General features: G+C 36.8%; 1 protein-coding gene across 2 annotated transcripts; it reads left to right on the top strand.

Annotated features, from left to right (window-relative positions):
• Window positions 1–32,189: 32,189 nt before the first annotated feature.
• SYT10 (synaptotagmin 10) lies at window positions 32,190–98,950 on the top strand. 2 transcript variants are annotated; one of them, XM_046012659.1, is made up of 7 exons: window positions 32,190–32,574; window positions 52,189–52,546; window positions 66,670–67,237; window positions 88,944–89,064; window positions 92,260–92,431; window positions 95,196–95,325; window positions 98,048–98,950. In XM_046012659.1, the coding sequence occupies exons 1-7, from the start codon at window positions 32,424–32,426 to the stop codon at window positions 98,117–98,119; spliced, it is 1,572 nt and encodes a 523-aa protein (XP_045868615.1). In that variant the 5' UTR covers window positions 32,190–32,423; the 3' UTR covers window positions 98,120–98,950. The 2 variants fall into 2 exon arrangements, with proteins under 2 accessions (XP_045868615.1, XP_045868614.1); XM_046012658.1 differs by lacking the exon at window positions 98,048–98,950 and adding an exon at window positions 96,898–97,015.
• The last annotated feature ends 45,229 nt before the right edge of the window (window positions 98,951–144,179 follow it).

The raw sequence follows: 144,179 nt of genomic DNA, 5'->3' as shown, positions 1-144,179 counted from the left end.
TGTGCAATAGTGGAAATAATAATGTAGACTTTTAAACATTTTCCTTTGCCAGTTTGCTCATGATAAACTTTGTTAGAGCAGAGTGCTGCAAGAACGCAGCAGCAGGAAGGGTCTTTTCTTGGTTTCAGGATGCTCTTCAGGGTAAACTGCAGTGCACAACAGCCAACAGCACTTCTTGGGCAACTTCCAGCAGCAGGCAGTTTCCCAATTAACATCCTTGCAGGAGGACTGCCAGTAAGTTCCATAGCCTAGGACCTCAGCGAACATTTTCACCACTGTATAAGGTATTGCTTATACTTTCTCTCATTAGGTCTAGGTCTCAGAATTGGTAAGAAGGTTCTCCATATTTGTTCCTTTCTTCACCGCTCTTTCTCAGCCAAAAAGGTAGGGGCTCTTCCTTATATCTGCTCTTCTTGTATTCTTTATTTTAGTAAGTGATCTATTATAATTCTTTATATTAAACCTTCCCTGCTAAAATTACTATGTAGTTTCTCTCTCTGGACTGGATCCTGACTAGTACAACTTTTAGTTTCTTCCCACGATTTAAAAACAAAAAAAAAAAAAAAAGGGAGTGGCTGGGTGGCTCAGTTGTTTAGGCATCTGCCTTCAGTTCAGGTCAGGTTCCCAGGGATCTGGGATCCTGCATGGGACTGCATGGGACTCCCTGCTCAGTGGGGAGCCTCCTTCTACCTCTTCCACTCTCCCTCCCCCTGCTTATGCATTTGCTCTCTAATTCATTTTCACTCTCTCAATCAGATAAATAAAATCTTTTAAAAATATAATAAAAACAAAAATAAAAACAAAACAAAATGTACCAGAATGTAGTGGGTTATATATTTTCTTATTGAGGTATAATTTATTTAATATGAAATTAACCACTTAAAAGTTTGTAACTCAGTGCATTTAATGCATTCACAATGTTGCTCAACCACCACATACCTCTATCTAGTTCCAAGATATTGTTATCATCTCAAAAGAAAACCCTATTCTTATTAAGTGGTCACTCTCCATTCTCCTTTGCCTCATTCCTAGAAATCACCAATCTGCTTTCTGTCTTTATAGGTTTACCTATGCTGATTATCTCATATAAATGGAATATATGTGACCTTTTCTACCTGGCATCATTCACATAATGTTTTCAAGCCTCATCTACATGGAGGCATATATCAGTACTATATTACTTTTTAGGGTAACATTTCATTCTATTACACACCATGTTTCTTTATCCATACAGCTATTAAAAAACATTTGAGTTATTTGTATCTTTTATCTATTGTAAATAGTGCCACTATGAATATTCATATACAAGAATTGGTCTGCATCTCTGTTCTTAATTCTTTGGCATATATACCCATGAGTTCCAATACTAGCCATATGATAATTCTGTTTAAACTTTTCAATGAGCTATCAAACTGTTTTCCATGGGGACTGCACCAATGTATAATGGTTTCAGTTTCTCCACATTCTTGCAATTTATTATTTTTCATTTTTTTATATTATAGCCATCCTACTGGGTGTGAAGCAGTAGCTCACTGCAGCTCTAATTTGGATTTCCTGAATGATGCTGAGCATCTTATGTTTGTTGGCCATTATATATTTGCTCTGGAAAAATGTCTATTCAAGTCCTTTGCTCATTTTCGTTAAGTTGGATGTCATTGTGCTGAGCTGGAAGAATTTTTTATATATTCTGGATAGTGGACTTTTATCAGATATATGATTTACAAATATTTTCTCCTATGGTTTAGGTTGTCTTCTTATTTTCTTGATAATGTCCCTTGGTGCACAAAAGTTTTAAATTTTTATGTAGTCCAATATATCTATTTTTTCTTGTGTTGCTTATGCTTCAGTGTTATATTGAAGAACCCACTGCCAAATCCAACATCATGAAGATGTATCACTATGCTTTCTTGTAAGAGTTTTATAGCTTTAGCTCTTATTTTTTACATGACTGATCCAGTTTGAGTTAGTTTTTTGCATCATGTGAAGTAAGCATTAACTTCATTCTTTTGCATGTGAATATCTACTCATGACATCACCGTTTGTTGAAAAAAAACCAACACTATTTCCTTATTGAATGGGCTTGTCACCCTCATCAAAAATCAATTGCACAGAGGTGACTGGTTGACTCTGTCAGTAGAGCTTGCAAGCCTTGATCATGAGTTCAAATGTCACGTTGGCATACAGCTTACTCTAAAAACCAATTGCACAAAAATGTATGGGTTTAATTCAGGATTTTCAATTGTCTTCCATCCACTGCATATCTCTTTTGATAACTGCAGCTTTTATATCATGTATCCTGGACAATGTTCCATGTGCACTTAGAAGAATGTGTATTCTGATGTTTTGGGATACAGTGTTATACATATGTCTGTTAAATCCAGTTATGTTATACTGCTGTTTAAGTCCTCTACTTCCTTATTAGTCTTCCATCTAAATGTTCTATCCATTAATGAAAGTGGGGTATTTAAGTCTCCAATGATTATTATACAACTGTTTATTTCTCCTTTCAATTCTGTCAGTGTTTGCTTAATACATTTCAAGGCTCTGTTGTTTGGTATATGCATATAATTTTTATAGTTTCTTGATTAATTTTGACTTAAACTCTCCTTTTCTCATACTATAATAGCTACATTAGCTCTCTTGTTGTTTCTATTTGCATCTCTTTTCCATCACTTCACTTTGAATCTATTTGTGTCTCTGGATCTAAAGTGAGTTTCCTGGGACATGTTTCGGGCTTTTAAATCTGTTGTGCCAATCTCTGTCTTGAATTGGTGAGTTTAATCCATTTACATTTAAAGTAATTAGTGAAAAGTAAGGGATTCCCTATTTTGAAATTGTTTTCTGTATGTCTTAACTTTTATTGTTCTTCAATTTCTCTAATACTACTTTATCTTTTGTTTGTTATTTCCAGTGTATCATTTTGACTTCCTCCTCATGTTTTCTCTGCATACTTTCAGTAATTTTCTTAATCAATTCCCTAGGGACTACAATTAGCAACATTAATTTAGAATAGTTTATTGTGAATTGATATCAACTTGACTTCAATAGCATGCACAAACTCTGTTTCTATATAGTTCCATGCCCTCTTTATGTTATTATTGTCAAAAATTACATCTTTGGGGCACCTGGGTGGCTCAGTGGGTTAAAGCCTCTGCCTTCGGTTCAGGTCATGATCCCAAAGTCCTGGGATCAAGCCTCGCATCAGGCTCTCTGCTCGGCAGGAAGCCTGCTACATCCTCTCTCTCTCTCTCTGCCTGTCTCTCTGCCTACTGTGATCTCTGTCTGTCAAATAAATAAATAAAATCTTTTTAAAAAATTACATCTTTGTACCTTATGTGTCTCTGCTAAAGATTTAAAATAATTGTTTTACGCATTTGTTTTTTAGATCACATATAAAAAGAAAGAGGTGTCACAAACCAAGAATACAGTAATACCTACTTTATATTTACCTGTGTGGTTACCTTTATTAGAGTACTTTATTTCTGTGTACACCTACAAGTCACTTTCTACTCCTTTCATTTCACCATAAAGGGCTCCCTTTAACATTTCTGATAGTGAGATTCTACAGCTTTTATTTTTCTATTAATATCTTAATTTCTCTTTCATTTTTGAAAGATAGTTGGCTCAGATATAAACTTCTTGGTTAACAGCTTTTTTTTCTTTCTTTCTTTCAACAACTTAAATATGTCATCCACTCTCTGCTACCCTGTATGATTTCTAATGGTAATTCAGTTATTAATCTTATTTAAGATCAATGGTTGATGATGACTCACTTCTCCCTTGCTACTTTCAAGATTTTTCATCTTTGGTTTTTCAGTTTTATTATGTGCTGCAGTGTTAATCTTTGAGTTCATGCTACTGAAGTTTGACAAACTTCTTGTATTTGTAGATTCACTTTTTCATCAAATTTGTGAGGTTTTCTTTGGCCATTATTCTTTATATATTGCTTTTCCTCTTTAACTGTTTCATCTTCTGGGGCTCCCATAATGCTATGCTAGTCCACTTGATAATGCCCAGAAGATTTCTTAGGCCCTGTTCATTTTATGTCATTTTCTATCTATTCCTCAGAGTGGATAATTTGAATTGTCATCTCCTTGGTTTATTGATTCTTTCTTCTCCCTAGTCAAATACAATGTTTTTATCACTCTAGTGAATCTTTTATTTCAGATATTGTATTCTTTTTCAGCTCCAAAACTTCTAGCTGATTTCTTATTTACAATTTGTATGTCCTTACTGATATTCTCTATTTCATGAGATATCAGTCTCCTGGTTTCTTTTAATTCTTTCAATGGCTTCTTTCAGTACTTTGAGAAAATTAAGACAGTTGATTTAAAATGTTGTCTATACAACTTTACGTAGAAGAATGAAACTCGACCATTCTCTTACACCGTACACAAAGATAAACTCAAAATGGATAAAAGACCTCAACGTGAGACAGGAATCCATCAGAATCCTAGAGGAGAACATAGGCAGTAACCTCTTCGATATCAGCCACAGCAACTTCTTTCAAGATATATCTCCAAAGGCAAAGGAAACAAAAGCGAAAATGAACTTTTGGGACTTCATCAAGATCAAAAGCTTATGCACAGCAAAGGAAACATTCAACAAAACAAAAAGGCAACCCATGGAATGGGAGAAGATATTTGCAAATGAAGTACAGACAAAACATTGATATCCAGGATCTATAAAGAACTCCTCAAACTCAACACACACAAAACAGATAATCATATCAAAAAATGGGCAGAAGATATGAACAGACACTTCTCCAACGAAGACATACAAATGGCTATCAGACACATGAAAAAATGTTCATCATCACTAGCCATCAGGGAGATTCAAATTAAAACCACATGGAGATATTACCTTACACCAGTTAGAATGGCCAAAATTAGCAAGACAGGAAACAGCGTGTGTTGGAGAGATTGTGGAGAAAGGGGAACCCTCTTCCACTCTTGGTGGGAATGCAAGTTAGTGCAGCCACTTTGGAGAACAGTGTGGAGATTCCTCAAGAAATTAAAAATAGAGCTTCCCTATGACCCTGCAATTGCACTGCTGGGTATTTACCCCAAAGATACAGATGTAGTGAAAAGAAGAGCCATCTGTACCCCAGTGTTTATAGCAGCAATGACCACGGTCGCCAAACTGTGGAAAGAACCAAGATGCCCTTCAACGGATGAATGGACAAGGAAGATGTGGTCCATATACATGATGGAGTATTATGCCTCCATCAGAAAGGACGAATACCCAACTTTTGTAGCAACATGGACGGGACTGGAAGAGATTATGCTGAGCGAAATAAGTCAAGCAGAGAGAGTCAAGTATCATATGGTTTCACTTATTTGTGGAGCATAACAAAGAACATGGAGGACATGGGGAGATGGAGAGGAGAAGGGAGTTGAGGGAAAATGAAAGCGGAGATGAACCATGAGAGACGATGGACTCTGAAAAATAACCTGAGTGTTTTGAAGGGGCGGAGGGTGGGAGGTTGGGGAACCAGTTGGTGGGTAATAGAGAGGGCACATATTACATGGAGCACTGGGTGTGGTGTAAAAACAATGAATACTGTTACGCTGAAAATAAATAAATAAATATTTAAAAAAAGAATAAGAAAACAGAAAAAAATAAAATAAAATAAAATGTTGTCTATTAAATCCAATGTCAAGGCTTTTTCAGTTATGGTTTCTGTCCTTTTTTAGGGGAAGGGGGGAGTGGGCCATACTTTCCCATTTCTTTGTATGTTTTTGTTTTGGGGTTTTTTTTTTTTGGCTTTTGTTTATTTGTTTTGCTGAGAAGTTGATATTTTGAATATTATATTGTGGAAATAAAAAATCAGACTTTTCTCCTCTCCCTCTCCCCAAGTTTTGCTGTTGTTGCTTGTTGAGGGCTGCACTTATCCATTCATTTAATGACCTCTCCAAGCTATTTTAGCAAAATTTGTTTTCCTTATTGTATATAGTCACTCATTCTCTGTTCCATTGCCTTAAGATTTAGCCAGTGACCTGACAAACATTTTTTTAAATGCTGAAACTTAGCAGGCTTTTCCTTCGTTAAGTACTTCCTTGGTTGTTACAAACATTTCATAAGATTCTAGAGTTCTAAAAAGGTTACTCTGTTTTTGTCAGCTTAATAATTTCATTGGAGTGAGTTCCCTACTCTATTTTCCATATCGCCACTCTTAACATATATTTTTTAAATGTTTTATACCAAAAAAGTGACAAATTATTGACAGAATCTTGAATTACAAATGGAAAGAACTATCCTACTTGAATTAATAACTTACTTATGAACATATTCTCTATATATGACCTAGATGATTGACACACTGCTAAATCTTTGAATCCTATAAATCAAGTTATTTTTCCATGCTTACCCTATTAAGAACACCCATTATGTTTTCTAGAGATCTTTTCAGTAGAATTTAAAAGTAGTAAAATTTTTTAAGCAGTTGTCTTTTAAAGGGATCTTATTCCATGTACTTTAATACATTTTATCAGAATTCAAGTTACTGTATTACATAAAATTTATAAAAACTGCAATTATATAAAATCAGAAGAACATTTTAAAGGCATTTACTATTTTCTATTCTTTTAATATAATGACTGTAAGTTTTTACTTGGTATGACCAAGACAAAATGTCTTAAAAGGGGGAGGGTCTATGATTATAAAAATCTAAATTCTCCCCTAAAGAATCATGCTAGCACCCCAGAAACGAGAACCTCCCATATAATAATAATGTCACACTGCAAAAACTAGCATACCAGATAATTTTTCCCTCTACATTTCATTTCAATACAAATGAGAAATAAGCTCAGAAAGACAACTTATTTTATAATAAAAAGATTTTTTAAATCTTAATTCCATTTTTGTTCACACTGCTATTCAAATATTAACCAGAAAATTGCCCATATATATAGCAAAGAAATTTTGTCTATTTACCAACATTCACATTATAAGAAATAAAAGGGGGGGGGTAAGAGAGAGGAGACATATTACCCACTTGAATTTTATTGTAGACAACAAAATAAAAAGACAATGCAAAAAAAATTCTATACATATTCAGAATGTGTGTGCTTCTTCAATTTAGTGGCTCTGCACAGCTGATTTCTCAATGCTCTTCCAGAATTCAGCTAATGGAAAGTAAGTCATTTTTATTTGTTCTCAAAATGCTGTTTGTTTCTTTCCTCCAAAGAAGGAAACAAACAAACTCAAGGAACCAATCTAGATACTAACCCATCTGTGTGTATGTGTATGAATAAAAACTCGATAAAAACCCAAAACTTGGGGGGCACCTGGGTGGCTCAGTTGGTTAAAATCTGCCTTTGGCTCAGGTCATGATCCCAGGTTTCTGGGATCAAGACCCACATCAGGCTTCCTGCTAAAAGGGAGTCTGCTTCTTCCTCTCCCTCTGCTATTTCCCTTGCTTGCTCTCTCTCTCTCTCCCTCAAATGAATTATAAAGTAAAATAAAATAAAATAAAATATTCACCAAACCAGAACTGATACATGCCAGGGCTTTACAAGAAGCCAGAATTTTAAAAAAAAATTCCTATCAGGCCAGGAGGGTGGAGTTAAATAGTCCAAAATTAAAGTGGTAGCAAAGTAAATCTAAAGATGAACAATGATGTGTGTGTAGGATGGGAAATTGGGCTTATAAAGAGGGAGCAGGGTAGAAAAAAGAATTGAGTCAATTAACTTGCAAATTTTAAAGTTTCTCTTTTCTGACCTCTGTATTTTCAACACTGGCCATGAATCAAAGCCACCCGTAGCACTTTGTAAAAATGCAGGTTTCTGGAATCTCCCCTTCTGGGAATCTTACTCATAAATGTTTGGTGCAATCCAGGCATGAGTATTTTAGGAAGCTCTGCAAGCAACTCTGATGACTATTAAGAGGGGCAAATTGCTAACTTATTTGTGTAGATGTTTAATGAATATATATATATATATATACACACACATTTAATATATTTTTTTAATATTTTATTTATTTGATAGAGAGAAATCACAACTAGGCAGAGAGGCAGGCAGAGAGAGAGAAGGAAACAGGCTCCCCGCGGAGCAGAGAGCCCGATGTGGGGCTCGATCCCAGGACCCTGAGATCATGGCCTGAGCCGAAGGCAGAGGCTTTAACCCACTGAGCCACCCAGGCGCCCCTACATTTAATATTTTTAATTTTATATATTTGTGCCCATTTTCTTGGCAAAATTCTAATTTCTGCTCTTTTTTTAAAATTTTATTTACTTATTTATTTGAGAGAGAGAGAGGGTGCACACATTTGCATAGGCATGTGAGAGCCGGGGAATGGCAGGGGAGAGAGAATATGAAGCACAGTTCACACTGAGCATGGAGATTAAGACTGAGCCCGACTCAAGGCTCCATCTCACAACTGCAAGATCAGGACTTGAGCCAAAACCAAGAGTCAGATGCTTAAATGACTGAGCCACCCAAGTGCCCCTAATCCCTATTCTTTGAGACTCTGTAATGTTAATAGATGCATGAATTTAAATAAATTTATTTTGTGGGTTACTTAAATTTTATTTAATGATCAAATAAGAAGTAGAAACTGGGAGATATTTTATAGTCCTACAGAAGAGTAAATGCGAGGCCTAAAATTCAGTAACTACTCAATTTAAACTACCAGGTTTGCCTGAAACTCAGAGTTTTTGCCTAGAAAGTCAAATAAAGCCTGATGTGTATTTAATTCATTTCCTATAATGTCTAACATGGAAGCAAAAATGTCTGCTATGTCCTTTTTCATGGTCTGCTATGGCCTTTTGGTACAATGTCATTACAAGCACCAGGAATTTTGTTTCATCTGTTAATAAGTAAGATTATAAATGTGACAGAAAAATTGAAGTTTTGACTCTGTTAACATCTTGAGTGTAGCCACTCTGGGTATAAAACTGTGACCTTAATTCTAGAAAATCTGAAAGGACATTAGGCTGATAGTGAAGTAAGAGCCATTCTTGCTTAGTAGATTGTGACTATGAGTCTTAGGCTTTCTCACCCAAAAACAGATTTCCAAGGAAAAGCTACAAGTATCTATCACTCTTAGAAGACTGAAACATTGTTCATGCAGTGGAAACTTCAAAGATTTTACAGTCTGACTAAACTACATTTATATTCTAGCCCCAGTATGCCCTAGCTGGGTAAGTATTTGGAGTATCCAATGGCAATATTTCGCATTTCTCTATAGCCACATCATGCCATGGGTTACCAGTGTTCTCTTCCACCACTCAAGATAGAGTCATTAATGCCTTTAAATCTAATGAGATTAGACAGAATCAATTCCAGAACAACCAGACCAATTTTAAAAATTCACCGTAAAATTCTTTTTCTAGAACCACTCCTAGTACCAAAATCTGTATTAGTGAAGATTCTAACAGAGAAATAGTACCAGTAAGAAGATAGATAAATGATAGATAGATAATAGATAGATAGATAGATAGATAGATAGATAAAGATGGATAGAGATAAATAAATCTTTTTTAAGAAAAAAGGATCTGTTTCAAAGAATTAGCGTACACAGTTGTGGGGGCTAGCAAGTCTGAATTTAATTAAATTAAAAGCTAATTAAATAAAAAACAATTTAACTTAAAAAAATGGATACTACAGCCTAGTCATGTTGATATGAAAACCAACCACAGCAGACCGCTATGCTTGGAAATGACAATAGCAACTCCTGAGTAAATGATTAATCAACTTGGATTTGTTCATGAGACCCATGTCTTCCTTATAATATAATATCATGTAATTTGTTGCATATAATTATCATTCCATTAAAATCATCTTTTATGTTACATCTAATGTATAATTAATATGTACATCTTCACTTCCATAGTTACATTTTTCTAAAAATCACTATTAGTTGTTTACTTTATTCCAAAATTAAAAGCATGTGACAATATCATGATATTAATATTTCAATATGAGGACAGGCACAGAGTGATATTAATTTCTGCCACTTCCTAATATTTTCTATAGGCCATGGCTATCTTCCAAGAAATTCTGATGTGAAATTATAGGAAAATATGTTTCTATAAGCTCCTGAGATGTGTTGATCCATCCTAAATGTAAGGAGTTTGTTCCATCTCTTTAGTGACACTTTTTGTCATGCTACAATTCCTTACAGAATATTGTAGGAAGAAGAATCCTACCCCTTCTACATAATAATACTCCGACCATAATATCCAATAATTATTTCCTTTAGTTAAAGTTTGTTCAAATATAGAGCATGGTCTTTCAATTTCAATAGCATATATTAAAAATTATTAACTCGGTGAATGTAGATTTATAATTTTTGACACCTGCAGTATCCCTAGATTCTCAGATATTACCTGGCATAAAGAGGATTCACAATTAATTTTTTAGTTTTTTAAATATAACAGCTTTATGAGATATAATTCATACACCATAATATTCACCCTTCTAAAGGTGTATAATTCAGTTTTTTAGCATTATCATATATTTGTACAAATATCACCACTATATAATTTTAGAACATTTTTATTCCCCAAAAAAGAAACCCCATATTCATTAGAAATCATTTCCCATTCCCTCATATTTGTCTCTTATAAAGACTCTGCGAGCTGGTAATCTACTTTCTATGGCTATGGATTTATGTACTCTGAACATTTCCTAAAAATCATACAATATGTGGTTTTTGTGATGGGTTTCTTTCACTTAGCACAATTTTACAGGTTCATCCATGCTGTGTTATATATCAATATTTCATTCATTCTTATTGCCCTCTGTATACCAGTATAAGGATATACCATATTTATTTATCCATTCATAAGTTGATGGATGTTATCACTTTTTAACTATTAAGAATAATGATACCATGAATATTATGTACAACTTTTGTGTGTGTGAACATGTTTTCAGTTCTTTGGGGTACATTCCTAGGAGTGGAATTTCTGGTCATATTGGGAACCATATATTAAACATGTTGAGGAACTTCCAAACTGTTTTCTAAAATGGCTGCACCATTTATATCCCTTACTTATTTGGTTCACTGCTAGATCTCCAGCACATAGAAGATTGCCAGTATGTCTCATACCTATATGTACTGAATGCATAAATAGATAGATAGATAGATAGATAGATAGATAAACAAACAGAGTTTTCCTTCTTATTAACAAGTTCTCACTATAACAAATTACTGCTAAGCACTTATTTTAAAGAAGAAGTTGTAAGGAGGCATTCCTAATCTCATTGTCATTAGTTAAAGCAGAAAGGAATTTAAATAGTTTCTTACAACTCAGGCGCACAGCAAATTAGCTCAGTTGGTTAGTGTATATGCCAATAAAACCAAGGTGATAAATTTGAATCCCATGAAAGGTGTTTTTCTATTTGTTTATGTACTGGCTATAATAATTCATTATTTTCCATTGGCAACTTCACATTGCCAGAGAATAAGGTGAATGCAAAGACATCAGCAGAAACCATTAGCTTTACTAGATGAAGTGCTGTGAGTTTGTGGACAGTTTCAAGAGATACATCTGTAATCATATAATATTCATGTGTAAATATTTAATATTCAAGGGTAATATTTACCCTGTGTATCTGGATACTTGAGTTAAAAGCAAATCAGAAGCATATTCTTATTTTAAATTCCTAGCAAATCCATTGTGTGCCTCATTTACTCTTAACTCTACTAAAAGCTATGCATGTGGATCCCCAAAGCATAGACCCCTTAATTATCAGACATTGATGTGTTGCCGTATTTTGAACAACAGGCTGGCACTTCTTTCTTTCTTTCTTTTTTTTTTTTTTAAGATTTTATTTATTTTTTGACAGACAGAGGTCACAAGTAGGCAGAGAGGCGGGGGGGGGGGGAAGAAGGCTCCCCACTGAGCACAGAGCCCGATGTGGGGCTCCATCCCAGGATCCTGGGATCATGACCTGAGCCGAAAGCAGAGGCTTTAACCCACGGAGCCACCCAGGCGCCCCAGGCTGGCACTTATTTCAATTTGAAACAATCACTGTGCTGAAAGAATACTAAAATCATTTAAAGTAGAATTTGTTTTCTTAAGTAATATCAAGTGTAAAATACAAACTCACATAGAGAAATAATTTTCATTTAATACTTTCATGAGATTAGGACACTTATCTAAATTTATTTTGGGGTAGTGAAATGAATATAATGAAACGTAGTTCAAAGCGAAGTATTTAGGAAAGATATGCATGGATATTCTTACGACCAAGACAGAGAAATGTGAGTTCTATGAAAGTTTAAGAGAGACTACAAGACCACCATTTATTGAATTCCTATAAAATATTCAGCACTGGGATATCAGCTTTACATACATTATCTCATTTAATCTTCATACCATAAATAAACTGTTCTAATCCTCAATTTATAGAAAATAATTCTGAGGTTTTAGAAGTGCTATTGCTTAAGAATGCTAAAGTAGGAAGCTGGGATTTAAGCTTATGACATCTCCAGAGCCCAACTCTTAACTATCAAACTATAATACTTCTTCCAAAAGCTGTAATTTTAAAAGAAGCCCCTTTGTAAGAGGCAAAGAATCTGTACTCAGAAAACCATAAAGTACTCATGAAAGAAATTGAGGAAGACACAAAGAAATGGAAAACTGTTCCATGCTCATGGATTGGAAGAACAAATATTGTGAAAATGTCTATGCTACCTAAAGTAATCTACACATTTAATGCAATCCCTATCAAAATCCCATTCATTTTTTTCAAAGAAATGGAACAAGGAATCCAGACTTCAAGCTCTATTACAAAGCTGTCATCATCAAGACAGCATGCTACTGGCACAAAAACAGATACATAGATCAATGGAACAGAATAGAGAGCCCAGAAATAGACCCTCAATTCTATGGTCAGTTAATCTTCGACAAAGCAGGAAAGAATGTCCAATGGAAAGAAGACAGTCTCTTTAACAAATAGTGTTGGGAAAATTGGACAGCCACATGCAGAAAAATGAAACTGGACCATTTCCTTAAACCATACATGAAAACAGACTCAAAATGGATGAAGGACCTCAATGTGAGAAAGGAATCCATCAAAATCCTTGAGGAGAACATAGGCAGCAACCTCTTCAACCTCAGGCATAGCAACGTCTTCCTAGGAACATTGCCAAAGGCAAGGGAAGCAAGGGCACAAAAGAACTACTGGGATCTCAAGACCAAAAGCTTTTGCACAGCAAAGAAAACAGTTAACAAAACCAAAAGACAACTGACAGAATGGGAGGAGATATTTTCAAACGACATATCATATAAAGGGCTAGTGTCCAAAATCTATAAAGAACTTAGCAAACTCAACACCCAAAGAACAAATAACCCAATCAAGAAATGGGCAGAGGACATGAACAGACATTTCTGCAAAGAAGACATCCAGATGGCCAACAAATACATGAAAAAGTGCTCCACATCACTCAGCATCAGGGAAATACAAATCAAAATCACAATGAGATACCACCTCACACCAGTCAAAATGGCTAAAATTAACAAGGCAGGAAATGACAGATGCTGGCGAGGATGTGGAGAAAGGGGAACCCTCCTACACTGTTGGCAGGAATGCAAACTGGTGCAACCACTCTGCAAAACAGAATGAAGTTTCCTCAAAAAGTTGAAAATAGAACTACCCTATGACCCAGCAATTGCACTACTGGGTATTTACCCTAAAGATACAAATGTAGTGATCCAAAGGGGCATATGCACCCGAATGTTTATAGCAACAATGTCCACAATAGCCAAACTATGGAAAGAACCTAGATGTCCATCAACAGATGAATGAATAAAGAAGATGTGGTTCATATAGACAATGGAATACTATGCAGCCACCAAAAGAAATGAAATCTTGCCATTTGCGATGATGTGGATGGAACTAGAGGGTATTATGCTTAGCAAAATAAGACAATCAGAGAAAGACAATTATCATGATCTCCCTGATATGAGGAAGTGGAGATGTAATGTGGGGGGGTTAGGGGGTAGGAAAAGAATAAATGAAACAAGATGGGATCAGGAGGGAGACAAACTATAAGAGACTCTCAATCTCACAAAACAAACTGAGGGTTGCCAGGGGGAAGGGGGTAGGGAGAGGGTGGAGGGTTATGGCGGCGTAGGGAGAAGGTGGAGGGTTATGGGCTTTGGGGAAGTTATATGCTATGGTGAATCCTGTGAAGTGTGTAAACCTAGTGATTCACAGACCTGTACCTCTGGGGCTAATAATACATTATAGGTTAATAAAAAAATAAAAAATTATTAAAAAAAGAAGCCCCTTTGTAAACTTCAGATTTATTCTAAACAATATTATTGTTATATAAATGTTATAAATAAATATTATTGTTATATAAATTGTTATATTGTTATATAAATGTTTATATAATATATAAATATTATTGTTATATAAATATATATATAAATAAAAAATTATTGTTATATAAATATGTATAAAAATATACATAAATTGTTATAAATAAATATATATATAAAATTTATATAAATATAAATTTCTATATTATAACAGTAATATGTAGTTGTTGCAGATGTATATAATACATATAAGATAAAGATTGAAAATAAAAATAACCCAATTGTATCCATGTTCAGACACCAACTGTAGAGAACCGAATCCTTTCTGCCAGTGTAAACCAAAAGAAATTTTACAATTAAGTGGCTTACAGAATTATTGTAAAAGGTAAAGAGAAAAACTCTAGGTTGGGCTTTGAGAAATGAATCCTACTGCCGTACCACAGTTAACTACTGATTCTTCAAGATTAGAAGTTGGGATGCAAAATCATAATCTCACAGCCAGAACTAGGCACAAGCTCGAAAATCTCTTCTGTACCTGCTGTACTACACAACAGCAAAATGGATGTTCCATGGATGTCCCAAGACATTACGGTGACAGCGAGGTACCAGCCATTCTTTCTTGGTAGAAAGATTTCCAAAAAAAAAGACACAATTATCTATCACTCTTTGAAAACTTAACCATTGCTTCTTAGCAATCATATTACAAGTGGGGACCCTGATGATGCTGCAACAAAAAAAATCAAAAGCTTCTTCAACTCTGTTTAGAAAATGGCAAGAGTAGTAACTTCCACTTCACCTACAACTTGGAAATCTCCTGCAATGACATGGTGTTCATGGATGTTAATCAGAACTACAGATTACAGAACCGAGCTACAGAACCGAGCTGTAACGGAGTTTAGAAATGGAATTTCTAATTTTCTAGTCTCTACACTATAGAAAAGCCTCTGGGAAGAGGTTGGAAGCCATCACAGCCACCAAGCCAAGCCCAATATCTGACATAACCACTGAGCATTTTGTTACTTTTTCATTACTATTTCTTACTATTTTTAAATCAATGAGTTTGTACCTACTTCTCCACAATCTGATTATTTTTTATTGAACAGCTGAACAGTGTTCAATTTTATGGATATATACAAGTGATGTCATAAATCCATTTTAGAAATGCAGATAGTTACAACAATATAATGTGTTCTAATATTACAATGTTCCAATAAATATTTTTGTGGCTAAATCAATGAACCCATTTATGATAGCTTCCTTAGGATAAACTGTTAGGGAATTTCTAAGTAAAGTACATAAAACTGTTAAATAATTTAGAGAAATACGGTATCAATTTGTTTTACCAGCAGTGTATACAATTACCCAGTTTCATCCTAAGTCTGGCCTACACAGGATCTTATCATTTTTAAAAAGATTGTCATATTGATAAACTTTGTAGTTATTTGACTATTAATAAAGTTATTTTTACATGTTAATTTATCATGTTACAGGTTCTTAAATTCATGTTTCTTACTTCATAAAAATTGACCTTTAGTTTTAATTGATTTGTAAGAGATATTTTATTATTAAGATACTATTATTATTGTCATTAGCCTTTTTATTGCATGTATGCCACATACATTTTTCTCAAAAATTTTTTTTATTTATTTGACAGAGAGGGAAAGAGAGCACACAAGTGGGGGAAGTGGGAGAGGGAGAACCAAACTCCCTGTTGAGCAGGGAGCCCAACGTGGGTCTCAATCCCAGGACCCTGGGATCATGACCTGAGCTGAAGGCAGATGCTCAACTGACTGAGCCACCCAGGTGCCTCCATTTTTTAAAAATTTATTATTTTTCTCAATTTTTATGGTGCTTTGTCAGTATATTTTTGTCCTGTATGTTATGGTCTTAATTGTTATAATTCAAAATTCTCTAAAAGTAATTTTCATTTTATAATTAACTGTAAATATTTAAGGCATTCAAAATTAAATAAGCTCCACGGTGACAAATCAGCATTTTACAAAATACAACAGCTTTGGTGAGATCTACTTCCCATATCAGAATAGTGCCACTTTAAAGTATATAACTCAGTGGGTCATAGTATATTCATAGAGTTGTGCAAACACTATCACTATATAATCTGGGAATATTTTCAAATGAAAATGGAGAAACCCCATCTCCATTACCAGCCACTCTCCATTCTCTAGTTCTCTCTACCCACCCAGATCCTAGAAGCCACTAATTTACTTTCTGTCTCTATGAATTTTGTATTCTGGATTTTCATATAAATGTCTATCACATAATATGTCTTCTTTTGTGACTGGCTTCTTAAAACAACCTTTTTAGGGTTCATCCATGCTGTGGAATCTATCAATAATGCATTACTTTTAATTGCCAAGTAATATGCCATTGTATAGATATACCACATTTATCAATTAATGGATATTACCATTTTCTAGTTACTAGAAATAATGCTGCTTTTTTTTTTATGAACATGTTTTTATATGAACATGTTTCCAATTTTTTTGAGTAGAGACTAAGTAGTAAATACTAAGTAGTTGATACCTGATAGGAAGTTCCACACTGTTTTCCAAAGTGGCTACACCAATTATATTCCTACCAGAAATGTAGGAGAGTTCTAATTAGTCCATTCTCTCCAAAGACATGTTTGTCTTTTTAGTAATATTTATCTTACTTACTTTGAGGGGGTATATTATTTTGGTTTTAATTTCTGTTTCTCTAGTGGCTAATGATGTTGAGCATCTTTTCATAAGCTTATTGATGATTTGAATATTTTCTTTGGAGGAACATCTATCCAAATACTTTGTCTATCTTTTTATTGTTGACCTATAAAAGTTCATTATATACCCATCACCCAGTTTCCCAGAGCCCCATTTCTCATGGTTTGTCTCCCTCTCTGATTTCTTCCCATTTAGTTTTCCCTCTACATTATTCCTTATATTCCACATGTGAGTAAAACCAGATGATAACTGTCTTTCTCTGCTTGACTTATTTCACTTAGCATAATACCCTCCAGTTCCATCCGTGTTGATGCAAATTGTAGGTATTCATCCTTTCTGATGGCTGAGTAATATTCCATTGTATATATGAACCACATCTTCTTTATCCATTCATCTGTTGATGAGTACTGGGTGTTATATGTAACTAATGAATCATTGAACACTACATCAAAAACTAATGATGTACTATATGTTGGCTAACTGAACATAATAAAAAAAGATTTCATTATATTTTCTAGATAAAAATCCCTTATTATCTATGTTTTGCAATATTTTCTCCAAACATGTAGATTGTCTTTTTGCTAGCTTGATAATTTCCTTTGAAGCACAAGTTTTTTTTTTGTTTTTTTTTTCTCATTTTATTTATTTTTTCAGCGTAACAGTATTCATTCTTTTTGCACAACACCCAGTGCTCCATGCAAAACGTGCCCTCTCCATTACCCACCACCTGTTCCCCCAACCTCCCACCCCTGACCCTTCAAAACCCTCAGGTTGCCCCAACCTCCCACCCCTGACCCTTCAAAACCCTCAGGTTGTTTTTCAGAGTCCATAGTCTCTTATGGTTCGCTTCCCCTCCCCAATGTCCATAGCCCGCTCCCCCTCCCCCAATCCCACCTCCCCGCAGCAACCCCCAGTTTGTTTTGTGAGATTAAGAGTCATTTATGGTTTGTCTCCCTCCCAATCCCATCTTGTTTCATTTATTCTTCTCCTATCTCCTACCCCCCCATGTTGCTTCTCCATGTCCTCATATCAGGGAGATCATATGATAGTTGTCTTTCTCCGATTGACTTATTTCACTAAGCATGATACGCTCTAGTTCCATCCACATCGTCGCAAATGGCAAGATTTCATTTCTTTTGATGGCTGCATAGTATTCCATTGTGTATATATACCACATCTTCTTGATCCATTCATCTGTTGATGGACATCTAGGTTCTTTCCATAGTCTGGCTATTGTAGACATTGCTGCTATAAACATTCGGGTACACGTGCCCCTTCGGATCACTATGTTTGTATCTTTAGGGTAAATACCCAGTAGTGCAATTGCTGGGTCATAGGGTAGTTCTATTTTCAACATTTTGAGGAACCTCCATGCTGTTTTCCAGAGTGGTTGCACCAGCTTGCATTCCCACCAACAGTGGAGGAGGGTTCCCCTTTCTCCACATCCTCTCCAGCATCTGTCATTTCCTGACTTGTTCATTTTAGCCATTCTGACTGGTGTGAGGTGATATCTCATTGTGGTTTTGATTTGTATTTCCCTGATGGCGAGTGACGTGGAGCACTTTTTCATGTGTCTGTTGGCCATCTGGATGTCTTCTTTGCAGAAATGTCTGTTCATGTCCTCTGCCCATTTCTTGATTGGATTGTTTGTTCTTTGGGTGTTGAGTTTGCTAAGTTCCTTATAGATTTTGGATACTAGCCCTTTATCTGATATGTCGTTTGCAAATATCTTCTCCCATTCTGTCAGTTGTCTTTTGGTTTTGTTAACTGTTTCCTTTGCTGTGCAAAAGCTTTTGATCTTGATGAAATCCCAACAGTTCATTTTTGCCCTTGCTTCCCTTGCCTTTGCCGTTGTTCCTAGGAAGATGTTGCTACGGCTGAGGTCGAAGAGGTTGCTGCCTGCATTCTCCTCAAGGATTTTGATGGATTCCTTTCTCACATTGAGGTCCTTCATCCATTTGGAGTCTATTTTTGTGTGTGGTGTAAGGAATAGATCACATCCTGGGTCACAAATCAGGTCTCAACCGGTATCAAAAGATGAGGATCATTCCCTGCATATTTTCAGACCACAATGCTCTGAAGCTAGAACTCAATCACAAGAGGAAAGCTGGAAAGAACCCAAATACATGGAGACTAAACAGCATCCTTCTAAAGAATGAATGGGTTAACCAGGAAATTAAAGAAGAATTGAAAAAATTCATGGAAACAAATGATAATGAAAACACAACAGTTCAAAATCTGTGGGACACAGCAAAGGCAGTCCTGAGAGGAAAATATATAGCGGTACAAGCCTTTCTCAAGAAACAAGAAAGGTCTCAAGTACACAACCTAACCCTACACGTAAAGGAGCTGGAGAAAGAACAAGAAAGAAACCCTAAACCCAGCAGGAGAAGAGAAATCATAAAGATCAGAGCAGAAATCAATGAAATAGAAACCAAAAAAACAATAGAAAAAATCAATGAAACTAGGAGCTGGTTCTTTGAAAGAATCAATAAGATTGATAAACCCCTGGCCAGACTCATCAAAAAGAAAAGAGAAAGGACCCAAATCAATAAAATCATGAATGAAAGAGGAGAGATCACAACTAACACCAAAGAAATACAGACAATTATAAGAACATACTATGAGCAACTTTACGCCAACAAATTGGACAATCTGGAAGAAATGGATGCATTCCTAGAGACATATAAACTACCACAACTGAACCAGGAAGAAATAGAAAACCTGAACAGACCCATAACCAGTAAGGAGATTGAAACAGTCATCAAAAATCTCCAAACAAACAAAAGCCCAGGGCCAGACGGCTTCCCAGGGGAATTCTACCAAACATTTAAAGAAGAACTCATTCCTATTCTCCTGAAACTGTTCCAAAAAATAGAAATGGAAGGAAAACTTCCAAACTCATTTTATGAGGCCAGCATCACCTTGATCCCAAAACCAGACAAGGACCCCACCAAAAAAGAGAACTACAGACCAATATCCTTGATGAACACAGACGCAAAAATTCTCGCCAAAATACTAGCCAATAGGATTCAACAGTACATTAAAAGGATTATTCACCACGATCAAGTGGGATTTATTCCAGGGCTGCAGGGTTGGTTCAACATCCGCAAATCAATCAATGTGATAGAACACATTAATAAAAGAAAGAACAAGAACCATATGATACTCTCAATAGATGCTGAAAAAGCATTTGACAAAGTACAGCATCCCTTCCTGATCAAAACTCTTCAAAGTGTAGGGATAGAGGGCACATACCTCAATATTATCAAAGCCATCTATGAAAAACCCACCGCAAATATCATTCTCAATGTTTTTTTTTTTTAAAGATTTTATTTATTTATTTGACAGATAGAGATCACAAGTAGGGAGAGAGGCAGGCAGAGAGAGAGAGAGAGAGAGAGAGAGAGAGGAGGAAGCAGGCTCCCTGCCAAGCAGAGAGCCTGATGCGGGGCTTGATCCCAGGACCCTGGGATCATGACCTGAGCGAAAGGCAGAGGCCTTAACCCACTGAGCCACCCAGGCGCCCCTGAAGCACAAGTTTTAATTCTCATTAAGTTCAATTTGTTTTTTGTTGTTGTTGATTGAGCTTTTGGTGTGATATTTAAGAAATCATTGTCTAACCTAAGGTCATAAAAATATATGCCTATGTTTTCTTCTAAAAGGTTTATAATGGTAGCTCTACATTTAGTCCTGTGATCCACTATGAGTTAATTATTGTGTATTATTTGTAAAAAAGGTCTAACTTCATCCTTTCATTTGTGGATACCAGTTGTCCCAGAGCCCATTTGTTGACAAGATTATTCTTTCCCCACTGGGGTTCTCAATTCTATTCCATTTATCAATACAAGTACCTCATTGTCTGAATTGCTATAGAGCATTCAGTAGGTTTGAAAATGGGAAGTGTGAGGGGCACCTGGGTGGCTCAGTGGGTTAAGCCTCTGCCTTCAGTCCAGGTCATGATCTCAGGGTCCTGGGATCGAGCCCCGCATTGGGCTCTCTGCTCAGCAGGGAGCCTGCTTCCCCCTCTCTCTCTGCCTGCCTCTCAGTCTACTTGTGATCTCTCTCTCTCTCAAATAAATAAATAAAATTAAAAAAAAAAAAGAAAATGGGAAGTGTGAATCCCATCAATTTATTGATTCATATATGCAGGATACTTTTCATTTATTAAAGTCTTCTTTAGGTTCTCTCAGCAATGTTTTTCAGTTTTCAAGGTTCGAGTTTTGTGCTTCTTATGTTAACTTCATTCTTACATATTTTATTGTTTTGATACTATTATAAATGGAACTGTCTTTAATTTCATTTTGGAGCATTCGTTGCTAGTGTATAGTAACACAGTCATCCAAAATATTGGTCTTATATCCTGTAACCTTGCAGAACTCACTTATTACCTGTGATAGTTTTGATGCAGATTCCTTAGGATTTCCTATATAGAAGATCATGTCCTCTGTAAACAGAGATAGTTTTATTTCTCTCTTTTCAATCTGGATGGCTTTTATTTCCTTTTCTCATCTAATTTCCTGGGCTAGAACCAATCTTGGGTAGAAATGGCAAGAGTGGACACCCTTATTGTTTCCTGATCTTAGGAGGAAAGCTTTCAGTCTTGCACTGGTAAGTATGGTGTTAGCCGGGGTCATGTTTTGTTTTTGTTTTTGTTTTAAAGATTTTACTTATTTGACAGAGAGAGACACAGCGAGAGAGGGAACACAAGCAGGGGAGTGGGAGAGGGAGAGACAGGTTTCCTGCTGAGCAGGGAGCCCGATGTAGGGCTCCATCCCAGGACACTGTGATCATGACTTGAGACGAAAACATACGTGTAAGGACCGACAGAGGCACCCAGCCGCCCCAGGTTTTTGTTTTTGTCTTTGTTTTTTAATCAGCTTGAGTAAGTCCTCTTTTAAAAGGTCCTAGTTTGTTCAATGCTTTTACCATGGAAGAATCTTGGGTCTATTTTTTTTAAGTTGACATTAAGCAGCCAGTATTCAACACTGATAAACAAAACGTTCAATCAAATTAGACTACTACAATTTAGGTTTTAAAAAATGATATTATCCTGAAGTTCTCTGGTATTCTTGAGAGCAAGTGAATTGATTCTGAAGTCAGTCCAAAAAGAAGAAATCCCAAAATATTGAGTAAATGTAACATGCTGATAATTAGTGATAATCCTATAAAAACGACTATTCAGAAAAACAGTATTCTCCTTATTTTATAACCACATTCTACATTCTAGCACTAACTCTTTAATGTTTGGAGGCAAGAATTCTACAAATGCTTCTTCTTCTTCTTCTTTTTTTTTTTTTAAAGATTTTATTTATTTGACAGAGAGAGAGAGAGATATCACAAGTAGGCAGAGAGGCAGGTCGGGGTGGGGGAGAGCAGGCTCCCTGCTAAGCAGAGAGCCCAATACAGGGCTCAATCCCAGGACTCCAAGATCATGACCTGAGCCGAAGGCAGAGGCTTAACCCACTGAGCCACCCAGGAGCCCCTACAAATGCTTCTGCAGAAAATTCATTCAACAAATTAAAAGTGAAATATTATGAGAGTAATAATCATCATCAGAAAGTTATTTCTAACATTCACTCAAAGTTATCTTCCTAGAATTTTCACCATTTAACCTACTTCTGCTCCCAAGAGTAGACACAACAACTTTATCACTTCTTCTGCTGGGAAAAGTATACTTGATATTAGGAGAATTGCTTTTAGGTTACCAAACTAGAATTGCATTTTTCCTAGGCAAGCTTTCTTCCAAGAATACGTCTTGAAATTAAAAAGTTGCTAAAAACTTAAAAACTGTTAATTTTGTCATATAGAAATTGCATGAGTATTTGTTCAATGAATGCATAAATTGTAATCATGGTGATTTACAAAACATTTGAACCCTATATCCTTCCTCTGGAACCTTCCAAAATAACCAGTTTCAAGTTTCTGATGCTTAAGAATTGGCATAGCTCATTCTAAGTGACTCTTTCAAACTTATCAGTCCCAGATAAGACCTATGAACAGTGGTACAGTTTCATTTGGTCTCTAAAAAGCTACATTGTTTCACTGCTACTGTGGCCATCATTCTTCTCAGTTCTGGGGAGGTAATGAGTGAAAAAACTCAGAGAGCTCTAGCTGTCATGGAGTGTGGACTTTAGTATGGGGAAGATACATTGTGAACACATAAACAAGATAATTTCAGAGAGGGGCTATTGCTACAGGGAGGACAGAATATTCTAAAATGATGTGGAATGACTGGGACCTCCTTGAAGAGTGGGAAGTGGAGGAGAGCACTGTCTAAAGACGAATTTTAGGGAAGGGTGCGCTTGTCAGGTAATATATAACTTACCTCTTGAGAAACATGACTGTTACTTTTTAAGACCTCTGTGGTACTCCATTGTTTATTTATGAATGAGATGTCAGTTTGAGAAAAGCCTTGACAAGGAGTGATAAATTGTAACTTGTACGGTTTACATATCAAGTAATCCTAATCCAAAGAATGATGATGATAATGCATTTGCACAGTATTTGATAGCTCCGCCCCCCCCCCCCCCCCCCCCAGCATTTTCATGTTTGTTGCCTCTATTGAGCCTTAGGACAATCCTTTGATAGAAAGTAAAACACAGTATTATTCTCAAGTTTATAGAAGAAAAACTAAGTTCAAAGAGTTTGAGTAAACTATGTATAACACAGTTGGCAAGTGATTCAAACCAAAACTAAGGTTTGCTACTTAATTTAATTAACACCTTCAATCTTTTGCTATTTTGAACTGACTGGGTATGATTATTGGGGAATTTACTTCTGGTGTAAATTCTTAGGAATACTTCTTGACTTTATTTTGATTGTTTTTAAATATTTTTTTTTTTAATGAGCATAAGAGAGAGATAAAGAGAGATAACAAGCAGGGGGAACAGCAGAAGGAGAGGTAGAAGCAGGTTCCTTGCTGAGCAGGGAGCCTCATGCCTCATGCGGGGCTCAATTGAAGGATCCCTGGATCATGTCTTGAGCCCAGGGCAGATGCTTAACCTTAACTGACTGAGCCACCCAGGTGCCCCTACTTCTTGATTGTAAAGAGGCACCACAGAACAATTATTCTCAATGTGTATCCCTGGACAAGCAGCATTGTCACCTAGGAACTTGGAAATGCAAATCCTCAGACCCCCCACCTTGGACCAACTGAATCAGAAACTCTGGGAGAGGCGCCCAACAATTTGTCGTTTAGCAAGTCTTACAGGTGATTTTGATACATGTTATGGTTTGAAGTTACTAATTTAAAAGACTCTTCCCCGATTCTTGTTTTTTTAATTGAAAATAAATGTTTAAACTTTAATTTTAACTTCATTTATATAGAGAGACAAAATTATTATATAGATAAAAACTTACAAAGATGTGTAAATATGACCATTTAATTCATGTCTTTTAGAGAAATCTGAAAAAAAATCACAGAAAATAGTAGCAAGAATTTGTAACATCTATTTTTGTTAAGCAAGAGGTAAAAAAAAAATCATATTCCTGATAGAAATATGATTCTAAATGTGATTTCATATATCAGAATTCTCTTCCTTGGGAATCTAGATGAAATAAATAAAATTCTTAGTGTGTAAGTAAATATTACAAGGAGGTTTACTGCAACATGCACTATACACTACAATATATACTATTACTCTATAAAGACATCCACAGTGGTAAATAACTACAAGTAAAGTAAATTCCTATCAGTGAAAAACAGACACATAAACCAGTGGAACAGAGTGGAGAGCCCAGATATGGACCCTCAACTCTATGGTCAAATAATCTTCGACAAAACAGGAAAAAATATACAATGGAAAAAAGACAGTCTCTTCAATAAATGGTGCTGGGAAAACTGGACAGCGATATGTAGAAGAATGAAACTCGACCATTCTCTTACACCGTACACAAAGATAAACTCAAAATGGATAAAAGACCTCAACGTGAGACAAGAATCCATCAGAATCCTAGAGGAGAACATAGGCAGTAACCTCTTCGATATCAGCCACAGCAACTTCTTTCAAGATATGTCTCCAAAGGCCAAGGAAACAAAAGCGAAAATGAACTTTTGGGACTTCATCAAGATCAAAAGCTTCTGCACAGCAAAAGAAACAGTCAACAAAACAAAGAGGCAACCCACGGAATGGGAGAAGATATTTGCAAATGACAGTACAGACAAAAGATTGATATCCAGTATAAAGAACTCCTCAAACTCAACACACACAAAACAGATAATCATATCAAAAAATGGGCAGAAGATATGAACAGACACTACTCCAACGAAGACATACAAATGGCTATCAGACACATGAAAAAATGTTCATCATCACTAGCCATAAGGGAGATTCAAATTAAAACCACATGGAGATACCACCTGACACCAGTTAGAATGGCCAAAATTAGCAAGACAGGAAACAACGTGTGTTGGAGAGGATGTGGAGAAAGGGGAACCCTCTTACACTGTTGGTGGGAATGCAAGTTAGTGCAGCCACTTTGGAGAACAGTGTGGAGATTCCTCAAGAAATTAAGAATAGAGCTTCCCTATGACCCTGCAATTGCACTGCTGGGTATTTACCCCAAAGATACAGAGGTAGTGAAAAGAAGGGCCATCTGTACCCCAATGTTTATTGTAGCAATGGCTACGGTGGCCAAACTGTGGAAAGAACCAAGATGCCCTTCAACGGATGAATGGATAAGGAAGATGTGGTACATATACACAATGGAGTATTATGCCTCCATCAGAAAGGATGAATACCCAACTTTTGTAGCAACATGGACAGGACTGGAAGAGATTATGCTGAGCGAAATAAGTCAAGCAGAGAGAGTCAAGTATCATATGGTCTCACTTATTTGTGGAGCATAACAAAGAACATGGAGGACATGGGGAGATGGAGAGGAGAGGGAGTTGAGGGAAACTGGAAGGGGAGATGAACCATGAGAGACTACGGACTCTAAAAAACAACCAGAGGGTTTTTTTTTTTTTTTTCAACCAGAGGGTTTTGAAGGGGCGGCGGGGTGGGAGGTTGAGGAACTAGGTGGTGGGTAATAGGGAGGGCACATACTGCATGGAGCACTGGGTGTGATGCCAAAACAATGAACACTGTTATGTTGTAAATAAACAAATAAAAAAAAATTCCTATCAGTGAGTAAATAGTTAAACAAATTATATCATCATCACATTGAATAATTTATAGCCATTTAAAATACTTAGTTAAAGCTACTCAGGTAGACTAGAGACATTGTCATTACAGTTGAGCAAAAACTGCACCTTTCTAGAAGATAAACAATGACAGAACATCTATGCATACACATGTCCTTAATTATATGAGAGAAGAGAAGAATATGACAAAAATGCATTCTAAGTTCTTAAATGGCATAACCATTGGGACAGGGACTGATTGCTAATGTGAAGTAGATAAAGGTCATAATTTTATCATTATACATTTTTACCAGTTATAGCTGTCTGGCTGAATAACCCTTTAATTTCATCCTGCCCATCCTATAAGCATGTCATAAGGATAGATAAGAAGCAGCATACTACAATAGTTAAGACCTAAATTCTGCAACTTTAATATTTAGTCTGAATCCGAGCTCTACTACCAATAGCTATGTATTTTAAGAAACACTCCTTAAACTTTCTGTGGCTCAATTTCCCTACCTGTAAAATGAGAACCTAAGCCCTATCTCACAAGCTTGTTGTAAGAATTAAGTAAGTATAGGGGCACCTGGGTGGCTCAGTCGGCTAAGCATCTGACTCTTCATTTCGGCTCAGGTCATGCTCTTGGGGTCATGAGATCAAACCCCACATTCAGCTCCTCTCTGGGCATGGAGCCTACTTAAGATTCTCTCTCTCCCTCTCCCTCTGCTCCTCCATCCCACTCTAAAAAGAAAAAAGAAAAGAATTAATTAAGTCAATATATCTACAAAGATTAGTACTATGCCTATCACTGTTCTATAGGAGTTAACATAAGAGTTACTGTAATGGGGCGCCTGGGTGGCTCAGTGGGTTAAAGCCTCTGCCTTCAGCTCAGGTCATGATCTCAGGGTCCTGGGATCGAGTCCCGCATCAGGCTCTCTGCTCGGCAGGGAGCCTGCTTCCTCTTCTCTCTCTCTCCCTGCCTGTCTCTCTGCCTACTTCTGATTTCTCTCTGTCAAATAAAATATTTTTTAAAAAAAGAGTTACTGTAATAATTGGCTTACAGAGTATTTAGTTTTATACAGCTTACACATCAAACAGAAACTATCATGATTATTATTATTATTAAACCACATATAGAATATACATAACAGACTTGGTACAAAGCAGGTATTCAAAAGTTAGTGTTGGTTCCGAAGATATAAATAACCATCTTCTTCCTTCCCAAAGGACATATTCTATGACTATCACTCACTCTTCCTTCTCACCCCTCTCCTCTCAACTTCCCGAGAATAGAAAAGTTTATCAGTTTCTACTATAGCCTGGCATTTCTTAAACAAGTAAATAAAAGCTTTTGTTTCTGATAACTAGAGGAAAACAGGATTAACAAAAGATGTACATTAATTTATTTACTCAGCAAATATTATCAAATGACTGTTACAGCTGGCACAGTGAAGGCTCAGGGAAACAAGCAGTGATGAGGGAGGAAAGGTTCTCTACCTACTGTTAATTATTTAATGTAAATTACATTATGTGCTACAAAGGAGAAACAGAGAATGAAAAGAGAGTACAAGTCAAAGAATTCAGAAAAGGACAAAGAAACTAGGTAGAGGCCAGAGCCCCTTGGGTTCTGCAGGCCACATTCAAGGTATTAGATGTAGCAAAAGCACAAAGGGAAAGCACTGGAAGTGACATAAATCAGAACTGCCTTTTTAAACAGTTAAACCTGATGGATTGAAAATGTATGTGTGCTCCTGCCTGTCCTGAAAAGACACTGAGATGTCAATAGAGCAATATAAAGCTATCAGCTCAAAAGGACAGAAAGAAAAGGAAAGGACACAGGAGATGACATAAGGACAGAAGCTGTCAAATGGTTTACAAGATGGAAGCGGTGAAGGAGTAGTGACTGAGCAGAAGGAGCTGAAACTTCCAAACCAGAAGCAATGAGACCAGAGTCTCAGAAAAACTCAGAAATGTAGGTACCTCATAACTGACTCCACAGAGGATGGCAGTAGAGGGAAAGGCTAAAAATGCAGGGAGTGTCACTCTGAATGTGTCTAGAGGCTCAAGTCTCCATCCATACAACTCCTTTGGTCAGGTGGTGACCTTTCCCCAAATTTCCAAGTAAAATAATTTTCCCCTGAAGATATCAAACTAGAAAAGCTCCAGACTTAAGGCACCAGAACTATAAGAGGCCAGAACCATGAGCGGCTACAGATTAGAAAATAAAAGCAAGTCGACTTGAGTTATTGCTGCATCTGCCTAACAAAAGATTAGATAGTCCTTCTTCATATTTTGGGGTGCTCCAATTCAATATATTCTGAGTCACCTTGCAGTGCAGCCCCTGGTTATAAGCCTTATTAATATACTTGGGGCTTCAACTCCATATCTTCATGGTGAATATTTATACTTCATTATTTAGAGGAGAAAACACCTGAGAAACTTTTACAAGAAGAACAACAACAAAACAAAACCAAGTTATTCAGAGAAAAAAGACACAATGTAGAAGCGGGGTGGGGAGTAGTTAAAAATATATAATTAATATGGTCAGATAAATAAGCACAGACTGTATCCAAAAAATAAGTAACCCAAACAATCAGTAAACAAAAAACGTATGTATTTCTTTGAACTCTAATAGCTGAAATTGTAGTGATTTGATAGAAGGCTCAGAAAAGAAAGCCAAAGAAATCTCCCAAAACTTAGAGCACAAGGATGGGGTAATAGAGGTGGAAAGTAGAAGAGAAAGGAAAATTAGTGATTCCATCCTGGCAGTAAAAAATTCAACATAAAGGAGTTCCAGAGAGGAACTACCCAGAAAAGCAGAAGGCAGAGAATTATTGAAGGAATAAATCATTAGCATTTCTCAAAATCAAAGGATTCAAAACTGAGTCCGTTTGAAGTGCTCACTGAGTATCCACTGGGATGAATGAATAAAATGAACACGATGGAAAGAGAGAGGACACCAAACCTTCAGAGTGATGAATCATGCTGACCAAAGGATCTGGAGTCAGAATAGAAATGGACTTCTACATAGCAATACCCATCCATGCCAACCAGAAGTCTGGTCATCTTACCAGCTGGGAGTGAGTGGTGATGCCACTCTCCAAATTAAGGAATACAGGAGCAGGCCCAAGTATGTACAGGCAATTAGACTGGGCTAATATGAATCTGAGCAGCAGAATACAGAAAAGTAAGGTAGGAAGGTTTAAGTAAGTTACAATTTAATCCTTGTCTCTGATCTTCATTCAGACTGAGATGAGCCATTCTGAAATTTTCTCATTTATCCATCTTCTCAGTGCCTGATATGGGGGTCAAGTAATATCTGATATTACAGTCTCAGGAATGATTCCCAAATTCCCCTTACCTTAGAGAGATCTCTACCTAAGAAGATGACTCCCTCCCCTCCAGATTTTGAAAGAGCCATGGAAAGGGGAAAAAGAAAGAATTGAGAGAGGATTGAACAATCAGGGAAATCATGGTGTTAACCATTTAAAATTACCTCTCAAGAGGCTGGCTTAGCTTATAGGGATGGCAATGAGTACTCCTGGGCTCTTCAACTCCATATCAATTCCTCCTCTACTGAATGCAGAGATCATTCAGAAGAAAGCTGTATTAGGGACCTACCTGTATATTTTGACTATCAATGCCTCATTTATCACTTAGTATAGCAACTGGTGCTTAGTAAAATCTGCTCTCCCCTCCTTTACTATTTCAGCAACTCCTTCAGAGTATGGGTGGGGAAGTAAATGCAAATCTTTATTGCTTGGATTATTTGATGGGTAGGCTCTTGTTAGTTGAAATAGTTCATAAACATCTCTTAAAGATTGTAAATTGAAATTCTTGTCATATTATCCTTTGGCATTGAAAATAGTGACCTTGAATGCAGTTTTTACATTTGCCACACCTCTTACCAGAGCTGTTAATAAGTGACAAGAAAAAACCTGGTTTGATTCACCTGTTAATGAGCTGTATGAGATGGTCTAGCAAAGGGGGGGGGGAACACCTTAGGATATTAATTTTAAATGAAAGCAAAAAATTTCAGACAAATTCAGAAAAATGAATATACAAGTGAAATAACTCTGCTTGTTGTGGAAACACAGGTGAGAGTAGCAACAGGCCAGGAACAGCATAAACAAATACCAGGAAAGTTTTATTCAGAATTCATTTACCTAATAATATTGAACACCAAAATCAAATATAAGAGGGTCATGAGAGAGACCTGCGTTACTCCACTTAAGCAATTAGAGTCTGCAAGTAGTATAGAGATAAATTACTCATTTGGACTCCCACACAACTGTTTGCTCATACAGTAAATATGAAAGAACAGCATTGCATTTTAGGTTGTCTTACATGGATCTATCTAGACTGTGGAGGACTAGAGGCAAGGACAATTAGAAAGGGCCCTATCAAAGTGTGTTACTTTGTTTCAAAGATACAGTAGATATTTAATATTTTTGACAGTGAAGTTATTTAAAAATAGTCAATCTTATCTAAAAACCATTCAAATCAATATGCATAAAAACAAAAAAAACAACAAAGCCTGCAGAGTTTAGTTTGTCTTGATTCATGATAAAAATAGTCCTGTTTATACCAATTGTCCTATGAATCAGGTCAAAATGATTCAACTAATGAATGCTTAGCTACTTGGATGCTATGCCTAGTATTTATAGTAAATTTACCATAGTGTCCTTACACAGGAAATAATTTATCATAAACTGCCTAGCAGTTTAAAATAAGATTACTTACTCTACTAGTGTAAATACACTAACAAAGTCCTGATATTCCACTTCAAAAATAAAGACCCCCCACTTAATAAAGTTTAAATAAATCTTTAGGTTATAAGAGGGTATCAAACTGTGTCTCAATTTAAGAACAATATAAATCCATTTACTGTAACCTTGTGGCACACACTTACTAACATTATTTTGTAGTTGTAGCTCCATGCGTGCTTTTCACCCATTTGCATCAGAGAATTATAAGAACAGGAGAGTCCCAGCCCTTCCTTTTACAGATTGAAAGAAGGACCTGAAAGCAATTTCAAAGTTAAACACAGGAGTGTGTGTGTGTGTGTGTGTGTGTGTGCGTGTGTGTGTGTGTGTGTGTGTGAGAGAGAGAGAGAGAGACAGACAGACAGACAGACAGATTTGAACTTCATTCTCCTCCCCTTTAACACTCAGGCCTTATTATATTCAGTATTTACGTGCAAAAGTGATAAAGAAGACAAGCTGTGCATTCTCAATTGCCCATTAGGGATCAGTCGACAATGAATATTAACACAAGCAACATTTCGTTTTGCACAATACCTAACAGAGTTTAAAGAAAGAAAAAAAAAAATCAAAGACAACAAATTAAAATCTGACTAAAGAATTTCTGCATAAAGAAAAACTGAATTGGTTAAATAGGAAATTTATCTTACTGTGAATTTCAGTGATAGCAATAAAAAGAACTCTCGGATTAAATTTTGTCTCTAAAACCATCATTAGAAATCACTTTAAACATGCTTTCCAGGCACATCTTTCTTTTCTGTATAGACGTCTGACTTGATTATTCATCTGTTCATTTTTTTTATTCAGTTTATATTCACTTGAAATGACTTCTCAGAAAAGTAAAACCCGAGAAACCAGAGCGAGCGGCACACATGTGTAGCAAAGTTGGAGAGGTAGAGGACTGAAATTCGGGTGGGGGCGGACCGAGGAGAAAACGGAGATTTCTCTAATCCCCGCCTCGCTGCATCCAGTCCCAGAAGCCTAACCAGTGACCCCAGCAGGGGCGCGGGGCCGCCAGTCCTCCCGGGCCAACTCCATCCCCAGCTCGGCGGGGAGGGGGCGCTGCGGGTACCGCCACGGGTCGTCCAGGCCCGCGCCGGGCTGCGATTGGACGCGCCGCCGCCAGGCACCGGCCAGAAGCACAAACGCGCCTGGAAGAGGAGGGGGGCGTTCTAGCGAGCCCGGGGCTTAGGCTTTTTTACGTCTCCCCCCGCCTTGCCCCACTCCCCGCACTCTATGCCGGGTCTCTCTCTCCAGCTCGCCTCGACTGGCTGGCACGGCGGGAGAAGTGGCGCAAACCTCGCCGCCGCAAGCCTCGCGCGGGTTCCAGCCCCAGCCTCTCCGCCTTCCCCGGCGCCCTCCACTCCTACCATGGGGCTAACTTGCGGCTCCTAAGAGTTGCCGCCTCTGAGCAGCGCACTCTCCCGCCCATTTCCCCGCGGGCGGGCGATGGCTTAGGGCGCCCGAGGGGCCCGCCTAGAGGTAACGGGAAGGGGAAAGGGACGGCTGAGTGGGGAGTAAGAGGCCAAACAATGAGTTTCCACAAGGAGGACGGAGTGAGCAGCCTGTGCCAGAAGGCGCTGCACATCGTCACCGAGCTGTGCTTCGCGGGCCAGGTGGAGTGGGAGAAGTGCTCGGGCATCTTCCCCCGGGACAGGGGCAGCCAGGGCGGAAGCAGCACAGGTAACCGGGAAGGGCTCCTCTTGCTTCCGCGCGCCCAGCCGGGACCCCGCACGGCGCCAGGCGTCTGTGGGACGCCGCGCCTTCCTACCTTGCCCCTTCTTTCCGCGCAGCTCCTGGAGACTTCGAGCGTGGGCTGTTCGGGTTTGGCGTCCTCGCCTTCACCTGCCCGGCTTCTTCCACTTCCCTAGTCTGCTCGTTGCCCGCCGCGCCGTCCCTACTTGCTCCCCGGCTCCCGCACCTCCACTCCGCTGCTCTCCCACGCCTGCGGGCTCCCTTCCGGGGTGGCGAGGCGAGCGCGGGCGGCTGCGCCCAGCCCGCTCACCCAGCGCTGCCCGCGGGAGCCGCTCGCCCGCGGGACTAGCGCTGCGCTCTCTCATCTCGCGGGTCGCGAGCTTGGGTAAAGGGCCGGACCCGAGAATCCCAGCTTGCAAGTGAAGATCCGCCTTGCCCATGGGGCTGCCTTGGATTCCGGGAGCGGAAAGGTTCCCAGAAGGAGTAACTAGGGGCTACAACTTGTCGAGCTTTTGACAGTGTCCAAGTCCCTTTATTAAGTGTGATTTTGTAGGGCTTCTTGAACGTTGGCAGAACAGCAGGGCTTATTGATCCCATTTTTTTCAGGCGGCAGTTAAGACTTTGGTCACAGATTAAGCGGAAGGACAAAAAAATTTATAAGTCCTTTCTGCACATATGCCCTGATACACCCAAACACACGGGCATTCTCCCTCTCCGTTCAGGAAACTTGTAAAAAAAGGGGGGGTGGGGTGGGATGGAGGACTTTGACCGTCAGAAATCTATGGGTGGAAAGTAGCCTCAGGCGACAGGTTTTTCTCGGGGAGTGGGGGGAACCGTATCAGAACTATTGTTTGGTCACGTTTGGGTAGGGTTTTAACCACCTGCGCAATGTTTGGTTTGTGCAGCCTGTTGTGCAGGGACTCCAGAGTTGCGGGCCGCGTGGTTTCGAGTCCCTTGCGAGGGTCACTTGTTGCTTTGGGAGACAAACACACACTGGTTTCGGGATTTGGGGCATCGGGCTGGAAGATTGCCATTCCTAATGTGGGTCTCGTTTCTCTCTCTTTGCTCTCCTGTCATTGTTCTCTCCCGGCGGGGCTTCGTGGGTTGAGGGTAGCCAGGGCAACAAGTAAGAGCTGGACCGCTCAACGCGAGTGGAGCACGACTGCAGAAAGCCTGGGAAGGCGGTCAGGAGGACACTGTTAGTGACTCTCTCCTGCCCACCACCACCGCTGAAGAAAAGGGAAAGGAAATGGGGTGTGTTGGGGGTGGGGGGTGGATAGATGTGGTTTATTTACATGCCATTTTGTAAACGGAGTATCTTTGGGGTTTTCAAATTTTCTGGTCATGGCCCCAGAAACCAAGGGAAGCTTCTTTCTGTCTGCAGAGACTGCTACTTGACCCCAGAGCAGAATGATACATAGAATTGGTGCTGTCCACATGCTGGAAACTTAGACATTTTGCGAATATGCAAACATAAGTCTTTATCTCTTGTTCAGTGGGTGTTAATTCCTAGGAATGTATGAAAAAACTATTAGTGGAAGGGACTGGTGAATACTGTGTATATGCGCGTCCTGTGTGTGGTTGCTAAGCATGAGATAAACCCTCAAAATAGTGTGACCTTAAAAGTCCTCTGTGGCGCTATTGGATAAAGCCTTCCGAACTGTCTTTAGCAATATACGCGCTAAAGATAAGACTCAGAGGAGGGGGTGGTGGAAGAAATTAGAGTATTTAAACTTAAAGACCTATAATTTGGTCATTTAACAGTTGATGCTGTGATCCAACTGTTTGTGATCACACACCAAGTAGTGGTTTCCTGGGTCTCAGATTGTCTGGTAATGAGGACAATTTGTGAAGGTTGGAAACCAATTACTAGCTTATAAATCTAAGTACACAACCATATAAACTTAAGGTATAACACAGTATACGAATTGCAGAAAGGGTTTGGGCTTGTTCTAAGCAATACAAGAAGTAGTTGTAGTCCTCATTCCTTTTGGACTTTTTGGATGCTTGGATAGAAAAAAGTGGGGGAAAACGAGTCTAAAACAATTACATGGATATTTTTCTCCTGTTCACTGAAATATATATACTATCCAAGTGGGGTATTTGACTTAATATATGAATATATTTTGAGTGGCTACCACTAAAGAAGACATTCTATTAGGTTGTATATTAGATATAAAGATGCCGAAGATTACTTTACATATTCTATTTATAAATCTATGCAACAATCAGAAATAGAATACTTTAACCCACAAATCAACTTCCAACACCAATCGATAATGGTGAAATGGATTCAGCTATTATTTACTGATTCTTTGTATTAATTAGCCACTCAGCTTCGCCTTGTTCATTTTCTTATAACTTATGCACATGTGCCCTTTATTATAAGTCCCTAAATAAAAACACTTCTCATAGGTGATCCTTCTACTCACTGTTTGTTTAATGGGAAGCACATTATTAGTAGGGGGACATCGACATTGAATGATACAGTGGTTATTTACTTTGCATGTTAATCAGCTCTGCCCATATGGTGTCAGTTATTCAAAGGCTGCAGTGACAATTACAAGCTTCCAGATTGAGTGTATTTTTAGATTCCTTCACATAGGAGTAGAAGGAGAGAAATTCCAGTAATCCCAATTAAAGCCATTCTACATTAAAGAACTAATGAATCAGGTATATAAATAAGATATTCTCCTACTGGTTTTTCAGATGCCAATAAAAACATCCTTTTTAGTATAACAGCAGTAGCAGAAGCAGCAGCAATGTTATTGGCATTAAGGATCTACCTATCAAGTAGACCAATGCTGTGTTTTCATAAAATTTATGATGCTGTAGATTGCATCTGCCAACACTAGTTAGTTTACTTTCTTGGAATAGTTTGTTAGAGACATTATTGATGTCAACATTACCTCTTCGCTAGAAAATTCATCGTGCGCAGTTTTTAGAAAATCAAATTTTGCCCTCTTTTTACCACTGATACTCCCCTCTCCCCATGGACATGTCACCCACTAAGTTCATCTTCATGTACAACATGATTTAATACTAGAATGCTTAGGGAAAATACAAAACAATATAGCCACCTAAAATGTTATTTTTCAGATATACTGTAACTAAGATACATAATAGTTTTTGAACTGCATTTGGGTTCATTGCTGGTCAGTCTTTAACTGCTACTCCATATCCAAATGTTTATGAGGTTTTAGGAAACTATGTTGCTTAAAAGGCAGACCTCATAAATCATAAATAATCAAACCCAGTGAAGCACACAGTCACATCCTAATTGTATAGACCTAACCTTAAGTATTTTAAATAAACATTTAATTCATCATTGTTTTAATTTTGCATTTTTTACTTTTAATTTGGGACTAAAAATTCTAAAAAAAGTTTAAACAAATTTTTCTAAATTCATACATGTGTTCCTCAGTTTCTCAGATGTGGAGATAAGGAGGTCTATCGAAGAATTTCCTTAAAGTTACTTGACTAATAAAAGAGATGACTAAATAGAATTTGAAAAGTATATCATGATTGTCCTCTGAGATTAAAGCATTTTTTTTTAAGATTTTATTTATTTATTTGACAGACAGAGATCACAAGTAGGCAGAGAGGCAGGCAGAGAGAGAGGGGGAAGCAGGCTCCCCGCTGAGCAGAGAGCCCAACGCGGGACTCGATCCCAGGACCCTGAGATCATGACCTGAGCCGAAGGCAGCGGCTTAATCCACTGAGCCACCCAGGCGCCCCTGAGATTAAAGCATTTTAAGTCTATGATAAGGACTTAAAATGAGTAAGGGTGTTTCATAGGTCTTCTCTACAGACACAAAGCAGATGACTACTCAATCAATTCGTAATTCTTGTATCACTACACCACTGAGTTTTGCACATTCTAATGGTTGTATAAAGAGTTACAATTTAGAAATATAGAGGAAAATTTTCCTTAAGACTAATAGGTCTGAGAGAGTGATTGAACCATAATGAATTCAGATAGGCCAATATGAAGAAGGATGTGTGAGAGGATTTTTTTTCTTCCTCCAGTCATTCCAGTGAAAAACAGCCACCTTCTATTTCTAGTCTTTTTTACATGATCATCAATACATTTTGTGCTTGGTCTCATTTGCTCCAAAGGGAAATGAACAACTATCTTCAATGGCCAAGCCAGTCTCAGCAAGCATCTGTTTTTGTTAATTCTGAGATATCAACATTTTGGCAATACTGACTGGACCTTTTTTTGCTTTAATCCTTTTTTTTTTCTTGAAACAAATTAAGATCTATATTTTCTCTTTATATGAGCTATAAATATCTGAAATATGGTTCTTACAAGAATGATTTTATATACAAGGTCTATAGCTGCCCATTTCATTCAAGTCTCTTTTCTTTTTTTTTTTTTTTTTTTTTTTTTTTTGAAATGTCTAATGGAGATTTCAAGTCTCTTTTCTTTAAAAGTTAAACTTTTATGCAAAAAACAAATGGAATGCACTTGCATTCACTTATAAGATTTCATTTTTACAAAATGCTGATAGAAGATAAACATTATCACAAATGTTTATTGGAATCTCTAATGATAATTAAAATTATCTATATTTTGCAAATGTAATTGTGTGCTTCCTGATATGTACATTAAGTCAATAGAATATAAGCTCTTTGAGAGCAGTGGTTTCTTTACTGTCTTATCCTTAGTACCTAGAAAAATCTGTGGCTCCTACTAGAGTCTCAACAAATACTTGTTGAAGAAATGAAAGAAAGAATAAATGAATTAATAAATTTATCCTCAAGAAACTAATTTCTTTATTTGTAAAATGATGGGTGCTATTTAATAATTTCCAAATTCCTCTGAAACTATATTATATATATTTGTGTCTTTATGTCTCCAGTGTCCAATACAGGATCCAGGTAGATAGGCATGCAAAATATGTAGTTTATGAAATGGCAGAAATTAAAGCATTTGAGGCATTTAAAACCTAGAACATGAGCAAGATACTAATGAAAAAGCAACTGAACCCCATATGGATGTCCACTGAGTTTCCCTGGAGTGTCTTCAGGAAAGGCTAAGATCCAGTGACTAAATTTTTGTTAAGTGTTGCATAATAAAACTATTGACTTTATTGAAGTTGTAGAAAAATTGGAATATCCATTTAAAATATCAATTTATAATAGTAAAGAAAGCCTGTTTGCTGAAGTAGAAGACAGCGTGGGAAAAAATAATATCATTATTCAAATGCCTATTAGTCATACCACTTAGAATTAGAAATCATCATTTTGCAGTGGCAAAAACAAAGGCAGGAAAAGTCTGCAACATCCCCTCAAATCACAGCTATTTAATGATGCAACCAGGATAAGAACCCAGGACTTCTTAGATCGTATCGTAGGTTCACCAAAAAGTAGCAATAGGAAGATTTCCTGGGAGACACATTCTTGGTGTCATAAAGCCCTGGAACAAATGCTTGTAAGGACAGGTTCTTATCTATTATAATACCATTGACTGTAATTAGTGCCACATTGGAAGGTAATTTTTTTAAAGATTTATTTATTTATTTTAGAGACCCAGCATGCGTGAACAGGGCAAGGGGCAGAGGGAAAAGGAGAGAGAGAGGGGCAGACTCCCCGCTGAGCACAGATCCTGATGCTGGGCTCCATCCCCAAACCCTGAGATCGTGAGCCTAAATCAAGAGTCGAAATCAAGAATCAGCTGCTTAACTGAGCCACCCAGGTGGAGTATTAATAAGATTTCTCAGTGTGTAATTATGACCCAAATCCCAAAGTTTCTTTTTTAGATGTATTTTCATACAAGTATAAGATAGAACATTCTTCATTTTCCTTACTTGAGTACATGAATGCATTTGCAATTAAGTGTACAAGAGTGTTTATTCATGAATTCTTAGCTAAATATAACTAATTTATTTGAACAGTAAAATCATGTAAAAGATTTTAGTGTGTCCAAAATGCACAACTTTCAGCTCATGTAATTACAAATATAGCTCCTTTTGTATATCCATAAATAAGCCTGTAATGAAAACAGATATGAAATTGTCAGTTAAATCATTTTTATTACTTTGTAACTAGAAAAAAATAATACATTAAAAACTTTGTTTTATTTTCCTGCCATATTTTGGGTATTTAATGTAAGTTATCAACCATCTATATATATCATTATTAACAGTGCTATGATGTCAAAGAAAACTAGACCCCCCCCTAATAGGAAGTGTTACTAGTAAAGTTCAGTAAATTATTTTGCTTGTTTCTAATTTGTACAATACCAATTTTTTCTGTTGGTAGAATATCCAATACTGCCCAAGTTGAGAAACAGAATCCTAACTGAAGAGATGGCTTCTTTTTTTTCTTTAAGATTTTATTTATTTAATTGTCAGAGAGAGAGAACACAAGCAGGGGCCACAGCAGGCAGAGGGAGAAGCAGGTTCCCGGCTGAGCGAGGAGCCCAATGTGAGGCTTGATCCTGGGATCATCATGACTGAGCTGAAGGCAGATGCTTAACTGACTGAGCCATCCAGGCATCCCAAGAGATGGTTTCTTGTTATTATATAATAAACTCGTTTTCTTTTTCCTTATAATGTTAGATATTCTAATTGACTACTGAAGCTGTAAGAGCTGACATTAACGAGGCTTAAGACTACCAGAAAATAAAACTGTGTGTGTGTGTATATACACACACCCATCACATGACTATATAATCATGAAATTGTGCTGTGATACCTCAGAGCTAGAAGGGTAGAATGATGGAGGTGGGGGACTGGTATTAACTTTTTTTTTTTAATCCAGGTGGATTCTGAGGTGTGTTAGGATCTTCTCTTTAACGTTCTGTTATTGAATAGAGACAATATTACAGTCAATTGAAGAAACCTTGTAAATGTCAATTTGTTCATCCTGCAGAATTATTTTAATCAAACAATGAGGACTACTGTTTATAGTCTTTATTATTCCTATAGTTCTATTTCAGTAGTCATATTTATAGGAATAATTGACAAAACTATCAAGAAGCATATTATCATTTCTAATATGTTACAGTATGAGTTGTTACTCTATCCAAGAGATAGTGTTAGCATTATGCTTTTATTCAACAAATATTTATTGAACACTTTTGTGAAAGCCACTATGTCAGACATTAAAATGTACTCATACCATTAATTAAACACTATGTATAGTTCAAGTTATTGTAAATGTAGAAGATGGTCACAGTTTATAAACTACTCAATTATGAACATATGTAAAGAATTTTTATACATTGGATACTTTTATACTATATTTAGTACCATATTTGATACCATATTTGATTGAATCTAAGATGCTATTGATAAGAGACACCAGTATTTAAATGATACCAAAAAAGGAAAAAGAATGATGTTACATTGTGGCTTAATGCCTTCTTATCACACAGAATTTTTGCTTCATACTTATGTAAAGACTTCTTTTAAAACTGACATAAATTTTAAAAAGTATATCACTGTTGCACACACATAAAAAGGAAAACATATAAATGGGTTAAAATAATTTTAAATTAAAATTGAGTGTGGTCCAGGGCGCCTGGGTGGCTCAGTGGCTTAAATTTCTGCCTTGGGCTCGGGACATGATCCCAGGGTCCTGGGTTCGAGGCCTGCATTGGGCTCTCTCCTCAGCAGGGAGCCTGCTTCTCTCTCTCTCTCTCTCTCTGCCTGCCTCTCTGCCTACTTGTGATCTCTCTCTCTGTCAAATTAATAAATAAAATCTTTAAAAATAAATAAATAAAATAAAATTGAGTGTGGTTCTTCTGAATGGCTTTTTGATTCAGAATTGGTGATACCTTTGTTTGCATTCATTATTGGGATCTATGCCATCAAGAATGCCTTAAAAGAATTCATAAAAGATACAAAGGCCATTGACGTTGTGCTCTAAGCTACCTGTACAGTTATGTGCAATGTTGGAAAACTCACTTGACTCAGTGCCTTCTCCCTCCATCCCCAGTAAAAGTTTGGCTTGCAAGTTTTAGGGCTAGGCTTCACGTTTTCTCTACTGTTTTCTTTCAATCCACTTAGACTTCACTTTCTATGACTTCCAATGTTGATGCTTTTGCTTTAGCACATACTCAGAACAAATTATGACACACTCACTTCCTGGCTATTAGTGACTGTAACAAGCTATTGATACTAAGATATATTCTAATTTCAGAAAATGAAAATGTTTTAAAATGTGCATTTTATAATCAATTAAGTATAGTATTAACATAAAGCTGTTTATGTTTACTGAAATTCAAGAAAAACGCAAAAATCAATACAGTTAAGTGGAAATTAAAGCAGCACTGCTGCAAGGATGATATGTTGATTATGTATTGGATTGATAGATGAAAAGGAAACTGCTAGTTGTTTCCTAGTATTCATTTTCCCCTTTCATTTCACAGTATCAGAATCCTTTATTTTTAGTTAGGTATGTGATAGCATTAAAATAAATTTAAAATTTTTTAAATTTAAAAATAACAACTTTTCTGAGCTTTATTTTTGGTTTGGTGCAACCACGTGACTAAATCCAACCATCAGGGGATGCCTGGTTGCCTCAGTCAGTTAGGTATCTGCTTTCAGCTCAGGTCATGATCCCGGGGTCTTGGGATGGAGCCCCACATCAGGCTCCTTGCTCAGCAGGGAGCCTGCTTCTCCCTCTGCCTGCCACTCCCCCTGCTTGCTCTTTTTCTCTGACAAATAAATAAATAATTAGTCAGTCAATCAATCTGACCATCAGCATGTTGGCAGCAATGATATGTACTACTTACTACTTCCAGGCTGTGCCCTTAAAATAAAAGTACATACTCTCACCTTCCCTTTCCCTTGTTATTCTGCCACTCAACTGCCTGGAACATGGACATGGTTAACTTGCCTTCTTGGACTTTAAGGAGAAGGCAAAAACAAATTGAAGAAACCAGGATTCTAGACACCTTGAAGCTGATGGGTATGCCCTGGCCTGCTTATGCTGGGACAATTAATCACACAGTTAATTACACTGAGAAATAAACTTCTCCCTTGTGGAAGCCATTGTTAATTTGGCCCCTTGTTACAGAAATCAGAATTATGCCCTGTTATAACACTAGAGCTGATCCTTGAACACAGGATTCAACTGTGCAGATCCACTTATATGTGGATTTTTTAATAGTACAGTAAGTACTCTAAATGTATTTTCTTTTTATGATTTACTTAATAACACTGTATTTTCTCTAGACTACTTTATTGTAAAAAGATAGTATTTAATACATATACAAATATGTGTTAACCAAGTGGTTATGTTATTGGCAAGTCTTCTGGTCAGCAGTAGGCTATTAATAGTGTGGCTCAGTCAGTTAGGCGTCTGAATTTTGATCTCAGCTCAGATCATGATCTCAGGATCCTAGGATTGAGCCACATGTAGGGCTCCACACTCAGCAGGGAGTCTGCTAATGTCTCTCCATCTGCCTCTCTCCCCATTTGTGTCTGTCTCTTGCATATAAATAAATAAAATCTGTTTAAAAAATTAAAAATGAAATATAAATAAAGTTAAACTTTTAAGGAGTCAAAAGTTATATGGAGATTTTCAACTCGGGGGTAGTGCCCCTAATCCCCTCTTTATTTAAGGGTCAACTGTAATACCATTATGAAGAGGATAAATAGGTTAACTTCAAAGATAATTCCAAATTTTTATCCTAGACACAGTTTTCCTCAACTTTATTTTTTTTTAAGATTTTATTTATTTGACAGAGATCACAAGTAGGCAGAGAAGCAGGCATAGAGAGAGGAGGAAGCAGGCTCCCTGCTGAGCTGAGACCCAGACCGGGGCTTGATCCCAGGATTCTGGGATCGTGACCAGAGCCGAGGGCAGAGGCTTTAACCCACTGAGCCACCCAGGCACCCCTCCTCAACTTTTTTTGAATAAGACTTGCAAATTTGAGTTTTATTCCCCCTCTTTATGGAATGATGCCATAAATGTGGTCTGTGTTCTAGCAGTAATGGGAAGCAACCAAAGAAAGAAAAGGCTTAGAACACCAATGAACTAAATTATAACTTTTTAAAAAAGATTTTATTTATTTATTTGACAGACAGAGATCACAAGTAGGCAGAGAGAGAGGGGGAAGCAGGCTCACTGCTGAGGAGACACCCCGAAGCAGGACTCAATCCTAGGACCCTGAGATCATGACCTGAGCTGAAGACAGAAGCTTAACCCACTGAGCCACCCAGGGACCCCTAAATTATAATTTTTGATTAATTATAAGAAATCATATATTTTTCTTCATTTTGAAAACTAAAGAACTAGAATTTTAAACTTTTTAAAAATGATACAGAAACATAAGAATATCAATTAAGGCAGTGGTGATGGAAATTGAGAGCGTGCCAACTGGTCTGTGCTTTTCTATGTGATCTTTTCTGTCTGCATAGGTAGTAGGCAATTAGATCTAACATATTTTACAGGCCTCAGAGAATTCAACTGCTGTGCTGTAGTTATAAAGACTATAGCAAAGTTCTGCTTTACTAAGTTTCTGAAGAATCATATTTTTTGGCTTATTCGGTTTTCTGATGAGAGTTGTCTTAGTTTTTTAGAAGTGGGTCACTTTATTTTGAGATATTAAGACATAATAAGAGAGTAAGATCTCTATAGCAGAAGTGAGTCAGAGATATCCAGTCAGATAAGTAAATAGATAGTGGTAAAGCAATGGTTATGCATATATATGTAATCAAACCAGTTTGAGCAATTTTAAACCTGATTATCTTGGTACCTAATCTCTGTATAATTCATTAACTCTTAGTCTTACCAAGATATAATATGATGAACATCATATAATGGATTCTTTTTAACTATCCAGAGACATTGTAAATTTGAGATAGATCCTACTCATCAAGTTTGCCATTGCAAGGAGTAACTTCTGCCCCAAAGGCAACCCATTTATATTCATCACCTTGGCCTCCCAATGTTGACCCCTTTTCTCCAGTGATCTTTTCCCTACCTAACCTCCCCAGTCCCCAACCAAAAGTTCCTATGCTTTCACCTTTTCTCATTTGGAAACTCCAGCCCATTCACCTTTCTACTTCTCTGAATTCTCTGCCAATAAACATGGCACCATACTTAATGTTGCATCATTTCGTCATCTCAGTCATTTTTTTCCTTTGAAGTATATTGGATCTTCCTGCACTATGGGGGAGAGGAACCTCATTCATGGATAAATTCATCTTCTTCTTTATCCCTACACCAGAACAACTGAATATTCAGGAGATTTTTAAAACCTGGCAGGCTAGCATCATTCTATTAACCTCTCATTTCAAAAGAACCCTCAATTCTGAACAGAAATCCTGTATTTCCCCATTCGAGTTTCTCCTGTTCTCTACAATTCTTATTTTAAAACTTCCCCAGTGTGTTCAAATATTCCAAACTATTCCCCCAAATATCAGTAAATAACTGGCAGTTGACCCTAACTTCTACTTTGGAGAGAAGATACTACTTATAAGGAATTCACTTGACTTTCTGCCCAAAGACCTATAAACTTACCTGATTCCAGAACCATCTACTTTTCTTATGAAGGAAAAAATGAGGCAGTCCTTTCACCCTTGCTTCAGACCCCATCCATCCATTGTCTCCTGTTTTGGGACTTCACCATTAATTATGCATTCTGCTTAACTTTCTGTGTACTCTTGTCTGATTCCTTCCCCTAATTTTTAAAACATGCTTGAGTACTACACATCCTGATAAAACACCTTCATCAACTCCATGTGCTATTTAGTTACTGCTTTCTCTCGCCTCCTTTCCTTCGTCCAGTTTCCTGAAGGAATTATCAACTCTTATAGAATCTACTTCATCATTCCTGTCATTTATTTAACCATATTAAACTGGTTATACAGTCTCTGCTTCACTAACTGCATTGAATTCACCAAAGACCTACTTGTTGATGTTAGTAGTTACTTGCTCTAATTGAACTTACTTTATCCTAACTTTTTTACATGGTTGATCACTTCTTAAAATATTTTTCTGCAAACTCTGTGAAAACACATTGACCTGATTTCCCCCCCATATTTCTCCATTATTTTTTAATCTCCTATGCACATAGACTCTTTGTTCCTTTAAGTTCTTTTTCTTTAAATATTGATGTACTCAGTTTTCTATAGAATTTCTCTCTTCTTTCGTGGATCCAGATTCCACTATTTTAAAAAGTCCCTTAGGGCACCTGGGTGACTCAGTGGTTTAAAGCCTCTGCCTTCGGCTCAGGTCATGATCCCAGGGTCCTGGGATCAAGACCCACATTAGGCTTTCTGCACAGCGGGGAGCCTGCTTCCTCCTCTCTCTCTCTCTGCCTGCCTCTCTGCCTAGTTGTGATCTCTGTCAAATAAATAAAATCTTTAAAAAAAATTAAAAGTCCCTTAATTTTATCTTTAGTTGCAGTCATGCATGACCAATAGCTTCCTCAAAATTTCTACTTGCCTGACCACAAGTACTTCAAACTCAATATGACCAAAGCTCAAAGTCATGGTCTTCCTGACTTTGTCATCCTATTTGTCTCCCACTAACTCACATTCTTGTCTTTCAGTCTTCACACTCCTTAACTAGAGTTTTAACCTTCCAATGATTTCCTGAATCTGCTCTTTTCCCCATTCCAGCAAACCTCATTCAGAACCACTATAATCCCTCTGTGGATGACTATCATAATCTGTTAGCTAGTTTTGCCTCTTCTAGTCTCACTTCCACTCTGACCTTCTCCCTAGCCAGAGTGTTACTTCTGAAATGTGTATCTGCCCTTTTCAGTATCCTGACTTAAGGTCAAGACTGAAGTTACTGATTTTCTTTGAACTAAGTCTAGACTCAGAACGTTTTTCATGCCGTGGTTAATTATTGACTTGTAACCATAAAAAAATCATTTAAAATATTTTGATGACTTTATAAATTCTACCAGATCCTCCACTAATATTTTTAAATTCAGATTTTTTTTTTATTTTCATAACACATTTTGTTGGGGAAAAAAAGGATTAAACAGTTGGTTTGTTTTTTAATACTTATAATTTAATCACTTATGATAGCAGGCAATGTAAAAATATATAAAATACAATAAGCTTACTTTTATAACTTTAGTTTTATTTTTTCAGGATAAAATTGGAATTATCCCAACTTTTCTCACTTTTTGCTGTTGAGAACAAATACCTTTTCCCCTTTGCTCTGTTTTTGGATGAAAGGAGCTATAAGATAGGAATAATCCTGGAATCTTGGCCAACCCCCATCTCTGAGAAATGCCATTTCTCTCTTCTTTGAGGTGTAAGGTTCATATCCTCAGGAAACAAATATTCTCTACTTCTCCATGTAGTAAATTTTACAAGGTCCAGTCCTCATGGGGAATACCTGTGGTGGTCCAGCCAGGCTTGTGACTATATGGACAAGTGTAATTAAATTCAAGGTAGTATATTACCGAGTCCACTTTCTGCTACACCTAAGCTGAGAGCTGCTAGTATTTATTTGCTACCTGTTTCAACACTGTGTCTGCCTCTCAGTTGTTCTGAGCACATATGGGTAGAAAAATGGGATTTATTTGTTAGCTTCCTGAAACACTAGCATTTACTTAGAAATGATGGTGTTCATTTTAAACAAATTCACTCCTTTCAGTACCAGATATCATTAGATGAGTCTCTCCTCTTCTTACTAATTTGTGAATCACCATTCAATCCGTACCCCATCTATAACTATGCCTCTTTTTCCCTCAGTACTCTTGTTTAAAGAAAAGTAAATAGCTGATAGCAACCCATCACTGTACTCACTATGCAAATTACAGGGCTAAATACTTTATATACATTTCCTTAAACCTGACAACATCCTATGAAATAAATATAAATACCCCCTTTTTTTCCTGAGACTCTTAAAACCTAACTAACCAACCTGCCCAAAGTCACAGTGGTTGAGTTGATATTTGGACCCAGATCTATAAATTATATTGTAAGCTATATTATAGGCTATATTATACTATCTTCCTAGTACAAAGATTTCTGCATATTCCCTCTAAATCACTCAATTTTTTTTATCCAGCCACCTTGAAATCCACAACTATTTGAGTTGTCAGATAACTCCCAAAGTATGTATGCAGTGACTCCATGAACACTTTTTTTTTAAAGATTTTATTTTTATTTATTTATTTGACAGCGAGAGAGAGAGAGATCACAAGTAGGCAGAGAGGCAGGCAGAGAGAAAGAGAGAGGAAAGCAGGCTCCCTGCCGAGCAGAGAGCCCAATGTGGGACTCGATCCCAGGACCCCAAGATCATGACCTGAGCCAAAGGCAGCGGCTTAACCCACTGAGCCACCCAGGCGCCCCCATAAACACTTTTGACCATGTAATAAATACCAGACACTAAAACAGTGAATACATTCGGGTTCTGCTCTGAAGAGCAAGGAATGAGAGTATATGTAGGATGGGAACATCTGGAAAAACATAAGTACAGATTCATAATGCCTTATCCACAATTATGAAACCTCAAAATGCTGAAAACCAATAAATTATTCTGTAAATTGTAGCACTTTGGCATCAACACCTTACCTGAATTGTCATTAAGCTACTTATAATCTTCAGTGATCCCAGTCAGCATGACTAATTCATACATTTCATTATAGATATATTGATGTGTTTGGTTACTGGATGTTAACCCAGATAATGTGTACCATGTTGCCTTTCTAATGTCCAAAAGAAAATAATAATTTTTGAAAAACATCATGTCCCAGAGATGGGGTAAAGGATTAAAAGACAATCAAGTTATTATAATAGCAGTGTTACAGTGGTGGGTGTCCTTTCAGAGCTCTTAGGAATGGAAAAGGCAGAGAGAGGGTCAAGAAAGAGGAACCATTGGATCTGATTGTTGAATACAAATTTGCCAGGCAGCCAGAGAGGAGAAGAAAATGCATTGGAGCTACATGAAACAGCCTGAACAAAATTATAAGATAATAATATGTGGTCAGGGGGCGCCTGGGTGGCTCAGTGGGTTAAAGCCTCTGCCTTCGGCTCAGGTCATGATCTCAGGGTCCTGGGATCAAGCCCCACGTCAGGCTCTCTGCTCCGCGGGGAGCCTGCTTCCTCCTCTCTCTCTGCCTGCCTCTCTGCCTACTTGTGATTTCTCTCTGTCAAATAAATAAAATATTAAAAAAAATAAAATAATATGTGGTCAAGGGAAGGGGATTGGGTGGGAAAGTGGCAAAAGAATAAAGCTGATCAATACCAAGCGGCCAAATCCCAGAGATGTTATGGAATGCCTTACAAAGTTTGGATTTGTCCCAGATGGTTAAAAGGTGACCTGGAAGGATGTTAGGCCAAGAAAGGTAAGGCAACCATATGTCTCAGTTGCCAGGACAGGATTGGTTTCTTCCTGCTACCCTGGCATGACTGGTAGCATAGCTTTTCACTTTCACAAGTAACTTAGTGTGGATGAAATAGTTTATGGTTCCCTAAAAGGTAGAACCAGATATTGATTTTATTTTTTTATTTTTTAAAGATTTTATTTATTATTTGACACAGAGAGAGAGAGATCACAAGCAGGCTGAGAGAGAGAGGCAGAGAGAGAGGGGGGGAAGCAGGCTCCCTGCTGAGCAGAGAGCCCAATGTGGGGCTTGATCCCAGGACCCTGAGACCATGACCTGAACTGAAGGCAGAGGCTCAACCCTCTGAACCACCCAGGCACCCCCAGATACTGATTTTAGAAAGAAATTGTCATCAGTAGGGAAAATGGAATTAAGGTCAGAGATCTCCACAGCACTTTTTCCTAGGATGAGAACAATCTTGTGAATGCCAAAGCCCATCACTTAGGAACAGTGGCATAAATGAGTGCCATCAAATTTTTGTGGATAGAGCATAAGTTCTCTAATATCCATAAGTAAGAAAGGAGGCATTTTCAGTTGTGAACTGAAAACTGCTTGCATCTTTGCCCCTACCCCACATTGTCCTGCAGTTTCCTTATTTCTTGGCTTTTAGCTCCAACTGGGTAGAAATGAGCAGATTGAGCAGTTAAAATATCCATAAAAATATAACATAAATGGAGCCAAATATACATAAAGATTATGAATCGGTAATTACAGTATTTACTCCTCCATTTAAAGCCATAGTTAATCATCAGGAAGCACATTTTATATATTTTTTCTTTTTTTCCTCAAGTCCTGGGACTAATGAACAATTAAAAAGTAAAAATAAGGTAAACTACAAAATGTAAAGTATGATCACACATTCCTCATCAATGGAATATAAATGGGAAAGATATTCAATGGTTGCTTTAATAAGCAACTGGAAAATTAGGTAAAATATTAATATCTATGTATAATAGCATGTCAAATTAATTTTTATTCTTATAATTAAGTAGCATTAAAAACTTGGAATTATTTCAATTTCTGAATAGGTTTCCATTAGCTACAAATTAAGAGTTTAAGCACAACCATTTTATCTTACTAATCAGGAAAATGTAAATTAAAGCAAGGTATCATTTCCCGATGGTATTAGTGAAAATTAAAGTACATCAGCATTTTTTTGAGCCTGTAGGAACGGGTAAACTCATAAAATGTTTTTGTTATAGTTACTCTGGGGTTCTTTTGGAAATACCTAGTAACATTAAATACGTGCATAACCTAGGACTTTGCAATTCTATTTTTAGATACTGATCTTAGAAAAATATTCACAAATACACACAAGAAGTAAGGTGCAAGGATGCTCATTGTAACTGTTGTACCAGCAAAACACTGGGCATAATCTAAATAGCTGTCATGAGGAAGTATTATGGAATACATGTGAGATGATGTTAAACCTCAAGGATCATTGAATTAAAAAAAATTGAAGAAATAAGCAGCAAGCTATTTATGTTTTTTAAAAAGTATATTAAACAATTATATATTTTTGTGAGTTTTTGTTTTTTGTTTTTTGTTTTTTTTAAGAAATACCTTAGTGCTTGGGCTGGACAGATACACACCAAACTGGGATCAAAGGTTGCTTCTAGAGAGGAGTGGGCAATCCTGAATTTGCAGTAGTAGTTAAAGGAAATTAGATTTGTTCTTTATTAGTTTGCTAGGTCTTTCATAACAAGGTACCTAGACTGGTGGCTTAAACAACAGAAACTTATTTCTCCACAGTTGTGGAAACCAGAAGTCTGAGATCAAGGTGTCAGGAGGGTTGATTTTTTATCTGAGGGCTGTCCCCTTTGGCCTGTAGGCAGCCACGTTCTCCCTGTGTCTTCACAGTGGTCTTTCTCCCTGAGTATCTTTGTCCTTATCTCCTCTTCTTGTAAGGACACCAGTCACTGGAATAGGGCCTATTCACAGGACCTCTTTTGCCTCAGTTACTAATTCAAAGGCCCTGTTTTCCAAACGCAGTCACATTCTGAGGCCCTAGGATATTAGGACTTCAACATAAGAAAGTGGAAGGTATAGGGGCGCCTGGGTGGCTCAGTGGGTTAAAGCCTCTGCCTTCTGCTCAGGTCATGATCCCAGCGTCCTGGGATCGAGCCCCACATCGAGGCCCTCATCGGGCTCTCTGCTCAGCAGCGAGCCTGCTTCCTCCTCTCTCTCTGCCTGCCTCTCTGCCTACTTGTGATCTCTGTCTATCAAATAAATAAATAAAATCTTAAAAAAAAAAAAAAAGAAAGTGGAAGGTATAAAGGAACAGATAAGAGTTCAGCCTCTAACATATTCCTAACTTTTTATTTTGAGCAAATAAAAGATATTGGATTCATATTTTACAAAAATGAGGCTAAGCAAAGTTGTAAAAGAAAATTACAAGGTTATTTACATCTAGAAAAATCTCCCTTTACAGGAACTCTACTTGATTCTGAAGAGTCCTATTATACCAAGTTGCGAACATTGGTTATCTTAGGAGGCTGAAAACGGGAGTGGGTAGTGGATAATCATTAACTCAGGTCATGATCCCGGGGTCCTGGGATCGGGATCGAGCCCGCATGGGGCTCTCTGCTCAGCAGGGAGCTTGCTTCCTTTCCTCTCTCTCTGCCTGCCTCTCTGCCTACCTGTGATCTCTGTCTGTCAAATAAATAAATAAAAATCTTTAAAAAAAATAAAATAAAAACAGACTTTATGGTTTAGAGCAGTTTTAGATTTACATAAAAATTGGGGGAAATAGTACAAAGGTCCCATATACCCGACACCCAGTTTCTCCTATTATTAACATTTAACATTAATATGGGACATTTATTATAATTAATGAACCAATATTGATACATTATTAATTAAAGTCCATACTTTATTCAAATTTCCTTAGTTTTTACCTAATATCCTTTTTCTATTCAAGGAGTCTGTCTAGGATACCATCTTATATTTAGTTGTCATGCCTCCTTTTGGCTGTGATAATTTTTCAGGCTATCTTTTTATCTGGGAACCTTGGCAGTTTTGAAGAGTACTCGTCAGATACTTTACAGAATGCCCTCCTACCGGAATTTGTCTTATATATTTCTAATGTTTAGACTCGGGTTATGGATCTGGGGAAGAAGACAACAGAGTTAGAGTGCCATTTTCATCACTTATCAGGGGTGCATACTATCAACATGATTCATTATTGTCGATGTTCACCTCAATCACCCAGGTGAGGTTTCTAGAGTTAACCCCTTTTTTCCCCCTACTTTTTCCATGCTCTCCTTTTCCGAAGGAAGTCACTATGTGCAGTCCGCACTTAAGGAGTCGAGAGCTGTGCTCCACCTCCTTGAGAGCAGAGTATCTACATAAATTGTTTGGAATTCTGCACAGGAGATTTGTTCCTTCTCTCCCATTCATTTATTGACTCAATCTTACTAACTTCTTTTTTTTTTTTACTACATTTCTTTAAATTATTTTAAATTAATTATCACGTATTAAGTTTGTGAATATTTTGAAGTAAGGTTATTTTAGAGATACTTCGGTAACACATCATTAATTTGGAACTTTAGAAAAAAGGAACATGCAAGGTTATCAGAAAGGATCCGGGGAGTTTAAAAATATGCTACTGCTATACCCATTTTCTGATAGTAACATATTATCCTCATTTAGACTATAGAAAGTGGTTTATGCAAATATTTAACATCATTCCCTGCTTCAAGAGTGAGAAGTTTGCATCTTTAGATAAAAGATGAAGCAAGCAGAAGCCTTTCCTGCTGTGTGCATTCTCCAAGTTTCCTTTTTTTTTTTTTTTAAGATTTTATTTATTTATTTGATAGAGAGAGAGAGGCAGGCAGAGAGAGAGAGATGGGGAAAGCAGGCTCCCTGCTGAGCAGAGAGCCTGTTGAGGGGCTCCATCCCAGGACCCTGAGACACTGACCTGAGCCGAAGGCAGAGGCTTATCCCACTGAGACACCCAAGTACCCCTCTCCAAGTTTCTTAAGCTTTGTAACTTCAAGACAGATTACAAGCTGCCACCTTCAGTTTGCAAACTCTTGAACCCCTTGTAGTGTTCCTGGAAGTGATATGCTTTTTCTGTGTACAGTTTGAAGTTTTCATATATCTCCTTTGAGAATTTTCAGGCACAGTTATTAATCTTTCCTCCCTACAATGATAAATTAAAAGTAAGTTTTGAAATTCTCAGTCAGAAAGCTATGAATAATAATCATAGGTAAATTATCTCACCATTGCTGCTCTTTTATCTATACTATCAATGAATTAACATTTCTTTGCATTGTAATTTTTTCCAGATATTTCAGTCAGCTTGTTAGCGGTGGTTGTCAGCTTCTGTGGCCTGGCCTTGTTGGTTGTTTCACTTTTTGTCTTCTGGAAGCTGTGCTGGCCTTGCTGGAAGAGCAAACCGGTGACTTGCAACATCAGTACCCTTCCACAGAGCATTTCAAGTGCTCCTACTGAAGTTTTTGAGACTGAAGAGAAAAAAGAAGTTAAAGAAAATGAAAAGCCAGCTCTAAAAGTTATTGAACCTGCTATAAAAATCAGCCACACTTCCCCCGATATCCCAGCAGAAGTCCAAACTGCTTTAAAAGAACATTTAATTAAACATGCACGTGTGCAAAGACAAACTACTGAGCCTACGTCTTCATCCCGGTAAGGAAAGATCAAATACATAAAACTGGGCGTGTGTGTGTGTGTGTGTGTGTGTGTGTGTGTGTGTGTGATTTCATAAGAGAAAAAAAGCTGAGGTGGGAAAGGAGAAAAGAAAAAACAGGAGAAATGAGAAGGACACAGGAAACAGATAACTGAGTAAGGAGGAAAGGGGCAGAGTAAGGATCAAAGAAATGCAGGACGAAGGAGCCAAACAGGGAGCAGTACCAAGAAAGTCTGGTCGATTCTGAAGTCTCAGTAAAATCATATAACTACAGATGATTATTTATGAACTCTTTCCCTTGAAACATCATGGCTCAATAGATGCTACTTGCAATCTTTCAATTTAGTTTAAGTCGACCAAAAAATACCAAGAAAACAGCCATTTGCAAAGTCTGTCATGAAATCATCGAGAACTTCACAATCAAAATTGAGTAATAGACACAAATGTTTAGTTTACAGTTGTTTAGCAATACATTGTCAACGTGGAACCACAGGAAACTGTTATTTGAATCCACACAGACCAAACTCTTACACTGGGCAGAGTGCGAGACGCTCTGCTAGGCTTTTGGTGATACCATGAGCATACTGAAGAGCATACAGAAAACGAGGGAAAAGGGAGTCCTCTTTGCAGAGATACATTTTAACTCTGCTTGGAAAAATCAACAGAAGATCTCTGGAATGAAAATAATTTGCTATAGTGTATTTCAAATTACACTAACTGTAAAAAAATTTTTTTTCTGTGAAGATAAAGCTTTAAAGACACTCAAAACATTTAGGGTAAAAATGTTCAATTACTTTACAAAACATTTTTTTAAAAAATATTAGCAGCAGCTATGAACATCAGTGAGCTTAGCATTTAGAATTATTCAGCTCTTTTAACTGATAAGTGCACCCGACACAAAGACACTTTCTCTCTCGATCTTAAAAAAAACAAAGATTGAATTATACATATCTCATATTTTCTAAGAGAAAAAGTAGAAGATAAATTCAAAGTTTTACTAGAACTTTGATATCATTTCATCTGCCTCTTTGAATTTTCTTGTTTATATGAGTGGGTAAGAAAGGAAGAAGGAAAGAATTATTTTGAGCACTTGCAATTTAGCCACTATGGCAGGCAGCCTTCCTGCTAATCCTTGGCCAGCCTGCATGAGGTAAGTATTATTAATCATTCCCATTACTTGTGAGTTAACTCAAACCCAGAGAGATTTAAAAATTTGCCTGAAGTCATGCGGCTGGCAAAATTTAGAATTCAAATTTATAAAGATTGATGGTTTCACATTTTAAGTGTGAAAGCCAAGGAGATATAGTTTTCTGAACTCAAAGATGCTGGTCACAAAGTCTGCTGAGAACAGATAGTTTGGAGATTGAAAAATAAGGGTATTTTCCTGCTCATTATTCTCAGAAATCTAAAATTGTAAGTGGTTATTGTGAATGATCAGAGTCATGATTTTAATCTCTTTGGCATTGAAATGAATTCCTTGCAGAAAACTTGATTGTGTGTAGTTCTCAAAACCCCTCAGCTACATTAATTACTTCATCATACCAGAAATGACCTTATATAGAAGGAGGAGGAAATTGCTGAGTGCATTAGGCAGCCCACTTGGACACAGAGATCAGAGGTACTTTATCATAGATCAGATTATTCTGCTCAAATCCTAACTTTTCACTAAAATGTAGCAAAATCAAACCACACACATGCACACCCACATACACACACAATTAATGTAATGCTTGATTTCATCACCTTATTAGGCTATGCCAGCTCCAGTCTGCTGTTGGGACTCCCTTTGACTTGGCTCAGACAGTAGATGGCAAACATCTTAGCCTTTCAAGCTTTATTTGTCTCTATAATTTCATAACATTTTGATTGGTCCAGAACTTAACAGCATTGCTGGAAACTGGCACATTTTCCAAGTTCTCATCTTCCCTTTCAAATGCCTGTACATTTGGTCCCGTCAGCCTGCCAGAGACCAAACAGCCAGCCAGGAAGCATCCGTGTATTTCTTTATTACTAACATTCTTCTAGCCTGTATCTTGATTGACTGTTCATTCATCCTGTAGTCTTATTCAGTAGATATTTAGTAATGAGTATCACCAAATATTATGCATACTCTGTCCACTCTGTAAATCCAAGGGAGCTGGAAAAACATTTACAGCATAATGCAAAGATGAGACATGAAAGACCAACTTCAATATAAGGAATTACAAGTGCAAACTGCGGTGGAGAATGTGGAATTCTGAGAACAGAAAGATTATTTACGGCATGAGGCTGAGAGAAGGGTCATTAAGGAATCCAAGAATTCACATGAATGGCTACTGGGAGAAGGTGTGCATCCCAGATGGAAATATTTTATGTGAAAAGACACAGAATAGGAAATGTTACCATGAAAACAGCAGGTAAAATACCTTGATCAGAAAATGGATTTTAGTGGAGGAATAAAGGCAGAAGAGAAAGTCAGCTGGAATCAAAGTATAAGAGGTCTTGAAATCACGGCCAAGATGTTCAAGTTCTGTTCTGTCAAAAAATATTTGGCACAGAAGAGTCCCTTGTATAAAGAGCTGTGTTTTAGAAAAATTAATTTGGCAATAGCTTAAAGGACAGACTAAAGAAAATGACATCTATTTAGAAACTTATGTAATAGTTAAAGCATGATAAAAATCAGGAAAAAGCTAACAACAACCGAAAGACAAAAGCCTGAGGGCAGTTGTAAAGGAAGAATCTAAGACCCCTTATAAAAAGCACTGTGACTCTTCAAATCATTACGAGCATAGCCTAAACCTCCACAAAGCCTGCCATTCGAACTATTAAAATTGGATGATACCAAGCTACCATGCAAGCATTTTAATTCCATATTCCCCCACATATACAGCTCTGTGTTGCTTTCTTAGGCAGAAAATCTGCCAAGTTCACTTTGGTATTGTTCTTGACACCTAGATAAAATACTGAATGAACTCAGGCTACATTTTTTAGTTAAAAAAAAAATGGGGGCGCCTGGGTGGCTCAGTGGGTTATAAGCCTCTGCCTTCAGCTCAGGTCATGATCGCAGTGTCCTGGGATCGAGCCCCACATCGGGCTCTCTGCTCCACGAGGAGCCTGCTTTCTCCTCTCTCTCTGCCTGCTTGTGATCTCTGTCTGTCAAATAAATAAATAAAATCTTTTAATAAATAAATAAATTTGATAACCTCATCTATCTATCCAAGTGAATATTTTATGACTGCCCACGAGAGGAATGCTTGGTCTTTTGACTGTCCTCCTGTAGACCTCACCTCTCTGCCTCTGTTTTTGCTTGTATTGCAACCCATGTCTGGAATGGTGACCTGTTTTTTATCTACTATAAGATGTTTAAGGAAAATGTATCTGAGAGTCTACTTTCTCTGGCCAGTTATAAGCTATTATCCTTTATTACTTAAAGGAGAATTGCTACAGCCTAGCAATTATTGATTGTCCTAATATTGAGCTGTAGCTACTTGCCAAACTCAATGCTACGTTCTCAGAGAACAAGGCTGTGTAGCCTACTTTTATGCATTCCTAATTTCTGTCACTGTGTAGGTACCTAATAAGCATCAAGTAACACTTTTGATTGATTGGTCATCTCTCCACTTCACTTTGCTACCTTAATAACAGCGTCAGGTTGTGAGATAAACTGCTCATTTTAGAAAGAAGTTAATGACGGTATACTCCTAGGATGAGTATGAGGACCAATTTTCCATGCATGCTATTAATGATGCTTAGAAGAGGTGAACAATAAGTGGCAAAATAAACTGTTGAGGATGAGGAGTTATGTAGGTTTGCCACTGCTAGAGAGGAGTCTAAGTGTCTACTGAAAAGTAATGAGGAAACCTAATGGCAGAGCCAACTGAACATGAACAAAAGCAAGAAAGTATTCATGGGAAGAAATCACTGACTTATATGTGCTCATGGATTTACAATAAGCTATGGTTGCTTGGAAAATAATTTTTAAAATCATCACATAAGAGAAATGAAAGAATTATGTAAAAATACATAAAACTGGATTGTATAGTTTAAGAGTTGTTTTTTTTTTTTTTTTTTTTTCATTAAATTCCTCTGAAAAGATAGCAAAAATTGCAATTATCCATTCCAGGACACTATAAGGAATGGAAAGCAAGATGTGACACAAAGGGAGAGTTTCAAAGATAGAACCTACCTAGGATATCAAGAAGCAACACTTGCCCAAAACAGTGAGGATCTCAGATCTAGCTCTTTGAATTAAAATTTTATGAAACATGCTGTGTAGGTGCTTGAGCTGGCTAAATAAGCTTTTTCATGAGACATGTATTCAATAAATGTACCAACTTCTTTTCTGAAATGGGATGACTGTTTGTACCAAGGTCAGAGAAAAATCCTTATAAAATAATGTCAAACGTGGGAGTTATCTGGCACTGAAAAATATCATCTCCTCTTTACAAACACTAATTATAAATTGATTGGGCCCTCCTTTATAATATAAATCATTCTTGGGATGTTTGATTTCATTAGTCACAGGAGTATTTGGGTAAATGATTTTTTTTTTTTTAAGACTGTATTTATTTGAAAGAGAGAGAGAGAGCGCACGCAAGCACAGGGGAGGGGCAGGAGAGGGAGAAACAGGCTCCTGGCTAAGGCAGGAGCCTGACATGGGGGCTGGGTCCCAGGGCCCTGAGATGATGGCCTGAGCCAAAGGCAGACACTTAACAGACTGAGCCACCCAGGCGCCCAGTAAATGGTTTTTTAGGGGCGCCTGGGTGGCTCAGTGGATTAAGCCGCTGCCTTCGGCTCAGGTCATGATCTCGGGGTCCTGGGATCGAGCCCCGCGTCGGGCTCTCTGCTCCGCAGGGAGCCTGCTTCCTCCTCTCTGCCTGCCTCTCTGCCTACTTGTGATCTCTCTCTCTCTGTCAAATAAATAAAAAATAAAATCTTTAAAAAAAATGGTTTTTTAAAAAAGATTTATTTATTTTAGAAAGAGAGAGAGTGGGAAGGGCAGAGGGAGAGGGAGAGAGAATCTCAAGCATGCTTCATGCTCAGTGCTGAGCCCTGATGAGGGGCTTGATCTCAGGACCCTAAGATCACGACCTGAACCAAATCCTAAAGTCTGATGTTTAATAGACAGCACCAGCCACGTGCCCCTAGGGTAAATTATTTTAATACAAATTCCAGCAAACATTTCCTGAATCCCAGTATATGTTAGTATGAAATTCATGAAAAGATGAATAATACATGTCTCTGCCATTATAAAGAGCACCATCTAGCAAATGGGTTAAGGAATGGAAGACCAATTTGAAAACAACTAATTTCAATACACTTTTTTGCAGACATCATAGTAGACTGCATAGTAGACTGAGAAGTAGACACTAGTAGAGTAGGAGAAAAGCCAGGAAAGTATAACCCTGAAGCCAAGTGAAGAGTGTATATCAACAACCAAGAGAGATTATCTGTTAAGTGACTCTAGTAAATCTGGCTGAGATGAAGCCTATGAATTGCCCTGTAAGTGTAGCAATGTGGGGAAGACACTGTTCAAATTTTCAAGACTGGTTCTGGTGGGGTTGAGCATGTGAAAAGCTAATTTAGAATATGTTTAGGATTAGATGTTAGAATAGAATAGAAGGAAACAAATTAAACAGTGAACAGACTGTCCTCAACTCTTTCAAGGAATTTTGCTACAAATGTGTCACAGAAACACAGTAGTACAGAGAGAGGAAGTGGTATGAGGTTTTCTTTAAGATGGAAGAAACAATAGTGTCTTTTATGCTGATAGAAGTGACCCCACGGAGAGGGAGGATTAATAATGCAAGAATCAGAGGGAATATTCTTGAAGGTGACATGAGAGAAAATGGGAGTTAGTATATAAGTGGAGGAATTGTCTTTAAGGCAAAATATATGGATTACAGATACTGCTAAGAGGGTTGATAAGATGGTGTCTGTGGAAGGTTTCTGCTCTTCAGTTTTTCTGAGCGAAATGGAAAACTGGGTTATTAACTGAAACTTAGCATAAGGAAGAAGGGTGATGAGAGTTTGTAGAAAGGTGAGAACGTGAAATAGTCTTCTTGCAAATCCAGGAGATTGAGAGGGAGAAGATTTTGCTGTGTTACATTAGGGCTTACGTGAAAAATTTAAAGTGGAGCAGTGAGAGTTGTTTTATGCTTTTCTCCATTTGCATTCACTTGCACATATGCAGGTGTAGAGATGATGGAAGCTTGAATTCAACCAGAGCTGCAGTTATTTTTTTGTCCTGCAACTAAGAAGGTAGAGAGCAACAGGGAACTGGAGATGTGTCCCTGAGAGTGACTCTAATGACTAGCCATGGAATTAAAACTGGATAATGAGAAGGAAATTATATCAAGGAAGTAGGGATTATGGAATTGAGGTATAGTCAGAGATTGGAGGTTCTGGTAATTTGGAAAGGTTTTCTGAGGGGTAGAAGGGGGTCTGAGCTAGAAAGATAAGAGGCGTCCATCAGAGAGGGATATGCATGACATTGGGGTTGTAGCTAATTATGACAAAATCTATGTACATGGTAGTAATTTCAGTAAGTAAAGGGCATCATAGCAGGAGGGGAGTTCAAAGAACCTAGAGGCCACAAGGTAGAAAGAAACATGTGCATTGCTAGAAATCAGAACAAAAATATTGTCAAAGAGAGTGTTAGTGAACCAGGAAATGAAAATAATGAAGACTTTAAAGGGACTTATTTTTTATTTATTAATTTATTTAAAGGGCTTTATTAATCAATAGATGGCTAATAATAAGTAATAATGAGGATGTGAATAGCTGACTTGAGTTTCAGAGCTGGTAGAGGTGGATGAAGGGAGAACGTTGTCAAAGTGACAATGGGAAAGAAGAGGAATGCAGGACTGCCCCACCTCCAGGCCAATGGAACAAGGACTGTGGGGAACGTATCAGCCACCACATGAGAGACCATGTCCGTAGAGAAAAGCTATGTTTCCACTGAGCAATCAGGTGAGAAGAATATTCAAAGAAGAGATTAAGGATATGGAGGATTTTGCTGATGTCCAATTTTCATTTTTAAAAATTCATTGCGACATATTATACAGCTTAGTCTACCTTCATATATGCAGGACCTTGCCTTGGTTAGGCTTGGCAATACCATATATTTGTTTGTTTGTGTGTGGGGTTTTCTGCTGAGATTTTTGTGTGTTGAATGAGTCACTCCTGTTCTTGTTTCAAATTGAATATAAGAAAACAGGAAACAAAGATGAAAACTTAGTTTCCCACAAACTTGATTTAGTCTTACTACTCAAGCCTTCTTAACTGTGAAATACGGCTGTAACGTTTAATATATGCTGATAGTTTTTGATAAAAAATTCAGTAGTAACAAAAACAAGGAGAGATTAATTCCTTATAAACATATTGAATAAACCAATAAAATGCTGCTAAATATATTTTTGCTTTTCCTCTCTGAATTCTCAAGCAATATCTAAGGTAAACTTAACAAATGGTAAAGACACTGCAGTTAAGGGGCTCCTGGGTGGCTCACTTGTTAAGCATCTGCCTTTGGCTCCTGTCTTGTTCCCAAGGTCCTCGTCAGGGCTCTCTGCCCAGCTGGGAGTCTGCTTCTCCCTCTCCCTCTGCTTGCCTCTCTGCCTACTTATGCCCTCTCTCTGTCAAATAAATAAATAAAATCTTAAAAAAAAAAAAAAAGACACTGCAGCTAAGAGTGATAGGGTAAAGGTTTCCCATTTAAGGAAAAGAGAACTGCTAGTTTCTAAGAAGTGAATGAATTGGAGGGCGAAGTTTTACCCAGGGCTGTGACCCAGGATGTGCTCACCCAGGAATGACTTTTTGCCACCTGTGCAGCCCCAAACAGCAACCCTAGGCTTGCGATTGTCAGAATCAGAGAATTCATTATGGCATTCATACTTCAGGTCCTTGTGTCCTGAATTCTAATGATAATAACTGTACAGACTATGAGAAGTTATAGTTTTCAAAGTCATCTTATCTAATATCTCATTCAGTCTTCACACTGTGAAAGGACTGTTTTACAGATGAGAGTAAAACTCCAACAAGTTAAGGGACTTGCCCAAAGTTGCTCTCACTTAATAGGGTAGCTGGAAGCAAACTGTCTGATTCCAGGCCAGCATTTTTCCCCGCTGATCTCAGCGTTGTGATCTTTAAGCAGCTTCTTCTGCTTAGTAGAGAAAAGTTGGCTTGGTTTCCAGTGAGATCCCAGGACTCTACCCACACGACAACCAGACCAGCTCTGTCTTTACATATTCAGCTTCTGGCTTTTGATTCTGTTTGAAGGAAGGAATCTGTTGGTAATAAGCATTTGAAAATCACCATGTTAATGCATGTTATTCCTATGGTATCAAGTAATTTTGACTCTAGCTACTGTCGGATATTCCAGGTAAGGCAGGGAAAATTTTTCCTTCCCTACCTGGGGAAGTGCTTGGGTATTGCCCTTCTAGGTTTGAAGGGTACGAATGAGATCAGTAATAGTCAAGTGGCCTATACTTTGGTTGTATATTTGTGTGAGACTAGCTACTTATCATGTCATTCCAGAAAAGAAAAAGAAAAGGGCCTGGTGGGGTGTGGGGCGGGGGGAACAAGAGGAAAGAGTCTGTTTTGTCATGGCACTAGTTTAGCATTGTAATAATTAAAGCTTCTCTTAACTGACTAGCTAAACTATGACTTAGAATATACACTATTTACCCTATAATTAGGACACTAGCTTACTGGAACAAAAACATTACTACTCTTTGATTCCTGCTGGAGGGGCTTTATAGCTGTACAATTATATTCAGAGACATAAGAAAGAAATTACAGATTTTTAGGGAGAGGATAGAAGATTAAAATTTTATGATATTGAAAATATAAGTGAGTGTGAGTGGAATCAATCTATAAAAAATAAGGAATTTACCTTTGGGGGGCTTTGTTTACAGAAGTTTTCTTTAAAAATCATTATAGGGGCACCTGGGTGGGTCTGTTGGTTAAGTGTCTGCCTTGGACTCTTGTCGTGAACCCAGGGTCCTGGGATGGAGTCCCACGTCAGGGTCCCTGCTCAGCGGGGAGCCTGCTTCTCCCTCTCCCTCTCCCTGCTGCTCCCTCTGCTTGTGCTCGCTCACTCTCACTCTTTTTCTGTCAAATAAATAAATAAAATCTTTTTAAAAAATCATTATATAAGTGAATGTGATTTGGGCAGAAATATTAAATTATTTAACAAAATATCCTAATCTCTTAAGTACACTGAATATAGAACTAAGTTATACAAGACCCTTTTCATAATTCAGAACATATACTACTTGTATTCCTTTATTATTTTTTAAAATTTACATCAACATTTTTATTGTCATTAATGGCTAATATTTGTTGAGTAATTACTATGTGCCAGGCAAAGGGCTGAATGTTTGGCATGCATCATTTCACATAATTTGCACCACACATTATGGCGCAGGTAACACCATTACAACCATTTTTCAGACTGAAGCCCTGAGAGGGCCTGCCAGAGTCATATACCTGGCAAGTGAAGGGAGTGAGATTTTTACTGTGGTTGGTGTGAACTTGTATTCCTTTTAAAATTCTTCTTACTTTTCCTAAATACTCTGTAATGGTTGCCTGTCCCTAATATAAGCCCCTAATCCTGTATATCAAAGATAGATATATAGGCTTAAAGAAATAAATGATATTCCGTTATCGTATTAGTGCTAAAAAAAATCAAGAATTAGAATGGATTAGCTGTACCATTTCTATTGTATTTAAATAGTTGTTTAGTGCCCCAGCCTAAGCAATCAGACAACAAAAAGAAAAGGCATCCAAATCAGCAGGGAAGAAGTCAAACTTTCACTGTTTGCAGATGACATGATACTTTATGTAGAAAACCCAAAAGCCTCCACCAAAAAATTGCTAGACCTGATTTATGAATTCAGTAAAGTCACAAGATAAAAAATCAGTGTACAAAAATCTGTTTCATTTCTACATACCAATAATGAAGCAGCAGAAAGAGAAATCAAGGAATCAATCCCATTTACAATTGTACCAAAAACCATAAGACCTCAGGAATAAACCTAACCAAGAAGTAATGGATCTGTACTCTGAAAACTATAGAACACTTATGGAAGAAATCGAGGAAGACACAAAGAAATGGAAAAATATTCCATGCTCATATTTAATAAATATTATTAAAATGTCTATACTAACCAACGCGATCTACACATTTAATGCAATCCCTAACAAAATACCACCAGCATTTTCCACAGAGCTAGAAAAAACAGTCCTAAAATTCATATGGAACCACAAAAGACTCCAAACAGCCAAAGCAATCTTGAAAAAGAAAAGCAAAGCTGGAGACATCACAATTTTAATCTTCAAGCTATATTACAAAGCTATAGTGATCAAGGCAGTACTGGCACAAAAACAGACACATAGATGAGTGGAATAGAAAAGAAACCCAGAAATGGACCCCCAACTATATGGTCAACTAATCTTTGACAAAGCAGAAAAAAAATATCTGATTGGAAAAAGATCTCAATTGAAAAAAAGGTCTCTTCAACAAATGTTGCTGGGAAAACGGGACAGCAACATGCGAAAGAATGAAACTAGACCACTTCTTACACCACACACAAAAATAAACTCAAAATGGATGAAAGACCTAAATGTGAAACAAGAAACCATCAAAATCCTAGATTAAAACACAGGCAGCAACCTCTTTGACATGAGCCATAGCAAATTCTTGCTAGATACATCTCTGGAGGCAAGGGAAACAAAGGCAAAAATGAACTACTGGAACTTCATCAAGATAAAGATTCTGCACAGCAAAGGAAAAAAATCAACAAAATTAAAAGGCAACCTTCAGGATGGGGGAAAATATTTGCAAATGACATACCTGATAAAGGGTTAGTATCCAAAATCTATAAAGAATTTATCAAATGCAACATCCAAAAAAAAATAATCCAGTTCAGAAATGGGCAAAAGATATGAATAGTCATTTTTCCAAAGAAGACGTACAGATGGCTAACAGACACATGGAAAGATGTTTAACATCACTCATCATCAGAGACATATGAATCAAAACTATGGTGAGATATCACCTCATACCTATCAGAATGGCTAAAATGAACAACAGGTGTTGGCAAGGATGCGGAGAAAGGGGAACCCTCTTACAGTGTTGGTGGAATGCAAGCTGGTGCAGCCACTCTGGAAAACAGTATGGAGGTTCCTCAAAAAGTTAAAAATAGAACTCTCCTATGACCCAACAATTACACTACTATTTATCCAAGGAATACAAAAATATTGATTCAAAGGGGTATTTATAGCAGCATTATCAACAATAGCCAAATTATGGAAAGAGCCCAAATGATCAATTGATGAATGGGTAAAAAGATATGGTACACATACACAAAACATACACATACATACACACACACACACACACACACACACACACACGAATGTTAGTCATGAAAAAGAATAAAATGTTGCCATTTGCAATGATGTGGACAGAGCTACAGTGTGTCATGTTAAGAGAAATAAGTCACTCAGAGAAAGACAAATACCACATGATTTCACTCATAAGTGAAATTTAAGAAACAGAACAGATAAACAGGGAAAGGAAGGAAAAAAAGAGGCAAAGCATAAAAGACTCTTAACTATAGAGAACAAACTGAGGGTTGCTGGAGGGGAGGTGTGTGGGCAGATGTGCTAAATGGATGATGGGCATTAAGGTGGACACTTGTGATGAGCACTAGGGATTATATGTAAGTGCTGAATAACTAAATTCTTCTGAAACCAATATTGCCCTGTATGTTAGCTAACTGAAATAGAAATAAATACTTGAAACAACAACATAAAAAGGAAATATGGAAAGTGTCACACTCAAAAAAAAAAAAAAAAGCTGTTTAGTATTTCAGTCCCACTAGTAGAAAATAAGCTAATTCAATGTAAGAGGATGAATTTGGAACACCTCAGATTATAATTATGATTTTACATAATACATAGTTTACATAATAAAAGTCTATTTTATTAATATACATGATATCTTGAATAAAATTATTAAAGAATCACAGAATGATAGGGAATTATAAAAATTAAGTGTTAAACACTGAGAAGTCTAACTTCATCTCACTTGAGGCAGAAACCTTTTCCTTCAACATCCAACCTTTGTTTCTATACTTGGTGTCTGTGGAGGCTCATTACTTCACCATTTTGGAAGCTCTAAATATTTTTAAGTGTTCCATTATATTAAGCTGAAGTCTATCTTTCCCTGTAATTCTGCTGATTCTTATGAATTCTTCCATGACAGTCCTTCAGACATTAGAAGCCAGATTACCATCCTTGCTAGGTTCAACCTCCTCAGCTCCTCGAACTACTTCTCAAATGGTATCTTCGCTAGGTATCTTAACTCTGGTTGTCGCTAGTATTTTATCCCTCTTAAATCAGTCACATGTGCATCAGTGAGTCAAGTATTAGTTAAGCAATGTCCTCAATATTACTTAGCACTTGCTGTAAAAAATAATGTAGATCTGATATAATAAACAACAGAAGAGGGTACAGGATTTATAAGTAATTGATAGATAGATAGATGTTAAGTATAAGAGAGAGCTAAAAGAAGAAAAATCAGCCAAAGGCTAGTGTAGAAAGCCAAGTATAAGGTGATGAGGATCTGGACTGAGTAGCAATGGAAATGAAACAGAATGTTCAATACATGGGATGTTTCAAAGCAAACATCAACAAGATTTAGAAAATTGAGTAAATTGCATGAATAAAGGAAAGGAGATTCAAACCATAATTCAGGCTTCTAAGCCTAAGTGACTGATAAAAATGTTAGAGCTATTTTCTAAGACTGTGGAAGGGAGCACCAGTTTGGGAGTAAAAGGCAGATAATAATGATTTTGCTTGAGTTTGGAGCAAAATTAGGATAAGCATTTAGAAAGCCTCTCTTAGAGGTACAGAAATGTGGAACTAGAAGTTTATATATCTGAGATAGAGGCAGGAGACCATCAGATTTAAGATGACTGTTACAGTCTGAGAAACGATTAGTCTGATGGAGAGACCAAGGGGAATAAAGAACAAAAGTCCTGGGACTAAGCATTGAGTAGTCAGACAAGTTGATATGGTTCCTGCCAGAAATCACAGAGTAGTAGAAGAGAAGCAAATCTTCGTGCAAGTCACATTTAAAAGATACTGGTTAGGGGTGCCTGGGTGGCTCAGAGGGTTAAAGCCTCTGCCTTTGGCTCAGGTCATGATCCCAGGGTCCTGGAATCAAGCCCCCTATAGATCTCTCTGCTCAGCAGGGAGCCTGCTTCCCTTTCTCTCTGCCTGCCTCTCTGCCTGCTTGTGCTGCTCTGTCTGTCAAATTAAAAAAATCTTAAAAAAAAAAAAAAAAAGACACTGGTTAGCTGGTGTCCTGGAAATGTTGACTAGATGAATAGTAACAGTGATAATAGGAAAGTCAGTTTGAATTCTAAAACACCCTATTATGTTGGCCCCGAATTCTAACATTCTACTTTTTTTAGTCCTCAGGATTTCTGAAGCACACTCAATGTTGAAAAAAGAAAAATGTACTAATTTTGGCTGTCACCACTAAATATTCTTTTTACAAGTAAATACTTATTTAGTTTTCTTAAGTATTAGAAATAATTAACACAGTATAAGAATAGGTGGGCTTATGTTTTTTATTGCAGTGGGGTAGTCTGTAAACATGAGATTCATGAGACACAAATATGCAGATATAAAGAAACCAGCCATGTGAATGATTTGTCTACATAAGACTTACACCTAGATATAACCAGATGATTGATGATTCATGGTATTTTGTGGAATACTGACCTTTGTTGGTAATCCCGTTTTTTTACAATTGTATATAATTATATGCTTGTGATTAAGAGTACAAAATTCCAAAAGCTCATAGAAAATGTACATTTGAGTGTTTCAGGTGTTATCATTTTAGAAGACTTTTCCTTTAAATATGGCATTTCTGATTTTTCAAAAGTAGCCCTTTGATTGTGTGTGTGTGTGTGTGTGTGTGTGTGTGTGTGTGTAGCTGGCTGTCTATTGATACAAATACCTTGCTTTCATTATCCTGGGAAGGGGAGAAAGTTTATATGCTACATATAATGTTGTCATCAAAATGATCTTCCTGAATTATTTTGTGTGTGTGTGTTTGTGTGTACAGCCACAATTCCTTCAGGAGACATCTACCAAGGCAAATGCAGGTTTCCAGTGTTGATTTTAGCATGGGCACAGAACCCGTTTTACAAAGAGGAGAAACAACAACCAGCATTGGGAGGATAAAACCAGAGCTCTACAAACAGAAATCAGTTGACTCTGAAGGCAACAGGCAAGAAGATATCAAAACTTGTGGGAAACTTAACTTCACCCTCCAGTATGACTATGAAAACGAACTTCTAGTTGTTAAAATTATCAAAGCCTTAGATCTCCCTGCTAAAGACTTCACAGGCACTTCTGACCCTTACGTGAAGATGTATCTTCTTCCAGATAGGAAAAAGAAATTTCAGACCCGTGTGCACAGAAAGACTTTAAATCCTCTATTTGATGAAACGTTTCAATTTCCAGTAGCATATGATCAACTAAGCAACCGAAAACTACATTTCAGTGTGTATGATTTTGACAGATTTTCTAGACATGACATGATTGGGGAAGTGATTCTTGATAATTTGTTTGAAGTCTCTGATCTCTCCAGGGAAGCCACAGTGTGGAAAGATATTCATTGCGCTACCACGGTAAGTAATAATTCCCCCAATATATTGGTTTTTATTTGACTTGCAGTGGTATATAAAACTAATTATCACCCAGCTTATTGGAGTAAGTTTACAAATTATAGAATTTATATGCTAAGAACCTGCAAAGGTAGGCTTTGATTACATACATAATAATAATTTAGGCACCTAATACAATATTACTAATTATGTAAATTAAAAATAGCTTTTTAAGTTACCAAAAATAGTAGTGTTTCCTCTTAGAAAATGTTTATTTGTAACCTGTCTCCTTATAGTTAATACTGACTTTCATTATTTAAGAAAATTTTCTCAGATCAAACCTAAAATGTATTTTGATGCTATTTTGAAAAGCCCTTGTTTGAATTTAAAGCAGCCCATTCCTACAGAGGCTTTCGTGAACTAGATATGATTACAGAATTTGAAATGCTGAATGATCATAAGTGACTGTTTATATTAGGATTTTTCATTTACATTATAAAATGCTTTCCCTGAATATAAAATAATAACTTTAGTAATGAAAATTGGGAAAACAGTAAAAACTGTACAAAATTAAAATACTCTATAGTGCTACCAATTATGTGTAATATTATGGCATATTGTTTTCTAAATTTTTTCTATACATGTTTTTTAAAATTACTGAGATCAAACTAAGTTTGAAAATTCCCACACTGGTTTTCTTTCATGCTACATTTGCTTTAGTGCATGATGTTTAAATGTATGATCTATTTACCTAACCATTCTCTTCCTGTTGGACATTTGAGTTAGGCATAAATTTCATTATGCTGAAAATTATTGTGTTTTTTGTTCCATAAATCTTTATTTGAGATTATCTGTCTAGGACAGAATTATGGAATTGGAACTAGAGAACTGTTTGCTTAGGTTAGATTGCAGCATTGTTTTGATTTGGTTTTGTTTTGTTTTGTTTTGTTTTTAAGAGAGAGACAGGGGCGCCTGGGTGGCTCAGTGGGTTAAGCCGCTGCCTTCGGCTCAGGTCATGATCTCAGGGTCCTGGGATCGAGTCCCGCATGGGCCTCTCTGCTCAGCAGGGAGCCTGCTTCCCTCTCTCTCTCTCTCTCTGCCTGCCTCTCTATCTACTTGTGATCTCTCTCTGTCAAATAAATAAAATCTAAAAAAAAAAAAAAAAATAAGAGAAAGATCATGAGCCAGTGGGGCTGTGGGGGGGGGGCGAGGAGGGAGAAAGAGAAACTTAAAGAAGCTCCATACTCAGCACAGAGACCAACATGGGGCTTGCTCTCATGACCCTGCTCTCATGACCCCAAGATCATGACCTGAGCAGAAATCAAGAGTGGGACACAGCCAATTGAGCCATCCAGACATCCCTGATTTCTTGATTTTTCAATGGAGACATTTAATTTTTAAAACATTTTTTATTATTATGTTAGTAACCATATAGTACATCATTAGCTTTTGATGTAGTGTTCCATGATTCATCATTTGCATATAACACCCAATGTTCATTACAACACGTGCCATCCTTTATACCCATCCCCCCACTCTCCTCCTCTCTAAAACCCTCAGCTTGATTCCCAGAGTCCATAATCTTTCATGGTTCATCTCCCCCTCTGATCCCCCCCGCCCATTATTTAATTTTTTACCACCAGATTGTCTTTATTAATTTGCCATCTTTTGTCCAAATTTTGCCAAAATTTATAATCTTAAAATGTAGCAGGTTTTTAAAAAGATTTTATTTATATATTTGAGAGAGAGTGAGTGGAAGAGAGCATGAGAGGGGAGAAGATCAGAGGGAGAAGCAGAGCAGGGAGCCGGATGCCAGACTTTATTCAGGGACTCCAGGATCCTGACCTGAGCCAAAGGAAGTGGCCCAACCAACTGAACCACCCAGGTGCCCAAAATGTAGCAGTTTTTAATAGAGATAAGGGATTATTTTAAAAATAGTTATATTTTTTTTTAAATTTTTTTTAATATTTTATTTATTTGACAGAGAAATCACAACTAGGCAGAGAGGCAGGCAGAGAGGAGGAAGCAGGCTCCCTACAGAGCAGAGAGCCCGATGTGGGGCTTGATCCCAGGACCCTGAGATCATGACCTGAGCCGAAGGCAGAGAGGCTTAACCCACTGAGCCACCCAGGTGCCCAAAAATAAAATTATATTTTAATTCAAAGTAATTCCTTTTTTATTTTTCCCCCATCAGTTTTTTACTAATTAAAATCAGTATTTGGGGGTCATCATATTTTCACTATAATTATTATATGGATAAGGTAACTTAAAATTTTATACTTCCAATATGTTGCATTGTATCATCATAACATTTTCAATTGTTAGGTTTTTATTCCATGGTTTCCAACATTTATAGGGAACAAAGAAGAAATTTTCAAACTGGATCATATTTCAAAGGTACATTGGGGCTTTTTTTATTTCATGGTGTTTTTCACCTTATTACTTATATTCCTACAGGGAAAAAATGGTGAGGAGTGATTTTTATGTTTTAAAAAAATATGACACTTCCGGAATTCTACAAATACAGATAATTATTAATTAATTGTTAGGTCATTTCTCTCTTGATTCCCCAATCTTGTATTATTACTTCTTTTATTCATCCAACAAATATTTGCTAAGTGCTTACTATGGGTTTGGCATGTTCTAAGTAATAGGGATGCAAAAAATTGTTTTGAAACATGTTCTTGGGCCCATGTGGGAAATCTAGGATAACTTCCCCATCTCAAAGTTCATAGTAATCTTAGTCACATCTGCAAAGTCCCTTTTGCTACATAGGTAACATAGTCACAGATTCTGGAAATTAGGATATGGCTATCTTTGGGGTGTCTTTATTCTGAGCATAACATCTATAGACATTTTCATTTCAATATTCTGGATGCAAAAAGCAGTAGGCAGATAGTAAAATCTATTATTAAATTATTCTAGCCAAATGATATTTCTCTGTAACTGGAACATTGAGCCATTGTTCTAGATACTGTTTAAGGCTTTTCTGTTGGGAAGATAGTAATGAAACCTCAATTTCTTGACTATGACACCAAAGCTCACAATATACACTAGTATCATCTGTATGGATAGTGTAATGTTTAAGTAAATCTTCTCTTCAGCTTTTAAAAAGTCATTAAACAATTTTATATTTCAGATTAATAAAGTGAAAAAATATAGGTTGAAGTTTGATTAAGAAACTATCTTTTCTTACACATTTTAACTTTAAATAATTTCATATAGAAATACAGTTTCCTACAGAGAGGGAGAAAGAAAAGAAATAAAAAGAAATGTAGTCATACACCTTCACTTATCCAAGTTTTACAGAAACATGAAAAGGTGATCCAGCTATGTGAATACAGATTTAAAAGAATTTATGTAACAGACAAAACATATTTGAATTAAAATATTAGTTCTTTTTATATCAGGAGACACTAATGACAAATACACATAAATAACTGGTTAAACATAGATTTTAAGCCATTCTTACAAAGTTCTTATTTGAAATAATCATGTGCAAGTTTTTGTTTTTTTTTAAATATTTTATTTATTTATTTGACAGATGGATGGAGATTACAAATAGGCAGAGAGGCAGGCAGGGGGTGGGGGGGAAGCAGACTCCCTGCTGAGCAGAGAGCCCAATGCGGGCTCTATCCCAGGACTCTGAGCCGAAGACCTGAGCCGAAGGCAGAGACTTAACCCACTGAGCCACCCAGGCGCCCCTTGTACAAGTTTTTTAAAAGAGGACCTTTATATACTGCAAACCTCCAACTCAAAAATTCTAAAATTTAGTCAAAAAATTTTGTCATCAACTTGAAATAGTGGGTATATCTTTATAACTTCTTTCTTTTTTTTTTAAGATTTTACTTATTTATTTGACAGCGAGAAATCACAAGTAGGCAGAAAGGCAGGCAGAGGGGGAGAGAGAGAAGCAGACTCCCTGCTGAGCAGAGAGCCCCATGCGGGACTCAATCCCCGGACCCTGAGATTATGACCTGAGCCAAAGGCAGCTACTTAACCCACTGAGCCACCCAGGCACCCAGTATATCTTTAATGTTTAATGAATCTCATTAGTATCATTAAGTCCTGCTTTACTATCATATCGATATAAATGCCATGGACTTCTTACTTCTTCAGGCCAATGATATAATTATTAAAAATAGAATTCTATGGAAATCAGAGTTGCTGCTTTTTTGCAATTATTGTTTTTAATTATCTTGTGTCTCATTCCAACAAATTTTTAACATAGAGTCTCTGTCACAGTTTTTTTTCCCCTATGTATCCAAAGTCCCATTCAAGGCCTTATTCAAAAAAATCTTCCTAGGCCAGTACATTAAATGAAATTGATTTTTTTCCTGCATCACTGGATTCTAACTTCAATTTGACTATGTAAGTACTTACTGAGAACTTTCTACGTACAAAGCTTATACTTCATTCTAAAGTGGAAATAAAGATTAGTAAAATATAACTTTTGGTCAAGAACTTTAGCCTGATAGAAAAAACAAGTAAAGAAGTATATGCTAATACATACATAACACTATATAATATCTTCCTGATAGTCTCCAAAAATGTGGTCTTGTTCACACACACACATTTCCTCTCTCTCTCTCATACAGATTATTCTAATATGAATATAGTATAAAAGATCACCATACGAGGATGACAGAATTCTGTAAAAAGGAGATGTTTCTTGAAGAAAAAACAGCATGAGGAAAAAAAAAGAAAGCAGGTTCTAGAACGTTTTCAGGGGGAAAACAGTAGGCTTGTGAGTTCAGGAATATGAGATGAAGAAGGAACTAAAGGGAACCAAAAGTAGAATGCTCTATTTAAACTACAATCAGTATGCCCTTTATTTGCTATAAAGGTTTATATTTTGTTTTTATCAGGAGAGTATAAACTATTGGAGCTGTTACCTTCTATGGCATCATGTGTACACTGGATAGGAATGGGGGCTTATGAAATGTAAGGGGCCAGGTAGGAATCTAACATGGCAGTGTAGGTAAGATGAAATGAAGACTGGCTGAGGCTGGTAGCAATGGAAATGGAAAGAAGCTAACATTTGCAATGGAAGTGCCATCTGTGACATGTATTTAAACATGTTCCAAGTAGATGTCTTATGTCCTCCCCTTGCCTCTAGGAAGGATTTCTGGAAGACAGAAATCATCTTGTATATCTCTTGTATTCTTTACAGTGTATATGAGCACTTCATAACTAATCAGTAAATACTTGTTGAAAAAATTAATGTAGCAAATTTTTATAGACGGTCAAGTGTAAAAATGTATGTAAGTATCAATCTACCACTACCAGAAGGAAAAAACAATGCAATCTTGTGTGCTATTGTTTACAAATTTATAAACATTTGCTTAGCTCTATTTGTTAACACCACTTTCTGTAACAAAAAATTAAAAATTTATTCAGTGTGTGGCATAAATTCATACACAAAATAAAGCAGGAATATTTTATTGTCAGAAATCCTATCAGGTTGAAACAAAGTCACACGTTTTGTATTTATAATTTCGTTACTAATTATTTCTATACAAGAAGGATTAATATTTTTATCAGGAATTAGCAAGGTTTTTAAAATTTAAGATTGGGAGTGAAAAGGAAGGTTAAGGAATAAGGAAATGAAAAGGTATGTCTTTATTCTTTGCAAAAATTAATTTTCACTTTAAGGATCATCCCACTATATACCAGAAATGTGGCAAGCCAGTCACTGCTTGCACTAGTATAGAAAGAACTCCCAACATAGGGAAAAATCACATTGAAGAACAGTGTGTACCCTATGCGACTATTTTGACAATAAGAAAGAAATATATATTTATATGTTAATATATATTAGTAAGGCCTATTTAAGGACACACAAGAAACTAATAGTAGTTACTGTTGGCAAAAATGATAGAAACTAGATGAATGTAGAAAAGGAATAATTTGCAACATATTGCTTTATATACATTAATTTTTAAGCTATGTAAGTATATTTTTCAAATTTTTAATTAACTTTTTTCAAGAAGTCACTCTTTATAAAGACTAATGTATTTTGAATATTTAAATGCAGTGATCTCATGCACACTCAAGAAGCCACTGAAAGTATAGGTAGTTAAAGAAAAGCTTTTCTGTTTTTGAATAAAACTACCTCTATTTTACATATTTATTTACTCATCTAATCAATGAACTTTTTTTTCAGCACCAGTGATGTTCTAGACACTTAGGAATTCTCACAGGAAAAGAGAGTATATGCACGGAACCACACTGACCTGGTTTACAGCTATTAAGTACTTGAATCTATTATCTTTTAACTAAGGATCTGTCAAGTTTGAAAGAGTAGAACTTGACATGCCAAATACAAAGAAATTATTGTGTTCATTGTACCAATCAGAGTACTGAATGTACTAGCTGAGCATGAGTTTGAAATAATGTATTTTAATACACAGTACCAAAGTAGCTTTAAATGTTAAAAAATTTTTTTTTAATTTGTTTTGTTTCTCGTGATATATTTTTAATTTTTCCAATGAGCATCCTGAATCTATTCCAGGATCAAAATAATACTATCTTTTATTTTGTTTTGTTTTTTTGCATTTAGCTATCAACTCTCTTTTAAAATTTGTTAACTCTGGAATAATTTGGTATCCAATAACATTTTAGAGAGTGGCAAAATTCCAACTTCATTCTAAAGAAAAAAGTGTGGTGGAAGGCAAGGCAGTAGAGAGTAAAATTTTTGGTCAGCAGCCACCTAGCTCAATCGTTGGGTTGCAGCAAGCAATATTACAGTCATAGGCCTGCAGATTGGGGGACAATGAACCCATATCTTCTCCTTGTTAGGCATTCCTAATTTTCTCTTTCATCTCTGCACTAAGCCTGATTCTGGAGTGTCAAAGATACCACATATGCTAATAATGGACCATCATTAACTGACTGTTAACTCAAATGATGCAAATAAATTCTATGACCTACCTATAAGGTCTTTTATTCATTTTGCACGAATTTATAGCATGTACCTATGTAGCAATATAAAATCAAATTAAGATTAAGTTCAAAATAATAGAGACTATCATAAACTATCCAAAGATTATGCAGCTTCTCAAAGTGTGGCTTTTTTCTTGGCTTCAGCTGCTGCTCAACTCAAACAGACTGTTAAGGGACTTTGTCGCCACAAAACAAACAAACAAACAAACAAACAACTAAACAACTAGTAGTTGCCAGAGGGGAAGGGAGTGGAAGGAAGGGAAAATGGGAGAAAAGGGGAAAAAAACATAAGGAACTTTGTTTCATGAATATTTGGTATTTAATAAATGACCATAGTTTTTATATTATTTTGAAAGTTAAATCTCATCTGTGTACATTTAGAGAACAGGGCTTCAGTGTTCCATGTGTTTTGACTGCCTTTGTATTTCACATGAAGATTGTTGGCAAATTAGCTTTAAAATAGCCCACAACAATTAAATTAGCCCTTTATTATCAGGTTAAGTAGTAGATTCCTGTAATACTGGTTACAGCGTTATGTTTCACAAAACAAAAAAAAAAAAAGTTAATGCATATCTAAAACTTAAATTGATGCCACCAGTTTTAGTCTTAATTCAACACTGAAGCCACACTTTTTAGAGAATTGTTGGGTAAGCACAGTAAGGTCTTCTGAGTCACTGAAAAATAGTCAAAAATTGATACCTGATCATATTTTAGGCATAGTATTTGGGGTTGTTCAAAAAGGAAAAAAAATTTTTTTTTGCCTAAATTCATTGCATCCACATAATTTCCAATTTAAATTCCTACCTTGCTTGACTTGTAAAGATTATAATGCTGTCTAACTTCTCTATCACCCTGGGGTCTCTCCTTCTCCCTGCTTCCCCTTTGCCTCCCTCAAACCTGCTCATCCTGCTACCCTCTCCCCCTCTGGCTCCTGTTGGAAGCCCTGCAGCCTAATCACTGAGAACTTAGGCTCTGGGACAAACTAACAAGCTTTGCCTCCCTGCTGTGTCACTTCTCTCTATGGCTTTGAGCAAGTTAGAAAATCTCTCTGAACCTTAATTACCTTATCCGTAAAACAGGAATTATGAGAAGGCAAACCCATAGTTTGTTGAATAGAGTAAATAAGATAAATGCTAAGGAGAGCCAAGCATTCATCAATGCTTACTGTATGTTAGCTGCCAAGAAGTATTACAGAATGCTATCATCAGGGTATGGTTTCGGTTGTTGTTGATGTGGCGTACATATTAAACAGGAATAAAGACCTCGGTGTTAAAAAATGGTTATGTCCTATTATTATGGTAGGAGATAATTTTAGGTGGTATGTTTTTCTATGTAGTGTGGAAAGTTTTGTGCAAGAGTTTATTTAAATCTTATTAGTTACTGTATACTGTGATTCAGTGAGTATATAATTTTTTTATGAAGTATAGACTCATAATGTCACACTGCATGCCTCTCATCTGCAACCTAACCTGACTCTTCCTTTTACACCAGGCACTCTTCCTCTTTGTTCCTTTACCAATCTCTGCATGTGCTTATTAAGTGCATCTTATCAAACTTCGGGAGCTAAAGATGCTAGATATACTCCATGTGTCCCTTCAGGTTCACTCTCTACCATCCTCCTTGCTATCTGGTACCTCAGTTATGTCCACAGACACTGTTCTTGGAATTCTGGCAAGAGATGTTAGGGCAGGAGGAGAATGTCATTTGGATAAGGATTCTCTCATCTTTCTCTGAGAGATTGTCTCTGGCTCACAATGTCCTTCACCTGAGGGCACAGTTCCTCTCAAAGCAGCCTTTTCTTTTCACCACTTTTTCCTTCTGAGTCCAGGTAGCTGTCCCCCTACCCTTGTCCTTTCAGACCTAGGGGTCATCACAACCTCCCCTGTTACCAGTGTCCAGTGCTGTACCCTCTTTTGTGGCTTCCCTACCTCTGCTTACATCTCTGTAGATAGTCCATTCATTAAGCCCTCTGGAATTAGTCTAGTTTGTGTGTGCCATCTCTTTCCTCCTGGATCTCTGACTGACAACCTAAAGAAAAAAAAAGAACAACAAAGAATTCCTGATTGCAAACAACTTAATTTCTTATAACCTTCTTGGACTTTGCCATGTGTCTGATATATTCTGTATGTTCACTACCTTTAGTCCTTTAAAAGCTTGATTGTAAGACAAAGCCTCCAGCCACAGAAAGTGAGAAAATGTCTAAAATCCTCTAATCTTTATACACAGAGAATTTCAAAGGAACTCCTTAAAATGGAATCTCACATTTCATCACAATTGAAAAAGTCAGAATTTCTGCCTCTTAAAAACCAAGATTTCAGACAGGAATATTACACCATTTATTTAGAGTCATCTGGAAAAGTCTGTGTTAATATTACAGGTTTCAAAACATGCTTATGTGCCGAATTTCTTACTTAAAAAATTCAAAATAGAAACGCTCATAAAACACTATGCATGTCCTTGGTTTTTAAGTAAAATGTACTGAATAATTTAACCTTTTCTTAAGAGTGGTGATCTTTATGACTGTTAGCATAATAAATTTAAAAAGCAGATTTTTATTTCTGTCCATTGCTCTTCTATTACACTGTTTCATCTCCATTAAAAGTATAAATGCTTCTTGAATTCCTTACCTCTCCAATTTATTGCTTTTAGGTTTCTAATAAAATACCTAAGTTGGGAGAATTATATACAAATAAAATCAATACATCTTAAATATTGGCCTGTGATCTTTTTCTCAGAGTAAAATGCATGAGACTTGTAATAGGTCAGAAGTCTTTTCATATTAATTTTAAAATTCTAGAGTATGTTTGGAGTAGGGTTTCAAGAACACTCATGACCAGATCATGTGGTCATATTGTTTTAAAATTGCTAGAGTGTTCAAATGTTGTCCTTTAATTTTATAGTTTAGAAAATGAAGGCTTGGAATGTTTAAAAAAAAAAAAAAATCACTAATGTTCACCCAGCTGATTAATAGAAGATCCAGAACTAGATTTTAAATCTTTAACTCTTAGTTCAGTGTTCCTTGTCTTGAATTATATTGGAGTGTTACCATGTTTGGAATATACTAATAAGAAATAAAAAGAATTGAATTTTTTTTTAACATGGAAGTTCAATTTTCAGCTTACAGGGTTGAAATCTCAAAATACATAATTTGAATTAAAGGAATTTTTAATACACTTATGACAAAAATATGAGTTTAAGGCCTTTAAAATATATAATACTATCAAATCTACTTTGTTAACAACTTGTATAAAAATGCATGGAGAATTAAATAATGACTCTCTTGGCCTTATTTAAAAGAATAGCTGGAATCAATGTTCAGGAAATTTCTAGGCAATTTTTCCTCTCAGACATAATTAGTGAGAAACCTGTATTTGGGGTATAATTGAATTTTATCATTTGTGTGCCCCTGATTTTAATATTTGGAACTTGCAGCAGATAAGCAGAAGCTCTTCAGCCCCAGGACATGCTAGCAACATCTGTTGCAAATTTTAGGAGTTCAGTATAGTTCTAAAAGTACCATGAGTTAAAGTTGTCCCTTTCTTGCACTTAATTAGTTTATTATTAACATGCTCTTATATAGTGAAGGGAATATGCAATTGATTTTAAATGTGAACGTTCAAAATATTCTCCTCCTTCTTTCTAATAGACTGCATTAAAATTTCCTGTAAATTAAGTCACTGATTTTCCAGTTTCTGAAGAATTTTTTCAAAGAAACATAGCACTTCATCTACTGGCTTTGAAATCTAAGACCATGAAAACAATTTAAAGTTTCTTGTCCTGACTAGTAAAATTTGAAACACTGTTTCTGCTGGGGAAAGTCACAGAGGGAAGCAGAAATCTACAGGAACTGAATGAAGTGAGTCTAGTTTCACTGGAAACCTGGGTCTGCTCCCTTCTGGTTCCAATACTTTGGGTAAGTTGCTTCACATTTCTGAACTCGTTTCCTCATCCACCAAAAAAAAAAAAAAAAAAAAAAAAAATGCTTATAATAATACCAACCCCACAGGAATATTTTGAAAATAAAAGGAGATAATAAATGTGAACTTCTTGTAAAAGTTGCCAAGTGTTATTTATCACCAACATGCTATACTCTTGCACACAGCCATTTTTATCTACTTGATTTCTAATATCCCAGTGTCTTCCATGTTTTAAATTTCTTACCCTAATAATTAAATTTCCTAAATGAATCACCTTGGTATTTTTTTTAAATGAATGAGACACTTTTTCTTTATTCTTTTCTTCAATCTTGAACTTGAATAAAATATGACAATGTTATAAGAGACTATGCCATGGCTTATATTTCATTCAGTCTTTCTATAAATTTATTTTATTTTTTTTTAAAGATTTTATTTATTTATTTGACAGAGAGAGATCACAAGTAGATAGACAGGCAGGCACAGAGAGAGAGAGGGAAGCAGGCTCCCTGCTGAGCAGAGAGCCCGAAGCGGGACTCGATCCCAGGACCCCGAGATCATGACCTGAGCCGAAGGCAGCGGCTTAACCCACTGAGCCACCCAGGCGCCCCAATCTTTCTATAAATTTAATTCACTAAACCAGAGATCTTACTGACTGAATATCAATTTTATTCATATCTTTGGAGTGCTTTTAAATTTTTAAATGCTCTATGTACAATCTGACACCCCACGGTAAGTAAAGGGATGCTTTACAAGTACAGGTACTTATCAAATACCAGTCTACAAGAGAGCCAATAACCAGAAGCAGGAAAGTATGCCCAGTCAGGTTTTTGTCAAAGCAAATAGGCTGCAAATAGTTAACTACAGTCTAATTATGCAGAGTCGCAAGTGTGATATATTGGCCATCCAGATCCAGAGAAAATAATGGATAAAAGAACATTTTGTAGGGGCACCTGGGTGACTCAGTCAGTTGAATGTCCAGCTCTTGGTTTAGGTTCAGGTCATGATCTCATGGGTTGTGAGATCAAGCCCCACAGGGCTCCACACTCAGCAGGGAGTCGGCTTGAAGGATTCTCTCCCTCTGCCCCTACCCCAAATTGCACACGTGCACACACCTTCTCTTTCTCTCTCTCAAAGTAAATAAATCTTTTTTAAAAAGAAGATTCTGTAACAGGCTAGTTCCCTGCTCTGCCCACCTACAGAATAGGGATCTTAAACCCATCAATTCAACTAACTCCATTTAGTTCTCCTATTTACCAGGCACTCTTCTGGATGTCTTAGAGCATAATCTGTCCCCAGTGCATAAGGCCTACTTTCTAGAAAAGCGAGGCAGGTAATACTGAAGGAAATATGTAGTGTGTCCAATGAACGAAATGCTATGTGCCATGGAAAGAGCTTTTAGTTTTACTTTGAGTGACATGTGAGACCATTGGTGGCTTTTGATCAGAAGTGAGCCACGGTGTCACTTAGCATCAATAAGATCTCTGACTACTATATGGAGGATAGACACTGAGGAACAGAGGTTGTTTGGTTCATGGCAAATCATGCTCAAAGACCAGATTGTCTTTGCCAGTAATTTGTTTAACATGGGTTCACTCTAGGAATTATAATGTATAATCATATTGCACAAACAAACAGCATACAGGATAATGTCTTTTAGTATGCCAATAAAGAGATACCAAGCCAATAATAGATTAATTACACTATCGTTTCAGGCCAAGAGGAAATGAATGAAATAAAGTCCACATTTAGTTGAGGTATTCTTTTTAACAATTTTGTTCTCAGTAGAGTTGGTCTTTCCAACTGAAATGTGGGTATTAGCTGCTGGCCTAGTAGGAGCTGGGAGGGTGTAGCTAGCAGGAGACCACACCAGTACTGCAGACGAAATGGGCTGCTTGGAAGGTTATTTACTCGAGGGAGACAGCTTGCCTCGCTGCCTGGGATGAGTAGATTTGCCCAGGCAGAAGCACGTGTCCCTTCTTGTCCTGAGACTGCTGCACAGTTCCACAGCACTGCCAAGAGTAGCCTGGCCATGGCAGGGGTAGGTGTTTCAAAATCTACAGACAGCTATTTAGATCAACAAAGAGTAGACTTGCCCAGACCAAACACTCTCAAGTTACGGGTCAAATTTTGGCTTTTAAAGTTTTAAGGTCCATCACTTGATGGACACCCTGCCATTACTCTGATAGCAATAATGTAATGATCTTCTATTCATGTGCAAGAATTTGGTAAGAAAGTTTTAATATCTAACTGCACAACAATGTCATTGAGATAAGCTATACAAAACAAGTCCAAACCACAAACAATGTTGTCCAAAGCAAGCATTCAAAACATGTTTGTTTGTTTGTTTTTAAGATTTTATTTATTGATTACAGAGAGAGCAAATGAGTGAGAGAGAGAGCATGAAAGGGGTAGGGTCAGAGGGAGACGATGACTCCCTGCTGAGCAGGGAGTCTGATGCAGGACTAGATCTTGGGATCCCAGGATCATGACCTGAGCTGAAGGCAGTCACTTAACCAACTGAACCACCCAGGTGCCTGAAAGCATGGGTTGGAAATCGTAACAAGTCAGTACACAGCAGGGATAAAACTATAAAATAATTTAAGGTAGACTCTAAAATGGTGAAGCCAGGTTCACCAAGTCCAAGTGTCTATGTACATCCATACTGAAAGGGATATTTCTAATGAGGAATTTTACAAAGGTATTTAAAAGCTTCATATACTCCAAGGAGAGCTGCATAGTGTACTATGCAAGTTTCTATGCCACTATCTATAAGCAGTGATTAAGATTTGAGAATCAGTCTCCCATTTCCTCTCACCAAGAAGTTTAAGGTGTCTCTTAATCAGCATTACAGAGGGAAGAGTTCTTATTAAATTTGTATCATCTTGTGCCCCAGACTGCTCTTATCCCGGTGTCTACACTGGGCTATCTCTGGTTCAGGCTGCTCATTACACCAATAGTTAACGAAATTTGATTTGGTAAGTCCGTGAAAGACTGTTCCAAGGCCTCATCTCTTCTCTTCTCTATGGCTTCAGCATTTTGTCCCTCCTAGTGGCTAAGTCTAAGGCTGTGTTGATAGGATAAAAGCTAAATCATCTGGCAGGCAGAGTTATTTCCCACTGGGATTGGGAGCGGAAAATGGTTCTCCCACTAAGCAGAAACATGGCACTATTAAATAGCGTCACTGGCAATGGTAGCTCTGGGTTGTGACTATTGATCACTTACTGCTCAGTGGGGGTTGTAATCATCCCATCTCCAACACTGCTATGTTCTCTGTCCCCTTTCTGCCCGACTTCAGCAAAGTTTCCCGTGGACTTTGTTCTATGGCCAAGAACAATGCTTAATATTATACACTTACTGAAAAGTGTGTTCTTTCTTTCCTGCAGAAATACAAGCAGGTCCTGCTAAAGGACACCTAGTGAGCGATCTTCTCTGTATTCAAGTGGAGATGGTGGTAAAGAATCAATAATGAAAATGTATGTGAAAGTCCAAGAGTCTAAAGGTGTTATGTGGTTCCTAGTGTAGGGAACCCTCCTTTGCCGGTTCCTTCCCCCACCCTCATTGAACATAGTGAAATCTGGTTTAATCATAATCACCAGGAGAAGGAGGAAGGGCAGGAAGGAAGTATTGTGTGAAAATTGTGGTTCTTTGAAAGAAAAGGAAGAAAATGGGCTAGAAACTGGAGAAGATTTTAATGTTAATTACATTTCCTAATTGTAGTCTATCAATACTCCTTTTTTGCCTCCCAGAGACACCAGACTGCTTGTTTGGTGTAAATGCCCAGATATGCAAGGAAAATGCAATTTTTACACCTTAAGGATACATTTGATTCTGAAATTCCAATAGACCGTATAATTACAGCAAACAAAATTCGAGATCACACTAGAATACAGGGATCTATGAAGAAATAAAGTTTAGTAAAAAACAAAATATAAGTATCCTTTTACTTAAGATCCCCAAACCTTTAGTGTATCTTTAGGTGGCTCAAAACTATTACAACTATTATACTCCCAGGTCTGCCATACGTAGACATGCCCTTGCACAGTTCCAGGGGTCTCCACTCAGAGCCCACACACCCACAAACAGTGTCTTTGCTCACTTGTTCTCTGGTTAGTGAGTAGCCTTCAGTCCTTGAAACAACAGATGTCCTGCTGCCACTGAAGTCGTGACCTGGCCTGATGCTTTTATGATTTATTCATTCGGTACATTTTTTTTATTGAGCATCAAACTTATACCAGTCACTGACCCTAGAAAAATTGTTGTAAACAAGAAAAGAAATACTGTTTTTGTTCAACATCTACTGTGTCTGACTGGATCCATACTTACATTAGCTTTGTATATCATCCCTTTATAATTTAAATGCAACCCTTCCAGGTAATTGTTAAAACCATGAAAATGGATCTCATCCTGATTGCAATAAAAATTAGGGTTAATCTACATATTCCTGAGGAGCGGTCATTTATTATTTTTTTTAAATTTCAGATCAAGAGAAAGAACTTGAGCAGGATGGAGGTTCAGAGGGAGAGGGAGAAGCAGACTCCCCATTGAGCAGGGAGCTTGATGTGGGGCTCGATCCCAGGACCCCAAGATCATGACCTGAGTAGAAGGCAGAAACACTGAACCAACTGAGCCATGCAGGCACTCCAAGGAGGGGTCATTTAGAATAAAGCCAGTGTGTTGCCATTTAAATTATCCTATGTCATTTGTCTCTCTTTGCCTTCTGGTCATGGTTGGACCTTCCATGCTGCATCTCAAGCCTCTTTATATGCTGCCCCCTCTGTTTTTAATTCTCCTTACCTTTAGTCATTCTTCAAAGTTCAGATTAAAAGTCACCCACCTCTGAAGTCCTCCTAGATTTCATAGAAAGAACCAGATATGTTCCTTATACAGTATGGTCTTTCCCCGTGCATCCCCAACCAGATCAACCCTGACCTTGTTCTTAAACTTGAAATTGAGCTATTAGCACCAGTTGATCCTTTATGCTCTTTCTAATGAAGCTCTGCTTGGTCTATACCAAGCAAGGGCCAAAAGGGCCTTGAACATGCTTGAACTATATATACTATTTAGTACTCATTTTACCAGTGCCTAAAATTACAAAATTTTAGAGCTGGAAAATAAATTAGTTCAACTCTTTGGACACCCTCATGTTATACCAAAGAAACTGAGATCAAGTGAGGTTACGTAGATTGCCCAAGGTTAAATTCCATGATTTTCTCAGGGGGAGGGATGATGCGAGTCAGAGAGAAATAGATACTTCATAGTAGTTTGAACGCAGTAGACCCACTTTGGGTCTGCATTGCACTGGAGATTCGTTTTGTGAGCAGGCAAATGAAAGACTAGTAATTTAATGAAGATGCTCATTTGATCCAGTAACACATTGTTTAACAGCGTGAGGAGAACTATCCATTTTCCTACCAACCAGGAAATGTGGAAGGCAGGCAGCATTTAGGGTGCTAAGTGGATGTGATGACTGCTGTCACCATGGTAACAAATTGCTTGTTTAAAGGTTTTTTTTAAGTCTTAATGATTCTAGCTTTCTAATATATCTCTGAATTCAAACCTTTCTTCAGCCAATACCTTCACATACCTATTTAATGGCCCCTCCCTTTTTTTTAAGAGAGATTTATTTATTTATTTGAGAGAGAGAAAGAATTGGGGGAGGGTAGAGGGAGAGAGCGTCCCAAGTAGACTCCATGCTGAGTGTGGAGCCCGACTCTGAGATCTAAGGACACTGAGATCACAAACTGAGCTGAAACCAAGTGTCCGATGCTCAACCAAATGTGTCACCTAGGTGCCCCAGCCCCTCCTTTTTTCATCCTAATCTAGCCTACTCAGAGCAAAGAAATGTTTTCCAAATATCATTTTCATTACCAACTAATACATGGGAGATTTAAGATTTTAACTCTGGCTTTTCTGATCTGGGAACCTACATGCCCTTTTCATTCTGCCAAGCTCCCACTCTTTTATATTATCAATACTTTTAGATCCCTATTACCCATAGGAGTCACAGAATAAACTACATAGAGCCTTAACTCCTCCCACATGTCACCAAATTCCTTATTTCTCAACATAAACTGCCACTTGTATTTGTAAATATTAATCATAGTACTCACATACAATATTATTCCTCTTCTTCTCTGCCAGTCCCATGTCTTTCGGCTCTCAAACCCTAATGTGATGTTTACTGCCCCAGGAGTTCTTCCCTTGGTTAGAACACGCTGTAGTTATCAAGCCTTCAGTCTGCTTCCTCTCCAGATCTGTACTCAGCTGCTATAATTTGATCTTACTATTAGCTCAGTCCTGAAATAGAATGTGCAGTGCAACTACCTATGTATCAACTTTTCTTTCCAATGACTTTTATTTTTATCTTGGAGAGATGGTACATGGAAAAATCTTTATAACTTTGACTAGATTTATGAGGCTAACTATTGCCAAGTATTAGAAAATGATCTTTCTCTACCCAGCTCTATGTCTGTGGAACCAGGGTGAAGAAATCAAATACACAGTCCCTGACCCAGCCTCGGTGTTAACCTTTTTCAGAAGCCTGTCTCTGCAAATATTCCACCAAATAGATTAGTGTGTATGAGAATAGTCTTTGTGCTTGAAAGAAATTTTATAGAACACTATATGCTAGACTTAAAGCAGGGTTTCACGTGATTATTTGCCCAAAGATACAATGTTTTTTCCAAGGTGAATATGGGAAGCTCGGGTGTATGTAGAATTGAAACAAACGAGGTCATCCATAATTAAACTTCAGAAACACAAAGCCTTTCTCATTTTAAGAAACTAAAACCCAAAATTACCAATTCAAACATTTTAAGGATTTTGGATAAAAATAATTACCAAAAAATAGTGTACACTTATCTACTTTCTTAAACAGAACATATAGAATATTTTTTCTAAGCTTAATAACTCAAAAGCTATCATTTTGAATATTAATTACTGTTGAAGCCTATAGTAAAATGCTGTTTTTAAGTCAGTGAGATATTAGTAGTATCAGTTCCCCTTGATACAAAAGGATTCCAGATTGTTACCCTTTTTCAAACGTTTGCTTTTTTCTTGTATGAGTAGTGTCTTTCCAGCTATCATTTATTGCTGCCTTTGCCAGACAGACTACTGGTTAGTTTCCCCATTTCCACATTCCACTTGTGAGTTTTGACCTGCCGGTGACTGATATACCAAGTAAACATTCTTGTTAGAGTTTTGTCTAAAAAAATAGGAAATGGGTACATGAATAAGTAAATAGTAAATGAGTAAGAAATGAGGTAGTTTCCTTATTTAATAGAATTTCACCATTTAACTTTGTGCAGAGACATTTTAACTTATTTTCTCCTTCTTTGCTGTGCAGAAGGGGGTTCAGACTGTTGGGACTGAGTATTGCCTTATAAAAGGCGGTAATCTCGGGCAGATAAGAGGTGGCAATTAAAACTCAACCACTCCTTGGTGCTGTGCCATCAACATAGGGACAGACTCAGTGGGGTTACCAAGAGTTAGTACACACTAGCTCACAGAACCATAGCCAAAATCTGGAGTTCCGCTGTTATATTTGTTATAGGACCTTTTTAAAGGTTATACAGCCATTTACCTTCATTAAGTTCATGTCTCATAATCATCTCTTAGATTGCTTCCAGATTGAAGAAGTTATAGAATATTGGTATTTACCTTAGAGAGTATTCTGCCCTTTTCAGAGTGTATGCAATTTCAGTTCTTTCACATTCACACTCCTGAAGGTAAAAACTGAGTCTAATGAAGGATATAACTTTTGCGCAGTTATTATGCATGCAAAGTACACATTAATCTTTACCACCCAGTTCATTCCAGTTTCATTAAAGCTCCTGACCTCATGGAGTTCACGTATTTAAGGAGAATTCTTACTACTAGAATAGGCAAAAAGCCAGCTATCCTGTCATACATACAGAGGGGCCTGGGAATGTTCTTTAATCATGCTCTTTGCTTTCAATTTATTTAGGCTAGTGCTTTGGTCAGCTCCTCAGTTTAACCTCTTTATGATTACCAATACTTGTTAATAACAGTCAAAATTATGTTGCAGCTGGATAGAAAGGACCTTTGAGAGATGGGACCAAATATGGTAAACTTTCTTTGTTTCAACCAATAAACATGTGATATATCTAGAGAAGTAGAAAAGTTAGTTCCACAGATTGTTTCATGTGTAAAAGTAAAACCATATCAATCACACACATAAAAATGTGTTTTACTTACTAATCCCTTCACATGTCTCTATGTACTTTTGTCCGTATATGGTGCATTCCCTCTTGGACTCTAAGCGTTTCATCTCTGAGATCATGTCCCTTATTTCCTCCCTATCTTCTCCATTGCCATCCCCACCATGTTTCTTGGTAGAACTTGATACCTGCTCTCTATATTCATAAAGAGATCCTTTTATTTTTTCACCAGCTGGTGACAAAATATGCCTACTTTTATTGATAGTTCCTGGAAGGAGAAATACACAGTGAGAGAAAGGGAGGGGTGGTGATAGAAAACTTCAGAGAAAACTCCATTGACGCAGCCTAAAGAAACACTGGGAAAGAGAAAGAGAAAAGGGAAGAGAATCATCAGATAAAATAGGATCCAGACTTATTTAATTAGCCTTGTATAGCCTACTCTTTTCCTTCTTGACTGGGATTTTCAAGGACAGAATCATGCCACATCTATCTTGGTATGTGTGGCTCCTACCAGTACACCTAGCAAATAATACTCAGTAATTGCTTGGTGGTAATAAAAAAAAAAAAAAAAAAAAAAAAAGAAAGAAAGAGATTGTACTCTTTCTGTTTTTTCTCAAGCCTCTCCTGTTGAATCTTGCTCACTATTTTGGGTTTGCAGCAATCCAACAGCCCAGAAGAAACCCAGCTGGATATATCTTTGTTTTAAAACATTTTCTGCTAAAGTTCTTAAAAAGAAATAACTACTTTCCTTAATTAATTTTTTTTCATTTATCTAGTACTTACTGAGCACCCGATCTGTGTAAGGTACTGCTCCATGTGATGGCAATACAGCCGTGAATAAAACAGCATCCTTCATCGTATGTCAGACACTGTATTAAATGCCTTGGACTCTATTTACATTATCTCATTTAATGATTAAAACCATGGTTGAGTGGGTATTTTCCTCCATTTGAAAATGAGTTTCAGAGATTCAAAGCTTAATTAAATTTCCTAGGATCTCAAGCTAGGAAGTAGAAAGAAAGTGGGAGTCAAACACAAGTTTAATTGGCTCTAAAGTTTATGTTCTTAATTAGCAGATTCTACTACTTCTAGCCCATGAATAAAGAAATAGGAATTACATAAATCAGAATCTAAGCTGTGAGGATAAGTCCAATAAATGTTAATAGTTTGTCATGATGAATTTTGAGGAACTTAATTCTACGGGCCTGGGTACATAGCAACTTATTTCCTGCCAAATTAAATCTCCCACATATTGTCTTACCAGGAATTATTTGATTAAATCCTGTAAACAGCTCTTTAGAAGCATCCTAAATATGCATTGTTCATACTCATTTTCATTTGTTCACCATCTATGCAGCTATGGGGAGGAAATATAGCTATGGAAGAGTACTATGGACAGTTCAAATTCATATTTGATACAAAGTGGGTCAGTTTTTGTCCATCTGAACTAATAATCTTTTCATTCCTTCAAAAAGATTCACTGAGAGCCTGCCATGTACCAGACACTTCAGTAGGATGTAGTAATAAAAAGATAAGAACTCTGCTGTCCTAGACCTTATATATAGGAATCAGGGGAACAAAAAAATAACTTAAAAGATTATTACTGATGATTATAAGTGCTATGAAAAAAAAATGTGAAGGATCTCTTCAGTACGTGAGCACAGGATAGGAAGAGGGAATGTCTCACTGAGGGGATATTGTTTGAACTGAGTCCTGCATAGCAAGAAAGACATATGAGAGAAAAACAAAAACAAAAACAAAATGCACCAGGCAAAAGCAGGAACAAACTGCATTTGTTTGAGTAGCTGAAAAAGAAAAAAAAAAAGGCTTTTGAGTCTATATCAGAGTAAGACAAGAAGAGAGGCAAGAAAGGTAGGATCCTGATCACATAGGGCCTTATATGTGATGCACTGTCCAAATCAAAGACATATTTAAGAATTGCAGGAGATGTTCTTACTAATTACACTAGGACAATGGGTATACACCCAGAATTTCTCAGATATACCAAGATTTATAGTTACCCCACTAATATGCAGGAGTTTGAATTTTATTCCAGTATAATTGTGAGCCCTTACATGGTTTAAGCAGGAGAGTGAAATAACTTGATTTGCATTTCATAAGGGATCACTTGGACTGCTTCTGAGATAGATCAGTTTTAGAGACTCATAATGTAATCCTGAGAGGAAGTGATACTGGCTTGAATGGTATTAATAGAGCTGAAAAGGAAGTCACTAATTTGGGATCTATTTTGCAGACAGAGTAGACAAGACATGGGCTAGAAGTGTAGGGGTGAGTGAAGAGAAGAATAAAAGTGACTGCTGGGCTCTGGCTCCAGCCTCTGGGTGAATGATGACATCCTTTACTGGGTTTTGGAAAGACTGACAGAGGAATTGGTTCCAGAAGATGAATGGTAATGAGTGGAATCAGCAGTTTGGTTTTGACTCTGTTGAGTTTGAGATTCCTATTAAAAACAGAAGTGGAGATGTCAAATGAACAGGTGGAATATACTCTATTTTCTTACTCTGTTTAGAACAGCTTTCTTGCAATATTATCTGCATCCTTAATAAAACAATTTAGAATGACATTTAAATATTCTGTGGAAGTGATTTTTCACTTAACCTCTTCAATTGTATCTTGTTTTCAGTATCTGGTGTTTGAAATTGATAACATTACCAATTGCCATTCTAGGAAAGTATAGATCTGGGTGAAATCATGTTCTCCCTTTGTTACTTGCCAACTGCTGGACGTATGACATTGACTGTCATCAAGTGCAGAAATCTGAAGGCTATGGATATCACTGGCTCATCAGGTATGTACACAATTGGCTAGCGGGTCAAGTACATTCCAAATAAAAATATTTCACGTATCCAAAATTATGCATGGCTATTGAATTATTAAGTTCAGTTTTCTATAGAGGATTATTATCCAAGTGGAAAAAAGAGATTATCAAAGTACTCCAAATCACCTCTTGTATTTACATTATCATTACAATTTTTTAGAAGATGTTATCAAATAGATTGACTGCGAAACTTGGTTTTTTATTTTTATTTCTTTCTCTACTGATTTAGTTCTCAAAATTTCATAATATACCAATCACTGCCCTACTTCTAACTAGTCAGCTGCTTATAAAAGAAGATTCTTGACCTCAAGCTTGCATTACGCTACAAGTTTGAAAACACATGTAGACTGACTTTATCTCCCTTACCTGATCTGTAGAGAAATAACAAGTTTCCAAAACCATCATTTGCATTTGCATTCTTACCATCTTTCAAAATAAAAATTTGGGCAAGTGTAGGGACTGAAAGAAATTATAAAGTAAAGGAATGTTGAAGTTTCTTAAAGATGTTCTTGGAGGAAATTTCTCTTTCTGTGCTAATTTTGACAAAAAGGTAATGCCACATCATGCTCCTTTACCCTTTCCTTTATATCACTACAGTCTGGAGGGTTATGTATTAGCTTCATATGTGAACTCTGGCACAGCTCTGTAGAAGAAAAAATGATCAGGATAGAGGAGGGAGGTCAGTAAGCATTTGTCGAATTAACCAAGTAAGACATGGTAATGAAGATACAGCAAAGGATGACATGGGACTATAACTGTGGTTCTTCAGAACAAAGAAATAAACTAAATAAATAAATTTATTTGTTTGTCTAAGTAAACAAAGAGCAACTCTAGTTCTAGTGTAGTGTAGTGTAGAACTCTAAGTTCTAGTATAGAAAGAGCTCCAGATATACTAAGTAAATTTTTAAAAAGTGAGGTGCAAAAATAAATATGGGTATCATGTGCCTTTCTGTGTAAGAATGGGGAGTGTTACAGTATATATTTATGTTGTTAATATTTGCAAAAAGAAATACCAGAGTTAAACAGGAAAACTAAGGGGTGGAAAGAGAGGTATGGGAACAGATGGGAGGGAGCCTTCTCATTATAGGTTGTTCTCAATTATCTTCACTTTTGAACTATTCCATGAATAATTTTTTCATTTTTTAAAAATTTGCAATACATCATTGATAGGTAAAGGTAGGAAGAAAGTAAGTTCCACATTTAATTTGGTGAAAAAGTCTTGGGTCAGTAAATGTTGAAGAATTTAAACAGCGTACCCTGCAAATTATTGTTTATCCTACTCTTTCCACCATATATCAAAAGATATCAAATTTTGAGACATGCAGACAGCATCAAGCAGTAATTAAGTGCAAGATTACTTTTTGTTTATATGAAGTTTTCATCGGAGGAGTGCATGCTCTGAGAATACCACCTCATTAATTCTTACAAGAGGTTTATAAGACGTTTGTAAATCAACTAAGGAACCAGTAAATTATCCTTGTCACTAGTGGAGAAATGTCATGATGGGGGTGGCGGAGGATAAAGCATGCCTTATTCCCATTGTTAATGAGAGATCTAGGCCTGGGGCCTCATACAGAAGAGAGTATCACAGAAGTGAGTTTCTTCCTTGGAACATATTTCCTACTATTAAAAAATCGAGAAGTAAATGGCAAACATCCATTGAACATTGCCATTTTACTTTGTCTTCCTTTACATATCCTATTTCTAGGCAGAAAATATATTTTTGCTTCTTGATGAAAATGCTTATGAAATATACAGATACATTATTCTAGTGCCTAAAAGGCATAAATTCAAGTAAATTTATACTGTCATTATTTGGGTTTATTCCAAGGGAATGAGATTTACTATGACATTGGTGAAAAGAGGGGGAAAGATGTGGTGATGCTACTGTTGGAGGGCCACCAGAATAAAGGGGGAAAAATAAATAATCATAGAGCAGATACTGATTAACCAACTAGCATTCTCACTCCAATGCCGACACCCCTTCTCAAAGCCATGCCTCCTTCTTGTAAAAAAGTACAAAAGTAAGATTTTTATAGAAACTTTCATATCATACTACATAATTTTCTGTAATACTGTAACAGTTTTCCTACTCAAGGTGGGAGAAGTAAAAACAGAGATCAGTCAACTGGGGGTAGAACTTGTTAACATTTATTTGACCCCTCTGGCCCATAAAAATATACCCCCACTATTTTTTTCCCTTTTAAGTTGGCATCATTTAGACAATGTCATCTCAAGAACCTTCCTTGAGAACATCTTTAAACAAAATACTACCTTTTTTATTGTATACACTTAAACACAATGTATTTAATATATTTGTAGTGATCATTTATTTCTTCTGCCTGAGCCCCTTATCAAGTACCAACACTATGACACTAAAATGAAACTTCTTATTTTAGTACCTTTCCAACAACTGAGGAAAATTCTAACTTCTACTCATTGTGCTTACACGCACACACACATACACACACACACACACACCTAGATACAATGTTACTCTTTCACAAATTTTAGTAGTCTTATCCTAAATCATTTTGAAGGAAATTAACTTTTACAATTATAATTTATAAGTATATATATTATAATTTATAATTAAGGCAATTATACTTACTTGTTAGGATTATATTCCCTAGAAATCACTTTTTCTTTTTTTAAGATTTTATTTATTTATTTGACAGAGAGAGACATAGAGAGAGGGAGCACAAGCAGGGGGAGTGGGGGAGGAGAAGCAGGCTTCCCACTGAACAGGTAGCGCATGCAGGGCTAGATCCCAGAACTCTGGAATCATGACCTGAGCCGAATGCAGACAGTTAACAACTGAGTCACCCTGGTGCTCTAGAAATCACTTTTAACAAAATGTGTCCTCAAATAGCTGTGACTAGAAGACATATTATAGTTCTGGACTGGCTCTTGATAGATTAGTAGGTTTTCTCTGTTGTATTAAAAACAGATAATGTTAATGATTTTTTGGCTCATTCAAGATAAATTCTTACACTGAAAAGAAAGTGTTAGTCTGTTGCCTCTAAATAAGTCATTTGAATTTAAAACCGATAATACTAAAAGGCTTAATATGCCATTTTTCTTATTTAGTAACAGCTAACTACGGTTTTATTTATACCTTGTACTACTAACTTCGTTTTAATGAAACTACCTTACTATCCTTAGATCCTTATGTCAAAGTGTCTCTGATGTGTGAGGGTCGAAGACTAAAAAAGAGGAAAACAACTACAAAGAAAAATACTCTGAACCCTGTGTACAATGAGGCCATTATTTTTGATATCCCTCCAGAGAATGTGGACCAGGTCAGCCTCTCCATCGCGGTCATGGATTATGATAGGTACGTACACGTATTTCTCACTCACTGAAGAGGCATATGCCGAGCAAGTTCATCTTTCCAGGTTATTTACTGCTCCAACAGTTTCGATTTGAAATGGAAGAGGAAAAAATTATTCATTCAAAATTCATTTTTCCCATGTTATAATATTTCTTTTTTTCTTTTCCATAAGAAGTCATTCTCAAGGTGAAGGACAGGACACCTGGGACTGGGGAAAGAGTGGTGCAGAAGTCATGTGGAATCCATTACAGAAAGCACTATTGTGACGTCTCTTTACAGTAACAACAGACCTTACAATCAATGGAGTCTGTTTTCTCAACTAGGCTGGAATATGCATATCCTAATTCTTATCCTAGCTCTATCATTAACTGGCTTTGTGAAAGGGCAAGTTTTTGTAACCTCTTTGGGATTCACTTTTCCCATCCGTAAGACATTAGCCTAATACAGAGCCATTAACAGTGAGTATTAAGAGTGGAAGGTGAATAATGGCCATAGGGACACAGCCTTGATGCTTTCACATCAATCTTAAAATGTGCTTTGTGGGTTATTCTTTCAGCTCAATTTTTAAGTCAATTTTTTCATAAAATAAACTACAAACTCCCAAGTGCAGCTCTGCTCTTTCTTCCTGCTTCAGCTCCAGCTTTGCTCTCACACACTTGCTTTGTCTGAAATGTCATCCTGCTCTGTGTGTCTCATTCCACCCAGGCTTCACAGCCCTGCTCAAGTCACCCCTTCTGTGTCTTTCTCAGCATCCCAACCTCTTCTTCCTCTGAACTCATGTCCTACTAAAGGTTCTTATCTCTTATTTGGCCCTTGCTATATACTTCTTTGTACTGTTTTGTTTTTCATATTTATAAACCTTTTGGAAAGGAATACTACATGTTTAACCTACAAAATTAGCATATAGACAGTGTCCTGCTATGGTTATTTTGTTCTAATGTACACAAAAGGAGTGCTCCATTTTATAGTATCATGAAAATAGTAGTAACAGGACCCTATAAGCTAGAGAAATTAATATGCTATCCTCTGGCTCAGAGTTAGAAAATGAAGCACTAAAAAGTAAAATGATTTACACCATCTATTTGCAATTAGTTTATATCACACTTTGGGGTGGGGAGGAAGCTGTCACTATTTAGAGAGAGCAAAGTCTTGAATTAGTTAAAAAACTCAAAAATTGTCGCAGTGTCTTCTTCAGAAACCCCTGTTCTACTTTCCAAAAAATTATTCCTGTTGCTTTTTTCAGTGATTGCAGGTAGATAAAACAAAGTATTGGTCATGCAGACAATTTTAGGGAAATAGATCTTGACAATATATAGAAGAGAAAGTTTAAAAAATTATTCCTAAGAATGTGCTTATTTGGAAAACTTCATATGGAAAAAACATGATAGTAAACATTCAAATCTACATCAATGACAGGAAGAAAATAAAGAAATGTCCTAAGATATCTCAAAAGTCTCCTTAGAGATGTCTATCAAAAGAACCCGATATTATGGACATTGTGGAGGGTATGTGCTGTGGTGAGTGCTGTGAAGTGTGTAAACCTGGCGATTCAGAGACCTGTACCCCTGGGGCTAAAAATACATTATATGTTTATTAAAAAATAAATAAATAAATAAATAATAAAAATAAAATTTTTTAAAAAAGAACCCTATAGAAATATCTTTAAATTACATTCCACTCTTGAGAAGCAACCTAGCACGTGCACACTTGAGTCAACTGTCTGGATTCAGATCCTGCCTTTACCTCTTACTGTGTACCACCGGGTCCCTTAACTTCCGGGTATTTAGTTTCTTTTTCCATAAAATGAGATGATGATAATGATACTTACGATCATAGTGTGAGAATTAAGTGACTCAGAACATTTACATTACTTCTAAGTATATGGCTCATAATAAGCTCTCAAAAATATTAGGTATCATTGTTATTTTGACTTGTTGCTGTGAAAACAGGAGTAGAAAATAGGAATGTTGTGCACTACACTCCGGTACTCTGCAGTAGTAAATCAAATTCGTGGTGCTGAAGATAGCCCTGCCCTGTTTAATTGTAGTACAAGCAGTGACACATGCTGACCTACCATGTAGAGTCAATTAAATATGGTCATTTATGCAAGAAAGTGGGTACTGAGCTCTTGGTAAGAAATCAAAGCATCATCATAAAACATGAGCCTTGTGGGAAAAAAAACAAGATGTGATTTATAGCACTTAAAGTTAATAGTACTACTTCTAAAAAGGAAATTCAACAATATAGGTAAGAAGCAGCCGGCATTTGTCATTCTATTTTATTGTAAAATGTGCTCAAGTTACAGAGAACCAAAATGGTTTGTGTGTGCTACTTTACAAATCCATATTTGAATGCCAATCCTGTATAGAAAATTTTGTTTACTTAAGATTTTTAATTTGAGGGGCACCTGGGTGGCTCAGTGGGTTAAGCCTCTGCCTTCAGCTCAGGTCATGATCTCAGGGTCCTGGGATCGAGCCCCGCATCGGGCTCTCCACTCAGCGGGGAGCCTGCTTCCTCCTCTCTCTCTCTCTGCCTCTCTCTCTGCCTGCCTCTCTGCCTACTTGTGATCTCTGTCAAATAAATAAATAAAATCTTTAAAAAAAAAAAGATTTTTAATTTGACCTAAAGTAGTTTAATCTGCAGAATCATTTAGAACCTATCATAAAATCTAGTGTTTAAATCATATGTTTAAAATTCTGCTAAGATATGCAAAACTCCATTTATTTTTGAATGTTGGAATGAAAGTGTGATATTCTCCAAATTGTAGGGTAGGACACAATGAAGTCATAGGAGTGTGTAGAACAGGACTGGATGCTGAAGGTCTTGGACGAGACCACTGGAATGAAATGCTGGCCTATCATCGAAAACCAATAACACACTGGCACCCCTTGCTGGAGGTACGCTGTGGTTCCCTGGCATCTACTCTCTTTTTTATCTCTTCAGCTTAAACATTATTTTTCTGCTACCATGCGTCTGTCATTTTATATATTCATCTATTTTTTAATACACTGCTCTTACTTCCATCCCATATAATCTTTCATCCAATATTCAAAGTTCTGTGTGTGCCTTGTAGGATTTTAGAACCTACTAAATTTTCTGGGTTTGATATTCCTTTGGACAGTAAGCTCATAAAAATTGCAAGTCTATCATTTTCTTTACATAGCCTGAAAACATCTATCAGTGAGTGATAGAGCAATCAAGTAAATCTTTTACCACCTGGAAACTGAATTTTGCTGCTTCTCTTTTGTGAAAACAGCCTCCTCACCTAAACTTCCTTAGAATCCCTAAATAGAAGTATTATTTTCTAATATGACTCCTCTATGGAAAGGGACAGGTATATCTCCCAATACTCAGGGCAGTAAGTAAAAGTGTTCACAGAATTTTAAAATATTGAGACATCAGATTAACTGAGTTCAAAGCATGGCTTTGCTGTGTGACTGCATATTGGAGAACTTTGGGCAAGTTCCTTAACCTCTCTACGCTTCTGCTGTTAGTGTGTAACAGTAGCAAACTCGAAGAGTAAAACTAAATAAAATGCCAAATTTTAAGTGCTTAGCACAGAGTTTGACATAATGTTACCTCTTATTAAAACTACTATTAATAGTTGTATTAATCAGAAGTATCAACACCAGTTTGTCAGGATTTTTAGCCTTTAAGTTAGCTGTCAGTCTACTTGATACACCAAGTGTTGCTAGACGGAATGACTTCCTTTCCCAAAGATGACTGCTGGAGACTCTTGACGCATCACAAAGTAAGTCTTTTATGTGACCTGATCGAGAGGTAATGCAGGTTGACGAAAGGATGTGGGGTAGATGATGAGATTCCTGCAATTCGATTAGAAGCATAGCTATGATAGCTACATAGGAAGTGACAAATACACTGCTATCTGTTCATGTTCTGCTTCTTGTTCTGGCATTAAGCAATGGCTTAAATGGGAAAGGCAGCACAGTGTAATTAACTAAATGTCAGTGGGCCCAGGTAGTCGCAAAAAGTGACCTTGGCTGTGTTACCCAGGACATTATAGGGAAATTTTGATGAACACTGTATGAACACTGCATGCTCAGGCAACAGAGGTAAGCTGTTCTATGGATAAGAGATCTGCTCATATATATTAATGTCCTCAATCTTTATCACACTTCATTTAATGTAAATCAGAGAAGACACACAAACACAAACATAAATTCACATTCACACAGCACTTTCCCCTAAGAGTGCATCAGAAGTACAAACAAGTGTATTCAGCAAATCTTGGGAAGCTGGGTTTCATGTCAACAGTGTGTATTGTCTAAAGTATACACTACTTCTCATTATACAATCATTTAAAGTTGGAAAAGCGAATATTAATTCTAAGATTCTAGACAAGAGAGTAAAGTTTGTTGGGCAGAGAACCACACTGAAAAGTGATGTGGGATCTAATCCTTCCTCCTCTGGCTGTCTAATCCTGAGCAGATCACTTGTTCTGTCTACAGCTGCATTTCTCCATATTTAATGAAAACAGAAAAGCATGCCCCTACAGATTTCACAGGAATTATGTAAGGAGAAAAGAAACAATGTGAGCAAGAACTTTTCATTAGTGAAAAGACAGGGCTGGTACAAGGTATATTATAATTACTTCTGACTGTTTCATAAGCAGCTATACATTTATTTGGTGAAGGGAAGCTCTGGAATAGGCATGTGTTTGTGTCTCAGGACATGTGAACACTTTTCAGTCATTGTAGGATACACAGGAAGAACACGCTACAATATGGGCATCAGAAGAAGATCCCAGATATTTTTCTAGCAGCTGAGTATCAGAGGACAAATGGGACTAAAAGACTCTGTAAATGTACTTTCTCCAGCAAGTAGCTCCTTTTTTCCAACTCCTGCACCTACTTTCATTGGTCAAACAGAACATATGGACTAGAGACCTAAGAACTGGCTGGATTTTGCATTTTGGGAAAGTGGTGAGTGTATAATTATATGTTTTATTGCCAGAGAAGGGATTAAAATGAGAAAGGAACAATTATTTGAAAACTGGTAAGTTGGTGGGGCAGAGACTAAAGCATTATTTAGAAAATTTGGTTACTTCTAACTAGTCAAAAGTTTATCCTATTGTAATTGAACTTTTTAAATACATGTAATATTTAAGGACCATAAGAAATTATTCTTCAACACTCATGGCTCCCATTAGCCAGAGTCAGTTCCTCCAGTCTCATTAGTTGCCCCTATAAAAATCATCTCTCGCCTTAGAACAAGTACAATGCAGTCTCTTGTGCCTTGAGCCTTCTTGCTCTTTCCTAGCAGTCACCCACACTACCACAAACCATTTTATTTGACAGTAAGAACTAAAAGCCTATCATAAATGTGAAATGAGTCTGCAGTCATGAATAGTTAGTTGTGTGTACAGTGTTGCTCTGCATGCCATTGTGTATCATACTCTGCCTACATCTCCATGAGATGTCTGTGCCCCATCATGTTGCCCGAGAAGGTGAATTCTAGGGGGCATGGGGAATTATGTATATCTTCTCTTCAGAGACTAGCATCTCATGGGTGAATATGCACTATTCAAAGGTAGCAACAGCTACCCACTGTATTATTTTTTTGCACTAGATTATGCATTATGAAATTATTGTCTTTCAGTTACCTGGCCGAGCAACCAGTTTTGATAGTCAAGGATCCTGTCCATCTCCCAAACCACCTTCCACACCATAATGCCTCCAGAATAAAGACCATTATAGTAAGGAACAAGGACCCTTTGCTCATCAGATCAGAAAAAGAGTGGAAGGTTTGATTTCCTCACTTAAAATACATCTTGATAATGAACAAACTTGACATATGATTTTTCATTTACGTTTTTTGGCTGTTCATTAACTTTGGACATCTTGATATATTTTACTTGAATACAAATACTCCTTATTTGCATAAGGCATTTTATTCTTCATGTCATATGCCTATTAGCACAAAGAGTGTTTTCATAAGTTGCAATTCTTTGCATAAATAAAGAAATATGTTCTTTTAAAAGAATCTGTACTTACCTAAATTAAATATAGTTTATGCTGCTATTGTATCAAGTAGCATATGTCACGTATATATGGTTTTGGATTTTGTTACAACAGTGTTAATCTCTAGTTGTGCAGATGGTTCCATATAAACTTTAATGGAAGTTCTGAACTTCACTTACACAGCATTAAATCCTTGCACAATCAAATTCATGTTACTTATCTGATAACATACTCTTTCATTCTCAGCAAATTACATCCTTAGTGAGGTTTGGCTCTGCTAAACTCACAAAACTGTCTCTCAAGCTCATTCTTTAAAACATATAAACAATGCTATAATTTAAAGAACAATTTTGAATTAAATTTAAGAAGTAATATTTAGTAGCTGGAAAATGGAGGTTGAACCATTTGGGCTACCATTTTATAATGTCTTAATGTTATGTTAGTTCAAACATCTGCTGAACTATTTAACTGATACTTATGTAGCATTAGTATTCCTAATGAATAAAATCAGAAATTGTTCATTTTTTAAGTGTTTGTAAGGTTCTCGAGTACTGTGACATATATATTTTGTGACATGAAACTTATCATGTAGATCCTGTATTTCTGATAGAACATACCAACAGACACCAAAGGTACAATAAATGCCTGTGCTCGTTGTCAACTAGATTGTAAATAGTAATGTTGACTTTAAAACCCTATCAGAAACTAGTCACTAGAATTGGGTATTTCCTAAAGACGAGATGACTTATTTTTCAGAAAATTATATAAATATACCATGGATGACATAACTTCCACATTTAATAAAAATAAAAATAATTCTAAAGGCCCAGACCCATTGTCCTTTTATGAAAGGATCAAGGATCAGGCCAGGAGTTGTAAAAACTATGCAAATGTTTTTACATGACAGGACTTTCATTTAAATCAGGTCAGCTTTTTATTGTCTCACTTCTGGGCCCTATCAGAAGATATCCATATTGAATGACCCCACTTTATTTTTCAGATATATATTGTGGATAGTATGTACTTCAAGATTATCCCTAGATAAGAGGTTAAAAGAACCAAAAAAAAAAAAAAGAAAATCTGTACTTAGACTATAAAAACATAGTTATCAGAATGAGAAAATTTTATCAGCAGTTATAAAATTTTGATTTTAGTAAAATATCTTATTTCTAAATATTAAAAAAGATTTTTAAGAGCTGTGAAATTTTGTTTGTGGCATCTGTCATATGATTGCATTACTGTTAATTAACATGTAAATATTTTACACATTAATATTTTAAAAGCAAACACTATTCCATAAAATTTTTCAAGAATGCCTGTATCATCCTAGTAAAAACAAGTATTTCTAGCTAGCATTAGCTGATAGAAAATAATAGGAGGAACCTGTTTGAAACATCTATTTACCTTATGAAGCCTGAAAGAACCATTTGCTATAGACAGAATGACTGAAGATGACACTTCCATTTTGGAATTCGTTGTTTTCCTAGGAAATAAAAATTGTCAAATGGCAAGACAATTTATACTCTTAATAAAATGACATTTTTGCAGACAGATGTTTTATTAGTAGATATAGCTGCAGCTGACTATTAATTAGCAACTATATTTCCCAAGCATAATAATTATTTTCATCTGAAAACATATTTTAAGGACTTTGTGTGCATTCTTAGAAGCTCTTGCTTTTCTTTGCCTCCTATGGAGAAAAAGCCAATGTTTGTGATGAAAAAACACAACCAACCAGCCAAACAGGAGAATTTACTGGGGGGATTATGGATTAAAATACAAATATGTTTTTAAGGTAATTTTTAAAAACTCTTTCCTAGGGCTTAGAATAAACTTATCATGTCCAATATTTGTGAACCCTGTGAGAGAGATTAAGGAGAACAACCACAACTATCTCATTCAATGCATGAGGGAGGTGTATCCTCCTCCATAAAGTGTGATCATTTCAGAGGGCAGTTCATGTAAATATACATGTATTTCATGGATACTACCATTTTCAATACAACACACCCTCACTCTACACAGACACATCCATGCAAACCTATTTTATCCTCCTGTGTGTGACTGAAGATGGAATGTTTTTAATTTCCCATAATTGAACACCTAATTTCAGGGACTATTCAGGGACTGGTCAAACTGAAGTCTAGGGAAAGGGAGCAAGTGTTGATTCATTATGTAACAATATTAATTTGGGGGGGGGCTTTTTATTTATTTGTGTATTTTCCCTGATTCACTAAGTAATCAGGGGAATGAGGTAATTGAATAATGAAGAGTACTCTAATGTTTGAGGAGTGTACAATCTTCTCAGAAAAATCTGAATGGATTTTTTTTTTTTAACAGTTGTTTCTTAATAAGAAGTTTCTTGACGGTTTTAATTTTCTTTGTTAGACTAGCCCTGTTGCTGGTACTTTGTTTCACATATAAAATCTCACGATATTAATATAGGCACAGTTCAATAAAAAATATCTTTAGGACTATGCCGGGGAACTAGAGATGGGAAGGCAAAGCCAAGCATCCACTTTATTATGCAGTTTTGAGGAGTGTGTGTGTGTATTCTAGTTACTGCAGGGAGATCACTACTGATCAATACTGACTCAGGTTTTAGATAAAAGCAAATATATTTGAATCTATTTGATTGTGATATTTAATTGGCATTTCCACCTGTTTTTTCTCCTATAATATTTATTATTTTAAAATTTTGCAGACTCAATGAAGAACTGTTAATCTCATAAGACTTTAACTTAAAAATCAATTGCTTTAAAAATGAAAAAGCTAAACTTTCATTCCCTTCTCAACTTTTGCTATTCATAAAACAGAATATAACTTAGTTCAGAATGAGTTCTCAAAAGAGCCAAAAGCTATTAATAATAAAGGTACACAAAATCTCCACTTTGAACACATAGTCATGTCTATACGTCTTTAAAATAGTGCTTGATGTTATCTAAGTATATTTTCATGGAATGCAGTTCCATCTGATTACTTCTTGCCACCTTAGTTTTGATTATTACCAGGCAATTTAATTACTTGATAACTGAAACAAAACAACAACAAAAACGAAATATTGTTGATAAGGAGTTAAAGTCTTTCAACCTCTACTAAATCTAAAGAAAATGTGGAGATCTGTTTTCTTCACAACTTGTGCTTGAAGTAGCTCTAGCTGTTCTGATATACTTTAATTGATCTAAACTTCTATAGCTTTTAGGCTAAAATTGTATTGCTGCCAGTAAGAGATGATGCAAAAGCATGAAAAGTAAAATAATTTAAAGTGAAAATCTACATAAACACAGATTTTAAAGCACATGGAAATAAAGATTATGAAGGCAAAATCAAAATCTCATTTGTTCTTCAACTTTCAGTGGAAAGTAAATCCTCTAATACTGCTTTAAAAAACTCATGACACAGAATTTTAATAGTTCCTCAGTGACATGGCTCAGGATATGATTCATCTGAACCTACTAAGACTCATTCTTTAAAAGAAAATAGTGAGTTTATATCTTACATGAGAAACAGCTGATTAATCAAAATTCTGTTTCCAATGTATTACTTAGTGATGCTCGTTAAGGTAAGAAATTTCTATTTCATTAAAAGACTTTTACTATATTTACTCAATTTTATGTTAATTAGAGTGAATGGTAATTTAATAAAAGATGCATTGGTAATACCTGTCATTCACCATTAACAGTTAACCAAAAAGATGTGTATTTGAACAGTGGCAGTAAATTAATATTCAGTTCAAGTGTTTTCTCATCAAAGTAAAAAGGTGTTTTTGTTTTCACCCTGTTCATCAGGGAAGTGGGTAACCAGTGTCGAATTTGATGGCATGAAAATGCCATCATGCTCTAGAAACTTAAAAAGACAGAGCTAAATTAAGGGCTAAGGTAAGGTTTAGGGATTTATTGAATGCAAACATTTTGAATACTAGAAATGGTGACTGAAAAATAGTAGGTGTTTATGAGAAAAGACAGACTTCCTTATACTTGAAATGACTTAAATACAGTCCTACAAGGAGGTATTCATTAGAATAATTCTATTTTTATCTACAATCAAACACTGGAAATAACTCGCTGTTGACAGATCCAGAGATACAGATAATATTTATATGGAAATGTTTTCATCTCCAGTAATATCTTCTGAGCTCACCTGGGTCATGAGAACGCTTTCCAAAGAGCAAACTATGCCTGATCTTATGAAAGGGTTAAAAATAGGTCATTTTCTTCAGAAATTTTGTTGTGATTTACATCTGCTGTGCACAGTATCTTTATTTACTGTACAGGGTGGTGGATTTCAATTATTCAATTTCATATTTTTCTTCCCTTAAAAACAATTTAATGTGTAATGAGGTATAATATAGAAATGAATGCAAAATTGTTAAGAGAAATAAGTCTCAATGTTGGACGGTTAATGCATTGGATTTTTGTTTTTGTTATTTATTTCAAAGCTGTTTTTGTTTTGTTTTGTTTTGTTTCCCAGTCTGAACATCAATACAGAGAGTGTTTGGTTTTTGCTGTAGAATAAAATTTGTGAACCAAAAGCAACAATAACAAAAACACTATAATCTCTAAGCTATGGTCAAGCTAGCCACAGAATCGGTCTCTATTAAAAATTGCATGACTTACTCTATTTGTAGTATTTATATCTACTCTTCATAGATCATTTTGTGGGTTTTACTTTTTTTTACTTAAAAGACCCTTTAAGCTTTCCATTTAAAAGACAGTAATCTCCAGTATGAATAGCTTCATAAATTCTATCACTGTATAAGAAAGAAGCAGGTGAACCAACTTTAATATACAAAACATTTACATTTATAGTTTTTTATTAAAAAAATCCAACCCAAGTTAATGTCATTTGCGTTGACTTTCTATTGACCCTTCCAAATGAGAGAAGTGATGGGGTTCATCAGAAATATATGCATAAGTCATAGAATACATTGAAGAGAGACCTTTTTAAAATGAAGAATCAAGAGGTCAAAATAGAAAAGAGCTGCCTCACATTGTAAATGTGATGATTCAATTAATGAATACTTCAAGATATTTGCCAATTATGCTAAACAGCCAGAAAACACAAAAATTTTTCATTCATACATGATATTGAATAATTTAGATCCATCATATTTGATCTTTTTGGTATACTTCAGTTATTGTTCATAAGGTGACTTTTTAACTGGTTTGTGATGTACTACATAGCCATTGTTCAAATCAGTATCTTTAACTTCCGTATTATAGAGGAGAAATTTTAAAATCTTTTGAAATTCGTGTTTCGGGTTTTTGTACATTGTAACCAGCCATTTGTGAAACTTGACCGCATATAATTGTATTACTTAGAACAAATGTTTTGCAACCACATTTAAAAGATGTTATACATTTCAGTATTTTTACAATGTCTTCTTTAGAATGTGTGGGAACATATTTGTCAGGTTCAGATGAATTATGTAACAATGAAACCTCAAAGCTGTTATGAAGTGTACAGTTTATGATAACTTTTGTAAAAGAAAATGGAAAAGCACTTGAAATATAATTTTACTGTTTCATATGTATTTTGAGAAATAAATAAAGCGGTTATAAATTATTTTTGTCTTTGAAGAAAATACCTTTTAAGATTTAATTTTGAGACCTCTGCATTGCTAAGTTTTACTCTAGTAGTCATTATTTTTGCCACTCATTAGAGAGTGGTGTGATACTTTTATCAATAATTCACTATCAGGAGCAACTGAATGTATCTTTAAAATCTCACTTAATACACACTATTTTTTCACAAAACTATTAAAGTCCTGGATTATCTCCATTGAGGAGTAATGAAACATTTATTAATCAAGTGTTAAAGAGGTAAGAACTACCTACACATATTAACTACATTTGTTTCATCTAAAAAAGTCCCTAAAATAGCAAAATGATCCTGTGGCTGGAGTATACCAGTTATTTTATTCATTTGCTTCTGTTTTTCCTCAGATTTTCAAAAAGATTTTCATAAGGAACATTGGTGTTGCAACTAGTCTTAGGTGGCACGTGACTCAAAGGAAATCATGATCATTGATAAAGCACATACTCTATACTAGAGTCATCACTTTAAACAAACAAGGAAACAGCTCATAAGAAGAAGAAAGTAAATAAATGTATGTCTCTGGATACAATGCAGGATAAAGAGGTAGTGGTCTGACCTGTCTGGACTTACTTTGAAGTTTCTACACCCAAAAAGTGTGCAGCGCCTAAATGAAATACAAGTTGCTTCTAAAGAGAGCAATTAAATGGCTACTTTTAAAGACTTTTTTTTGTTAGTAATTCCAAGTATCTCCTCTATAATTGTTTATGTTTATATCCACACTGATTTAAAATTTATACTTCCACTAACAATATTCTAACTACCCTAATCATTACTTGGTAGTGTTATTATTATTCCAATCCTTGAAAAATTTGAACATGACAGAGATGATATCTCTTCAATGTTTTGATTTTTATTTCTTTTTTTCTAGTGGTATTGATCACTTTTCATATGTACTGATTAATTTTGGATTTCATTATTTAAGACTTTTTCCATTGTTCTACGAACATTTATCCCTTACTTATTTTTAGAGGTTGTTATCCCATTTTTTTTAATGTACACAAATTCTTCATAGGATCACATCTTAGCCATAGCTCCATTCTGCTAACCAGAGGTGTAATAATTAGGTTATGATCTTATAGGCAACTTATATAATATATATGATGAAACATATACATTGAAAAATATATGTGAGAAATATAAAGCAAAGTGCAATCAGAAGTTATCATCTCTTAAAAAGCATGAGTTGTTTTCTTGACAATTTGGACTGTCACCACCAAAGTGTTTGACAGAATCTGAAAGTATCCAATTCATGGACAAGCTATTTAAAATTCCTTTGTGTGGAAGATTTTAACAGTTTTGATTCTATCCACTCTTATAAACAATATAATAGAAATATATATCCATTAATGTCTACAGAGAATAAAACCAAAAATCTGAATAGTAACCTCAAATAAGATACTTGACATTTTCTGTTTTTTTAACCCACTTTTCCTCCAAATGGGAAAAATCATCTAAAGTTCCAAATAGGAGTATAAATTATGTGAACAGAATCAATTCCCACTATGAATGCACTTGGTGAATTTAATTGTTAGCTGATATGCATTTTCATGAGCAATTTTTTTTTAATTTGAGAACAAATAAGACTGAATATTTTCTCTTAAATGGAAAGCTACACCTGACTTAGAGATGGGAAGTCAAACCAGAACATAAAGGAACTAACATGTGAGAATCATACTGAGAACACAAAACACAAACCAGCCACAACACTGCACAGTTCCTTAGGGTACTGATCACACTGTAGTCTGTGTAAATGGTGCCTCCAGGACGACACAAATCTAACCAACTTAAATGAGCGAACAACAATGGAGCAGCAGAGTTACCTCAACCAGGAGTTGTAACTGAAGGCTAGGGTCAAGAATTAAAGGACAGTTTTTTTGTTTTGTTTTAAACTGGCATCTTACCTAAAACTTACAGCTCATGTATTATGCACCAAGTACTGTGCGCATTACATACCATATCCCTAATCTATACAAAATCCCTGTGAAGTGTTGTTATGACCATTTTTAAATAGAGAAATTGAGGTTCAGATCAGTTAAGCACATATACATAATGCTTAATGGTAGAGCACAGTTTTGAATAAATGGTTCAACAATTCCAAAGTCTGGGTTTTTATTCTCTACATGTCATGAAATACAAAAACTAATATTTATGCAATTTAAGAATTTTTTTCATGTATGCTCTTTTTCTTTCTTTCTTTTTTTTTTTTTTTTTTGCATGTGCTGTTTCTTATTCCTTACCACAAAGCATGTGAGTTTTATCACTTCCATTTCACAGAGATGATGTTTGTGATTGATAGAGGTTAGATGAAAGTTCAAGGTCATGTAGTAGATGATGGGACTGGGCCTCGGATCTAGGTCTTTGGCCCTCAAACTGCATACACAATTTATTAGCTGATGCTTTTTCAGTAGAAAACAACACTAAATGTGCTATGAAACAAAGGAGAACTTACGGCTTTTTTTGCCTCTGTAGGTAAATCACCAAGATGAAAGATATATAAATTTCATTGACTTCTATTTTACTCATCTATAAATTGAGATCAATTTTGTCTGCCTGATCTATCAGTTAAAGTGTATTTCATTTTTATAATGTGCAAACCATTATGCAAATAGTAGGTTCTGGTTTTTGTCACTGACATTATTCTTATCATTAATGCCTAATGTCTATGGATGGGATAAATATTTTTAAGAACCATAAGCTGGGTGTACAAGCAGACAAAGTTGCTAAAAAGAAGGGAGTAGATACCATATTGACCCTGACATTATAGGAAAGAGCAAAGAAGAGAAGGAGCATGGCACATAAGCTCAGGTCCTATAAAATCCTGCTAATCATATATCATTTTTAAATTATTGTTCCATTGCCACTATTCTAGTTCAAGCCATGAAATCTCTTTCTGAGTTTTATTAATATCGCTAATTGTTTTAAAAATCTCCAGATTCTCATAGAATCTGTACTACTGCTAGTAGTACTGCCCAGAGTACTACTACTCTACTCTCTACTGCCCAGTGCCACCTCTAGAAAATGCATCTCTGTACATCCCATATCCTTACACAAAAATCCTAAATGAATCTTAAAGGGGAGAAGAATGGTATTGGAACAATGGGAAATTCAGTTTAAAAATAATAATTTGAAAACCTACTTTATATCCTACATAAGAGTTAATTTCAGACATATCAAACCTAATTGTAAATCTTAAGCCTATAAACCTTCTAAAACACCAAGCAGGATATCTTTGTGACCTTGGGGTAAGCACACTTAGTTAAGACTTTCTAGTTTCTTAGAAATAGCCCAAGGCAATTACAAAATGTCTTAAAAATGGAAAGATTTAAATTCCTGCCAAATTGAAAAGCAACTCAAAGTTTCAAAGCCACTCTAATCAGAACCCAAATGAGGTTTTTTTATTTTATTTTAATAGAACTTGATGTAAATGTATTTAGAAAAGTAAAGGTCTATGAACACCTGTATTACTGAAATAGAAGGAGGAAGAGGTGAGACTTACTCTAAAAATATCACTGCTTATCCTGAAGCTATAGTGATTAAAACAGTGTCACAATAGTGCAAAGTGAGACAAATTGGCGAAACAAATGGAGCAAAAACATGTCAAGTAGATATGGAAAGGAGGTATGTGACAGAGAGGACATACTAGATTGTGGGGACAATGGAACTATTTATTTAATAACTACACTTGTAAGAATGGTTATTCATAGGGGAAAATGGAGTCCACATACTAAATTCAACTTCAAATGGCATTAAATGTCAATAACTTTCAAAATTCTATTGTAGAGTATAAATTTTTTAAAGACAGAAAATGGCTTCTTAAGGCACAAAATATGCCTGACATATTTGTTTATTTTAAAAAGACCAATAAATCATATTACATTTACTCATTTGATACCAAAAGCAAAGACAACAAAAGCAAAAGTAAATAAATGGGACTACACTAACTAAAAACTTCTGCAGTCAAGAAAACCATTAACAAAATGAAAAGGTAACCTACTGATTGAGAGAAAATATTTGCAAGCCATAAATTCTGATAAGGGGTTAATATCCAAAATATATAAAGAACTCATCTGACTCAATAGCAGTAAAGCAAACAATCTCATTAAAAATTGGGCAGAGGAATTGAACAGATATTTTTCCCAATAAGACATAAAAATAACCAACAGAGAGATGTAAAGATGCTCAACATCACCATCGTTATGCAAATGCAAATCAAAACCACAATGACATAACACCTCACACTGTTAGAATGGCTATTATCAAAAAGATAAGAAATAACAAGTGTTGGCAAGGATGTGGAGAAAAGGGGACTCTCCAGCACCACTTGTGGGAATGTAAATTGGGACAGCTACTATGGAAAACAGTCTGGAGTTTCCTCAAATATTAAAAATAGAACTACTAGGGGCTCCCAGGTGGCTCAGTGGATTGAGTGTCTGACTCTTGGTTTCAACTTAGGTTGTGATCATGGGTCATGGGATTGAGCCCTGCATCGGTCTCCCTGCTCAGGGGGGTAGTCTGCTTGAGATTCTCTGCCCCACCTCACTCCCGCACTCAGGTGCACATGCTCTCTCTCTCAAATAAATAAATCTTTAAAAAAAAAAAAAGAAAGAAAGAAATAGAACTACCATATGATGCAGCATTTCCACTTCTAGGAATATATGCAAAGAAAAAAAAAAACATTAACTTGCAAAGGTATCAGCACTCACCCTCCTACATGTTCATTTCAGCATTATTTACAATAGCTAAGATATGTAAAAAACCTAAGTGTCCATCAACAGATGAATGAATAAAGAAAATGGAAGTATATATGCAATGGAATATTAGTCACTAAAAAGAATGAAATCTTGCCACTTACAACAACATGGATGGACCTCAAGGGCATCATGTGAAGTGAAATACATCAGAGAAAGACAAACACTATATGATCTCATTATGTGTGGAATCTTAAAAAAAAACCTACTAAGGTCATAGATACAAAGAACAGATTGGTGGCTGCCAGAGGTGGCAGGTGGGGATGGGGCAGGGAGGAGAAGCTGTGAAATTGGTGAAGAGAGGCCAAAGGAACAAACTTCCAGTTATAAAATAGATAAGTCATGGGGATGTAATGTACATCACGGTAACTACAGTTAATAATACCATACTGAATATTTGAAAGTTCTTAAGAAGACAGATTTTAAAAGTACTCATAACAAGAACAGAAAATGCTGTAACGATGTGTGGTGAAAGATGTTAACTAGACTTATTGTGATGATCATTTCACAAATATCAAGTCATTATATGTACACCTGAAACTAATAAAATGTATGTCAATTGTCCCTCAATTTAAAAAACTTAAATAATTTGTCATTATCAAAAAAAGGACACCTTTAAAAAAAAAGAACACCTTTAAAAAGTGAAAAAGCAAACTCAAATTGGGGATAAAATATTTACAACACATATGATTAACAAAGGATTAGTAGCAAGTTATATGAAAAAAATCTTACAAATCAGTAAGAGCTTAAATAACCTAATTTAAAATTTTAAACATGAAATCCATGAAAGATATTTTAAGGAGGAAGAGAAAATGCATATGGGTAATAAACATATAAAGAGATGCTCCACCTTATTAGTCAAGGAAATACAAATCAATCTTTTAATGAGATAATGATATATAGCATTAACTGACAAACTCACAAAATGTAAACAATACCAACTCTAAAAAGGTGGTAATTAATAAGACTCCTAATACACTTCTTATAGGAGAGTAATATTAAGAAAACTATTGGGAAATATCTATTAAACACCCACATACTCAGGACAGTAATCCCACCCCTGAGTATACACCCAGAGAAAGCTTTACTCATGTGGATTTAGTAGATAGTACAAGAATTTTCCTAGAAATACTGTACAAATAGGAGGCATAAAAGCAAGGAAGTGACCCACGTGCCTATACATAGCACACTGGATAAAGTATGGTATATTCAACAACAAGAGCAAAATCACTAAATTTTTTCTATGACATGGATAAATTTTCTTAATAAAACGTTGACTGAATCACTATACTCTGAAGAATTTATGTATATATGTTTATATAATTTTTAATCTCTAAAGAATATTGTATCATTGCAAACAAAACCTACTCACAAACTAACTTAAAAGAGCAATAGAATAAAAACCATGATAATTGAATAAGAACATACTATACAGATCAGTGACATGAAATTTAGATTCCAGAAATAAACCCTCATATTTATGATCAATCAATTTTTGACAATTTTGCAAAAATAATTCAATGAGGAAACAATAGTCTTTTCAACAAATTAGTGCTGGGACAATTGGATAGCCACATCCAAATGAATGAAGTGGGACCACTACCTCACCCAATATATAAAAACTAACTCAAAGTGTATCAAATACCTACATGTAAGAGCAAAAATGATAAAATACTGAGAAGAAAATATAGGCATAAATTCCCATGACTTTGGATTTAGCAATGATTTTTTAAGTGTGAAAAGAAAAGCACTAGCAATCAGAAAAATAAATAAATTGAATTTCATCAAAATTAAAACTTTCATGTTTCAAAGGATACCATCAAGAAAGTAAAAAGACAAACTACTGAATGGGAGAAAATATATGCAACTTATATATCTTATAAAAAGACTCGTGTCTAGATATGTAAAGAACTCTTATGACTCGGTAATAAAAAGACAAAAAACTCAATTTAAAAATGGGCAAGGGATCTCAAAAGACATTTCTCCAAAAAGACATACATATGGCCAATGAGCACTAAAAAAGATGTTCAACATCATCTGTTATCAGGGAAATGAAAATCAAAACTATAATGAGATACCACTTAACACCCACTAAAATGTCTATGATTTAAAATAAGAATTTACAAAACTGTAAAAAATTAAATGAAACCCTCATTGATGGTTATGAGAAGTGTAAAATGGCATAACCAGTTTAGAAAATTGTCTGCCAGTTCTTCAAAATTGTAGACATAAAGTTGTCATATGACCCAGCAATTCTACTTCCTAAATATATCCCCAAGAGAAATAAAAACACGTCTGCAAAAACACTTCTACATGGATGCTAACAGCACCATTATTCATAATAGCGGGGGGAAAAAAAAAAAAAAGGAAACGACCCAAATGCCCATCAGCTGGTGAAGAGAAAAACAAAATGCAATATAACCACACAATGGAACATTATTTGGCAATAAGTAAGAATGAAACTCTAGTACATGCTACAACATGGTGAACCTTGGAACATTATGCTAAGTGATAGAAGCCAGTCACAAAAGACAGTATCAACATGATGATTCCATTTAAGTGAAATGGCTAGCACAGACAAATACATAGAAACGGAAGGTAGATTAGTAGATGTTGGGGCTGTGGTGGATGAGGAGCATAGGAAGGACTGCAAAGTGCACAGGATTAGTTTGGGGATGATGGAAACATTCTAACATTGGTTGTAGTGATGATTGTACCAGTGTGTGAATACACTAAAAAAAATTAACTATACGCTTTAAGTGGATGCATTTTTTTGGCATATGAATTGTATCCCAATAAAGCTGTAGCTACAAAGAGAGAGAATGACCAAAAATCCAGGGTAGAATTTATTTGGAAGTGGGAGCTTGAGGAATAGAAAAAGGACGAACAACTGTATAGGCATAAATAACTGGAATTAGTCAAGTTCTTGATTAAGTTGTGAGTTCATGGATGTTCTTTATATTAATAACACACATATGCACCATACCTACAAACATAAAAGATGACCTTGCACAGACCAATGAAGATAATCTGTCTACAAACCAAGTACTATGATTAACAAAATTCTGTGCAATTAAGGTCCATTTAAAAATTAATCAATTAGGGGCACCTGGGTGGCTCAGTGGGTTAAAGCCTCTGCTTTCGGCTCAGGTCATGATCCCAGGGTCCTGGGATCGAGCCCCACGTCGGGCTCTCTGCTCCGTGGAGAGCCTGCTTCCTCCTCTCTCTCTGCCTGCCTCTCTGCCTAGTTGTGATTTCTCTCTGTTGAATAAATAAAATATTTTTAAAAAAATTAAAAAAAAATTAATCAATTAATATCTATCCTGTTAAATCCTATAAATCACATCCCCAGTTCAGAAAACTGGGATCAATTAGTGGATCAATATGCTTAGTTGAATCTGTTAAACAAAGATAAAATTTTAATTTTATAACCTAAAATAATAAACGCAAGAATGAACAGGCACTGATCTCTTTCAATCTCTTTTCCACAAGAATCAATAATTACATCCATGTTCATTCCCCCTCATTGTCCCCATTTCCTCCATACCCATATTCCCTTTTGAATAAATTTGTTTCATTTTATTTGCCACCACAGTCTCAGTGGTTATACAGACTATGGAGAAATGAAAGAAAGAGTAAGGATAGTAGCAGTGTTGGCTAAAGGACTACCATATAAAACTGGCAATGGAACAGAGATTGGGGAGAGTGCTCATATATTATAAAACATGGTTTACAACTAGTTTCACAAAATGAGTAATTGAAAAATGTTTGTTTCATTATTTATAACTTTGAAATACCAGTTTTGATGCTTGCTTTTTTGTTTGGTTTTGGGATTTTTGCTTTTATGTAATTCCTCTTTACCCTCCTCCATAGTTTAGTTTCTCTTCAATGCTCTACTTTTTAAATTTATTTTCAGCGTAACAGTGTTCATTGTTTTTGCACCACACCCAGTGCTCCATGCAGTACGTGCCCTCCCTATTACCCACCATCTGGTTCCTCAATATCCCACTCCCCCTTCCACCCCTTCAAAACCCTCTGATTGTTTTTCAGAGTCCATAGTCTCTCATGGTTCATCTCCCCTTCCAGTTTCCCTCAACTCCCTCTCCTCTCCATCTCCCCATGTCCACCGTGTTCTTTGGTATGCTCCACAAATAAGTGAGACCATATGATACTTGACTCTCTCTGCTTGACTTATTTCACTCAGCATAATCTCTTCCAGTCCCGTCCATGTTGCTACAAAAGTTGGGTATTCATCCTTTCTGATGGAGGCATAATACTCCATTGTGTATATGTACATCTTCCTTATCCATTCATCCGTTGAAGGGCATCTTGGTTCTTTCCACAGTTTGGCCACCGTGGCCATTGCTGCAATAAACATTGGGGTACAGATGGCCCTTCTTTTCACTACCTCTGTATCTTTGGGGTAAATACCCAGCAATGCAATTGCAGGGTCATAGGGAAGCTCTATTCTTAATTTCTTGAGGAATCTCCACACTGTTCTCCAAAGTGGCTACACTAACTTGCATTCCCACCAACAATGGAAGAGGGTTCCCCTTTCTCCACATCCTCTCCAACACATGTTGTTTCCTGTCTTGCTAATTTTGGCCATTCTAACTGGTGTCATGTGGTATCTCAATGTGGTTTTAATTTGAATCTCCCTGATGGCTAGTGATGATGAACATTTTTTCATGTGTCTGATAGCCATTTGTATGTCTTCATTGGAGAAGTGTCTGTTCATATCTTCTGCCCATTTTTTGATATGATTATCTGTTTTGTGTGTGTTGAGTTTGAGAAGTTCTTTATAGATCCTGGATATCAACCTTTTGTCTGTACTGTCATTTGCAAATATCTTCTCCCATTCCGTGGGTTGCCTCTTTGTTTTGTTGACTGTTTCCTTTGCTGTGCAGAAGCTTTTGATCTTGATGAAGTCCCAAAAGTTCATTTTCGCTTTTGTTTCCTTGGCCTTTGGAGACATATCTTGAAAGAAGGTGCTGTGGCTGATCAATGCTCTACTTTTGAACAGAAGTGCAGAAAGGCTAAAATCCTACTTTGACACCCTTAGAGCAAAAGCCCCAGCTCTTAACATATGATGCAGACGTTTCAAGGAAAAGATAACATGTAGGGACGCCTAGGTGGCTCAGTTGATTGGGCGGCTGCCTTCGGCTCGGGTCGGGGTCCGGGCGTCCTGGGATTGAGTCCCACATCCATTGGGCTCCTTGCTCGGTGGGGAGTCTGCTTCTCCCTCTGCCTCTGCCTGCCACTCTGTCTGCCTGTGCTCGCTTGCTCTCTCTCCCCCTCTCTCTCTGACAAGTAAATAAATAATATCTTAAAAAAAAAAAAAAGATAAGATAACATGTGAATCTGAAAGCCAGTTTCAGCAAATCACTACAATTATTAGACAAGTTACATTCTTAAAACATTGTTTCACAAGTAAATAAATAATATCTTTAAAAAAAAAAAAAGAAAACATGTGAATCCGAAAGCCAGTTTCAGCAAATCACTACAATTATTAGACAAGTTACATTCTTTTTTTTTTTTTTAAGATTTTATTTATTTATTTGACAGATAGAGATCACAAGTAGGGAGAGAGGCAGGCAGAGAGAGAGAGAGAGAGGAGGAAGCAGGCTCCCTGCCAAGCAGAGAGCCTGATGCGGGGCTCGATCCCAGGACCCTGAGATCATGACCTGAGCGAAAGGCAGAGGCTTTAACCCACTGAGCCACCCAGGCACCCCTAGACAAGTTACATTCTTAAAATGTTGTTTCATGTAACCCATGATGATATACAATTCAATGTGTTTTCAACAAACAATATCATTTCTTACATGCTACACCTCTGCCTTCTTCACACCAATTTTGGGAAACAAAATGCCTAAATTTCAGATGCATAGTGTCATATAATTTTTTCTTTAATTCAGAGCATTTTGGAATTCTTATTCTTTACAAAGCCTTATCATTGTTCAATCCAAAAGGTGGATTTTCTACATTGCCACTAAAATTCAAATATATGTAGATACTATAAATATTAGTATTTATTAGTATTTATTAGTATTAGCACTGATCTTATTTAAATTAATTTTGGTTTATTTAATTCATTATAATAATTTCTTTCAGTTTTTCCATCTGTCTCTTCAATAACAATAAAATTTAAAAATCTCTTTTTAAACAAATTTTGGCATTTAATCCAGCTATCCTACATGAACTGACAGCTGTCATTTATTTGTACATCAATATTTCTGCCAGAAACAACTAAATAAGCCCAAAGAATCTAGCTACCAATGTCATACAGCAGTCCAGTCCTTATGATTCTATTTAAAATTTGCATAATTTTTAAGAATATTATCTTATGAACTAAAAATAATTCTGCTTTTATGAACCATATCCACAATGAACTAAATTAGCCTTCTTAAGTATAGGCATAGTTGTCTAAGTAAATATAATAGCTAGTTGTGCATTCTAGTTGTTTAACCTATTATGAGAGTTAGGTAATTTAATTATGACTATTGTAAATCTCAGCAATAGTTTTATCATAAAATTGCCATTCAGTCCTTTGCATTAATTTCCTGATTTTTTTATACTTTTTAAAATATTTTCTGAAAATTTTTATGTATTTTTTATTTTAATTTTTTATATTTTCTGAAATTTTTCATTGTTCAGTGTTGTTGTCTTCATCATTGTGTTGTTAAATTAGAATATTCTGTATCATAAATAGCTATTTTTCATGGGTAAACTTTTTTTAAGATTTATTTATTTAACAAAGAGAGAGAGCACAAGCAGGAGGGGCAGAGAGAGATGGAGAGAACATCTCAAGCCAGACTCCATGCACAGCAAGGAACCTGACATGGGGCTCAATCTCATGACCCTGAGATCATGACCCAAGCCAAATCTAAGAGTGGGATACTCAACCATCTGCACCACTTGGGTGGTATGGGTGCTTTTTATTGTTAAAACAAAGGATGTAATCAAGGGAATTCTGTCTCTTACATATAAAAAGATAGGAAAAATCCAAACCAAGAAATTTAAAAATTTGAAGTCTTGATTTAAAGTTTCCTGCTTTAAAGATAATTTGGTTGATATTCTTTCTCCATCCAACTTTATATTAAACCTTAATATAGACTCTCATTATATTGGCATCATATGGTGAAACTTTTTAAAGATTTTTAATATACTCATTTGAGAGAGAGAGAGAGAGCAAATGAAAACACAAGCAGGGAGAAGGGTAAGAGGAGAAGCAGACTCCCAGCTGAGCAGGGTATGCAACCCAGGGCTTGATTCCAGGATCCCAGGATCATGACCTGAGCCTAGGGCAAATGCTTAACTGACTGAGCCACCCAGGAACCCCATGGAAATTTCTTTATAATACTTCCTTTACATTCTTTTCTTAGTAGTTGAGTGCATAGAAATTGTTGTGAAATGTTAGTACAGGCTTTCACATTGTTTTAAAGTCCTCACAGGTGTCAAGAAATAAATTTCACCTGACCACAGCTAAGATTTAGGATATTTTATGTGTCTTACATGATAACATTGTACAATGTTATCATAAACAAGCAAGTATGCTTAAACAGGCATAATGGCAGGACATATGCAGGACAGAGAAGGTGAGATAGAAGTGCCAGAATCAGTTGTTATTTTCAATTTCTTTCTGGCTGAAAATATTCCAGGGTTCACTTTGCCAGATAGAGGACAGAAACATGATTTCCCTCTTACATCATTTTTTAAACCTGTACTTTTGAAAATTTTACCACATTTTAACAGTGCCACATTCTTCCTCCTTCAAATTGTGGGTATTATACAGTACATATGCATTCCTAAACATCACTGAATTTATTCTTAAGATCAGAAAGTAGAACAATATTCTCTGAGTTTTACAGAGAAAATAATGTCATAAAACAATCTGTACAAGACTAAATTTGCATTCAATTATAAGAACAAAAAAAGATATTTTTAGATATATAAGCAACCAGAAAATATAATATACACATACACTTGATACAACATATTTGAAGAAGTAGTTCAACAAGATGAGAAAAGAACAAAAAACAAAGAATTTAAGAACAGAGAAGTCACAGTACAAATAAAAACTGGAAAAGAAATTAAGAAATTATGGAAGAAGAAAGGCCAGTTGAATTTATTATAATATATGGAGGTTGTCAGTACATGCTTAGACACAAATATTCAAGGAAAATAACAGTTATATTATAGTTACCTAAAAACAGATATTATTAAAATAAAAACAAAGTATACACCTTTTAAACTGAAAGAAAAAAACATAGTCAATACAGCAAAAGAACAAAAAAGAGAAGAAAAATAATAAACCATTAAAAACAATAAATTACACAAGAAGATAACATATTAGATAAGGCAAATAGGAACCTTCAGCTATTTATATCAAATACTGTCAGATTAAATAAATAGATATATGTCCAGCTCTGCAGCAAAATAAATTATACCACATACTGTATTTTAAAAAATCACACTCCAGAGGAATACTTGGTATCAGAAAATTATTTTTATAAATTTTAAAGAGAAATTACAAGCAAAAGATTTCATATTTAAAACCAGCTGCCGGGGCACCTGGGTGACTCAGTCTCTTAAGCATCTGCCTTCAGTTCAGGTTATGACCTCAGGGCCCTGGGATGGAGCCCTGTGTCCATCTGGGCTCCCTGCCCAGCGGGGAGTCTGCTTCTCCTTCTCACTCTGTCCCAATCCCCTATTTGCGGTCTCTCTCACTATCTCTCTCCATCTCAAATAAATAAAATCTTAAAAAACAAACAACCAGCTGCCTTCTGAAGAGCATGAACACACAGCAGTGCAGGAGAGGAGAGGTGCGGCGGTCTCAGCCACCGTCTCAGTTACATGTAGATGCATAGATTTAAAAGTACATCAACTGGGACTGCTTCAGGACAATGCTTCTTGCTGAGGTTTGTTTTTTCTTTAATGAAAGTGTCTCTTGCTAATCTTTCCCTTGGATTTTGATATATCAGTTTCAACATAAAGAAAGAGACAGAGTTTAATTGTTTTGCAAAATTAAGGAAAGAAGAATTTGAACTTAACCAGAGGAAAGCAAGAGACTGGAGCCAACAAGACTGGTAACTATGGAGGAAAGTGTCAAAAAGAAAGTTCTGGTAAAACAAAGCCTAGAAGGAGCATCAAAGAACAGACACATCTAATGAGATTTTAAGATTCTGCTATGACCCCCTAACATTCTTCTTTCTGTAAAGCCCTCATTGTTCACACTGACATCTGTGTGAGCAGATGTGTAAGGTGACTTGTACAGGTGCTGAGATCCATTCCAGGGTGAGGCTGGGGGCAGGAGGAAAGAAGGCACACAGCAGCCCAGGAGAGGAGGGGTGGGGTGCTCTCAGGTACCATCTCAGTTACATACTGATGCATAGAAAAATTAAAAGTAGATAAAACTGTCACTGTTTCAGGACGATGCATTTTGCTGCTATTGTTTTTTTTTTTTCTTTATATATATTGTAATATCTCAAATACAGGGGATGCATTTTACTATAAATGCCAATGATTTGCCAATGACAAGGAAAAAAACTCTTTAGTCATTAGTTCATTCTATCAATATCTACTGAGCAGCATTCTATGTCAGCCATGAAGACTTAAAATTCATCAGTGATCAAAATTACAAAAATAATCAAATTTCATTATCTTATGGTGATTAAATTCTACTGAGAGTCAGGCCATGAACTATACATAGGAAATAGATGACGTATGTATGGCAGAATCAAATAATGATATTACATAAAGAGAATAAATTAAGAAGAACCACCGGTGCTAGGAATGGTAGGTTGTCATTTTAAATAGAGTGGTGGAATTCAATAGGGTAAGCCTTTGGGAGGTCACGTTTAAGCAAAGAGTATAAACAAGGAAAGAGTTAAACACAAAGCTATCTAAAAAGAAGAAAGTCCCAGGCAAAGAGAACAACCAGTGAAAGACCTAAAATAGAGAAAACTTACATGTTCAAAGAAGAGCAAGCTGGCCCATGGGCTGCAGTGGAGTGAATGAGGAAGAGAGTAACCAGAAGTGAACTATTAAAGCACAAGCACATGCGGGTCGTGTAGGACTTTTAGGGTTATTGTAAGGAATTTGACTTCCTTCCCACTTGGGAAACCATTCTGAGGGTTTCAGAACACGAGTGACAAAATCCAACTCTTTGACCAAAAATCAGCCCATCTACTATATCAGATACAGACTCTATTATAATGGAGGCAGAGAGAGAATAGTGGAAACTAGGTGAGGGATGAATGGCCACTCACCTGTGTAATAGCAATTAGAGATGGAGAGAAGTGATTGGTTTATAAGATATTTTGAAGTTTGAACCAAGATTTCCTTACAGATTGAAAAACGGCTAGAAGTCTGTTGGTCTAAACTGCTGGAGGGACTAAGCTGCCCTCATCTGAAATGGAAACAGAAAGAAAGAGTGGATCTGGAAGCAGAAAGAAGCTTAGTTTGGGATAAGTTTAAGCTTGAAATACAAGTACTCCTGGAGTGGGCAGTTGTATATATGAGAGAAGTCCAGACTGATAACATGAATTTGAAAATAAATTGCCTATAATTAGGGGTGCCTGGGTGGTGTAGTCCATTAAGCAGCCAACTCTCGGTTTCAGCTCAGGTCATGATCTTAGGGTGATGAGATGGATCCCCTGTTGGGCTCCTCACTCAATGTGAAGTCTGCTTAAAGACTCTCTCTTCCTCTCCCTCTCTCCCTTCCCCCTGCTCGCTCTCTCTCTCTCAAAATAAATAAATAAATCTTTTAAAAAGTAAACTGTATAGGGGCACCTGGGTGGCTCAGTGGGTTAAAGCCTCTGCCTTTGGCTCAGGTCATGATCCCAGGGTCGTGGGATCTGAGCCTCGCATCGAGCTCTCCGCTCAGCAGGGAGCTTGCTTCCTCCTCTCTCTCTGCCTGCCTCTCTGCCTACTTGAGATCTCTGTCTGTGAAATAAATAAATAAAATCTTTAAAAAAAAAAAAAAGTAAACTGTATATACTTGGAATTTAAAGCCACCGTATCATGAAGGGAGTGAATATAGGCACAGAGGGACTGAGCCCCAGGGCACTGATTGCCACACTAAGGCATGGATCCTGTAGAGGGAGCTGTAAAGCAGACTAAGAAAGCACAGCTGAGGTGGTGGAGGAAAATCAGGAAGGTGCAGATTTCTACAAGTCAGGTGAGGAATGTGTATTAAAAGGATATAATCCATTGAGTCAAATGTTTCAAAAAGATGAAGTAAGATGAGGACTGAGAATTGGTCAACAGATTTCGTGACTTGTGACCTTAATACACACAGTTCCAGTGGAAGGATGAAGCCAAAGTCTGGCTAGGAGGGGGAGAGTAAGGGGTTAAGAGGAAATTAGAAGTTAGGAATTTGAGACAGTGAGCAGGACAACTGCAAAGAGGAACAGAATAGGACTGTATTTGGTGGGGACAGTAGGGTCAAGAAAAGTTGGTTTGTTTTTTTTTTTTTTTAAGATGGGGCAATAACATCATGCTTGTGTACTCTTGGGAATAAAGGTATAAACAAGGGAAACATAATAATATAAGAAAGAGAGGCAGAATCTGTGGAGCAATGTCTTTATATGAGAGGAGCCGAGGTCTGAAGCACCCATGGTAGGACTGGCTTGAGTCAGGGGCACAGCCAGTTCATATATCAATTGCTGCCAGAGCTTTTAGTTACTGGTGTTGGTAGGTTGGTCAATATGGTGCTGGAATCTGAGGAAGTTCTCCTTTGAACACTTCAGGACTCTCAGTAGAGAAGGAAGCAAGGGTGTCAGCTGAAAGGGAAGGCCACAGGGGAGGTATTCAAAAACTGGGAGAAGAAGAGGTGAGACAATCTTACAGATGAATGGAGGGAAAGCAGCCCAGGGGAATGTTGTATGATCGCAAAGCAGAATTCAGGGTCTACTTTCAGGTTCTTGGCCCTGAATTTGAAGTAGGAGCAGTCAATGCGGTTGTACATTTTTCTCCAGCCATGCTCAGCTTCAGGAGTACAAGCATAAAATTTTGATAGAATAGGAATAACTGAGGGGATGAGCTGAAAAGATAGGAAATAGTGATCCAAGAAAAAAGGTCATGGAAGTGAGATAATAGAAAGATTAGTTATTTGTCTTCTCCGAGGAAAGAAAATCATACCACTGTAACTCATAATACAGTTTGTAAAATATAGTAAACAGATTGATATAAAGTCTTTCATTCATTTTGTTCTATAGATGTTATTGAGATTCACTATGAGTGAAGAAAAGGAACCTATCTCCTATCATTATGGAGCTTAATTTGAGGGCAGGAATGACCTATTAATCAACAATTCTAATCGAGACATGCAACTTTTTTATACTGTGGAGCAGGAAGACCTAAACTACTCTGTTGGAGAACTTAGTTGATGGAAACTGCACTGGAGGAAGGGATACTTTACCTGTGACATGAAAAATGGGAAGTTGTAAGGTGAGTCTGGTGGAAAACAGAGAAAACTGCCCATGCCAAGACGCTGAGCACTTTAGAAGAAAAGAAAGATGCTCATAAAACTTTCAAAAAGAAAGTTTGCAGAGTGAGGAGCAATAGAGTGAAGCTAGGTAGGAGCCAGCCCATGACTTAGTATGACTACTCATCATTTGTTCTTTCTTTATTTTTTTTCTTAAAGATTTATTTATTTGACAGGGAGAGAGAGAACACAAGCAGGAGAAGCAGCAGGCAGAGGGAGGGGGAGAAACAGGCTTGCCGTGGAGCAGGGAGCCTGATGTGGGGTTTGATCCTAGAAACCTGGGATCATGACCTGAGCCAAAGGCAGATGCTTAACCCACTGAGCCACCCCAGATGCCCTTAGACTTTCTAATAATAGAATGGTTGCCCACAGACAACAAAGTCTCAGGTTTACATTTTTTTAATACTGAGGGAATAACTTGGAGGTGTACAAGAGTGAAACAAAGATAAAGAACACTGAAGTCAGGACATTTCTGCTTGAGAAATGCTACAGCAGGAAGTTTGGTTAAAGCAAACAAGTAGAAGACTGAGGCTTTATAAGAGTTTGCTGATCACAGATAAGGAATAGCAAAGGGCACAGTAAGAGGGTTTAGGAGAGTCTAAAGGGATGAGAGATCAGATCAGAGGAGAAGAGCCCCAAAAGCATTAGAAGAATGTGAGCTGGGGCAAGGTGGGATGATCAGAGTGTCTGAGGGCAGCAGCAATACCAAACAGCAGATTTCACTTCAGCAGTCCCTGGAGAGTGCTGGGCTCTTTGCTTCCCAGGGTTGCTGAAGTCTGGAAAAGATGCCACTTGTCTTATGAGGAGTGGACGGTAAGTTCTCTTGAACTTTTTGGGTAATAGCTCCTAGAGAATGTTTCTTCTATTAAACTGCATTATGCAAGACCCCACTTTTACTCTTCAATTCTCTGAAAAAGATAAGTTTTCCCAAAAAGAAGAAAGATGAATAGCTTTAAGTGAGGGTTAGGAGCATGACTCACTTCATCTGCAAGGGCCACCCCCATGCCCCGTAGGATGATCTGGAAAGCAGGCTCTCAAATGTAAAGTGTGTGTTCTCATTTTCTGTTGCTTGATGGCACCTCACTTTCAATGAAGTGGTTTGTACTTCTGCCATAAACGAGACTCTTCAGCTGAGGTATCACACCGTCTTCAATTAACTAATTCTCTTATTCCTAGTTGTTTTTGACAAAAGTCAACGTATGCAACCCATTTTGGCTAAATGAATCATTCACATATTTTTATAAATTGTATCTATATCATGAAAGCAACGACTAAAGCACTTCAAAATCTCTTTACATAATGTGATTTGTTCACTCTGGCTAAGAAAAGCTTTATGAATTCTGGCTGTTCGCTAAGTGCAATGTGTGTGGAGGGTGCCATTCACCGGCTCTATCCTGACTCTCTCAATGGAAATAGCACCAAAAGAAAGTTTCAACCAAATGTTTATCACATAAACTGCTCCCCTGAATCTGTCTCATTAGTACCTTAGTGAATAGTTTGGAACAATGTGGGAATAAAAAAGAGGTTTGCTTTAAGCTCTCCTTTTGAGCCAAAATTGATAAGCAGGCCCTCAGAAGAAAAATGACATTTCTCTATCATTGTTTCTCATTCCCTAGAATTCAAAACTCATCTCAAATAGCAGGTATTCCCTTCATTAATTGGGAAAAGGACTGAGAGCAAGACCCCACCAAAACCCCAACCTGAAAATGCACATCTGACTCAAAGACTTGTACCTGGAAAATTGTGCTCTACAACCTTAAGAAGGCTGAAAGGGAGGTGGATGGAAATGGCAGTCAGCTACCTTTCCATCTAGAGTGTAAGATTTTATTCTATTGTCTCTCAATCTCTGTGTTCAATACAGTGATTCTGAACCCTAGCAGATCCAATGCTTTTTTAACCAAAAGTTTTGTAATACTTCCTTGCATGTTCTGAAATAAAATTCATAACATGCCATGGAGGATTAATTCAACAGGCCTGTGCCATTGAATTACCTGCTCATTCCAAAGTTTGCCCCTTGACCAGGTCCTAAAAGGTAATCTCTAAACTCTAGAAATATCCTTCATGAAAAGAGTGCCTTTATTTACCAAGTAGTTTTGGCCCCAAGATCAATGTGATCTTGGAGGAACCGGAGACTGAGTAAGTAAGGATAGCCACGTGGGCACTCCATAATTACATGACTGTCCCCCTAATTAAAACCCTGGGCAACATGGTTGAAGTGAACTTCCCTGGATGGCAATACTTTATACATGTCACATATTGTTGCTGGAAGAGTGAAGCACTGTCCATATGACTCCCCTGAGAGAAGACAACTGATGGCTTGTGCTTAATCTCTCCCAATCTGCCCTATGCATACACTTACTATAATATAAAAGAATACATGGAAGGAAAATTATTTATAATAAAACAATAGATATTTAAATATCAAATTGTTTGAGCATGACTATAATATGTAATGTAGTTAGATGCTTGGACTTAGGTCTAATGCCAGCTGGCAGCATGTATCATTGGAGGCACAATTTTTCCAAATAGTTAATAACTCTTGGTAAATGTTCAGAGTAAGGTATAATCTTCCCTCAATAGCACTATTCCTGAAAAATTAAGTATATTTCAACACTATGCAAAAAATACTTTGCTTTTATATTTGTAAAATAGAGGTAAATTAGGTTCAGATAATTATGAGTAGATTCTCATCTACCTGGATGTTCTGTGTGGATCAATTAAAAGCCATGCATGTTAGACAATTCTTTTTATTGGAAGGTTTCCCTGAACATTGCAGGACATCTAGCATCTCTGGTCCTTTCTCATTAAGTGAAACAGAATTGTGACACCCAGAAATATCTCCCTGGGAGTAGTGCCTTCCCTATTGATTATTACTGATCTACTGATCTCCATGCCTTAAGTCTTAAGTGTGACATTTCTTAACTCCTTCCTATTGGTCACTGGTTCCCTGAATTCCTTCTTAAGGCATGAGAAAGTGGGGGGCTTATAGCAGTTTATATACATACATGCATACAACTAGTGGCATAACAAGCACAGCAGGATAGTAATTTTAGATATTTACCAATGTTGTTTTTCTTTTTTCCTCCTTAGAGCTTTTTTCCATATCTTTCTTCTGCTTTTCACTGTGAAAGCAGCTAGATGTTCCATGATCAGTTTCTCAGGGGAGAAATCTGATGGGGGGGGGACTGGGAAGGGAAGAGTTCTTTCCTGGCTTTTTTGTTGTTCTTTTAAAAGCCTCTGCTCATTGCAATGGGCATAGAGAAGGCTTAGTCGAACTGAGGCAGAACTTTCTTCCACTTCAACCCATACGAGAACAGAACAGGCTTCTATGGACTGGGTGGTGAGGAGCTGAGCTAAGATGAGAAGGCCCAACATAAGTGAATCAGAGGAACAGAGCAAAGAATTTTAAAGCAAAGGATCAGTCTGAGGGAGCATTTTATCCAAGGACCTGGGAGCTGGGGGAAAGCTGACCTTACCCAGTTCCACCAGAGGGAATACTGTCCATCACCCATTCCCCATGGTTAAGCTTACTAACAGAGGGCATCCCTTGGAGCACAGTCACCTCTAAACTAAGTGCCACTCAGCAGGAAGTGATGTCTGCCTATGCTATAATGCTACTTGGACACCTTCTGATTATTCCAACTACCACTGACTCACTTGGATCTCTTGGCAAGGTCTCAGGACAGAAGAAGGAGAGGAGATTAGATTTGTTATTGAATTGAGTTTCGGGGAAATTACTGTAATTGTTTTGGGTGGGGTTGCTTCTCAAGATCTTCCTGAGTTGATGTATGGCCTAATACACGTCCATTATACCAGCAAAATTGGAGCCAACTTAAGTGTGATGTCACTTCAAACTCAGATAAAAACAAATATGCTCACCTCATTTCGCCTTATGACAGAGAAAATGGTTTGGCTATTCAAGGACAAGAGTTTGTTTGCTGGATATGAGAAGGTAAGGGGTACAGGAAGAAGACTGGATTTTTGTTTTAACTTTCTGTCTGTTGTCTAGTTTGGCTTAGGGTGTACACCAATATTAATTCAGTGCATTTCTATAGTTATGAGTGCTATGTGGAGACCTCCCTGAATGTGGAAGGCTCTACAAAATTGAGCTCCTGTTGACCACTGGCCCACTGTCCTTTGAAGGAAAATAGATGTGGGTATGCGTAGATAGGGCTATTTGTCCCACTTAGTTCCTCTTGCCCTCTTGCCTTCACCTGTTCCACTTTTCTCCTGTCTCCTAGTCTTCTCTTTAAGAAATTTTTTTGACATTGTAAAAAGATTAGAAGTGGCTGCTGTGGCTCTTGCTCCAGATGAAACTTGTTTTGGTGTAACTTTGCCAGTAGAGACCCACCCTGGACACATCAGTATGAGTACCTTGCAGGGTCTCAAAGTCCCCATGTTAGAACATATGCTGCATGAGCCACTGCCCAGTAGCCACATAAAGAAGTCCTGAAAGCAACTTGTAAGCATTACACCGGGCAACTGGATTACATGGGTGTAACAGAAAAAGACTGGGGCATAGAGAGTACTTAGTCAAACCGACGCAGAGCTTTCCTCTACTTCAACTTATATTAATAACTTAATATATCTTGGGGTAACTTTTTATGTTTAATATGTTTGTAATTTTAAAATTCTTCTAAACTTAGTCATATTGACCTGTCTAATGTAATGATGGTATCACATTAAGGAAACAAACAAGACTTTTTAAGTATATCAACACTTGGAAGCTAGCAAGTCTGGCTACTGGTCCCCAGTGCTGCTAGTGCCCCACCCCAGCTAGATGCTGGTACTGTCCAGATGTCAGATTAGTACTTTGTTCTCTGTGTCTTCTAGCCCCATGACTCAGACCAGGAAGACTCAGGTAACCTGGGATTCCAAATTATGTGGGAATGTTCATGCAGAGTTTTTGGTTTGGGTTTTGTTTTGGGAAGAGAGGCAAATGGTAATGTTTTGTATTCAAATGTTATGCTCATCCAGCAGGCATAAGCGAAACTATACAAATGTAATAGAGGAGGCACCTGCAGCTGCTTCTGTGCTTTGCATCCCAGATTGAAACTCCAAGGTGCACCTGTTGAGTACCATACAGAGAACAAAAAAGGAGGTGCAACTGCTGATCTCCAGGCTATGTCCCCATCCTCTCTTCCTAACTATTTGTCCCCTTTGTGCCTCTCATGGGTACTGTTTCCCATTATGGACACTGCTCCCACTTCTGCCAAGCATGCTGCTTCTCTACTGGCACACCGAGTATATTAGTCTGCTGTGGTTGCCATAATAAAATATAGTGGACTGGGTGGCTTCAACAACAAACATTTATTTTCTCATAATTCTGGAGGCTAAGAGTCTAAGTTTAAGGTGCCAGCAGCATTAATTTCTGGTTAGCTCTCTCTTCCTGGCTCAAAAATGGATGGCCACTTTCTCAGGGTATCCCTATGTGGCCTTTGTGCATGCACTGAGAGAGAGAGAGATTTTGGTGTCCCTTCCTTATAAGGACAACAGTCCTCTTGGATTAGGGTCCCATGCTTTGACCTCACTTTAACCTTAATTACCTCCTTAAAGGTTCCATCTCCAGGCATATTGGATGTTAAGGCTTCAACATAAGGTTAAAGGAGGGAGCTGATAACCCATATTCTATTCATTATCTAGTCTCTGTGCCTTGGCCTTATTCTCACTTAGTTTCTCTCTGTTTCTACTTCTCTTTCTCTCTATAGCAGCATTCTCTCTGTTTCCCCATTTCTGTTTTTCCATTTATTTTGCATTTGTACGCTAACACTTAAAAGGATCTATAGCTCCTGAATTTTGGTAAAAAGAGAACAAATTCGAAGTTGAATAAAGTCTGAAACCATTTTTCCTAACTGCCCTGAAGTTACAGAATTTTTAATATTTCCACTCAGTACTAAAATTCCCCTCCTCTTTGCAGCTACTTAAAATCTGATGCCTACTATATGCAGATAAAACCAGTATCACATGTTAATTCTTGTCTGTGACATATTCCACCAAATTATTTTGTTGTTTTTCTCCAACATAAAAGTACATTTCAGATTCCAAAAACTAAGAACAATCTCAGTCACATATCCAACTGCATTTTATTATCTGGCTCAGAACATTTTGTCTTTCTATTCTGAATCACAAAGTGACCTCATCAGTTAACATTTTGTTATTAAATAAAATCTAAATAACTTCCAGAGTGATAGCTGTCTCTAAAAACATGTGGCAAAAATGAACAACACTGAATTTGTTCTAATTCACTTGGTATAAACCACCTCAACAAGCCCATGCATCTCTGTGAACAGCTAGAAACCTGGAAATCCTACAGTTCTAAAAAAAATACTATACATATTGTGGAGAGCTGGTCCAATGAAATTGGGGGTTAGACAAAAATTTACCACCCTACAGGAAAATTACACATCCTTTTGTAAAAACTGACCTCTTTTCTCCTCATCCATCCATGAATTTAATTCCTACAGTCTGTTTAAGGGCAATCAAAATTCCACATCCTTCAAAACTTCCAACATGCAGATTTTTTTACTCTCTCATCTTTTATGCTACAAAACCAGAATTTGATAATCCATATATTCCATTTGTTTCCTCATCAAAATTATAAAATTTGCAGCAACAAAAGCCATGTATTCCTTTACAGTACTTTTTATTCATTTATTTATTTATTTGACAGACAGAAATCACAAGTAGGCAGAGGGAGAGAGGAAGGGAAGCAGGCTTCCTGCTGAGCAGAGAGCCTGATGCGGGGCTTGATCCCAGGACCCTGGGATCATGACCTTGAGCTGAAGGCAGAAGCTTTAACCCACCGAGCCACCCAGGTGCCCCTCCTTTACAGTACTTAACATAGAACTAGGCACGTAATGGGATTTTAGGAAATGTTTTTTGCTTTGATTTGATGTGGTCAGTTTATGATTCAATTAAAAATGCCACCCTCCCCCCCCCAAATTCTTAATTACACAAAAAAATCTCTGGCTTACTAAAAAAAATTTAAAAAAAAATTGAGAAACATGACTGTATTAACACAACCAATACACCATATAGCATATTCTTGTTTTAATTGTTGCATTTTTCCCCCTTCGGTCTTGAAAATGAACTTCCAGATGAAAAAAATTATTCTGTATATATCAGAGATATTATTTTATTATCATAAATATAAATTGTCAAACTGGATTCTTGCTCCATAGCTTATTACCATTACTCTACTTCTCCTGGAGAGAGCTAATGAAAGGGCATTCTCTTGAATTTGTAATGGTAAATTTCTGCAACAACAGAAAATGTTATGCTGTATTTTTGTTTCCTCCAGAGAATATTCAATGTTCTCTCTAGCAAAGAATTCAAATATAAGAAACCATGAAATTTTAATCACAGAAATAATCCTCTCAGCTTGAGAGTCAGCACTATCATAGGGAATAGAGATTTACTAAAACTAGAAATCAAAAGTAACTGGTAATGAAGTGAAAGTAGATAGTTTGAAATAAGATACTACTGGTGTTGGTCTGATTTTAGATGAGATCCCTATGGAACTTGTATTGGACAGTGCTGTGAGTATAAATAAGGACAGTACTGACATTTCTGCAGACCTAAGAAAATTCGAACCAGGAGGGCTAAGTCAGTAAGGGGTGAGATGTCTATGGTATAAATCACCAAGAGAACCATAATCAAAATAAGGACATTGAAGGCTTCAATGCTCTATTTCTAAATGAGGTTCAAAGTGAATTATACAAATGTAATGACATCTAGTATTTTTCATTTTGGGTTATTTGTAAGAGAAGCTCAATGCATGATATCGTGACGAAACACATGCGAAGCACAATAAAAGTGGACCAATGTAGAAACCCAATCTTTCTTATAACCTGGCTGCATGTCCAAATGGGAATAGAATAAGTTGAAGATTATATGTATTGGAGTGAAAACGAAGATCCAGAACAGTGATGGAGAAGGCAACTGATGAAGTGTCTAAAAAGAGAAGACAGCCAAGAAGGGGCCTGCCTGATTGTGTATGTCAGGTTCCCTGACCTTAGTGCAGCAAATCTCACCACTGCATTTGGGGATCTCAGGTCATATTAGAAGCAGCAACAGCTGACTCAGTACTGAGTGGATATGCACTGGCATAGATTTCTAAGTTTCTCTTTCCTTTGGCTCTGACTACACTTAAATATGGAGTATGTATACACTCACAGAGAAGGCTGAATAATCTCAGATTCAGTGCTTAGAGAAATGTAAAGATGAGAGTTCCAAAAGCTACTAAATTCTCTGCAAGCCAAACTGGCTAGGTTTTTTAAAAAGCAAATTTGATATTTGAGAATAAAAGAATAAAAAAATGCCAGTGAATACACTTCTCTGGCTATTATAATCTCAAAGTGTTCTTTAAGAAATAATTTGTTATCCATTAAACCTGTTTGATAATCACATTGCTCAGTAAATCAGTAATCACACTTCTCAAATAAATAGGTTTCAATTAAATTGCCTTGATGCAACATTTTCCACAAAGTTTGCCCTCATGTTATCAAACTTACCACTTTCAAAAAGAATCATGGAAGAAGAACATTCGAAATAAGAGTATATTTCACTGATAATTCATATTTAAAGAAAATTAAATAATTAGAGTAAATTGTACTCTTCAACACTTTGGTACTCTCCATTTAGAATACATATATAATGAAAATAATATAATGTGCATCAGTAATATAATTTAGTCCTATACACTGGAGGCAGAAATAACAAAGTGACAAAAGAGAGTCAACATATGATACACACTTATTTATTCATTATCTTTGAGCCAGACACTGCTTATTCCTAAGAATGTATCAGTAAAAAGACACACAAGGTTGCTGTGGTCACAGAGTTCATATACACGTCTGAGGTAGAGAGATGGGCAATACAAATAAATATAAAATAAAAAGATACTGCTAGATTGTAATAAAGGCTAACATAGAAGTAAATAAGGTAACATAATGAAGAGTACATGACTGAGCCTACTTTGAACAAGATAATCAAAGAAGACCTTTTAGAAGATGGCACATTTAAGCCAAGACCTAAAAGATGAGAAAAGAACAAGTCAAGAGATGAGCTAAGACAAAGCAGAGCCAATAAATGCCAATCTCCTGGGCAACAAAGAGACTGATATCCAGGGAGAACCTGAAGAACATGATCTGGGTTCTAGGTCCTTTCAGGGCAAACTATTACCTTGAAATGATCTGAAATGGGCTGCCTCTAATATTCCAAGTCTTTCATATAAATGTCCAAAACCTGAAGGAGACCCACTGGTGTGTGTGAAGTGAAGCAAACATGATAGAGTAATATAAGATTATACTGGAGCTACGATGAGGGAGGGCAGGGAGCAGTGAGAACACCTAATAAGGAGTTTAGATAGTACTCAAGTACAATAGAAATTCAAAGAATGGTATTAATCACGATCATGACATGAAGCCATCTATATTTTTGATAAGTCACAATGGCCTCTATGTTTCTTCCTTACTCTAGTGTCCCCACTCTTTGGAAATGGCCAACCCAATAGCAGTGAGAATATGAAAGCACTACCAGTTGAGTAAACACTCAGTCCAGAGTGTACCTTTGGCCCTGGCCTCTTGTGTGAAGCACGTCTAAGTGAGAGAACTGCCTCCTCTGCCACAACCATTAGTCTCTACGGCTGAAAGGATTGCAAATTTCACGCTAGCACTGCTGAGTTTTCAGAGGTTTATAAAATTAAGGTATCATAATGATTCTTGAGAAATTCAGTCAGTCAGTCAGTCATTTTTTAGCAGAAGATCACCACACAACAGGGAACAAAGTGAAAGGGCCACACTGGGTTCTATGTGTCCTTTGAGGGCAATTATCCCCTTGACATGGCTCCGTTCCCCATTGCCTGAAAAAGGCTGCTTCCATTCCTTTCAGATGGATGCCAGAAACTCAAATGCCTACAGGAATCAGGCAGGAAATATTATTGATTGAAATGTATGTTATGGGGACTTTGTAAACTCCAAATCATATACCCCATCTGACGAGATCAGGAGCTACTTAGCTACAGCAGAGTGTGGCCTTATAAACCCATCTTTTAAAGAGAATCACCTTTATCTTAAAGAGAAGCCAAAATTTCTATGTAAAATGCTGGTAACTAATTAAAAAGTATTTTAATCACTATATGGGTCAAATTTTTTAAAAAAGAAAAAAGAAATTGCAGTCCTGCCACTTACATATGACTTGTCAGTAATGAGTCTGCGATTTCTCCCTTTTGTTATCTTTGGAAGCTCACACCAATTTTAATCTGTCCAGACTTCCTACTGTTTCCTGCACCACCAACAGAGTCTACGAAAATGTAGACAAACTTCTCAGAAGATCCAGCAAACCACATATTGGTGGACCCAGGAATGTTAACAGTAAGCATTTTTCTTGAAGACTGCAGTAAGCATAAAAAAGGAAAATTAGGGGCACCTGAGTGGCTCAGTGGGTTAAAGCCTCTGCCTTTGGCTCAGGTCATTGATCCCAGGGTCCTGGGATTGAGCCCCACATCGGGCTCTCTGTTTCGCAGGGGGCCCGCTTCCTCCTCTCTCTCTGCCTGCCTCTCAGCCTACTTGTGATCTCTGTCAAATAAATAAATAAAATCTTTTTTAAAAAAAGGAAAATTAGGGGCACCTGGGTGGCTCGGTGGGTTGAAGCCTCTGCCTTCGGTTCAGGTCGTGGTCCCGGGGTCCTGGGATTGAGCCCCACATTGGGCTCTCTGCTCCACGGGGAGCCTGCTTCCTCCTCTCTCTCTGCCTGCCTCTCTGCCTAGTTGTGATTTCTCTCTGTTAAATAAATAAAATATTTTAAAAAAAGGAAAATTAAAAAGAATGAGAGAGTCAAAATTAGAACTGAAATGAAAAAGTGAGGGGAATAAGCAAAAATATCTGGAAAGTAGAAATAAATAAAAACATAATGTAACATAATAAAATTGATGAGGGAACAGAAGGCTGGCTGAGGACAAAGAAAAAGGGGACACCTTGCAACCCCCCCCCCCACTCCTGGATGGGACCTATGTGACATTCTTTAGGAATCTCCCACCCATCTTAATGTTAATGCCTTCCTAAAGGGCAAAATGACCTTGGCAATGGCAAGGCCTCTGGTATCCAGTATCTTGTAGGTCCTCTTTAGTATACGAAAGTTCTATTGAAACCTCCCTTTTCCTTACTTCCCCCATCCCCATGGTACATAATCTGCTACCCCTCACAACCCGGGGCAGCAGCTCTTTCTGCCCACGGGTCCTGTCCCCGTGCTTTAATAAACCACCATTCTGCACCAAAGATGTCTCAAGAATTCTTTCTTGGTCATCGGCTCTCCGGACCTCAGCCCGTTGAACATACCGTATATTCTCGAACTTCATCATAATCATAACATAAAGAATATGATTGAAATTAATTCATGAGAAATGTAGGGGGGATAGAACTCATACTCTAAGGACCTAGTTAGCCAGAGGCATCCATCCATTAAACAAAAAACCGTGTTGTTTAACCCTTAAACTGTCTCTGCTCCCCTTCCCCCAGGGGACTGACTTAAAAACAAGTCCTGGAAACCAGCCCCAGGTAACAAAGCCCAGAAACAAGGGTGAGTCAGGCCAAGTGGAGACATCCGATCAGTGGGGGGTTGCATACTGTCTCCCTAGCTACCAAGGAGTATGGGCCCCACCCTTTGGGCGCCAATTCTAACCAAGGTGATAGGTTAGGTCAAATGTCTACTATAGGGTAAATTGTAATTCAGTTGGTCACTTATGTGTGACCTAACATGACTGTGGACTTTTCCTGTGTGTTACAATCTCATTGGCCACCTGTGCATGGCCACGCCCTATCACATGGCCTTTGCCCTTAAAAGCTAGTCTGTGAAACAGAGAAGGGTCGCCCTCTCTTGTAAGAGGCACGGCCCTGAACGTTGGGTCTGATTCTTGATGCTTGGCGTGGAATAAAGCTTTGCTTGACCTTCGCTTTATATCAGTCTCGCTCCTTTAATCACTCCTTTAATCATTTTTGGGGGGACCTAACAATACAAGACCTTAATGACCCATGTAGGAGGAGAAGGAAGTGAAAAGAGAATTCCCATTGACTTGATGATTTAACCTGTGAAAATGAAAAGCAGAATACGATAAGGGTGCCAATGGGAGGAAGTGGCGCATGTGAGGAAGTGAACACAATGGTAATCACTTGATGTGAACAGCTAAATAAGACTGTACATCTGCTAGAAGGACTTGAGACTGGAAGGGAACCATTATTACTGTTGATGCAGTTCTAGAAAAATGTTTTGCAAACTATCTTCACAGTCCTCTCTTGCAAGTAGCACATCTGAAAGAATATGATGAACGTTAAGGATGTGACTGTGGGAGCAGTAAGGAGGGAGCTCACAGGCGTGTGCTCAGTGTACAGTTTTGCAGTAATCATCAGGGGTCATATCAATGTGAGAAAAGACATGATTAACAAACACTTCTCAGGAAAACAATAGAAACAGCCTGATTCTGAATCTCCCCACACCCTTTCTAAAAACATACACAATCAGAGAGTAAATAAAATATTGTGATTTTCTATTTTAACAGAATACACTTTAAAATACTGTGGAATAAAGGGCCATGATGGATGCAACTTGCCCTTAAATTGCTCAGAGAAGAAAAACATTGTCTTCCACATGTGGTCATTTATTCATGCATTCATTGTTCGTTCACTCAACAGCATCATCTGTTACACATGCCTTACTCACATTACCTCTCCAAATAGTGCCTGCTATTTGATATGAGCTTAACAGTTACAGCACACATTAAACGAGGCTATCTTAATACATTCACAAGACACAGAAGCCCAGCTCCACGAAACACTGAGGATACTGCAGGCCTTCATTGTGGTTCACTAGAAAACGTATTGCAATTACTTTACACATTAGAGAGCAAAACTTCCCAAATTCCCCCTAAATTTTACTTTAAATAGCAGTCACTCACATCCCTTGAATCATTCCTGATATGGTTTTGGAATATAGGCGGGGTTCAGCGGGGTGGAGTCTGGTGGCTGATGACCAAGAAAGAATTCTTGAGACGTTTTTGGTGCAAAATGGTGGTTTATTAAAGCACAAGGACAGGACCTGTGGGCAGAGGTTGTGAAGGTGCTGATTATATAGTATGGGATTGGGGGAGTTAAGGAAAAATGGAGGTTACAAAAGGATTTTCGTATGTTCAAGAAGACTCACAAGATACCGTAGGATTTGCCATTATCAAGTTAAGTTTGTTTTTCCCTCTGGCAAGGTATTAACATAAAGATAGTTGGGAACTTCCTGGAGGAACATTACACTCTGTCCACTTCAAGTATCTGTCAATGGACTGCAGATTATAAGGACATTTCATTGTATCTATATTTCCTTCTGGAAGCTAGGTTAGTGATAGAAAATGCTTTATTCTTATAGATGGCTAAGATATTTGTAAACTGAAGGAGATTCATGTCTTGCAGGATTGTAATCTCTCTAAGTTTAACTATTTGTTTTTCCTTTCCTTAGCTTTAGGGCAGCCAGGAGTGCATGAGCAATGTCACATATATCCCAAGGGGGCAAGGAAGTGGGGGGAAGGGTGTGGAGTGTCAGCTTCAGCTTTTGTCCTCAGCTTGCCTTCTCTTCCCTCATCAATTCCTATTTGAAAATCTGACAAAGCCCCTGACTTTCTTCCTGCTTGTTCTTTCCCTGTTTGGCCAAGCTCTTCTCTGACTTTCTTTCTGCCAGTTCCAGTATCAGTGATTATCAGACCCTCTCAGTTGCTTCCAGCACCTACTCCTAACCCCCAGCAATTTTAGGTTAAGAATGCCAGAGACTTACAGCTGACCAAGCTACAAGGCATTTTTCCTCCTCAAAAACCTAGGGCACAAGGGAGAAGGAGGTTGAGGAGGAGTGAAAAGGAGGGGCACCTGGGTGGCTCAGTCAGTTAAACCCCTGCCTTTGGCTCAGGTCACAATCCTGGGGTGCTGGGATTGTGTCCTGCGACGGGCACCCTGATCAGCAGAGAGTATGCTTCTCCCTCTCCCTCTGCCCATCCCCCCGCCCCCCCCATACCCCACCTCGTGCACAGGAGCATACACTCTCTTTTTCAGATAAACAAAATCTCTAAAAAAAAAAAAAAAAAGAAGCAAAAAGGAAATACTTACAATTAATCTCTCCATTAGTCCCAATAGATGTATATGGAATAAATAAAACATACTATTCTGCTATTTCTTCAAAATGAAATATAGTTCATTTTCCTGAGAAACTCCCAATCTGATATCCAGTCTACACTCCAGACTAGAAAACTAGCAAAATCATCATCATCATCATCCTGCTCCTCATCTGAGTCATATGGTAACAGAACAAGTAAGAGATAAGAATTTCTCTTGGTGTGGAACCATAGATTCCCTGAGAGAGTCCTGGTTTATGGTTGCAATCCCTGGGTCTTTATGAACAGAGGTCCCTTTACTCTTCAGTTGTCTCAGTTTGGATGTAAAATTCTGTATGCCACATCTATGAGCAAAGGGTGAGGTCTCACTTTTTTTTTTTAATATTTTATTAATTTGACAGAGAGAAATCACAACTAGGCAGAGAGGCAGGCAGAGAGAGAGGAGGAAGCAGGCTCCCCGCGGAGTAGAGAGCCGGATGCGGGGCTTGATCCCAGGACCCTGGGATCACGACCTGAGCCTAAGGCAGAGGCTTTAACCCACTGAGCCACCCATGCGCCCCGAGGTCTAACTTTAATAGGAGAAAAGTTCCTTTTCCAAGACAGAGTTGGGCTCTACCCATAGAACTCATGTCATGCTATTAAAAAGAGCTTCCTTTAAATTGTAATTATTAGGGTTCCCAAGAAAACTGCAGATACCCTAACCTGCTCGAACACCAAAATTCTCCATTACTCTGAGTTTTAGGCCAATCAGCTGCAGAGAGTGTTCCATGCTGGGCCTTTCCTGACCCTTAGGAAACTGGATGACAGACAATGAATGGTTAGATTTCAGTCCTGATCCTCTCCAACTTTGATAATTAGAATGAGGTCAAATTGTTATCTTAATAGAATGGTCTAACAAATCAAGGGTCATTCTTAAAGGAAATTAAGAAAGACTTCACAGATATCTAGAGATTGGTACAGATCAAATCTTTTGAAAACAAAGGGTCTAAATCAGAAAAAAAAATTCTAACGCATTTAATCTAACATATGGGCATTTTTAAAAATTTTTATAGAACTGAATATTGGTAGCTTTTAGAAATGGAGAATAAATAGCATAAACATAAAGTGATTTTTAGAACTTCCTTCATTATCCTTCCATCTTTGGCTGACAGGTTTCCTGCCTCAGACATCAGCTTTAGGCAATCGAGTAAACAATTTTCTTTGAGAATCCAAAAAACTTATTTGTCTAACTGACTGCATAGTTTAGCTTCTTAGTTATCCTTTCCTTTGAATGTATAAATCTAAGGTGATTACTGTCAAAATCTGCAAACAAAGAACACAAGCCTTTTAAAGACATATATATGGTCTTTAGGATCTCGGTACCCCCATTTCTTTTTTCTTTTTTTTTTTAAAGCCCCCAAGAGGTGGTACTTTACTCTCTCAAAGCAAGTACAATCTGAAAACAACTAGGTACCAAATAGCATCTGTACATGTTGCCATACTGTGCTGATCCTGTTAAATCCCCTAAGTTGAAGCACTATTTTAAAGAGTTCTTAATTCACCATCACTTTAATCTTCAAAATAAATCATTTTGATTAAAAAAAAAAAGTCCCATCCAAATGTGAATTTTTTTTTAATTTTATTTATTTATTTGACAGAGAGAGATCACAAGTAGGCAGAGAGGCAGGCAGAGAGAGAGAGAGAGGGAAGCAGGCTCCCCGCTGAGCAGAGAGCCCGATGCGGGACTCGATCCCAGGACCCTGAGATCATGACCTGAGCTGAAGGCAGCGGCTTAACCCACTGAACCACCCAGGCACCCCAAATGTGAATATTTTAAAAATAAATTTACCGGGCGCCTGGGTGGCTCAGTGGGTTAAGCCGCTGCCTTCGGCTCAGGTCATGATCGCAGGGTCCTGGGATCGAGTCCCGCATCGGGCTCTCTGCTCAGCGGGGAGCCTGCTTCCCTCTCTCTCTCTCTCTGCCTGCCTCTCTGTCTACTTGTGATCTCTCTCTGTCAAATAAATAAATAAAATCTTTAAAAAAATAAAAATAAAAAAATAAATTTACCCAGGGCAGATATCATTCAAATTTAATAAATAATTTTTGAGCACTTATTATGTACCAAGTAGTGTTAGGTAGAAAGAGGAAAGTGATAAAACTTAGTCCTCCAGAAACTCATAACCTAGTGAAGGAGAAAAACGTGCAAGACAGACTACATAAGGCACATAACAAAATGAAGTCTCACCCGAAGAGTTTATAATTTCCTGGCAATGAGAGATGAATATTCCACCAGTACTGATACTAGGTAGAATGTCCTAGGAGGTTTGTTAGAAGTACAAAGTGCAATCATTTCAGGTATAAACATTTTAAAAGCTTCCATTATTTGCTGGTCTCTATGCATGATTCTGGTGTATTCACTAGTTCAGTTAAAGAAAGGGGACATTAATTCTGGGGTGGAAATTAAGGTACGTTTAACAGTTACCTAAGCCTAAGCAAAAGCAGAAGTTTATAATTCTGGCTACCAAACTGGTTTGGCAGAGCCTTTCTGGGCTACAATACCATCTGCATCGGGCGCCTGGGTGGCTCAGTGGGTTAAAGCCTCTGCCTTCAGCTCAGGTTCAGGGTCCTGGGATCGAGCCCCACATCAGGCTTTCTGCTCAGCAGGGAACCTGTTTCCCTTCCTCTCTCTCTGGCTTGCCTCTCTGCCTACTTGTGATCTCTGTCTGTCAAATAAATAAATAATTAAAATTCTTTAAAAAAATATATCTCTGCATCTTTTGGTAATGCAGCTGCATAGGTAGCATGAGCAACAGTCATCACCTGGTACATTGTTGACTCTCTCAACCTATCAACCTGAGAAAGATGGGAATCAAATTATTAATAAGAGATAGCCAAGTAAAAAGTTTGTAACCTCAAAAATATTTTCCAGTTCTGAGGCACCTGGGTGGCTCTGTACTAAGCATAGAGCCTGCTTAAGATTCTCTCACTCTCTCTCTCTTTCCCTTCCTCTCTGTCCCTCCCTGACCCTTTCTCTCTCTCTCAAAAAAAAAAAAAAGTTTTTCCAAGTCCAAAACATCAATTATTCCATGCTTTTTGTCTTGCATAAGGGAAGATTCATGGCAAATGTCTTAACATTTGGCTTTAATTGGTCACTTGTTTCATCTTTAGCTTGTTATCCAATATGAAACAATTAAAAATATGTACCTTAGTAACTAAAAATGAGAAGTTCAAAGAGCAAAGAGGAGGTATATTTTAAAAATTCTTGCCTCATATTTGTTTTAGTATTAGTGTCTTATTTATAAAATTTACTTATGAAGAAAATATAATAATTGAATTCTAATGATTTGTAATTTGTGACTTACAATTTAAGATACTGACAACTCCTTATACCTACATTACATAGCCAAAATTTACTTTGCCAAGCATATTCTATGTATCACTCATTTATTCATCTGTGGAATAAATTTCCCAGGATAGAAAGAATTGATTCTCTGTGATTTTTTTTAATGGAAACTTAGAGGAAAATGCTCACATTACACTGATCGTTAAATATTTTGTCTATGATTGTGTCAGTCTTCTCTTCATAAATTTTTAACTCAAAAAAAAACTATAAATGTCATTCTAGTGGGAAGATACATCATATAACTGAGCAATCTTTATTTAATTATGGTAAAGTACACATTATTCTAAGACATCTGCTAAAAATCAAGGCTGGCTATGTGTAAACAGTGATAGTAGAATCAAAATGTAACCAAAATTTGACCTGGTTCATTGAAAACTGATGTCATTGGTGTATACACACACACACACACACACACACACACACAGTATACAATCCTTACAAATTATGAATTTGACAGGATAAGGGAGAAAAGATAATTTTTTCTATCTACTCTTCTAAGTTCTTGCGTGGGGCCCCTGTAACAAAAAAACAGACTAACAACAACAACAACAACAACAACAAATTGTATTAGCTTGTGCATTGCACTTACAGATGGGAACAACCAGAGATGACTGACTCCAAAGGATGGTTAGAACTTGGATTTAGGCCATCTTAGGGTAAAACAAAGGGTTTGGTGGGTTCTGCGTGGAAGAGAAAAATTATGGGAAGGTGGTCAGGAAAAGTTTGGTAAATAAGGATTGTTTTAGTGAAGTCTATTATGCAGAATTAAATTAGTGCCTTCTCCGCTGATAGTTTAGACGTCTCATCTTCCTGGTACAGGAGGGGGAGACATTTCTTCAAAGATGAATTTTCTTTATAAATATAAATTTCCTGTACAAAGGGAAAATTTGCACCCTGTTTTTAGAGCTTTTCCTACATCTGCTGGTTCTCAATGGCCTTTGACTCAAAATAATCAATATGCCAAAGAAACCTACCTTGGGGTGACATATTCCAGTACCTCCTCACTGATATCTGAAACTGCACATTCTAGTACTTATAACTGCTCCCTTTTCTGTATGATGTTGCAGTGATCCTATACTGAAGTTGATGGCTACCTTATTGCCTGTACTTCAATTGTTTTCAGTCCACAGGCTCTGCAGATAACTTATAAAAAAAAGAAAATTACAAAATGTCATTGATTTATTTACCATGAATTTCACTGAAGATCTATTCATTTAGTTTTATTAGGTTTATGGGTATTCTCAGATTCTTGCCTTAGTCTCTTTACACTTTGAGTTTAATTGCCTAGTATAACAGTATTATTCCTTCCATCTTCCAGTTAAAGACATTTTTTTAAGAAAATAAAATGCTCGGGGCACCTGGGTGGCTCAGTGGGTAAAGCCTCTGCCTTCAGCTCAGGTCATGATCCCAGAGTCCTGGGATCGAGCCCAACATCGGGCTCTCTGCTCTGCGGGGAGCCTGCTTCCTCCTCTCTCTCTGTCTGCCTCTCTGCCTACTTGTGCTCTTTCTCTCTCTCTGTCAAATAAATAAATAAAATCTTTTAAAAAAAGAAAGAGAAGAAAATGCTCCAACTGCCAAAGATTTATTTTCTCCAATTTGTTAACCCCAAAACTGTTACCTTATAATTAAAAATAATTATAGCTAATGTTTTATTCAATGTTCTTAAATATATTTAGACTTCTCCAGTCTGCAGTTTGGTATCCCAAACTATTAACTTTTTTCCCTGACATTAACTCATTATCAGTTATCTGGGCAAAATATCAATTTTTTCTAAGAATACTGTGGAAAATATTGATTTATGTTGTGAAACGCCTCTATGCACTTTTAACTTAATAAATCCTTTCTGTATCAAATTTTCTATAGGCTTAATACATAATGTTTGCTGAGAGTTGAATTAGTCATGAAAAGTTAGGCTATTCTTTGAAAAAAAAAGAGAAACTTGAAATCTTAATTGTTTAATCTAATAAATATTATTTCTTGCTCACATAAGGCCAATGTGAGTTGGCCACCCTTCTTTCATCTTACAGCTATCTCTGCAACATATGGCAAAAGAGAGAGCAGAAGAATTATTGCAAGAGCTATTTTTAAGACACAGGCTTTAGAGATACCTATTTGCGTAATTAGTTTAGGATCTAGCCATTTGACTCCAATTTAATTGCAAGGGATCTTAGGAAATGTTGTATTTCTGTGTGCCCAGGAAGAAGAAACTGAAATGGGATTTGATAATGTATGGCATTATCCTTGCCATGCAAAATCTTCAAGAAAAGTGCCAGAAGGCTGGAGAAACAAGAAAACATTTTTTTTAACAAAGTATAATTTGGATGTTTATTGCTAGAGTGAATTGCCATTTTAAGTCATAGAGACAATGAACTTCATTGTGAAAGTATAAACTAAAAATTAACTTCCTGGTTTTAAAACAAATCAAAAGCACCATATGTGTTTTTGTGGAAGATACAGCTTATTATTTAAAATATGACACTAAATTGCTATAATTCAAAAACAAAAAGAAAACAAATTTAAAACAGAAACAAAAACAACAACCAAAAAGACAAGCTGATTTAAAAATGGGAAAGGAGTTGGATAGACATTTCTTCAAATAAAATGTACAAATGGCCAATGGGTATATGAAAAGATGTTCAACATTGCTAATCATTAGGGGAATGCAGATCAAAGTCACAATGAGCTGTTACTTCACACTAGTGGATGGCTATTATTAAAAAAAAAAGATAACAAATGTTGGCAGGGTTGTTGAGAAAATGGAACCTTTGCACACTGTTGGTGGGAATGCAAAATGGTGCAGCTGCTATGGAAAACAGTATGGAGGTACCCAAAAAAATTAAAAATAGAACTATCAGATTATAGGGGCAGAAAAATAATGTCCCTCTAACCTCTCAACTGCTTGGCTGAGACCCCTATAATAAAGGACAGATTAACAAGAGAAAAACAAACAGAAGTTACTAACATGTATACTCCATGTATCTACATGGAGATACCCAGGGAAAATGAGTAATTCAGAGACGTGTTTTAGAACTCCAGTTTAAATACCATTTTCAACTAAAGACAAAAGAAGAAAGGTTGTGTGGAGGGTGAGAGTGGTCAGTGACCAGTAGGTAACCAGAGAAAACATGGTAATCAAGGGTAAGCTTTGTTGTGTAGATTTAAATTTAGCCTTCTGCACTGATAAGACTCTTTTGGTTTAGTCATCCTTCTCTTCCTGGAATAGACAAGTAGACACCATTACAAATGGAGCTTTCCTTTAGAGATGTAAATTTTCCTTATAAAAGGGTAACTTCTACTCTGTTCCCAAAACTGCTTCAATATCTGCAGATTCTCAAAACAATCAGCTCAAAATAATCCTTATCCCCAAAAGGCACGTTTGGAGAAGACATATTCTGCTACCCTCCACCTACATAATATGAGAAAAAATAAAGAAAATTTCATTGTTTACTGGTAGATTGATTTTTTCAACCAATCATCTATATACTATAAATCTACTATTAACATCAAAGAGTAATTTTCTTCTGACCATAAGTTCTCCTTTCCTTGATATTTCTGATATAAACATTCCAATTTATTAAGAAAATTTAAAAATGAGACAATATTTAACAGAATTTATAAACATATACTTTATTTTCTATGGAGGTTAAAACTTGACCTATGCATTTCATAGGGGACAGAAAATACATCTTCCTTTTACCTTTCTAAATTTTTGGCTGGGTCTCTGTAACAAAAGAGAAATTAACAAAAGAAAAGCATGCAACCTTATTTAATATAAGTTTTAGGTGTCAAGGGAGCATTCACAAGGAAATGAAGACCTGAAGTAAAGATCAAACCTGAACATTTTTATCCTAGGCTTGATGAAGAGTAGAAAGTCATGGGGAAATGTGATAGGACAAAGAGTGTGAACCAGATGCAGTAAATTAGCAAGAAAATTTAGCAAGGCCTTTTTGTTCAGATACTTCTTGATGTCACTCCATCTTCAGAGATAAGGATGCTCCTTTCTTTGGGGAGTAGGAAGGGCACACCTCACATGAGGGTCTTATGACCTACCTCAAGGGAAAGTCAGAAAGTCTCCTGCACCTGCCATTTCTCAAATTCCTTCACTTTAAAATACTTAGTATGCCACTGTGCCATATTTTGGAGTAGTGCATCCTTAATTTGTCACCTTATTATCATGCAGATAATCCAAGGGATAATCCAAGGTAGTAATAAATCTATTGGTTTAAGAAAAAGACTCTTTCCAATGGATTTTAACTGATATTTCTGTTGTTGTCACACAAGTACAAGACAATGTCTGAATTCCGTTGTCTTCACTGAATAAAATTGCTGAAAAAAATTATGAATGGTTATAGGTATAGGCTGTATTTCTTCCATATGACATGGAAAATATGTTTAGATGTTTCATTTTAGGCAAATATGCGTCACTTTAATAATGTCTTTGCTCTTTGGTACTGTGCTTTCTTAGCACAGGAGGCACTGAAATAGAATTCCAAGAACTCAAACATCAACAAAAATAACAGATAAAGGAAAGAGGTCCATAATTTTTAAAATGTATATGACACAGAATTTAGGGTTCTTGCCTCTTGAGGTCTAAATAAAATTAACTCAGACTCTCAATTCATTGTACGTAGGAGTCCAGAAATCTTTCCAAAATTCCTAGTTTCCTAGAGGGCTTATATCCCCAAAGTGGTATCTTTTCCTGCATTCTTCTATCTAATCTGTTCAGGTTATGAACTATTTCACTGCACACATGAATAGTGCTTATGTCACATTTCCTCTGCCAAGTCATGAAACAGAGTCTACACCTCAATTTCCACATTTATGTAAAGGTGCCAGTGTGTATATATTTTGAAGACTTTTTCATAGTAAAGCATACGTGGAACCTCAAATTAAATAGTTGATAGCTCTATCCAAAATATCTTTAGTTCACCGCTTGGCCAAGGCAGATATTTTTCACTGATGCCTTACCCAATGAACTGCTTCAGTCTTACATCACTCTATTTTTCTTTTCTTTATCTCAAAGCTCCACTTCATCTAATCTTTCTGGGATTACCTTGGGAATTTGTACCACTTCTCACTCTTTTTTTTTACAGAGTAATTTAATTCTCTACAGCATACTTCAAGCTAGCACCAGGCCCTTCTTTCCATATCCAAACCCATCACGGCAGTCAGCATACCAAAATCCTTTATTTTATATAACTCATCTTTATTAGCAGACAGCGGTTATTTTATTCTCCATTATAAGCGAACATAGAAAACCTCTTCTAGATATTTTGTACCAATATATGGTCATAATCCAAGCAGAGATTAACTCCATTTAAACTCATTCTAAATTTCTCTGATAATTTTTGTTCATACAAACTCTACAAAGATAAGGCAAGTTTTAAAAAACTTTACTTGAATCTAGCAATACTG

The sequence above is a fragment of the Meles meles genome, chromosome 7 (genome assembly GCF_922984935.1).
Source record: "Meles meles chromosome 7, mMelMel3.1 paternal haplotype, whole genome shotgun sequence".
NCBI classification, from domain to species: domain Eukaryota; kingdom Metazoa; phylum Chordata; class Mammalia; order Carnivora; family Mustelidae; genus Meles; species Meles meles.
Note: the sequence above shows the minus strand (reverse complement) of the source record. Positions and strands in the feature narration are given on the sequence as shown.

Bases quoted from the DNA above. Each gene is read 5' to 3' on its own strand.
- SYT10 (XM_046012658.1), top strand. From the start codon at position 32,424: ATGAGTTTCCACAAGGAGGACGGAGTGAGCAGCCTGTGCCAGAAGGCG. The intron at 67,238-88,943 runs GTAAGTAATAAT...TTGCCATTCTAG, and splicing joins ATATTCATTGCGCTACCACG to GAAAGTATAGATCTGGGTGA. The intron at 89,065-92,259 runs GTATGTACACAA...TACTATCCTTAG, and splicing joins GGATATCACTGGCTCATCAG to ATCCTTATGTCAAAGTGTCT.